This window comes from Camellia sinensis, chromosome 2 (genome assembly GCF_055761805.1).
Source record: "Camellia sinensis isolate YWXY chromosome 2, ASM5576180v1, whole genome shotgun sequence".
Taxonomy (NCBI): Eukaryota; Viridiplantae; Streptophyta; class Magnoliopsida; order Ericales; family Theaceae; genus Camellia; species Camellia sinensis.
In genome coordinates, this window is record NC_138962.1 from 72602777 (window position 1) to 72721156 (window position 118380).

General features: G+C 37.7%; 3 protein-coding genes, 3 long non-coding RNA genes and 1 pseudogene across 7 annotated transcripts; 3 read left to right on the forward strand and 4 right to left on the reverse strand.

Annotated features, from left to right (window-relative positions):
• Window positions 1-45114: 45114 nt before the first annotated feature.
• LOC114300099 (galactinol synthase 1-like) lies at window positions 45115-47252 on the reverse strand. The gene is made up of 3 exons (XM_082906223.1): window positions 46723-47252; window positions 45733-46581; window positions 45115-45596 (listed from the first exon to the last, which is right to left on the reverse strand). The coding sequence occupies exons 1-2, from the start codon at window positions 46987-46989 to the stop codon at window positions 46426-46428; spliced, it is 423 nt and encodes a 140-aa protein (XP_082762349.1). The 5' UTR covers window positions 46990-47252; the 3' UTR covers window positions 45115-45596; window positions 45733-46425.
• Window positions 45378-46347, reverse strand: LOC114300121 (galactinol synthase 2 pseudogene; annotated as a pseudogene).
• A 10329-nt stretch (window positions 47253-57581) lies between the features above and the next one.
• On the forward strand, window positions 57582-88045 carry LOC145807653 (uncharacterized). Its single transcript, XR_014350917.1, has 3 exons — window positions 57582-57672; window positions 86926-87240; window positions 87637-88045. It is a non-coding gene; the product is annotated as an uncharacterized LOC145807653 (long non-coding RNA).
• A 6007-nt stretch (window positions 88046-94052) lies between these two features.
• LOC114300116 (succinate dehydrogenase subunit 5, mitochondrial) lies at window positions 94053-96876 on the forward strand. 2 transcript variants are annotated; one of them, XM_028244978.2, is made up of 4 exons: window positions 94053-94263; window positions 95019-95298; window positions 95401-95586; window positions 96439-96876. In XM_028244978.2, the coding sequence occupies exons 2-4, from the start codon at window positions 95101-95103 to the stop codon at window positions 96553-96555; spliced, it is 501 nt and encodes a 166-aa protein (XP_028100779.2). In that variant the 5' UTR covers window positions 94053-94263; window positions 95019-95100; the 3' UTR covers window positions 96556-96876. The 2 variants fall into 2 exon arrangements, with proteins under 2 accessions (XP_028100779.2, XP_028100780.2); XM_028244979.2 differs by having other exon boundaries at window positions 94089-94263; window positions 95095-95298.
• Window positions 96877-97327: 451 nt separating this feature from the next.
• Window positions 97328-106847, forward strand: LOC114262881 (uncharacterized). Its single transcript, XM_082910940.1, is given in 6 exon segments — window positions 97328-97890; window positions 99962-100039; window positions 100699-100714; window positions 100862-101253; window positions 101439-101523; window positions 106536-106847. Coding segments are annotated over 6 exon segments (1269 nt in total). The 3' UTR covers window positions 106671-106847.
• A 3557-nt stretch (window positions 106848-110404) lies between these two features.
• LOC114300130 (uncharacterized) lies at window positions 110405-113224 on the reverse strand. Its single transcript, XR_014350920.1, has 2 exons — window positions 111289-113224; window positions 110405-111177 (listed from the first exon to the last, which is right to left on the reverse strand). It is a non-coding gene; the product is annotated as an uncharacterized LOC114300130 (long non-coding RNA).
• A 1833-nt stretch (window positions 113225-115057) lies between these two features.
• Window positions 115058-117524, reverse strand: LOC145807649 (uncharacterized). Its single transcript, XR_014350915.1, has 3 exons — window positions 116574-117524; window positions 115361-115443; window positions 115058-115138 (listed from the first exon to the last, which is right to left on the reverse strand). It is a non-coding gene; the product is annotated as an uncharacterized LOC145807649 (long non-coding RNA).
• Window positions 117525-118380: the final 856 nt, after the last annotated feature.

Genomic DNA, 118380 nt, shown 5'->3' on the forward strand with positions numbered 1-118380 from the left:
AACAACAATCTACTACTTGAAACTACTTCTGTGAACGAAGTGCAGTGCAAAAATTTAAAGTACAGAAATGTAAAGAACATGAAATGTAAGACTGGAAATGTAAAACTAAAAAGGAAAAAAAAGTAGAATAAGACTGGTTTTTTGGATCTGAATCTAGGAGCCTTTTTGTGGGCCTTCTCTGCTATTTATACTCCTCAAGGATGACCATCGAACTGTATTTCTAATCGTCGAACTGCTCCTCCATGATCGCTGATCATGTTGCCTTATAATTAGCTCCACTATGCTATCACTTGCAGTTAGGCTTCCCTCTTAAATTTGAATTTAAATGTGAGTAACCGTTGAAGCCACATCACCTTACATCTCTTTGTTGATCCACTACTACTCAGATCTCGTAATAACCAATACCAACTGCCACGTGTACGATCAGGATCGAAGACTTGAATAGTCTTCTTGTATTACTCTTATTCTGCCACGCGTCGAATTATAATTGGCTTGTACAAAATATGTAGCCAACATTACCCCTTGCACTAATATACCCAATACTTGGTGATATTAGTGGATCTAGGTTTTTTTATCCACGTCTTAGAACGTGCATGGGCTTTGCATTCTTCCAGAAATGCAACTGTCATTCATCATCTACATTAAACTCTCCTTTAATCTTTTGAATACCCCCACCACCTTAGTATTCGAACAGACTGATATATATTTTTTATGGCCGAATTGATTTTCGCCTCCATTGATCGAGCACATGAAGAGTCATCTAATGATGCTGTTTCTCCTCAAAAGAACCTCCATGCATTAATTAGCTACCTTTACCCACCTTTCTATATTCAGGTCATGGATGCCTTTGCAAATTATCAATCCTTGGACTACAAACAAATTGCCCTTAATCCTTTGATTCAGAAACTTAAAAATATGGACATGGGAAGTTCTTCTTCTGACTCACCCTTGGACTACAAACGAACTGCTCTCAATCCTTTGATTCAGAAAGTCGCAAATATGGACATGGGAAGTTCCTTTTCACAACCCTCTGCATGGGATGTGGCTTTTTCTTCCTCTGGGGCTTCTGACTGGGCAAGCTGGTCGAAACCTGAAGCCTATGATCTGAGGGAGCAAATTAACCATCATTTCGCTGAGTTCACTGATCCTTTAGAGCTTCCTTACTATGCGTGAAGCTCGGTGGTTTATCCTTACGTGCCCATCGACCGACAACGCAGTTTGGAGGAGAATCTGCTTGTAGCATGGTATACATCCTCCATGCCTACAAAGATAGTGCACGCTGCCCGACGTCCAGAAGAGGCACAAGGGTACGATCCATCGTTCTTAGCTCAGAAGGCCAAGCTTTGCTCTTCTGACTGGCTCGATTATATTAATGCCCTTGTTCCTTCTACCCTTGTTCCTTCTCCCGACATGGAAGCTCCCATACCTCATTCTCCACCAAATCCTTGCTGGACAGAGAGACTGAGGCTTGCCTTCTCTGCGGATAAGGTCTTTTCTCCTTACCAGCCTTCACCTTTCCCTACTCCAGCTGAGCGGAAGCAAGCCCAATTTCTGCTTGCGACCTTGTCTCATTTGCCTTTCAATGTTCTTGAGAACGATGTTCCTCTCAAGAAATTTCGATGGGCTTGTGATATTCTGACACAGGTCACGTCCTTAACCCCCTCGCCCAAGCAGAACATCATATGTTTTTGGACCAACTTCCGCTACTTCTTCACTGGCATCGAACTTCTGTGGCCACCACTCAATCTTTGGACCAACTCTCCGCCCTTCGAATTCATGCCCAGTACGAAGCAGAGAACTTCATTGAAGAATTCGATAACTTCAAGAATAAAGACTCTACGTACTGGGATGACTTGGATATAGATGAGTTAGAATAAGAATTGAGAGAAACAGCATTCAAAATAAAGGCTGAAGAGCTCTTTTATGAAGTGAGAGCACATCAACTTATGCAGCCAATCCTAGAAGAAATAGAGGATAGAATAAAGAAATAACAAAAATTCATTGATCATAGTTGGACCAAATTTCATGATCTTATTATTTATTCTATTCCTTACTTTTATGACCTTGAATTTGTACCCAAAAAAGGCCATTCGATGTAATTGCTTTCGCTTTAATACAACTAAGACTTTTCTATTTCTTTGGCATTGTTTAGTCTTGTCTCCGTTTGTCTTTAAAAGCAAATTTAGGGCTTCGAATTGCACAATCTTATCCCTTGAATCTAGATTTACTTGTTTTAAATGAAACACTAACAAAAACGAACGTGAACTTTTCCAATTTATGGAAAGCAGTTGATAGTTTTTGCTGATTTTTCATTCATAATTCGTGCTTCGAATCTAACAATCTTAACCCTTAAAATTTGTTTCAATTATAACCAAATATATGGTCATGATTTAGTATGATCAATCAGTTTTAAATTGACCATTTTGCTTTGAACAATAGTCCATACTTTCAAAAATATGGAAACTCCTTTTGAGGGCTACACTGTTTTAGTCTGAAAAGACAATCTTTTCTAAATATATATAAACCAACTATTGGTCTTGATGTTTCGAACACCAATTCCCATCCTTAAGAGATCTCAAGTTTTGCTTCGAAGGACATTACTTTCATTGAGAAACCTGAAACAGGTCTTTAATCCCTTTGAAATAAACAAACACTTGAGCATTCTTACATCCATAGGTATGAAATGTACTTCGAAGCCGGCTTCTCAGTTTTCGAAGCCGTTTATTATTTGAGTTTTGGCGCCAAAATCTGGTTTCAAAGCCAAATACTATACTTCGAAGCTGGCCTCAACATCGGGGTGTGTTTTTCCCTCCAAAAGTATAAATATTGAAGGAAGCTCTTCGTATTTGTACTTTTAATACTTAACGAATTACGTGATACATTTTTCAGACACAAAGGTTTTGTTAAAACCCTTTTATTTCGTGTTTTGAAATCACTCGCTCGTCTAACACACAAACCCTTTATCTCTACTGACTCTCTACTCCCTTTCCCAACTTCATCCTCTGAGAAAGCTTTCAATCAATGGCTTCTTCTTCATTGAAAGTACCAGTCGTAGAGCGCGCGAGCCCGTCTGTAACCCTAAAAAGGATCATTGAGGTAGAATGTGAAAAGTACAAGGCCAGTGAGAAAAGCGCCATCGATGGACGCATCTTCATCCCTCGACATCATGAGCAATAGGACTATGTGCTTGGGCCCATTTTCAAGGAGATTCTTACTGAGCTTCCAATGTTATATCCACGTCTAGAAGGCCACTGTCTTCTTTACGAAGGTGGTCTTGACTGGGGTACCTGGAGGATAAACTGTCCCCACTGATGCTGGCCCACGGTGAGACCGGAGTGGCAAGAATGGTAGGATCGGGTTGTCCCTGCTAGGACTTTGGACCTTCAAGAGCTCTGCCTTCTCGATGCCCTTCGACTATCCAGGTTTACCATCTCAGAGGACCTTTTCCTAATTCCTGCTGCCCTTTGCTTCTGGAATTCTGTTTTTAATTTTTTTCAATTCAGATGTGGGATGATGGCCCCTACTGTTCTTGATATTTTCCATCTACTAGGATTGTCTCCCATTGGTACCCCTATTGGACCAGATTATCCTGACTCACCAGTCCTCTTTTCCCTCCCCTCCCTTAACTCATCCTATAGTGACTTTGTCAAGGCCGAGAATAGAAGGGAGGGTCCTATAACTGATAGGGAATTCTTTTCTTTCATATTATATTGGCTTTGTAAATTTCTTTTTTGCACTTCTTCTCATGGAATTATGCTTGAATTTGCCCCTCTTGCCAAAGCTCTTGTCCTACAGAAAAAGGTGACCTTAGCCCCATATATTCTAGGTCATGTACATAGAGCTTGTTCTCTTTTCTGTGAGAAACCCTTAGATACCAATCAAGGAGGTCCATTTTGGATACTTCAGCTTTGACTTTTTGCTTATTTTGCTGAGCTACAGTCTAAATGCCTTAAATTTTTTAAGCCAAACCCTCGTACTCATGGCATGAGGCTAGCCAATGCTTCACTTTATCCTTCTGTAACGCCCTCAAAATAACAACATTAAACCCATCTGATAAGACATGCATTTACATATAAACTAACCACATTCCTTTATTCCTTAGAGTTCCATTACATAAGTATTACATGTTAACATCATAACAAAATGCCCTACGGGCTTACAGCTTTCCAAGTTAACACTTGGTTACAACAAAAGAGTACTAACTCGTTTACACATTAAGCCCTTGGCTTGAGGTTACATGTAATACATCAAAAGTTAAGCAACAAAAGTATGCCCGCCTCTAGCCTCCCAGCTATGTCCTTGGAGGTGGCATGCTACCAGTACCTGAAAATGATATTCCCGTATAGGGTGAGCCACAACCCAGTAGAAATATACTAAACCAACCATGAACAATGACTAAAAGATTAGCAATTGATAGATGGCAAACACTGATACAATCACATAAATCATATATTTATGTCAAACGACTTACAAGTCCAAGTTACCTTTCATTTTCCCTTTTTCAACAGATAAGCATGTTAGCTCTATCATTATTTCAACAGATATGTATAAAAACAATATCCACATTCTCAGATAAGCAAATAAGCTATATCCACATTCTACAACAGATATGTATAACAACAATATCCACAGATAAGCATAAAAACTATATCCACATATCACAAAGATAAGCATATAAGCTCTATCTTCACTTCTTTAGACAAGCATATGAGCTGTATCTACGGAGTTCATCCCCCTATCTTCTCCCAACACTATCCGGTTTAGAGGTACATCCCCTATCTTCCCCTAAACCGCGGAGTACATCCCCTATCTCCTCCTCTACACATAACGTATACAAACACAATGGTTCTATATACAATCACCCAATACATACAGTTAATGTATTCTATCAACTGTCAAGTTTCATGACACATTTCATTGATTAGTTTCAGTTTGCCTAATCATCATGCATTGTCTACAACAATCACGACTATCCTCCACCGATAGCCCAAAGCAGTTATTTCTAAACAGAAAATAAATGCACAAATGGATATTCAATCAACATTTCATTTCCTCATTTCTCCCAATTAATTATCCCAATTAATTAAACAATGTAATTAGGCCATTTTCCATAATTACCATTTCAACCCTTAGGTCCCATTTTCATCAATGATTCAACATTAATTCAATTTCTCTACGCCAAACATGCATCCAGGTTTATTATGAATAAAACCCCAACTTTTGTAAAATTACACAAAAGCCCCAAACTTTCACAAAATTACCAAACCAAGCCCAACATCTCAAAATACCAAAATTTAAAGACAAAATCCATAGAGAGGAGTAGGATATCCCTACCTTGAAGTTTTAGCCAAAAAGGAGATGAAGACTCGAAGATCAACTTGCTCCAAATCCAAACTTTTTCAGATTAAATCGAAGCTCTCAACACCCTCTATCTTTTTAACAAAGGCCCTAGGCTAGATTCACACCCTAGGGAGATCAAATCTTAGAGAGAATGTAAGTTTAGAGAGAGAGAGGCTCGGATTTAGGGTTTAATCAAAGAAAGGAAGTGAAAAAGTGATGTTTAAGACGCTGCTGTCCGCTGATATAAAACACGCTCGCTCGAGCGAAGGCTTGGTCGCTCGAGCGACCAGACACAGAAAACTCTCGCTCGAGCGAAGAAGTTCTCGATCGAGCGAATAAAAACCCAGACCGCTCGAGCGAAGGAAGCTCGCTCGAGCCAAGAAAGATAGCTCTCAGGTCCAGAACCAGGTGCAACCACTCGCTCGAGCGAGCCACTCTGGCTCGACCCACCAAACACGAACCCCACTCTCGCTCGAGCGACCAACTCCTCGCTCGAGCGAAGGTCCAAAATTCTGGGCAGCAACACTAGGCTCCCGAACACAACCAACCTGTAACAAACCTGCCTAACACATCCTATAACTCAAATATGAAGAAAAAGGAATGTAAACACGATAATAACCAACTACCAACATCCACGGACACATGTTCGGATCACTGTACAACAAGGGTAAACCCGGGATCGCTATAACCTCCCCCCCTTAAAGAATTTCGCCCCCGAAATTAAGCACAAGTTTTCAAAAACAGGTTTTCCCCCATTTTAGACAATGTTACATTTTAACATTCAACAATTCGACCCATCACCGGTCATCCCATCCCTTTAACAAGAGACATATCACAATATGTAAACAACATATGTATTTTCAACATGCATCAACATTATGCACTATCTTTCCAATTTCAACAATATATTCAACACACATAGTGTCACATTCAACTTCCATATGAGGCAAGTTCCAAAACATACTTCCAATAATCAAAACATTTTCAATGTTTCACAACTTAAGACATATATAAAAGCTCTTAAGTTCAACAAAATGCAAAATTTAAATACAAGATCACATATCAACAAACAAGTCCGGATATTTCTCACGGACTCCCAACTCACGTTCCCAAGTGGCTTCCTCCACTCCGTGATGTTTCCACAAGACTTTCACCAAAGGAATGGTCTTGCCACGCAGGACCTGATCCCGCCTATCCAAAACTCGAACCGGTCTCTCCTCATACGAGGCATCCTCATCTACCTCTAAATCAGTCCAATCCAGCACATGTGATGGATCTGGCTCATACTTCCGAAGCATACTCACATGAAACACGTCATGCACTCCGGACAACTGCGGCGGTAAGGCTAACCGATAAGCAACCTCGCCAATCCTCTCAAGGATCTCAAAAGGACCAATAAACCGAGGGGATAACTTCCCACTCTTCCCAAACCTCATTAGACCTCGCCTAGGTGATATCTTCAGAAAGACATGGTCACCTACCTCAAACGCCAAAGATCTCCTCCTACGGTCGGCATAACTCTTTTGTCGACTCTGGGCTGTAACAAGCCTCCTACGGATAAGTTCAACTTTCTCCGTCGTCTCCCTAACCAACTCCGGACCCAACAAAGGTGCATCACCCACCTCGGCCAAACAAACTGGAGACCTACACGGTCGGCCATACAAGGCCTCAAACGGTGCCATACCGATGCTAGACTGAAAACTGTTGTTGTAGGCAAACTCTACCAAGGGTAAGTGCCTCTCCCACGTCCCACTGAAGTCCAGGACGCAACCCCGAAGCATATCCTCGAGGATCTGAATAGTACGCTCGGACTGCCCGTCAGTCTGAGGATGATAAGCCGTACTAAAGGTCAACTTAGTGCCCAGGGCACTCTGCAAACTCTGCCACAACCTAGCAGTAAAACGAGGATCTCTATCTGAGACGATCGTCACTGGGACCCCGTGCAATCTCACTACGTCCCGAATATACAAATCGGCAAGATGATCCACCGAATCTCTCACGCGCATAGGAATAAAGTGCGCCGACTTAGTCAACCGGTCTACAACCACCCAAATAGCATCACTACCCCGCTAAGTCCTCGGAAGACCTACAACGAAGTCCATAGTGACATGCTCCCACTTCCACTCGGCAATAGGCAAGGGTTGCAACAAACCCACTGGCCTCTGATGCTCGACCTTCACTTGCTGGCAAGTAAGGCACTTCGATACGAAAACAGCCACATCTCTCTTCATACCCCGCCACCAAAACTGGCGACCCAAATCCTGATACATCTTAGTACCTCCCGGATGCACCGCAAGGCGCGAATGGTGAAACTCTCGGAGTACTTCCTCTCGGCAAGCCTCCGGTACAAACAAACGGTCTCGGTATCTCACACTCAGGTCGGGATACATCGTCAAACCCTTCTCAACTTTCCCACTGGAGATCTTCTCTCGGAGGGATTCTACCTCAAGGTCACCTCTCTGTGCCTCTAACACTCTAATCACAAGTGTAGGCTGCGCAACAACAGAAAACAAGGTCGCAGCCTCAACAGATTCGCCCAGTAGCAAATCAAACTCGCCAAGTGCTCCCAACATCTCCCATTCCCGGATGGCTATACAAGCTACATCACTAATGGATTTCCTACTAAGGGCATCGGCCACAACATTGGCCTTTCCCGGATGATAATGCAACTCAAAATCATAATCCTCGATGAACTCCATCCACCTCCTCTGCCTCAAATTCAAGTCTCTCTGTGTAAACAGATACTTCAAACTCTTGTGGTCCGAGAACACCTCGAACTTCTCACCATAAAGGTAGTGCCTCCAGATTTTCAAGGCAAAGATCACAGCCGCTAACTCTAGGTCGTGTGTGGGGTAATTCTTCTCGTGTATTTTCAACTGACGTGAGCCATAAGCTACCACTTTCTCTTCTTGCATCAACACACAACCCAAACCCTCTCGTGAGGCATCACAATAAACCGCATAACCCAACCCTCTCTCCGGAATAATCAACACTGGAGCGGTGGTCAATCTAACTTTCAACTCTTGGAACGACTTTTCACAAGTCTCACTCCACACAAACTTGACTCCCTTCCGAGTCAGTCTAGTCAACGGTGACGCTAACCTGGAGAAATCTTTCACAAACCGACGGTAATACCCAGCTAATCCCAGAAAACTGCGGATCTCAAACACACTCTTAGGCTGTGCCCAATCTTGCACTGCCTCAACCTTGGATGTATCAACAGACACCCCTTTCCCGGATACCACGTGGCCTAAGAATTTGACTTCCCTCAGCCAGAACTCACACTTCCCAAACTTGGCATACAGCCTATGGGCTCTAAGCAACTCAAGCACCACTCTCAAGTGTTCCTCGTGCTCCTCCTCTGAAGGTGAAAAGATAAGGACGTCGTCCACAAAGACGACCACAAATCGGTCTAAGAACTCCCGGAAAACCCGGTTCATCAAGTCCATAAAGACTGCCGGTGCATTGGTAAGCCCAAATGGCATCACCAGAAACTCGTAATGGCCATACCGCGTACGGAATGCCGTCTTCGGAATATCCTCTTCCCTGACCCTCAACTGGTGGTAACCCGATCTCAAGTCTATCTTAGAGAAACAACGGGAACCCTTCAACTGGTCAAACAAATCATCTATACGGGGCATCGGATACTTATTCTTAACCGTAGCCCTATTCAACTTCCGGTAATCAATACACAATCTCAAGGCACCATCTTTCTTTTTAACAAAGAGGGCCGGTGCTCCCCATGGTGAAACACTAGGGCGAACAAAGCCCTTATCTAGCAATTCCTGAAGCTGAACTTTTAACTCAACCAACTCTGCTGGAGCAAAACGGTAAGGTGCCATAGAAATCGGCGCCGTACCAGGCACTAAATCAATAGAGAACTCTATCTCTCGGTGAGGTGGCAAACTAACAAGATCTTCGGGAAAGACATCCGAATACTCACAAACCACCCTCGGCAACACAAGCTGGGTCTCACCACTCTCACCACGCTCAAAGCTGGCAAGTAGACTACTAAGCTCACTTCGCCCTCGCGAATCATACCCCGGTGGCAAAACACTACCAACCCGGTCTCCCAAGAAATGGAACCACTCCCCGCTCAAGGTACATAACGTGACTCTCTGGCGGTAGCAATCGATAACAGCCCGGTATGACGATAACCAGTCCATACCCAAAATAACATCAAAACCCTTCATGGGCATGACAACAAACGAAAAAGGAAGCCTATAATCGGCGACCTCTATATCACAACCTCTAACACCCTGTTTCAGGATCAACTCACCACCCAAAGGCGATACCACACAAATAGGAGATGCTAACTGTGCTAACTCCAATTCCAAAACAGATGCAAATGCAGCAGATACAAAAGAATGAGATGCACCCGTGTCTATCAACACACTAGCAACCGAGTTGCAAAACAGAAAAGTACCTCTCACTACTGATGGAGCCGGTACTAAATCCTGCGCGGTAACAGCATACACGCGCCCCGTAGGCCCCTGGTCTACCTGCTCACCTCTCGGAGCAAAAGACTGCTGCACAGACTGGGATGACGAAACTCCCGGATTGGCCCTCGAGGCCTGCACAGACTGAGCTGGCTGAAAACCCTGCGTCTGCCTAGAACCAGACGCTCCCGAAGTGGCACTCAACTGTGGGCAAAACCTCTTCAGGTGCCCAGGCTGTCCACATTGATAACAAGTCAAGGGCTGCCCCCTGCCCAAACTCTGACTCTGCGGTCTAGCTGAAGAAGAAGCAGCTTTCTGACCCCCACCCTTCTGCGGGCAAACAGAAACCTTGTGACCCAGCTGGCCACACTTGTAACAAGTGAATTCCCCCTGACCACCTCTCCCGGAGCCTACACTCGGCACTGGGAAGGTCGATCTAGCAACACCACCCTGCGACTGCTGAGGATTAGAACCCCTCTGCCTCCTACCATCACTCTGACTATCCTGGCTCCTCTTGGAGCCTCTCTGCCCCTCATCCTCCTCCTGCATCATGAGCTCCATATGAGCAGCAGCATCAACTAGGTGTCTATACTCTCGGATGTAAGACCCACCAACTCTCAACTTGAGGCCCCGCCTTAACTTCCGCTCAAACTCATAGCAACGGCGTTCCTCAGACGCCACCAGTTCAGGTGCAAACCTGGACAGACTGGTAAAAGTAGCCTCAAACTCGGCCACTGACAAGCCTTGCTGATTAAGCCGGCTAAACTGATCCCTCAGCTTCTCCCTAGCTGCTGCAGACAAAAACCTCTCCTGAAAAGCATTCACAAATGCCTCCCAAGTACCCCCAACACGAACCTTCTCGTACTTCCACCATTGACCCGCATCTCCCTTCAGCTGGAAGGATGCCAAGGTCACTTTCAGTGCTCCGTCCTCGATGCCAAGCATCTCGAACGTCTTACTCATTTGTTCTAGCCACTCATCAGCCTTCAGTGGCTCCTTCGGATCCCCAACAAACTCATCCGGATTAGACCGAAAAAACTCCCTCTTCAAGAAAGAAGGCCCTGTCTCAGCTACCTGATTCCCAGCTCTAAGAATACCCAAAGCTCCTGCGATCTCTCTGGCCAAGGCACCCATGGCCTGCTGACCCACTGGCTCGGCCACATTGGCCTGACCAACTCCCTCCTGCACTGCCGGAATCTCACCCGGTAACGGTGCTTCCTGCCTCGCAGGTCTACCACGCCTAGCACCTCTTCCTCGTCCTGACATCCTAATAAAGGCAACACAGAACGTTAGCACATTCACAAATGTGCCGAAACTAAACACTCACGCCCTAATACATGGACAACTGTAATTCACTCCACATAAGCACATAAACAAATAAGCACTTACGAATTTCATTCCCGGATAATGATAGTCCCAAGGCGTTACTAGAGTTTCGGTTAGAAACAGCATTGATCAAGTGCTTTTCCAACAAGACTCCCAGAAACTCAAGGATCCAATCAACATCCTAGAAATTAAATCCCATACCCACATAGTCACATAAGCATGTTAGCATTTAAGTACATAGCATATGATACTACATCTAAGTCTCTATCAAGCGAGACAAACCCATTGTGATCCTAATCACTTCCCACGTACCCAAAGTATTCGAACCCGGTACGCTCTGATACCAAGTTGTAACGCCCTCAAAATAACAACATTAAACCCATCTGATAAGACATGCATTTACATATAAACTAACCACATTCCTTTATTCCTTAGAGTTCCATTACATAAGTATTACATGTTAACATCATAACAAAATGCCCTACGGGCTTACAGCTTTCCAAGTTAACACTTGGTTACAACAAAAGAGTACTAACTCGTTTACACATTAAGCCCTTGGCTTGAGGTTACATGTAATACATCAAAAGTTAAGCAACAAAAGTATGCCTGCCTCTAGCCTCCCAGCTATGTCCTTGGAGGTGGCATGCTACCAGTACCTGAAAATGATATTCCCGTATAGGGTGAGCCACAACCCAGTAGAAATATACTAAACCAACCATGAACAATGACTAAAAGATTAGCAATTGATAGATGGCAAACACTGATACAATCACATAAATCATATATTTATGTCAAACGACTTACAAGTCCAAGTTACCTTTCATTTTCCCTTTTTCAACAGATAAGCATGTTAGCTCTATCATTATTTCAACAGATATGTATAAAAACAATATCCACATTCTCAGATAAGCAAATAAGCTATATCCACATTCTACAACAGATATGTATAACAACAATATCCACAGATAAGCATAAAAGCTATATCCACATATCACAAAGATAAGCATATAAGCTCTATCTTCACTTCTTTAGACAAGCATATGAGCTGTATCTACGGAGTTCATCCCCTATCTTCTTCCAACACTATCCGGTTTAGAGGTACATCCCCTATCTTCCCCTAAACTGCGGAGTACATCCCCTATCTCCTCCTCTACACATAACGTATACAAACACAATGGTTCTATATACAATCACCCAATACATACAGTTAATGTATTCTATCAACTGTCAAGTTTCATGACACATTTCATTGATTAGTTTCAGTTTGCCTAATCATCATGCATTGTCTACAACAATCACGACTATCCTCCACCGATAGCCCAAAGCAGTTATTTCTAAACAGAAAATAAATGCACAAATGGATATTCAATCAACATTTCATTTCCTCATTTCTCCCAATTAATTATCCCAATTAATTAAACAATGTAATTAGGCCATTTTCCATAATTACCATTTCAACGCTTAGGTCCCATTTTCATCAATGATTCAACATTAATTCAATTTCTCTATGCCAAACATGCATCCAGGTTTATTATGAATAAAACCCCAACTTTTGTAAAATTACACAAAAGCCCCAAACTTTCACAAAATTACCAAACCAAGCCCAACATCTCAAAATACCAAAATTTAAAGACAAAATCCATAGAGATGAGTAGGATATCCCTACCTTGAAGTTTTAGCCAAAAAGGAGATGAAGACTCGAAGATCAACTTGCTCCAAATCCAAACTTTTTCAGATTAAATCGAAGCTCTCAACACCCTCTATCTTTTTAACAAAGGCCCTAGGCTAGATTCACACCCTAGGGAGATCAAATCTTAGAGAGAATGTAAGTTTAGAGAGAGAGAGGCTCGGATTTAGGGTTTAATCAAAGAAAGGAAGTGAAAAAGTGATGTTTAAGACGCTGCTGTCCGCTGATATAAAACACGCTCGCTCGAGCGAAGGCTTGGTCGCTCGAGCGACCAGACACAGAAAACTCTCGCTCGAGCCAAGAAGTTCTCGATCGAGCGAATAAAAACCCAGACCGCTCGAGCGAAGGAAGCTCGCTCGAGCCAAGAAAGACAGCTCTCAGGTCCAAAACCAGGTGCAACCAGTCGCTCGAGCGAGCCACTCTGGCTCGACCCACCAAACACGAACCCCACTCTCGCTCGAGCGACCAACTCCTCGCTCGAGCGAAGGTCCAAAATTCTGGGCAGCAACACTAGGCTCCCGAACACAACCAACCTGTAACAAACCTGCCTAACACATCCTATAACTCAAATATGAAGAAAAAGTAATGTAAACACGATAATAACCAACTACCAACATCCACGGACACATGTCCGGATCACTGTACAACAAGGGTAAACCCGGGATCGCTATACCTTCTACCTTTGCTTTTTACTTCTCTTTCTTCCACCAACTTCCAGCTTCCCTTCCTTCTTACAGCTTTCGTCCCTTCGAACCCATTACTATTGGCCCATCTTGGTTGAAGAATTTTCTAAGTGATAGGCTCTGTGTTTCACCTCCTCATAAAGACATATGGGCTTCTATTCTGATCCCCAGAGAGCTATTTATTGGGACTATGAATCCCAGAGCTTACAAATGCATTGCCGAGCCTTATTGTCCTGCTCAATTTGCTAGACAATTTGGCTTCTCACAAGGGGTCCCAATACCTCTCTGCAGTAACACCAATCTGAGTCTTACTAGCAGGGATTTAAAGGTTCGAAGGTCCAAACCAGAAGAGACAACTTCTAAGTTTATACAGGACTTGATCGATTTTGAATACATCCCTTTCATCCCTTAAGGTAACCCATTGAAGAGGTACCAAAACTGGTGGGTGACCAACATGGAAGTATACTTGGCCATTGCTCCTCAAGACTTATTAATGGTGCTAGATGTGCCCCAATCCAAACCCAAAGGAGCTGGAGTTGCCATTTCTTCCACTGCTCTTACCACTTCAGTTCATATGTCTGCCACCACACAGTCTACTCCTGCTGCTTTCACTCCTCCTAGAGTCACTCGGGCTGCTTCTAAGAAAGGTAGATACCCTTGTTTTTTCTCCTTTTGTCTTTTTTTATAATGCTTCTTAGCCTTATCCTTTGTTTTTCTTTTGTGAATGTGGTGCGGGTGCTTCACAAGGAGATTCTCCTTAGAAAACCCAAGCTTTACATCTCCTCAGGAGCAAACAACAAAAGAAGAAAAGGAAACTCTTGCCTGATCCTGTCAAGGAAGCACCTGAAGTTCAATCGGCAGAAGAAGAAGAAGAAGAAGCTCAAGAGCAAGAGACACTCTTACAAAGAAGAAAGTGAGTGACTGTCTCTTCTTCTAATTTGGCTCAAGATTCTACTCATGAGACAACTGCCAAAGCAATAGTAGAGGAACTCACTTCTGAGGAATCTGAATCCCAGATTGAAGAAAGAGAAATTGAGAAGGAACAGGCAGCACCAATACAGAGAAAAAAGAGAATGAAGATGACTGTCTCCCCTTTTGATTTGGTCGAAGACCTTATTCATGAGGCAGCTGCCAAGGTAGTGGAGCAGGAACATTCTAAGGCTATAATTGTTTTTGAGAGAGCTGAAAAGAGATGGTAGCAGCAATTCTTAAGAGATGAAGCTGCTACTGCTGATGCAATCCAAAGGGAAACTGCAAGAAGACAATATATTGCTGAGCACTATTCCCTTCGTAGCTCTCCTATTGTTGTTATTACTTTTGAAAGAAGTAACTTCTTTCAAACCTCTACTGTTTTTCCTTTGTCAGATTTTAGGTACTGAGGCTTGACATTACTTTGTACTTATTCTTTTGCAGCAACAACTACTGAGCCTGTTCTTCCAATAAGGACTACCTCAATTTCAGATGAAGTGGAACAAACTCAAGATGTGGAGAACATTCAAATAATTCTGCCACTTCCAGGCTCTATATTTTCTATACCCTTCCTAAGGCCAAGTATTCCTGCATCACTTTCTTTTGGCTTAACTCCATATCTTCCTTACTTATCTTTTGACCTATCTCAATTTAATTCTCTTTTGAGCCTTGCTTTTCTTTCTCCTCCTAAGGAAGCTCCAGCTATTACTTTCTCTTCGATGGTAGCTGATTCTCCTAAAGAGGGTGCTGGCAGCTCTCCAACTCGTAGTTTATTACTTTTGCCTAGTTCCAGCCCTTCTTCCCTTGATTTATTGGTGGTCAGAACCATAGAGACTGCTGAAGATGCTCCACTCATTTCTCCTATCTCTATGCAGTCCTTTGTGCCTTCTACCAAAGCCCTTTCTGCCCCCTTCATGTCCCCAGATGAGGTAGACATTTTTGAAACAAGACTAGCTAGTCTCTTCGACCTGCCTTCTACCTCTCCAATGGCTAGTGATGAGACTGAGCCGTTAGTTTTGGCTGATTCTTTACTAGAAATTTTTGAGAGCTCTTCCTCCAGTAATAAGCTTTCTTTACCTCCGATAGACTTGGATAACTGCTTGGAGCTATTGACATCCTTTTCGAGGATCCCCTTCGAGGCCTTAGAGAGACCTATAATAAAAAATGGCTTTCTTCAGTGCTGCAAGATTGTTGAGCAATCTGCATGACTGTCTCAAGTCATTTATCTTAGGCAGCAGCCACTATTGACTTCTATATCAACATTTGTCATCCTGCCAAGGCTGTAGAAGAGAAATTGGTTGAAGATCAGAGCTTTGTTTCCACAGTGCATACTGAGGTATTAGAATTAAAGGAACAACATTTTTCTGTCTCCCACTTTCGAACACAACTACTACAGAGGTGTAGACACCCCATTTTTGACCAACCTTGAGACTCAGACGTCACCAGTTGAGCACTTGGTGATGTTGCATAATGTGCTCGTTCAGAAGTTTCAGAGTTGCGGCTGCGAGCCCCGCCTCCGGACTTCCGGACCTTCTTCGGTGCCTTGCCTCGGTTTGCGAACCAGACTCGGTTTTCTCTGTTTCTTTTCCTAAGGGGAGGGAGAGGTCCCGTAGACCATCTCTCAATGTCCGTAGGCTACATTTGGTGGCCGTAGGCCATTTTTCCCATTTCGGAGCCCGGTTTCCGGTTTTCGGAGCCGTCAGGCCGTGTGCCTCGGTTCGGGACCGCCTAACCATCTCCGTTTGCTCTGATTTTTGGCATACATCTTATTTTCTCCCTTTTGAGGGACACTGGTGTCTGAGAAACCCACTTCGTGGCCGAACGCCACTTTCGGTGTTTAACGGGCAGTTTCTGGGGCCCCGAACTGCGTGTTTTGGCCCCCGAACATTCGTTTTGCATCGGTTTTCGTTCATTTTTGGCAGGTACCTCTGTTTTATCACCAGGAAGGTCAATGGAGGGTGGGAGGCTAGTAATTGTTGCAGCAACCAGTTATCTCTCCTCCGGAGCCTCCCGGCGCCCGTTTTTCCAACTTCCGGGCTAATGTTGAACACCCTAGGGGTAGTGTTGCCAACTTTCAACCACATAACTGTGATCTACACACCTTGGAGGACCCAAAAAAGTCATGGCCGGCCATTAATTGTTATTTCCATTTTTGCTCCTCCTCTTCCGGGCCAATGTTGAACACCTTGGGCCCACTTTCTTGAACTTTGAACCACATATCTGTGATGTACACACTTGGGAGGACCCTAAAAGTTTATGGCCGGCCATTAATATTTCTTTCCATTTTTGCCCCTCCTCTTCAAATGCAATGTTGAACACCCTGGAGTCACTGTTGCCAACCCCAAACCACATATATGTGATCTACACACATGAGAGGACACCAAAAGTTGGTGGGAGGCTAGTAATTTTGCCGAAAAGCCAACTTCTTTTTGGTCAAAAGTGTTTCAGCATGAATCCGGGAAGGAGAAAAAGCTGCGCGGCTTCACCGAAACGGGCGTAACTCTTTGCACAAGAGGAATTAAGATATGAGGCCACCACCATTGGAAAGCTTACTTCCGGGGCTTCATTTTGCACTCAAGAATCTCCCAAGTCCAAGTCCGGGGGGGAGAGATGTGGTTGGTTGAAGTCCGCTTGGACTGAATCTGCGCGGCTTCGGAAAAGGGCATAACTTTTTCTACAGGAGGAATTTTAATGCAAGGTTTGCGCCATTGGAAAGCTAACTTCTGTGGCTTCATCCTAGGGGGTGACCGGCCATTTTTTCTGGCCGGCTGGCCGTTTTTTTCTTTGACCTAGCCGGCCGGCTATGTTAAGTGGCCGGCCGGCCACCTGCAACAAAAGTGATAGGCCGGCCTGCTTCTTCAGGTTGAGTGCATTCCAGCTGTGCCTTGGTTTTCTCCCAAAAATATCTACATCCGGGGGGACCCTTTTGGGGGAATTTTGCTCTCCTTTATGCCCCACCTTTACACCCTCCTTTTGGTCCATATAACCAGCTGCCAACATGCATTAGAGGGGTTAGAAAAACTCTCCTTCAAGCTTCCATAGCCAACTCCATCTTCTTCCTTCTCAATTCTTCAAAAAACCCTAAGCCCCTAACCATCATTCCTTCTACACCACCAAGCTCTACCACCACCATCTCATTTTCAGCAACAAGGAAGGATTCTTGAAGGCTAAAGAAGCTGCAAATCCATCCAAGAAGCAACAAAAGTTTGAATCTTCAAGGGTAAGTAACACTTTTACCATTTTGACCCTTTTTCTTGATCTATTTCTAAGCCCCATTTTCTTTTTGTTTCAAGCTCTGGCCCTAACTGAAAAGGGCCCTTTTTTGAGCTCATCTTCACTTTTCATGAAGGGCTCAACCTTGTTTGAGTCCTCCATAATACACTTGCTTCATTGATCCTCTTATGTGTCATGATTTTGCATGCTATTTTTGGCCCATGAGAAATCTGTTTTTGAGCATGTTATAAACTGATATGAGGCTTATTTTGAGCCCCTCTTCAACATTGGAGAAGGGCTCAACATTGTTTGGTGTCTCCATGTGTCACTTGTAGTTATATCCCTTATTTGGCCCCATTTTTGCATAAATTGGCAACCCTCTTTGCTTCTGTTTTTGGACCTTGGTCCGAACTGAAAGTGGTCTTATTTTGGCCTATACTTCATGTTTCATTCACACTTTTTTTCTGTTTGGTGAATATTTTGTATACTTCATGTTATAGCCATTGTTGAGCCTTATTTTGCATCACATTTCTATCATGTTTGTATACTGATTTTGAGGCTGCCATATACTGTGAATGTTCATATTTTTGGTCCATATTCAGTGTTTTAGAAGGAAATTTTTCAGTTTGGGTTTTGCTTATACCACTTGCTTCATTACCCCTCTTTTGGCCCCTATTCTTGCATGCTATTTTTGCCATACCTATACTTGCTGTTTGGCCATGTTCATAACTGTGAAAGTGCATCTTTTGGGACTGTCTAGCTTCTGTCTTTGCATTGCATGTCCATATTGTGCATGTTTGGCATAGCTATAGGCCATTTCGGGTGCCTTATGTTGCATTTCGGGGCATTTCCTTGCATTTCATGTCATTTCGCTTCATTTCGGGACTGTTTTCCCCCGTATTTTGTTGCTGAAATTCCATTAGCATGCTTGCATATCATTTTTGCCATATTTCATTGCATTTCATCATTGCCTCGGTTTGCGTGCCCGTGTGCACGCATTTCGAGGCACTTCTTTTTATCTGACGGCATCCTATGTAAGTGTGGCTGAGGCTCACTCATGTTGGTATAAGCCCATTTGTCATTTCCATGTCATTTCATCATATTTTTGCATCGCCTCGGTTTGCGTGCCCGTGTGCACGCATTTCGAAGCACCTCATTTTCTGCTATCGGCATCCGATGTGAGTGTGGCTGAGGCTCACTCATGTTGATATAAGCCCATTTGTCATTTCATCACATTTCATCATTGCCTCGGTTTACGTGCCCGTGTGCACGCATTTCGAGGCACTTCTTTTTTATCCGACGGCATCCTATGTGAGTGTGGCTGAGGCTCACTCATGTTGGTATAAGCCCATATCATGTTTCCATGTCATTTCATCGCATTTTGTCATCGCCTCGGTTTGCGTGCCCGAGTGTACGTATTTCGAGGCACTTCTTTTTTATCTGCCGGCATCCTATGTGAGTGTGGCTGAGGCTCACTCATGTTGGTATAAGCCCATATCATGTTTCTATGTCATTTCATCGCATTTTGCCATCGCCTCGGTTTGCGTGCCCGTGTGCACGCATTTCGAGGCACCTCATTTTTATCTGTCGGCATCCTATGTGAGTGTGGCTGAGGCTCACCCATGTTGGTATAAGCCCATATCATGTTTCTATGTCATTTCATCGTATTCTATCGCCTCGGTTTGCGTGCCCGTGTGCACGCATTTCGAGGCACCTCATTTTTATCTGCCGGCTTCTTATGTGAGAGTGGCTGAGGCTCTCTCATGTTAGTATAAGTCCATGTTGCATTTTCCATGTCATTTGCATTGCATATACCATTGCCTCGGTTTGCGTGCCCGTGTGCACACATTTCAAGGCACCTCATTTTCATAGCATTCTGTCATTTTCTCGGTTTGCGTGCCCGTGTGCACGCATTTCGAGGCATCTCATTTTCATTACATAACAACATATCATCGCCTCGGTTTGCGTGCCCGTGTGCACGCATTTCGAGACACGTATCATCGGCTCGGTTTGCGTGCCCGCGTGCACGTATTTCATAACATCATATCATCGTCTCGGTTTGCGTGCCGACGTGCACGCATTTCGAGACACATATCATCGCCTCAGTTTGCGTGCCCGTGTGCACGCATTTCGAGACACGTATCATCGGCTCGGTTTGCGTGCCCGCGTGCACGCATTTCGAGACACGTATTATTGCCTCGGTTTGCGTGCCCGCGTGCACGCATTTCGAGACACGTATTACCGCCTCGGTTTGCGTGCCCACGTACACGCATTTCGAGACACATATCATATCACCTCGGTTTGCGTGTCCGCGTGCACGTATTTCAAGACACATATCATCGCCTCGGTTTGCGTGCCTGTGCACGTATTTCGAGGCACCTCATTTTCATAGCACATTCTACATTTTCTCGATTTGCGTGCCCGTGTGCACGCATTTCGAGACATCTCATTTTCATTGCATTCGTGCATTTTCTCGGTTTGCGTGCCTGCGTGCACGCATTTGGAGGCATTTCATTTCCATAACATTGAGTGTGTTAGGATTATATCTTAGTTGCATTTCATGCATATCATGCATATTGCATCGTGTCCGGAATAGGAGTTAGTCCGGGCACGGGAAACGAGGTACATTTCGTACTCCGAGTGACGGAATGTGTCCCAATTCCCCAGTCACCGACACTCCGGATTATCCATGATGGAGTTAGGTTTTAGCTGTAGTTTCATGTGCATTCATCCTATATTGAGTTGTGCATTTCGACTCCTCTGCCATCATGTCTCGATATGCGTGATTGGTGGTACGAGGATCGAGACATGCATATATCTGTGCAAATACATTGCTATGCCCCTTTCCTGCTCTCTGTTGCAGCAAAACGAAGAATCAACAACCTTTTGGGGCTTGGCACGCATTTCAAGACAGGTGTAAACAGAGGCTAATCGGGGCATTCCGGTGGATTTCCGCGCAAGACGACCCGGACATGCATCATCCATCAGAAGCAAGGCAGTCCCTGGCTTGCATGCCAGTTTTACAGTTTTCTTAGTTAATTCGTTAATTAATTAGGATTTTGTAATATTTTGGACTGTAATATTCTTTCATTTGGACTGTAATATTGGGACTGTATATTTATTCGGACCCTCCGAGTGAGGGCACAACTGTAATAAGTGTGCGTGAGTGTGATGTATGTCTTCCAACCCCACGTCTTTCTCCCTTTTATTTATCCGCTTATGATGGTTAGATTAGGGCATATTTAAATTAGCATACAGTATGACAGCATGTTTGCATTCATTCATCTGTATTACATGCACCGGGCTCGGCACATCATACTAACTGCATTGTACTTTCAATTTCAAAGTTGAATACATGATAGTTGTAACATTTCATATGCCATCTTAGAATAGCCGAGCCTGCTATAATTGCATTTTGCATGTGTTGCATTAGGCATTTCTGTATAGTTAGGATCATACATAATTTCTAATAAGTTTCTATTTTGGCTTGGAGTCCTCGGTGAGTTTTATGCTTTAGCATCCTTGCATGCGTGTGAGTGTTGCCATGAATAGCATGCTTATCATGAGGCTATGTGCTTACATGCTTTAACTGCCTGAATGCCTATGGGTGGAGGCTGTGTTATCTGAATTGGAGTAAATCATCAAATGTTTCAAGCCTACCTGCGGGTAGCAAACCATTTTCAAAAAATAAACATGAAATGTTTTGTTCCAATTCAGGCGATCCGGTCTATATTTGTATGCTGTGCGCATCACATAGTAACCTAGGCTAATAACCGGAATAAGAACTCACAATGTTTTCAAAAATAGATATCATGGTTAGTAGAGGCCGGTCTATGACCGGGCGAGCGGGGGTGCTCACGAAGTGACCTTCCCCAATCGTACCCAAGTTCCCGAGCCGAGGCAACTTTGGTGATGACGGACACGTGGCCTTTTGGCACCGAGTCAGGGTTTCCTAAATTTCCCAAAATAAAATATTTAGGTGGCGACTCTGTATCTGGCAAAGCAGTCCATGTTTGGCACTTCTCTCAAAAATCTGTTTTCTCAAAACGATTTGCCGGATTTGGACTCTTTGGTTCAGACTTAGAACCGTGACTGAAAAAGTCGAGTCCGAGCTGTAGCGAGGTCCCCCGCGGGCTTGTTACAAGAGGAAAGCTCAACTTGAGGAGGAGCTATCTGCAGTGAACCAGGCCTTAATCCGAACTGACACCAAACTGCAGATCACCAACCAAGGACTGGCTGACCGAAAGCAGGAAATGACCACTGCCATCCAGTTGTTCTCATCTTTTAAGAATAGAACATCCATTGTAAAAGAACAACTGAGACATTGTAATGATTTTTGGGCCAATTTATGGCAGAATGTATTCAACTCTTTATGAAGAACAAATTCTTATTTATCATTTGAGCATTCTCGTGTTCTTGTACTTAATGTTTACTTTATTCCTTGTGTTTCCCAAATAGTTGGAAAATAAGGCTTTAAATATCTGCCATTAATCTTTTTGGGATGTATGTATCCATTTAAATTTCTCAAATCGTATGCTCCAAAGGCAGGACTCTATGAATTTGATATGGTCCTTCTCAATTAGGTGAGCATTTGCCAAACTTATGGCTTTTAATCCCTATTGGGAGTATTGTCTTCCATACCAAATCACCTTCATCAAAGCCAATGTATTTGACTTTTTTATTATAGTTTTTGGCTGCTTTCTTCTTTTGAAAAAGAATGCTATTTAATGCCAGAATTCTAGCTTCATCTATGCTTTCTAATTCCAAGCACATACTCTGATGGTATTGCTCAAGATCTAATTGGTCTTGGCATCTTACCCTCAAGGACTTAACATTAATTTCCACCGGTAACACTGCATCATGCCCATATACTAAGGCATAAGGAGTGACTCCTATGCTTGACCTTGGGGAAGTTCTATAAGCCCACAAAACATCCAACAATAAGTTATGCCAATCCCTAGGATTGTCTTCCACAACCTTTTGTATTCCTTTTTTAAAGGATTTATTGGATGATTCAGCTTGACCATTGGCTTGTGCATAATAGAGGGGTGGAATTAACAAGGCTAATTCCAAATTCTGCCACAAAAGACTTCACCATTTTCCCATCGAATACCGTCCTATTATCAACAGTTATAGTCTGTGGGATACCAAATCTATGGATTAAATCCTTAATGAATCCAATGACCTCCGTTTGGTCTACAGCTTTGTATGGCTTAGCTTCAACCCACTTCGTGAAGTAACCAGTGGCCACCAAAATAAAACAATGATGCTTCGAAGAAGGTGAGTGTATTTTCCACATCATGTCAATGGCCCATCCTCTAAATGGCCAAGGCTTCACTACTGCATGCAGGTCAGTTATGGGCATATGCCTTATTGTGCCATGCTTTTGACATGCCTGGCAACCTTTTGCATATTCTATGTAGTCTTTAAGGATAGTTGGCCAATAGTAGGAATGCCTGCGAAGCAACCATCTCATTTTCACCCCAGGCTGATGAGCACCACAGATGCCTTCATGAACCTCAACCATAGCTGTTAATGTTTCTTTTGGGCCTAAACATTCCAGTAATAAACCATCTCCTCCTCTTTTGTAGAGAGCATTACCATCTATCACGTATTGCATAGATTGCAATTTAATTTTTCTATTGGCCTTCGAAGATGGGCCAGCCAAGTACTGCATTATTGGATGCCTCCAATCTTGTTCTTGTAAGTCATTTTGGTTGACTTCCAGGACTACATTCCTTTTACCTAAGGGTGGTATTAATTTCTGATATGTTATTTGGCTTATGTCCCTTTGAGCATTATCCCTTCTCTTGAAATTCGAAGCTTTCTGAGCCACATCATTAGCTCTATTATTCAAGAATCTTGGAACATGAGTTACATTTGCTATTTGAAATTGAGAAAGCAGATGTAATGCAACAACATAGTATGGCAACATGCTTATACTTTGACATTTGAAAATTCCTTTTACTTGGTTAACCACCAATTGAGAATCTCCAAATATGTCGACTGCATGAACTTGTAATCCAATAAGAATTTCCAGTCCCACTATTAAGGCTTCATACTCAGCTTGATTATTAGAACAAGTAATTTCATCCACTCTGAAATCATGTGTGGTTTCTACTCCTTGTGGTGACTTGATCACTATACCAATTCCAGTTAGGCCATTGGCTTTTGATCCATCAAACCACATTTTGCATGGTTTAACACTAGCCATACCAAGTTCCATTATCTCTTGGTTTTCTGTTTGAGATGGATGATTTGCCAAAAAATTAGCTAAAACTTGTCCTTTTACTGCCTTTTGGGGAACATATTCTAAATGAAATTCTGATAAGGCTAGTATCTATTTACTAATTCTTCCCCTCAACATAGGTCTAGATAACATATACTTAACCAAATTTGTGGTTGCAATTACCAAGACAGTTATAGGTAAAAGATAGTATCTTAATTTCATTGCAGCAAAATACAATGCAAGGCACAACTTTTCTACAGCTGAGTATTTACATTCTCAAGAATTTAAAAACCTACTAAGGTAATAAACAGCTTGCTCCTTGCCTTCTTCATTGTCTTGGGCTAAGAAAGCTCCCAATGAATCCTCTGCTGCAGCTATGTATAACTTCAAGGGCTTCTCACCCTTTGGTGGCATTAGCATTGGAGGGTTGGCCAAGTAGGCTTTGATTCCTTCGAAAGCAATTTGATGCTCTGCTGTCCACACAAATTCCTCTTCATCTCTTAACCTTAACAAGGAAGAAAATACTTTAGTTTTCCCTGCAGTGTTAGAAATGAATCTTCGAAGAAAATTAACCTGTCCAAGGAACTTTTATAATTCCTTCTTATTTGATGGAGGTCTGGCTTCAATGATGGCTTTGGCTTTATTCTGGTCAATCTGTATTCCTTTCTTGTGTGCTACATAGCCCAAGAAATTTTCAGATGATACGCCAAAAGTACACTTAAGAGGATTGAGTTTCAACTTGAACTTTCTCATTCTTTCGAAAGCTGCTTCTAAGTGAAACAGATGCTCCTCCATGGATTGAGATTTAACTACAATATCATCAATATAACACTCTAAATATCCTCCAATGAGGTCGTGAAAGATAGTGTTCATAGCTCTCTGATATGTAGCCCTAGCATTCTTCAGACCAAATGGCATTTTAACCCATTCGAAGGTGCCAATATTCCCAGGACATCTGAATGCTGTCTTGTGAACATCTTCCTCTGTAATGCAGATTTGGTTATAACTAGAGTGCCCATCCATCATTGATAAAATTTGATGCCCAGTTGAACTGTCTACCAACAAATCTACTATAGGCATAAGATGCTCATCTTTTCGAGTTGCTAGATTTAAGTTTCTGAAATCAATGCATACTCTCATTTTACCATTCTTCTTAACTACAGGCACAATATTAGATAGCCATTCAACATACCTGGCTGTCCTAATAAAGTCTGCCTTGAGTAGTCTAAGAATTTCCTCCTTGACTTTCTGAATCACTTCTGGACTCATTCTTCTTGGTTTTTGCTTGTATGGCTTGAAATTAGGCTTCATAGGGAGCCTATGTTCCACTAATGACCTATCCAATCCTGGTAGTTCATTATAAGACCATGCAAAACAATCTTTATATCTCCTCAGAATAACCAACAACTGGTTCCTGTCAAGAGCATTCAACCAAACACTTATATAAATGGGCTGTTGTACAGAACCTTCCCCTAAATTTATTTCTTCTAAGGGGTCTTGTATCTGAGAACTTACTAAAGCTCCTTCTTTGATTCCTTCTGGCTTCGAAGCCATCTCCTTGCTGTGTTTTGCTCCCAGGTTCTTTGATTCAACATCTTTACCCTCCTCCTCATGGACAAAGTCTATCCACAAGGCTTCTTCTTTTGTATCTCCTAGACTTTTGTTTTAATGTCCAATGCATAATATTTATCAAGGGCCAAAACTCTGGCCTGTTGCTGCTTCTGCTTGCAGCCAATTATCATGGCTTCTTTCTCTTGCTCCTGTACTTTCTGGATTATTGATTTTACATCCAATATTGAAAACTTAATTAGAGCCAAAGACTTGGCTTCTGGTGCTTCATCTCTTTGCCTACAACCAGGCATCATTGTCATCCTTAACGACAACCTCTTCATCAACACTTTCCTGGACTAAGTGCTTCAGGTGTGTCACCTCCTCATCAGCCGTCACTTCGGCTGAGCCATCAGGTTTCCTCAGTAGACTGAGTGGTGTCACTCTCACAATATACAATTTAGCCTCTGCGAAGTCTGCACAGGCTATGAAGGGTTGAGGATCTGCATCAATTTCCTCTGCCTCTCCATTACCCAAGGCCATCATTATTTTCTGATGCAAAGAGGAAGGCACACATTTGTTGGTGTGGATCCAATCTCTGCCAAGTAAAGCATTGTACTTAGCATTGCTGTCAATCACGAAGAATGTCGTCATGCAGTCTTTGGTTCCCACACTCAAGTTGATGGACAGAATTCCCTGAGCCATCTGTCTATCTCCAGCGAAACCAGCAATGGTTGTGTTGGTTGGGATTAACCTGGGATTCCTTTTCCCTAGTTTCTTCAAAGAAGATTTCGGTAGTAAGTTCACCACTGCCACATTATCCACCAAGACTCGGTTCAATTGTATCCCATCGAAAAAGGCCTTGATATACAAAGGCTTGACATGCTGTGTCATTGAGTTCGAAGGATACTCAAAAGGATATAAGAGGTTGATACTCACATCTTCTTCACTCTCATATTCAGTTTCCATTGGGGTAGCCATTCTAGAATTATCTTACACCATACTCACTTGTGAGTCTTCACTAGAGACTGGAATTGGGTCAATTTCTTGCCCCTCTTGGTTCTCATCTCCAGCTTGGAATTTATGCGGTAGTATGTGTACCATATTCACTGACATTGAGCCAAATTGGATGGCTGGCTGTGATTGTTTCTCCTCTTGGCCACCTTATTCAGTTACTTCAGAAGCATCCTCCATGCTGCATTCTGGCACTTCATTACTAACAAACTCCTTTGAATGGTCTTTCACGACCGGCTTTTCAGCCAAGAATGTTTGTTCAGCCATGAAGGTTTCGAACATTTCTTCCTCAACCATTTCTTTCTTTTGGCCTAAGCCAACTTCTTTCTCTGTCTCGCTATCACTCTCCATCAATGCCTTCTCCAATCCTGCTAAACAAGACCTCTCTGTGGCTTTTAGTTCAGAGTGAACTTTGGCCAACTGTTCTCTACTGCAAACTGTTTTGCCTTGTAGAGTTGGTTTTGGAGTATGGTCTAACTTTGGATTCTTCTTTCCTTCTGTCTGGACCAATGAAGAACTCTCTTTACTTTTTTTCAAGTCCTTCTGGTATTGAGTGTACCTACGCTGAATCTTCCTCCTTTGTGATCTAGAAATCACGGGGACCATATTTGGTTCCTTTGTTTTTGGGTGTTTAAGCAATACCCAATTGTTTGGAGCCACCAAAGGAGGTTTGACCATCTTACCTTAGTTTCTAACAACATCTCTCTGGGGAGACACTTCCCTAGGTTTGTTCTGCATCACAAACCAGTCTGGAACTCCAGATATCCACGAACCTACTGACCCAGCTGTTGAACTGCTTCTTTCTTCCTTCAAATCCATCTTCGAAGGTGGCTATGAAAGCCACTGCTTGGTCCTGACTTCATGTTTTGGGCCTAACTCAGGCCTTTGATGAAGGTATCCACTTTCTATCCTCTGTGAGGTTGGTCTAGGGGGCCAATCTTTGGCTTTGATCCCATAAACTGAACCTCTCTCCAATCTCCTCTCAGAATGACTGCTTTCCATTCTGTGATAATTAGGTAGCTTGGACTCATATAAAGGCCGCTTGCCTTTGGAATGCATTCTGTCGGCTGCTAGTTCAACCATCAATGGTTGCTGCCTAACAGCAGATGGATATGACCTTTTATTGAAAGCATTGGTTGGTTTAGGATGCCTTTGCACATCCTTGTAATATTGCTTCCCATCAATTGGAAGCCCTTTCAACCATTTGTAGCTCAGTCTGCACCTAGGACACATCCTTTACATTACAGCTGCCTTTAAAGAATTGTCATCCAGTGCTTCTTCATCAGAGTCTTCCCTCTGGTGTGAGAAACCTTGTCCAATAGTTGGTAGATTTCCAGTGTCCTTCTTGATAGTTGTCTGGTTGGCAACATGCATCTGCACATTGACTTCTCTCAATTCTTTCAAGGACAAACTTTGAAAGTCTGGCATTATGACATTAGCTGCCACCTTTCCAATTTCTGAAAATGGATTACTGTCGATCCCTATGGCATTTTCTGCTTTGGCTGGGAATTTCAAACTTCTTTTCCGAATTTGTTCTTGGATCCTGTCTCGAAAAACAATACAGTTCTTAGTCGAGTGAGACCAAGAATTATGCCACTTACAATATACTTTTCCTTTAAGTTCATCTGGAGATGAAATTTTAACTCCTTTTAGTAACTTAAGGAAGTTGGCCACAAGCAAATGATCAAAAATGTCATCTGCCTTAGTTAAATCGAAATAGTATTTCCTGTGAAGGTCTTTCTTTTTAAACTACTGGTCAATTGTTGTATCCTTATGAATTAATGCTTCACAGATCGCAGGTTCTTTTCCAACAATCTCTGCTGCATCAATTTCATAATTAGGATCTCTATAATATGTCTTGTACGATGCATTATTTCGATCTTGTTCCTCTTCTAGTAATGCTTCGTACCTAGACACCTTATAAGTCAGTTCCACTAAGTCTCTGAACTCAGTTGAGTCAAACTTCTTTCGAAGCCTAAACTCTAAACCATTTTGAGCCAATCTCACGAATTCTGGTTCTGGTAGGATGACCCTACATTTGTTTCGAGCCCTTTTAAATCTGTCAATAAATTGGGTAGCCTTCTCATCAGGCTTTTGACTCAATCTTGCCAAGTCTGCCATGGAAACCTCTGGCTCCGATTGGAAGAATTGGGCATGAAATGCTTCTTCTATTTGATGCCACGTTTGGATAGAACCAGGTGTAAGGTTAATATACCATACAAATGCTCCCCCAGTCAAGGAATTTGGGAATAACCTTAACTTCATATAGTCATTATTAGTAAATTCATCGCATTGAAGAGCAAACCTAGCAATATGCTCCATTGTTGATTGGTTTCCATTCCCATAAAAAAGGGCAAAATCTGGTATCCTAAAATCTCTTGGGTATTTATGTACCCTATTTACCCATTCTGGGTATGGTTTCCTGTATATAGGAGTCTGGACCGCCCGAGCCATCGGTTCACACATCTCTCTAACAATGTCAGCAATTTGGTCCCTAGGGACCATATTTTGTGCCTGCTAAACCACTATTGGAGGGACAAACACAGGATTTGGTGGACAACCTTGTGCTTGTGGTCCTCTTGGTCCATAAGGTGGTATATTTGGGACTAGTTGTCCCTGTGGTACAGGTTGCTTTTTGGGGTGTGGGTAACCCCTTTGAGCCTGTCCTGCGAAAGGACCTGCGAAAGGTGCTGGAACAGGTGTTGTGTCTCTTCTATTTGTAAGAAAACCTTCCAACCCCCCCGGGTATAAATTCGAATAAGGGATTAGTGAACCCCCTCGTGCCAGGTATGGCTTCGAACATGGGATTTGGAATCATTCTTACACCATTTTCTTGTACTGGGCCAGATCCACCGATGTGCATGGCTTCACTGTTAAGTACTGAGGCATTTTGACTTGCCACAGGCCTCGAAATAGGTTTGTACCAAGACTGAGGTGATGGTCTTTCATAGTTTTGATTACTAGTTTGACCATTAGAATGTCCATTAACTTGCATAGGTTGTTTATCTCTAGCCAATGTTTGTTGAGGGACAGTTAAAACTTCCTCCATGTGTCTTGCGTTTGTTGGTTGGTGGTTATTCATTTGATCTAAAAAGGATGTTGCCCACCTTTCTATCGTGTTCATTAATTGCTGTCCCATGGCATCTACTAGGCCACCTCATGAATTTATTGGCTGAGTAGATAGAACAGTGGATGGTCCAATTCCTTGGTCTCATCCAATATTATGAACATGTGGTACTTGTTCTGAAGTGCTGGTCTATTCGACCATAGGTTCTGATAAAATGAGAGTTTCCACAGGATGTGTTATCACATTATCCTCTGGATTCGGTATCTCTACCTCTCCTTCCACGCTTTCTTCCAAGCGTTCAATATCTCCTTGTCTCCTACGTCTAGCCATTTCAATTAGTCCCACTGGGCGTGCCAAAAATATGTGTTGGCTTTTTGGCTTTCGAAGGTTATTTTTGTAATTGCGAGCGTGCCAGCAAGGATCAATCAGTCTTTATAGAAAATTAATTGCCAACCAATTATCAGACGATTGTGTTTTAGTTCTCTCAGCCTCAATGAAGAGGACTTTTACTGGTGGTTTGATTTAGGAGAATTAAACAAGATAACAATTAAATGAAGAACAATTTGAAGCATTTCATTAAAATAAAAACCTTACAATGATCCAAACTCAGCCTCGTAGAGGTTTACAACAACAATCTACTACTTGAAACTACTCTTATGAACGAAGTATAGTGCAAAAATTTAAAGTACAGGAATGTAAAGAACAGAAAATGTAAGACTGGAAATGTAAAACTGAAAAGGAAAATAAGTAGAATAAGACTGGTTTTTTAGATCTGAGTCTGGGGGCCTTTTTGTGGGCCTTCTCTGCTATTTATACTCCTCAAGGATGACCATCGAACTGCATTTCTAACCGTCAAACTGCTCCTCCATGATCGCTGATCATGTTGCCTTATAATTAGCTCCACTATGCTATCACTTGCAGTTAGGCTTCCCTCTTAAATTTGAATTTAAATATAAGTAACCGTTGAAGCCATATCACCTTGCATCTCTTTGTTGATCCACTACTACTCAGATCTCGTAATAACCAATACCAACTGCCACGTGTACGATCAGGATCGAAGACTTGAATAGTCTTCCTGTATTACCCTTATTCTACTACGCGTCGAATTGTAATTGGCTTGTACAAAATATGTAGCCAACAAATACATAAAAAAAAAATTCTACATATAATGTTATTTCTTATCTCATTTTCTTATTTAAGACACATGTAAGTAGATTTCATATGTATTAATGAATGTAGGTCCTAATGCTTTATGTTCAAACATGAGTGAGACAATGAGGTAAGAAATAAAATTATATAATATGTATGATTAATTATTCTAAGCTACACAGTATTCAGAAACAATTCAACATTAATTTGGCAAAGTACTTACCTATGTAGTAATTGGGTCTTAAGGGAGTGTTGTGTGTTATTAAAGAGTTTTAGAGCTAAGAGCATTCACAATTGACGTGTTAGTGAGTGTGTTAGTATCAGTGGCTAAAATTTAGGGGAGACATAGTAACTTTTGGGTTCACAGTGCAAGCGAGAGAGAGAGAGGAGGGACGTGAGAAAGAGAGAGAGTTGTGTGCCTGGGGAAGTCCTCCTGAACGTCCGGCTCGAAGTCTCCCCAGATGTCCGACCAATCAATTGATTTTTTTTTTTAACTTGTTGAGATTTTTTTTTTTTAGACTTGAAATTTAATTTTGGATTTGAAATTTTTGATTAAACTAAATTATTTATTTATTTTATTTATTATATATACACATATATTCTTAACACACACCTTAACACATCCATTGCACCACTCCTTACTCTCTAAAATTAATAGGCTCTTAACACATCTTAACACACATTTTTGGGCCTCACTTTTATTATTTTTTGTCATATAACACACATCTCAACACATTTTTTTAACCATCCCACTGTGGATACTCTAACAGGAGTATTAGGCTATGAGCACAATTAACATTCAATATCGGGTATTTAATTTAAGTACTTCGACCATCAACCTTTGGCTTTTAACACATAATTCAAAATTTAGTTTCAAAATGCTCAAGGTACTCAACAATCGAGTTAATTCAAATTTTGATCCTATGGGTCAATTAGATTTTAAAAGTTTATTAAAGTTTCGATTAAATGGGGCATTACTCCTATAGACAAAATCTAAAGGCTCCATGTGATTTTGATATTAAACCAAAGATCCCATCTGATTTCATATCCAAACCTAAAGATCCCACATGACTATGGTGTTAAACCGAGGAATCAAGTGACTTGACACCCCAGGCTCAAAGGTTCTAGGTGACGTTCACATTAAACCTAAGATTTCAAGTGACTTATTGACCCTTAAAACCCAGTATCCCAAGTGACTTGGCACCCAATTCTAAAGGTCTCATGTGGCTTTGACATGATGTCCAAAATCTCAAGTGACTACACATATCCGGCCGAAGACACCCATTGTCCTAAGTAACTTGACACACTCGGAATATGGTCCAAATATCCAATTATTCAAACTTACAAGAAAAGTGGGCTTAAAAGACGGAACTTTTTGCGACGACACAACTTGCCGTCGCAAAAAATATGACTTTTTGAGACGGCATAGCTTGCCGTCGCAAAAAATGTGACCTTTTGAGACGGCGCAACTTGCCGTCGCCAAAAAATGTGACTTTTTGAGACGGCATAGCTTGTTGTCGCAAAAAATATGACTTTTTGCGACGGCATAAAATGCTGTCGCAAAAAAATAGAGTATTTGCGACAGCAGAAATTGTTGTCGCAAAAAATAAAGTTTTTGCAACAGTACCAGTTGCAGTCGCAAAAAAAGAAGAAGAGTTTTTTGCAACTGTAATATGTACCATTGCACACAAAAAAAAAAAGTAAAAAAAAGAAAATATATATATATATATATATATTGTGACTTTGAGACGGCTTCATATATATATAGTCACAAAATGGTTTAAATAAATACAACGGTATGTTTCTGCCACAAAAAAAAAAATGATGTCGTCTTACTCTTTTAAACATTTCTCTTTTCACCCATTTTTTCATCTTCCTATCTCTCTGTCTCTGTCTTTCTCTCTCTCTCTCTCTCTTACTCATCACTCTTTTCTGTCTGTCTGTCTCTTTCTTTCTCTCTATGTATCTGTCTCTCTTCTTTTTCTCTCTCTCACTCATCACTCTTCTTTGTCTGTCTCTCTTTCTCTCTGTGTCTCTCGTCCATCTCTCTTCTGTCTCTCTCTCTCTCTCTCTCTCTCTCTCTTCTCTTTATCTCTCTCGCTCATTTCTCTCTGTCTCTCTCTTGTTTATCTCTTTTTGCTCTTTTTTTTTCTCTTTCTCTTTGTCTATATCTTTTCATCCATTTTTTCATCTTTCTCTCTCTCACTCATCACTCTTTTCTCTCTCTCTCTCTCTGTCTCTCACTCATCTATCTTTTATCTCATCTCTTTTCTCTACCTGTCTCTTTCGCTCATCTCTCATCTCTCATCTCTCATCTGTCTCTTTCGCTCATCTCTTTTCTCTCTATCTCTCTCTTTGTCTCTCTCGTTCATCTCTCTTCTCTCTATATCTCTTTCGCTCATCTCTTTTCTCTCTATCTCTGTCTCTCTCGTTTATCTCTCGTCTCTCTCTGTCTCTTTTTCTGTCTCTCACTCTCTATCTCTTTATCTTTTTGTCTCTCTCTCTCTCTCTCTCTCTTCCTCACTGTGTTCGCGTTGCTTACTCTCTCTCTTCTGTGTTTCTCTATTTACTGAGCTCCTTCTCGATTTATCTATCCACTACAAAAAAATGCACTTTTAGCGACCACTTTGTCTCTCTCTCTCGCTCATCACTCTGTCTCTCTCTGTCTCTCTGTCTCTTTGTCTCTCTCTCTCTCTCCTCTATCTGTCTCTCACTCATCTCTATCTCTCTCACCACCCATCTCCTTTACCACATTTACCACTACTGCAAATGTCATTCCACTACCACCATTACTACCACTGTCGTCATTTCACCTCTACAGCTACCATTACTACTACAATTGCCACCACTGCACTACCACCACTACCACTACTGCCACTATTACTACCATTACCTTTCCTTCACCCCTGCCACTCCATCTGCTCTACCACTACCACAACTTCACCACTAATCTCTTTCGCCATCACCACCACCACCACTATCATCTCTTATCCACCACCTTCACCACTACTGCCGCTCCCTCTCCTCTACCACAAAAAATTAGTTCATAGTTTTTAATAACAAAAATTAAAAAAAGGGCCGAAGAAAAATATTTTTCATTGACCACAGAAAATTAACTTTTATTTTTGTGGAAAATATTCTTCATTAAAATATTACCCCTACTTCTACCAAATAAAAAATAATAATATTTCTTTTCATTAAAATAAAAATAAAAATAAAAATTTCAATCTTAGTAACTAAAAAAAAAAGATTTTTTTTAAAAAAAATTCATTAACTACAAAAAATATATATTTTAACAAAAAATATAATTTTTTGACGACGGCAATCCTTGTCACAAAAAAAAAAAAAGAGTTAAATGGCGTTATTTTGTTATTTAAATTTTATTTCTGACCCAAAAATTTTTTTTTTTATTCCCGCCCCCTTTTTTTTTTTCCCATTCCCGTTCCTTTTTTTCTGACCCAAAAAATATATATTTTTTTCAAACCCAAAAATCCCTAATCTCTTCTCACCTCCCCTTCTCTCTCTCGATCGACGGCGAGCGGCGGAGGAGCAGCATCGTCGTCGTCGTTGTCGTCGGAGCAGCGACCCTCCCTCCCAAAACAAAAAATCCCCAATCTCAAACACAAAATTTGTAATCTCTTCTTACCCCCCTCTCTTTCTCTCGATCGACGGCGAGCGGCGTCGGAGCAGCGTCGTCGTCGTCGTCGTCGTTGGAGCAGCAGCAGCGTCGACCTCCTCTTTCGCCACCTCAATATCTCTTATGTCTTTCTTTCTTTACTCTTTTCTGGATCTTATTCACTGAAATTCCAAGTTTCTTTCAGCATTATAGTCTATTGAATCTATGATAAAATGTAGTGGAAGAGTTATATCAGCTGTTAAGTTTGATGCATTACTGGTTTTTATGTCATACATTGCAAAAAAAGTGAGCTTTTAAATTGCAGGCAATGTGGGTATTCATGAATCATTGACACCATTGCATTTTATTGAATATACATTGAAATACTGGATTAAAGTGTGTTATGCTGCTGATTGTGCGTTATTGGGTTTGTGTTGTTTTATGTTTAAGTTTATTTGATTGAGTATAACCCTCTAGATTTTGTCTCTAATCTTTTACAACTTTCAGAATACTTGGTATTCATGTATTTGTGTGGGCACATTGTTTAGATCGTACGTTAATGTGCATAAATTTGTTGGGCTGGAATTGTAAAGCCCTCGAGTGATACTTTTAATTAGCAGGGTTAAATTTGAAAATTAGCTGTTAATCTCAGTATATTAGTTAGTATTCATAGGTCACTGAACTAGATTTGTGGAGACATTAGATTAATGTCTATGATTGTATATGATTATGGCACCAACCTTGAGGATTCCTAGGCTTTGTTTCCAACCTAGGCTGGTGATGGTGGTGAGACAAGTGTTGTGAACCAAATGAGGTAGGTGCAGTGCAACGTAATTTAAAGCTTTTTATTGAATTTAACCTTGAGGATTCCTTCGGATTTATGCATTGCCCTATTGTGTGTGACCTTTTAATTAACTCTTCCTCTCCAATATTTTTAAGTTCTCTTGGTTGGGTGTCCATTGGCTATTCTTTCGACCATTGGCAAAATTAGTCATGCTTTGGTTTTAGTTTGTCATGGGAAGTTAAACAATTCCTCTTGACCTCAGGTTTTGTACTTTTTTGGTTGTTGTTTCCTTCCCTTATTTCCCCCCCCCCACCCCTCACAAGATGTTAAGAGGCATGATACAAAGATTTTTTTGCTCTCCCCAATCTGAACAGATTGAGAAAATGGAGAAATTACGTAAAGACTCAAGGGAACAATCTCTGGATCAGGAGTTCTGTAAAAGACTCGCAAGAAGTTTCAAGTGAGTTACATTTTCACAGATCTAAGTATAAGCATATGTTAATAAAATGAAACTTTACATTCTGAAGACATATGTGATGTTACTTTGGAAAATGGTAGTTTGGGCCTGTGAGTCTTTTGTTTGGCTGCTTGTCTCATTGTAGCTGCTCCAAAGGTCGAGTTGGAAAACCTTCTATGAAGTGGACTGTGGTGCTCACTCTCATCTTCTTCTCCTGGTCCTACTTTATAGGACTTGATTGTTTCATTTATACTTAAAATTGTTCATAAAAATTGTTGTTGTATCTTTATTTTAGGTACAAAGTTGGATCCAAGATAAGCAGCAAGCCTATCCTTTGAAAGATGCTTCTTCACCTAACCCTCCCGAGAAATTGTCGGTTGTTCTAGAAGTTTGCCCTCTGAATAAAGCAGATGAAAAACCCCAAGCATCTAAAGGTACTTAAATTGCCCCTTTAAAAATGAAAAGAAAAGAAGGTACTTCAATTGCTGGTATGCTGTTCAATACAGGGGGACATATTTTCAATACTAGGCCTCCAGATCTTCGATTGGATCCTTTTGAAATGAGTTTGTCTAGGTCTTAAAAATGATGTCTATACTTAATACTCTGAACTTTTTCCAACCGTAGGAGGGTTTGAGAAACTAAGACGACTTTTTGAACAAATGAGAGTTTCTGGAGTCACTGGACAAGCAAGATGCATAACTTGCGCTGTCTTCTCTTTTGCTTCAACTGCACGTGAACGTATGAACATGAAGGGGAATCTAAGAGCCTTTGTTTTGTTTTTGTTGAATATACAAGTTCTTGGAAAAGAAAATTTAAAGAACAAAGATTTTTCCGGCCTCTTGTTTTTTACCAATAGGTCCTACTTTTGGACTTATTACTCATTAAGACCTATTGATCAATTTATCAAGTGATAAACTTACCAATCTCTCTTGTTTTTATGAATAAATTTACAATAATAAATTTATTAGTCAGGACCTGTACGTAAATAAGTCTAGTTAATAAGACTGACTGATAACTGTCCCTAAATATTGTGGATCTCTACAATTGTTGCTCACATACAAATATCTACTGATCGTTAGTTTTTGAATATTTGTTGGCATGAGTATTTCTTCAATTGTTGATCACATACAAATAAGTTCATGTGTGTATGTTTCTGTATGTAGAATATCTTTTTAATGGACTTTTGTTGTGTGAACTATCTTGAGTTTCTATTTTGTTTGTTTTTTAATGATATATTTAATTAGTTACTATACATACAAGTCCTCTTGCATACATTTATGCCTACATATATGTGTTAATATCCACACTTATGGTTTGAAAAAAATGAAGAAGAGAAATCACATATGCATTTCTCTAAATTTGTTTCTAAAGGTTAAGTAACTTTGGAGTTTCTGAGGCATTTCCTTCCTTCTAATTGTGGCATGAGGTATCCACTTTACGCACATCATACCTTATATCTTGATTCTTATGATTTTGAATCATTAAGAATTTTTGTTGATCTCTGTCCCTATAGTAGTTAAATTTTTATTTTTGTATTTGATTGAAATGTTTAATTATCCATGTGGGATTTGATGACTAACAAAAAAAATGTTATATTTGATGCTATAGTAGTTAATTTTTTATGTTTTTTTGTAATTAACATTAACACATAATTATATTTTCATTAATTATTTTTATTTTTATTTTTCAGATATTTCCCATTTAGGAGTGTGCTTCTTGTGGAATGCATGCCTGTGGAGAATGTGGTTAACTTTTGTTTTTGTTATCTATGAAGAATGATGAGAAAAATATTTAATTTTGGTTTATGTTATTTTGAATTATGAACAAAATCATGTATTTAAACATGTATCATGGAACATTATGTAGTGAGATAATTTTGTTGATGTGTAATTATGAATGGAAGAATATTTTATTATGGAGAAATTGTTATTTTTATACAGGAATTTTCATATTATTATGCAATTATTATGGAAAAATTTTAATATTTTTAATAATTTTATCGCATTATGTTTTTTTCTTTTTTGTGACGGCATTACACCGTCGCAAAAAACAGAAAATTTTAATATTTTTATTGATTTTGTTACAGGTTTTACTTTTTGCGACGGCACTAAACTGTCGCAAAAAATAGAAATTTTATTATTATTTTTAATACTTTTTACGACGGCATACACTGTCGCAAAAATAGAAATTTTCATATTTTTAATACTTTTTGTGACGGCACCACACCGTCGCAAAAACAGTGTTCTTGCCATTGCAAAAAAAAAGAAGACTATTAGTGACGTCTTTTTTTGCCGTCTCAAATAACATTTTTAGCGACGGTAAAATAGTGCCGTCGCAAAAAGTCAAGAAATTTCAAACATTATTAGCGACTGCAAAGTGCCATCGCAAAAGGCAAAAGGCAAAAATGCCGTCGCAAAACATGCAAAAACTCTTTTGCAACGCCCCCAGTTGCGACCCCCATCTTGCCGTCACAAAAAGCCGTTTGCCGTCGCAACAAGTTTTTTGCAACAACATTAGAAATATTAGCAATGGCATTTTGCTGTCGCAAAAATCTGAAATTTTAGTAGTATTGACATGAACTCAACCAACAATATAAAGCTAAAGCTCTCATAACGCTATATTGTGTTGGGGGATTTGGAAAAAAAATTAAAAAAGAAAATGAAAAAGTAGGTAAAATGTGAATAAAATATACTTATATTTCATTTAATTTCACACACCTTTTTCCTTTTCGTTCTCAAATCTCCCAACCAAATATAACGTAAAATGGCTTTGCATTTACCCAAGGCGAAAGCCCTCCCTCATCCTAACCTATTTTAGATGTTAAAGGATAAAATTTGAATAAAATACACTGTTATGACGTTTGGAACTAGTTTTAGAAAAGTTAAAAATATATATATATATATATATGTATTTAGACTTGATGGTAATTTGGAGGGAAAAATGATCCTTATTGTTGTTTTTTAACTTATGTAGTACACTGGTTTGCTAGAATGCTCATTGATTCGGGACAAAACCCAGCCCATACATACAATAGGCAAAGGAAAGACCCACATTTCATAGATCCCGCCCGGGAAATACAAGTTTGATAGAGGATTGGGAAGGAGAGATGCAAGAAAAGGCTCCAAATGGTTTAATATGTGATGAGAGTCGAAAATATGGTAATGAGAAGGCTTGCGTCTATACGTGTAGGGTAGTGCGTAGGCTTATGCACCTGTTTCTTCTAAGATCTATGAGTCTATTGAAGTTACTGACTTCAATCACTTGGCTAAGATGGACGGCTAATCTTGGGTGTTAGGGTAGGGTGGATGGTAAAGCCCATGTTGTGGCTAATCTTTGTAATCGTGCGTGGGTTGGGCTTAGAGCACGTCAGATATGGTTAAATTTGTCATTGTTGTACGTGTTAAGCAAAATTTAAAAAGAATGAGAAGCAGAGCACCAGAGTTTCACTACAAGAAAACACATTTTTGGCGACCATTTTTGGCTACCAAAACAAATTTAGTCGCCAAAAGTGTGGGAATTGGCTACCAAAATTAATTTTAGTCGGCAAAAGTGAACTTTTTAGCTACTAATTTTTTTTAGTAGGGGAATGTTGATTATTGGCGACTAAAATAAATTTAGTAGCTAAAAATATTACAATTGGCCACTAAAAAAATTTTTAGTAGCTAAACATATCACAATTGGCGACTAAACTAAATTTTAGTAGCCGTAGAGGCACCTTTAGCTACTAAATTGTTTGGTAGCCGAATGAAAATAAAAAAAATTATTTTTGATCTTTGACGACCAAAATTTTGGTCGCCAAAAATATATTTTCAGCGACAAAATAACTTTTAGTCGATGTAGACCTACTTTTGGCTACTAAATTGTTTGGTAGCCGAATGAAAATAAAACAATTTATTTTTGATCTTTGGTGACCAAAATTTTGGTCGCCAAAAATATATTTTCAGCGACAAAATAAATTTTAGTCGCTGTAGACCTACTTTTGGCTACTAAATTGTTTGGTAGCCGAATGAAAATAAAAAAAAAATATTTTTGATCTTTGGCGACCAAAATTTTGGTCGCCAAAAATGATTAAACAAAATACTTATTTTATTTTATTAACAACAATACCATTAGTCTCCACTTGAAAATTTGACTAAACAAAATAGTTATTTTATTTTTATTTTTATGAAAAGGTTGTCAAATCTTGAATTTTTCGTATAGAGATTGTCAAATCTTAAATTTCTTTTTGTTTTTCCAGTATGAATAGATTAACAACAATGACATTTTATGTCTCCACTTGAAATTTGACTTTCTTTCTTTTTAAAATGAGAAAAATAAAATTGAAAGAAGCTTCTTTTTTAAAAATAAAAATAAAAATAAAAATAAAATAAAAATGAAAATGAAACATGCTTATTAATTAAATAAAAATGAATTCCCATTAGTAGTAGGCATATGAATAAAACAATCAGATTTATTGAATTAAGTGGTAAAAGCCAGTTGACTTTATTAGGCTATACTAGAATCCAAATGGTTTATCATCTTCTAAAATTAATTTAAGGTTTACTTTCTTACTAAGATAAAATCTTGGGTGTATTTTGTGATTAAAAATTTAATATAATAAACTAGTTACAATTGAATAATAATTTAATTAAATCCACTTGGCACATGATTTCTTCATCTGTCTTTATCTATGACAAAATATACATATTGCATGTTCTAAAATTCTAAATCAAATTGATTAGTGCCTAGTTAGTCATGCAGGAGTCCCAAAAATAAATTAACTATATTTTACAATATAAGAATATAAGAAAATATAAGAAAATTTTTAAAATATAAGAATATAAGCAAATATAAGAATATAATATTTTAAAATATATTCTTATAAAATTTTAAAATATATAAGAATATATTATTATCTATCATAAAATTTTAAAATATAAGAATATAAGAAAATATAAGAATATAAAATATAAGAATATAATATTTTAAAATATATTATTATATTTTTCAATAAAAAAACATATTAGGACAAATATTTAAGATAATTTAATATTTTTAATATTTTTAATTTATAATTTTATTACTTATATTTATTGTTGGCTTTTTGGCTTTCGAAGGTTACTTTTGTAATTATGAGCGTGCCAGTAAGGATCAATCAGTCCTTACAGAATTGTAATTGCCAAACAATTATTCAGACGATTGTGTTATGGTTCTTCTAGCCTCAATAAAGAGGACTTTTACTGGTGGCTTACTGGTAATTTGACTTCAGAGAACTTGAGCATAAGAACAGTTAAATAAACTGAAGCATTTCATTAGTATGAAAAACTTACAATGATCTTAGTTCCGTAGAGAATTACAGCGGCAATATACTCGAAAACTACTCCTACAAATGAAGTGCAGCGCAGGAACTTAAAGTACAGAAATATAAAGGACAGGAAATAACACTGGAATATGTAAAGTAATTCTTTAGATCTTTCTTCGTCCCCTTCTCTGAAGTCCTTCCTGCTATTTATACTTTCCGAAGATAACCATTGAATTGTACTTCAAACCGTCGAACTGCTCCTCCGTAATCGCTGATCATGCTACCTTATAAGTAGTTCCACTACGCCTTCACTTGCAGTTAGGCTTCCCCCCTATATTCGAATTTGAATGTGAGCAACCGTTTGAAGCCACGTCACCGTATGTCTCTTTGTTGATCCGCTACTACTCAGATCTTATAACAACCAATATTGACTGCCACGTGTATGATCAGGATCGAAGACCTACCTGGTCTCCCCATATTACCCTTACTTTGCCACGCGTCGAATTGTCACTGGCTAGCACAAAATGTGTAGCCAACATTTATATTTAAATATAATTTTAATATATTTGTTATGTCACGGTTCGATTCCGGTTCAACTTAACGGTGACTCGTCCACCCAATCCCTTTTCCGGTTCGCTCACCGGTCCGATTTTTAAAACATTGGTTTGAATCTGTATAGAAACTTTGTAACATTTACTTCTATTTTCTTTTAAGATAATAAATTAATATTTTAAATTTTATTTTTGTATCACATGAACCATTGGGCAACATCTAAAAAAACACCTATTTTAAGATAATTTATTTTTTCAATTCATTTTATCGAGCCGAATCTAAGAAATATATATGTTTTAAAATTTTTTAAAAATTCAAAATTCAAAATAAGCAACAAATATTTACTATTTTTTTGTTAATTTTTATCTTTATTGAATTTTTTTTGAAATTTTAGAAAAAAATTATAATTTTTCAATTCGTTTTGTCAAATGAAAACGAAAAATAAAAAAATTATTTTTTACCTTTGGCGACCAAAATTTTGGTAGCCAAAAGTTTGTTTTCAGCGACAAAATTGAATTTTAGTCGCCAAAGAAGTAAATGTTTTGGAGGGAGACATTTCAAATATTTAGAGGGAATTATAAAATACCTTTACCGACAAAAAATTTTAGTCGCCAATAACCATTTACATAAAATATCTCACGCTCTCACCAAACCAAACCCAACCCTAAACCATTAATAGCGCCTCTCTCTCTCTCTCTCTCTCTCTTCAACGTCCTTCTCCCTCTTCCTCTCCCTCACCGCCGCTCCTCTCCCCTTCACTCTCACCGCCAGTCCTCCTCACGTTGGCTGGCAACCGGAGCACCGATTCACCTCTTTGTTGGTCACCGTCGCCTGAGATCCTCTCTCTCCCTCTCGGCTCTGTTTTTCTGTCTCTCTTTCTTTCACCATTCACTCACAAAAACCCATACACCTTCACATACATCTGTGTGTATGCGTTTGAGTATGGCTATTTGATTGTTAATTGCTGAAAGGAACTTGCCCTAAGTGCTCATTTTTGTACAAATTTTCAGTGGAAAAAGAAGTGAAATAGAGAAATGAAGTTTTGGGATTGGTACCTGAAGGTAATGGTTTTGACTTGTCCTTTAGTAATTTTGGTTTTTAAAATCTGTAACTAATAACACAAAAACTATTATATGCATATATAGTTTCTTATATAATTTGTATAAGTTATAGGCATTTTCTAATGCAAAAATTGTGCCTCACATTTGAATAGAAATCAGAATTCTGTTTTATGGAAAATGGTTGCAATTGTATTGGTTGGGTTATTTTCACACAATTTTAAGGTTTTTAAAATTCCGGAAATGTGCCTGCAAAATTCTGTGAACATGTTTTTGGGGGAAATTAGTCTATTCATGAAATTGTATTAAGGGGAAAAAATTGAGTTCAAGTCTGAAAATTCCCTTATGGAAAAAAGAAAAAGAACATGTAATGTGAGATTATTTCATTTTGTCAATTGTAGGCATTAGATTTTTTGATCTGTTTTGACTATAGAATAATTATCTAGTTTAATACTATATAAGTTAGATGAAAATGTAAGTAAGCCCATTAATTTCACCTAATTAGAGCTACTGTGTTGGATGATTTATTAATAACAGAGGATAAAATGATTGATTAGCCTCAACTGTTTATTTGCTTGCTTGGTTGATTAGCCTCACATGTTTATTTCCTACACAAGTTTGTTATATTTCTTCATATTGAATAGAGCTTGCAGGCTCATGTGTTGAGGTCTTGCTAACATATTGAACTTTGAGCATTTACATTGGATTAAGAATTTTAAATTTATCTTTTGATGCATTTGACTGATAGTGTAATAGGTATTTTTTGATGGCACAGAACATTTTCATTAATTTCTCTCCCGAGCAAGCGGTGTAGTAGCAAGAATTTGATGCTCAGGTTTATTTTTCACAACATATACTCAACTGTTAGAGTGCTACAGATTGTTGTTGTTTATTAATTTCTCTCCATGAGCATGTTTCTTGTTGTTTATTGAATTAGTGCTACAGATTGCTACTTGTTGATACTTCATGGATTTTATTTTATGCTTGTTAACTTTTATTTCTGGCTCAGGGGCTTTCAAGTAGGAAGGTCAGAGCAACAAGCATACATTCAGAAAGTTCACAATCCCATATTGTGTTTACATGCGTCATCGAGTCCCGGTGCAAGGTATAATTGAAAATTGGAGTTTGCAATTGCTATCAATTACTATTTGAAATTATCTAACATTTAATATTTTTAGGTTGTGTTTGACTCTATGTATAATAATATATACTGCTAGGATATGTAACCTTTAATTTTTTTGTTAAACAAAATCTTCTTAGTTGCATCATTTTACCCATCATCCATATGCATTTGCAAGAAGCTGATTGTGTTTTTCTTTCTCTTCTTCTTCTTCTTCTTCTTTGAATTAAGCCTAATTTATGTATCACTATGGGTTATAAGTTCATATTTTTATTCACCCAAAAAAAAGTTAATATTTAGTTGGTTCTGAACATGTGTCTTTGTTTTCAGTTAACTATGCCAGGAAATTGAAACTAATTTCATCAGCAGGGAGATTTGTTATCATCAATTTAATTATCTTTCTATTTAAGTTGTTTAATTATCTATACTTATTTGCTAAATGCTTCCGTTGATTGGGAGGTTGATTATTATTTTGCAGTTGGTGTCTTTAGAAAGAAAGGTACCAAACTATATGAAGCAAGCTTGAAGGATGAGAAGCCTTTAGATCAATGGCTTCATTGTTAAATTAAGCAAGTGTTTTAGTAAATAAATTTAATTTTCCCATCATGTTTACACCTTCAAAATATTCTCTAAATGACATTTGATGTAGAATTTTGTGTACAAAGGATATCTGTTTGTATGGAATTATTATTTTGGGTTGGATTATATTTGATTTGTATAGAATTGGATGTTAAAACACCAAATTTTTGTATGGTTGAAACGAAATAGAAATATGTATTATTTTGTTTATATACAGGGTGCAGGTTACACGAAATAAATACAGGTTGTGGATAAATAAATTATAATAAAAAAAACACTAAATAAAGTTTTTGGCAAGTAAATGTTTAGTAGCCAAAAAAGAAAAAGTGAATTTGTTAGTGACTAACCAATTGGTAATCAAAAAGGAAATCAATGTTTTTAGCCACTAAATATTTGGTAGCCAGAAAGAACCCAAAGATTTTTGGTGACTAAAATTTAGTAGCCAAAACTATATAAGACTTTAGGCGACTAAATAGTTTAGTAGCCAAAAATAAATGAAGACTTTCTGCGACCAAATGGTTAGTAGCAAAAAATAAAATTTAATGAAAAATAATTTTTTGGCTACTAAATTCTTTAGTCCCTAAATGTAGTAATGTTGTGACTAAAACTTATCTACGACTAAAATTTTTAGTCGCTAAAAATGAAATTAATTTTATTTGACCACTTTTGGCGACTAAATATTTAGTCACCAAATATCCCATTTCCCGACTACTCAGAGTTTCGTAGCCAAATGTTCACTTTTGGCGACTAATATTTTAGTCGCCAAAAGATAACCTTTGCCGACTAACCAGACTTTAGTAGCCAAAACGTTCACTTTCAGTGACCAAAAATAGTTTAGTCGCCAATACTTTCGCCGACAGAGCATAGGCGACGACTTTGGCGACAAAAAAAATTAGTCGCTAATTTGTTTTGGCGACCAAAAATGGGGCTTTTGGCGACCAAAATTGGTCGCCAAAAGTGTCATTTCCTGTAGTGTTTTTACTAATATAAAAGTAATAGAAAGTGATTTCAATGCTTGTAAACTATAAAAATATGGTACAATTATACATTTCCAAATATTCACATACCCAACCAATACAAATTAATCAAAAACCAAAAGCAATCTCAATCTTTCCTAATTGCACCATCTTCCACTAGGAGGTAGGCCAACTTCAAAAATAGAAGGCCACCCTTCTTAACTTTAAGAAGCCTATACATAACCAAAAACTAGAAAAATAGGTTTAGGCATTAGTATTATTATTGTCTTTAGCTGGCCCCCAAAAAAAGCTAGGCGACAGGTGGGGCGGGAGTGTAATGACCAGCGTTGGCCTCTGACACCATTGTCACTATGACTTTGTCAGCTTCACCTTCAATGGGTGATATGTTAGTCCCCTTGTAATCCAATGATTCATCATTATAAATATCCCACCAGCTCTTCACTAGCATCTTGATGTCTTTTCTATCCATGTTCTCTTCTTTTCCAGTATACCTCCATGGCTTTGATCCCTAGAAGCAAAAAAAAAAAAAAAAAGTAAGAAAGAATCCAAATTACAAATTATTTACTTTAGAATATTGATTTCATTTATTTAAACTAATTTGTGGGAAAGAAGAAAAGACTGGATTATTGATCATGAACACTCACTGCGGCACAATAGTGAACAACTTTCACTTTGTTGAGTTCAATGTTCTCTGGGTGGTGCCAAAGCATGGCCAAAACAAGGTTGTAAATTGGTGGGATAGGCTTGTAGATATCCCCAAAGAACATATTCAAAAAGTCCTGCAAGCACAACCATTTAAGTTCATAACAAATTATTGCCAAAATAATATTTATATATATAGGACACAGATTTTGTATCCCAAAATTCATGCCCCTATCTCAATACAATTTTAACTGCATAGCATTGTTTTGAAAATTTTCTTGTTTCGATATTCTCGCCACATCATGTGAATGAAAATTCAATGAAAATAAAATAATTAGAATTTTAGGGACAAAATATCTTGTCCATTTCGAAAGATCAACTACAATGTATTGGGATTTAATACCAATATTAACTGATATATCAGTAGATATTATTTAATATCGACTGATATATAAGAGTATTGTCGATATTGATATGCATTCCAATACTGTTATTTAAAAGGTGTTCGAATGACAAATTTTGATTATTACCAGCTTAGCAAAAGGGGTAGGCGGGGTGATTTTGAGGGTCTCTAAAAGGTCATCATAAATTGAGAGACCGGGCTCGAACACGAACATGCCAGCATTGAAGTAGAGGGGAGGCTTCGGACCCAACTCTGCTGGCCACTGGACCTTATCAGGACACTGTTGGCAGTACTAAATCTGGTACTGTGGGGTGTGAGACCATGTCTTTTCACAAAAACAGTCCTTCACAGCATAAAAGTAGCCATTTGGATTGTCAAAGAGGTGATCTATGTTTTCAAACACCTGGATGTCTCCGTCCAAGTATATCATCTTATGGTATTCCACAAACTGCAATTGATAACAAGTCAATATGCATTATTTCAGCTAGAAAGATAATTAATTAGTATGAAATAACAAGGAAATTAAGAACTTATACCATGAAATTGTATACAAATTGTTAACTAAAATTTGTTATTATTAGACACATACCTCCCAGATGCGAAGCTTGGAGTAGTTGATGACATAGTAGGCCATAGCAAACTGGGTCTGGTTCTCCGGCGGGTACACCGGCACGATCTCACGGACTATGCATCCCTGAGCCACCAGCATACGGCGGTGTTCCTCCGGCAAATCTGGAAGCACGGCCACCACAAGCGGGTAGGCAGTGTGGACCTTCCTCAGGCCCTTGGCTAGGCCGACCACGCCCTGGACATAGTCACCATTGCCAGCCAAGAAAGTGACATAAGCTCTACTCATCAGGCTCGCGGCCTTGACTAGGCTGGTGGCCTTGGTGGTTGCACTCACAAGTTCAGGAGTTATTTGGGATTTCGCAACAAAGTTTAGAGAAAGAAAGAGAGGTCTAGAGAGAGAGAGAGAGAGGAAGTTGGGAAGTGTTTTTGAGAAAATGAAGAAGAAATCTGGGGATGTTTTGGTGAGTTTTGTGGGTTTTTCTTCAACGGGGGCATTGCTTATTTATAGGGGTTGCGTTGGTGGATGAATCTTCGAGGAAAGTCATGTTAAAGGTTAATAATGCTAGGTATTATGAAAGAAATATCATGAAAAGTCTTCATGAAAATTTTCTACCCTTAGATTAGTTTATAGTGTTTGTAGTGTTCTGTTGTATGTTATGCAATCACCCTTGAATTAGTTTCATGAAATTTTTCATGATATTTATTTCATGATGTGTAACATTACTCGTTAAAGGTTCATGATCTGGAGACGTTGTTTAATTAACTGTTTTTTTGGCATCGGTTTAATGGGTTTGAAATGTCCTCCCCAACGGCATAGGGACAGCGAGTCCTACGGACAAATCTAGGTTTATTATCTAATATCCCAATCAAATCGGACCGTACGCGTGTTAGAGTGGGTGTGGCAATGATCAGATTTGACGGCTATGAGTTTACTCCTCGAATAGAGAAAGTCTGGAAATGGATAATGGGTCTGTGTGAGTGAAAGGATAAACTAATAAAATAAATATTGAATAAATAAAAATGAAAATGAATTACGATGTTGAATGTAATAGCGAAAGCTCCTCGTTAGTGCTCGTTATTGAACGGTGGTATCATATACACGTATTAATTAGTGTATATAAAATTATTTAATTATAAAATTGTAATAACCCTCGTCACTGTTTACCGAATAACCACTGATTACCGTTAAACTGAAACTGATTATGACTGATAAGTGAACTAAATAAACTACTGAACTGACTGACTGAAATTGAAACTGAATTGACTGAGTATGCCTGTTTTACTGTAATTCTATCTGTTTGGTTATTTGATTATCTGTTCGTGTCCTTGTGTTTAAACTGCTAATTGAAGGCCTTATCGGCGACCGAACCGGAAACCGAATAGTGTTTTATGATCATCGTGATTTATGTGAATTTATAGCATATTTATCTGAAAACTGATTTGATATGATTAGATTAGATTAAATATTGATAAATTGCATTGTTACACTTATTCACAATTTTGCCATCCTTAGTGGCCACTACCTAGGACATCTTTGAGCCTTATTTCACTCAAACAAAAACATTTCCTCAGCCCCTTGTCCTTGCTAGCCGACCAAGAGAGAGTGATAGTGAGAATAGTGAATTCAACGTAGAGATTTGGCTTGAATCTTGAAGAATTGAAAGCTTAAGTGCATAATTGAGCCTCTAGACTTGTAATTGAGGAACCTAGGTATGAATTTCATCCTTCTTATTGTGTATTTAAGTTCCTTCTAGCATGGATCATTGTAGTTGAAAGAGTTAAGTCAAGAATTGGTTCATTATTGTTGAATTATAGCTTAATTCATGCATGCATGCCTATATTGTTGAATTTTGAGTTGATTCCATGGAGAATTGTCACATGCATGTTCATAGTTAAGTCCATGTTTTCATCTTGTCCTTGGAAGGAATTGGCTCATTAGAGCATGAAATTAAGCTTTGAAATGGTTGAAATTCATGCATGTTTGCATGTTCTTCATATTTATGAAAATTGGTTTCAAATTGAGTTATTTGTAGCACCCTTGGGCCTCGATTTGACAAATTAAGCTTTGAATCATGTTAAAGTATGAGTTTTGATGTGTTTTCTGGAAAATTGGCCCAAGAGGATCGAAATTTATGGTTTAAAACTTGGTTTTGAGCTTGAGGTTCAAATCTGGAATTTCCAGAATTTGGACTCACGCTCGAGCGGGGTGACTGGCGCTTGAGCGTGGAAATCGTGCTCCTAGCATTTTGTGCTGTTTTGGAGTCTGCTCGAGCGGAATAATTGATGCCCGAGAGGGTGTCGAGCGCCCAATCGAGCATGATTTTCGCCTATCCAGCACTTTTGACTATTTTGCTGAACGCTCGAGCGGGTAAGTATACGCTCGAGCGGAAACCTTTGTCTGCATGTCCGCTCGAGCGGAGTAACCTACGCTCGAGCGTGACCCCTGTTTTCTGAAAAGTCTGAAAATGTTTTTAAAGTGCATCTTTGCATCCTCATCTTATCGTAGGCATTATTAGGCCTAGTTTAAGGCATCTTAATGAGGATATAGATGTAGAACACACCGAGGCAATTTAGGGATTAAGTTATTATTTTCCCAAGTGTGTAGCTTAGTGTGTGTTCAATCTGTAACTGTGTAGGGTTGGCGACTGGGGACGCGCTCTAGCTTTACTGTAGCCCAGAACTCTATGAGTAACAACTGTGTAAAGATATGTTCAAAATGATTATCTTCTGAACAATTGAACTGTACTGCTTTCTGAACTGATACTGTTAATTGAATGAATGTATGTCCTATATTTTGAACTGTACTGTGGCATCCTTAGCAACTACTGTTTACTGTTACTGTTACAGAGATCTCTGTCGGTTCCCTCGTTGGAACCACTACTGTTATTGACTGATGGCCATCATTTACTATTCGGTCTTTTAAGACCTACTGTTTACTGTACTGTTAAGCTAATGGATGTACCACATATGACTAAATGACTGATATACTGAATTAATGAACTGTTTTCATTATTGTAAGGACATTCATTCTTAACCCCTTTACGCATTGTGTTATTCACTGGGCTTTAGCTCACTGCTCATATATATATGTAGGTGTACAGGCACCAGACCGCAGCTAGGAGCATCGGGGTAAACTCCAGTTTTGTCGAGCCAACCTATGTGCCTCAATGCGAGGTTCCGAGCCTGTCAAGCGACGGCTTAGGGGTGTTTTTTTTAATTTCCACCGTCTATCTCTGTATCTGTTTTGTGCGACTGTTTAGACTGTTACTGCACTGTTTAATAGGGATTAGGTCCCTGAACTGGATGATTGTATATATGTACATACTGTTTTGTCTGACTGTATATATATGAATGAAAAGTCTTTTTACATACAGATTATCACATCTCATTGGACATTGTTTAATTACTGTATTGGCTTCCGCCAGCCCCTGTACTCTGTATTACTGTATTACTGTTAAGCAGGCCTTCGGTAATCTCGGATTACTGGCCAGTTACGGTGCTAAACCCATAGGAGCGGGTTTGGGTCGTGACAAAAATATTTAAAATTTTTAAAATTATGTCACATTATCTATTAATGCAGTAACTGATATACAAATTGGTACATATAATATTATTTATTTAAATGTCTAAATACAGTGGTGTTACATGCACTAATTAATATACTAATTAGTATACCAACATATGCAATAACATTACTATTTCAAAATTATGACCTCACCTATTATAAAATTTACAAAGACTCAAAACCTCTAAAATTATGTCACATCATCCGTTAGTGCACTAATTGGTATACAAATTGATACATATAGCATTATTCATCTAAATATAGGATACTGTATGATCATTTAAAAATAATAATAATTTGTTCATTGTCTTATAAGTTAATTTTATATTAATTTAATAAGTGTTTTCATTCACATTTATATTAACAGTAATGATAGAAATACAGAAACCAAATACCTATGCACATAAACTTACTCTTGTATCAATGTAAACAGGACATTAGGCTTAGTGTACTTGTGTACTAATATTTTGTAGTGTGAGATTTCGTATTCAAATCCTATGATCTTTGTGATTCTTCTTTTTCCCAAGTAACAATTAACATCTAGCATCTAGCCTTTTACTAATATATGTTAACATATTAATAATAAACAAAATACAATAAGAAAAATAATATTATTATGTCACTTTTGAAAAGAATAAGATACAAATAGATATGACTAATTATTGTTAAGCTACAAAATATTCATAAATAATTCTGTATTAATAATTGAATTTTAAGAAGCGTAGTGTGTTATTAAAGAGCTCATAAGCCAACAGGGTATTAGGCTAGGAGCAAAATCAACCTTTGGTATCTAACAAAAGAAACCTACTATCCTAAGTAACTTGACACACTTGGTATATATGATCCAAATTGCCCATTTCAACTATTCAAACCTATCTAGGCTTGGTTCAATTAGCAATAGCTCAAATAACATGAGCTCAACCGACAATACGAAGCCCAAGACCTCTAAAAATGGCTTGGTTATCTACCGAAGGCAAAAAACCTTCCCGCATCCTAACCCATTTCAAATGTTGAAGGGTACATTTTGAATTAAATATACTATTATGAAGTTTTGAACTAATTTAAGAAAAGTAATTAAAAGAATTGGACTTGACGGTAATTTGGAGGAAAAAATGATCCTTATTGTAGTTTTTTTAGCTTATGTATACACGGGTTTGCTAGAATGCCTCATTGGTTCAGGACAAAGCCAAGTCCGTATATACAAAAGGCGAGGGAAAGACTCACATTTCATAGTACTTGGGAAATGCAAGTTTGATCAGGATTGGAGAGGAGTGGTGCAAGAAAAATCTGTAAGCCTTTGTTTGGCATGTCATGTTTTATGATTTTTTAGTTATTTTAATTACAAAAAGATAAAATAGACTTTTTAACGCAATAAGATAAAACATCATATTTAACTCATAATTATTTTATTTTTTTTCTCACAAAAGTCAAAAAAGGCAAAAACATATCCCAATTGAAACTTTTTAGACTCAGGCTAAAATAATCAAAAAGCTAAAAAACTAAAAAGTTAACGCACATTCCAAATGAACCCTAAATGGTTTTAGTTGTCATTGTGCAAGTCGTAGGTGGTGAGCAGTTATAGGAGCGTTTTAGAAAGTTGGTAAAAAGTTAGTTTTTTGACTTTTTGACTTTTTTGTAATTTTTTTGGAAAAAATTGACCTTTTTGATAACTTTTTTGTGCTTTTTTTTTTGAAAAAACTTGATAAAAACTCAAAAATTAATTTTTTATCAAGTTCCAAATTGCTTCATAGTAATGAGGAGGTTCTTGTCTATATGTGTAGTGTGGTGGGTGGCTTATGTACGTTATTTCTTCTATCATCTATGAGTCTATTGGAGCTATTCACTTCGATCAATTAACTAAGATTTCAACCGGATACGAAATCATATCTAATGATACTTTTATGGGGATTTTATCCTTATTCAAGATGGTTGTCATTCCTTTTGGTGGTTAGGGTAGGGTATCTTATTACTAATTGCATGTGGGTTAGGCTTCAAATATATGAGAGTAACAATTATGTTGTAGGGGTGTTGAGACCATAGCTTGTCACACGAAAAGTCATTTTTTGTAGAGTATTGTAAGTTGTGACACAACTTACTTCGAAGAGCCACTTACCCATTATAATAAATTAAGGTTTTAGAGATAAAAATTTAACGACAAAATTACTTTTAGGAATGAAATATTTTTATTGTTAAAAAGTGTTATTATTGCATTTTTAGCGATAATTGGACATTTAATTATGAATTACGATTATTTTGAGGCCATAATTTGTCTAAATAAATAAACATTTTTGGATCAAATTATTGTCCGTAAAAGTATACTTTTTAATGACATTTTGAAATTTTTATCATTAAAAGTTTTTTTTTTTGACCTTTCAGAAGATTTTTTTAGTAACTATTCTCACATTGAAAGAAATTGATCCCTAAATATTTTTTTCAATAAATTTTCACTTTTAGAGACAAAAAAGCTTAGTCCCTAAACTTTTATTTATTATAGTGGCCATAGTGTTATTACACAGGATAAGAATGTCACCACACTTGACAAATGAACTTTGTTATGTTTCTGGGTTTGTGAATTGGATTCAGTCGGTGTCATGACATAATCAAAATGAAGGAGTGATGCTTTGGTTATCCGCGAATGCTTCCAAATGTGACCCTCTAGAATTTCTGGTTCTTTCTACGGTCTGTGAAATATTTGTACCAATTGCTTTAATCATATCCAAATGTTAATTTTGTCAATTTTGTTCATAAAATTTGCTATTTGAAGCAATTTCGGACAGTCAGCTAAAACATTAATGGAATAGTAATAAAATATGCATTTGGTATCACTTTGGTATTTTAATTTTGAATTTTGAATTTTGTCTCTATGCCCTTCAATACTACATTTCATCTTCTTCATTAGGGCTTTTTTTTTCTTTTTTTTTTTAGGAGAACTATGAAAACGTAATTCACATGGAAACTAAAAGCCGAACCATCAAGCTATCCCCTGTGCTTTGATATGAATTGTTGTAATGAATTTGGCTGAATCTCAACACATGAATTGAAGATAGACTTTGGTGACACTAGCGCTCTGATTGATTGAGGGATTTAGGAAGGGACTCGGAAATGGAAAAGGAAAATGTGTGTGAAATTAAGAGAAATATAAGTATATTTTATTCACATTTTATCTTCATTTTTCATTTTCTTTCTAAATCCCTTCTCGAATTCCTCAACCAAACACAACGTAAGTGTTTGTTTGGAATAAACTTTTTTAGTCTGACGTTTCGATTTTTTAGCTATTTTAGCCTGACTAAAAAAGGTTCTGCTTGGGATGAACTTTTTACTCTTTTTTTTTTTGTAGTTGATTTGATAGTTGTAAGAGAAAAAATAAAATAATTATGATTTAGATAAGATATTTTGCCCTATTTTGGCCTTTTAGTCTATTTTGTGGACTAAATTAACTCTTATTATCTTGACTTGTTAGTAAAGAATGAATTTTTCCCAAACCCAAGTGAATTGCAAGTCCTGCAATTTGCTTGTTCTGTCAAATGACTAACCACGGTATGGAACCTCATGACCCTCATCTTCACTGGAAATTTTTTTATTTTTTATTTTTTATCCCGATCTCAAGACTTTTTTCACTACACGATCAGGTCAGACACTCCCATAGAAATTTGACTTAGAATTATGAGAATCTGGACAGATTGAGAGAATTTGATGCTTGATTGATTGTGTTCTAGGACTTGAAATTGTGATTGACTTGAAATTGTGATTGTGAACTTTGATCCATAAACAACCATCCAAATTAACAAAGAAACTCTGATTGGAAATATGGTTATAACTTGTTAATCATGGAGATATTAGACAAAATCTAAATGAGATACAGAGCACCAAGGATTCCACCTTTGTTAACAATGAAAATGTATTAGTGTAATTATACATTTCCAATATTCACATACCCAATAAAATACAAGTTAAAAAAAAAACAAAAGCAATATCTTTTTTTCCTAATTACATCATCTTCCACTTTAAGTAAGACAATCCTTCATAACTTTAAAAAGCCTATACACATTTAAAAAATTAAAGAACTAAAAAACAGGATTAGGCATGAATGCGGTTCTTCACTTTAGCCCCTCCAAAAATAAGGCTAAGCAGCGGATGGAGCGGGCATATAATGACCAACACTGGTCTCCGACCGTGCCACCCCTTCAATGAGTGATATGTCAGTCCTGTAATCCAATGACTCATCATTGTATATGTCCCACCAATTCTTTACTAGCAATTTTGATGTCTTCTCTATCCATGTTCTCTTCTTTCCCAGTATACCTCCATGGCTTCGATCCCTGAAAAATACCCAAACAACAAATTCAGCCCTTCAGAATATTGGTTTCATTTAATTAAAATAATTTGAGATAAAACTTAAAGAATTGGATTATAAATGATCATAATCACTCACCGCAGCACAGTAGTGAATTACTTTCACTTTATCAAGCTCAATGTTCTCTGGGTGGCGCCACAACATGGCCAAAACAAGGTTGTAAATTGGTGAGATAGGCTTGTAAACATCCTTAAAGAACATGTTCAAAAAGTCCTGAAAGCATAACCATTAAAGCCCAAATCAAATTAAAGGCGAAACATATATATATACACATGGAAAAAACAAAAAGGGTACTTACTACACTAATACTAAAACAAACATTACAAGAAAAGTGGGCTTAAAAGACGAAACTATTTGCGACGACACACCTGCCGTCTCAAAAAGTCACTTTTTGCGGCGGCACCATTTGCCGTCTCAAAAAAGCAAAGCATTTGCGATGGCACAATTTGCCATCTCAAAAAAGGAGAGTATTTGCGACAGTATTTTCTACCGTCGCAAATACTCTCATTTTTTGAGACGGTATTTTCTGCCGTTGCAAATACTCTGCTTTTTCGCGACGGCAAATGCCATCGCAAAAAGTGCCTTCCATGTTTTTTTTTTTTTTGTTTTTAGTGAATATTTTTAAACTTTTAAATTTTTTTTTTAGATGCATCTTACTTAGATGTATCTAAAAAATAAAAAAATTATGAAAAAATATTTTTTAAAATTAATAAATACATAAAAATACAAAAAAAAATGTATTGAATTATTGTATTTTTAGTATTTAGTGAATTTTTAAAAGATTTTTTTTACAATTTTTTACTTTTTAGGTGTATTTATGTTAGGTGTGTCTAAATATTAAAAAATTCAATAAAAACAATATAACACGGAAAACAAGAAAGTATAATTTTTTCAAAAGAGTTTTTGGAAAACTCTAACCTATCATAGTGATTGTGGTTTTGAAACAGCTTCATATATATACAGTCACAAAATGGTTTGAATAAATTCAACGATGTTTTTCTGTTGCAAAAAAAATTTTAAAAAACGATGTCGTCTTACTCTTTTGATATAACATATCTCTTTTCATTCATTTTTTCATCTTCCTGTCTCTTTGTCTCTATCTCTGTCTCTTCTCTTTATCTCTTTCACTCATCACTCTTCTTTTCCTATCTGTCTGTTTCTCTCTCTCATTTTCTCTATGTGTCTCTCGCCTATCTCTCTTCTCTCTCTCTCTCTCTCTCTCTCTCTCTCTTATCTGTCTATCTCTCTCTCTCTCTTGCCATCTCTCTACTCTCTCTTTCTCTCTCTCTCACTCATCTCTTTTCGCTCTATTTCTCTCTCCTTTTGTCTATCTCTCAGTCATCTCTTGTTTCTCTCTCTTTTTCTATCTCTCCCTCTATCTATCTCTCTCTCTCTTTCTCTCTTTTTGTCTATCTCTCTCTTCCTGTCTCTCTCTCACTCATCACTCCTCTCTCTCTCTCTTTGTCTGCTTGTCTATTTGTCTATTTCTCCCTCACTATGTTCGCCTTGCTCACTCTCTCCATCCCATTTTCTCTATTTATCGAGCTCCTTCTCAATTTATCGATCCACTATAAGAAAATACACTTTTAGCAACCACTTTGTCTCTCACTCGCTCATCACTCTGTCTCTGTCTCTCTCTCTATTTCTCTTCTTTATCTGTCTCTCACGAAATTAAAATATTTTTAAAATATTTAAATATTTAAAATATTTAACTATGACCACCACCACTACTGCCACTACTACTACCATTACCTCTTATCTACCATCGCCACTCTATCTCCTCTACCACTACCACAACTTCACCACTAATCTCTTTTGTTACCACCACCACTACCACGACCATCACCTCTTATCCACCACTTTTACTATCGCTTCCTTTCCTCTACCACAAAAAATTAGTTCATGATTTTTAGTATCAAAAAAAAAAAAATGAGCCGCGGAAAAATATTTTTTATTAAAATATTACCCCTACTTCTTCAAAATAAAAAAATAAGAATTTTTTTTCATTAAAATAAAAATGAAACAAATAAATTTTCAACCTTAGTAATTAAAAAAATAGAAAATAAAAAAAAAATTCATTAACTACAAAAAAATAAATTTATTTTAACAAAAAAAATTTCATTTTCCCACTCTTTAATTCCCCCATTTCTTTTCCCCCTTTTGTTTCTCACGATCTCAAATCATCAATCTCCAATCCCTTAAACAAAAAATTCCCAATTTCAAAAATCCCCCAAAACTTACCCCTACTTCTACCAAATAAAAAAATAATAATATGCCTATTTTCATTTTTTAGAAAACACTTTTCAGAAAATTCTACATTCTTATTTTTTGTGTTTTTTTTTTTACTGAATTTTTTTAATATTTTAAACAATTTTTTTACTTTTTAGACACACCTAACATAAATACACCTAAAAAGTAAAAAAATTGTAAAAAATATCTTTTAAAAATTCACTAAATACCAAAAATATAAAAAAAAATACAAGAATTCAGTACATTTTTTTGTATTTTCATGTATTTATTAATTTTTTAAAATATTTTTTCACAATTTTTTTTTTACTTTTTAGACACATCTAACTAAGGTGCATCTAAAAAAGTAAAAAAAATGTTTAAAATTTGAAAAATATTCACTAAAAACAAAAGAATACGAAAACAAAAAATTCAATTTTCAAAAAATTCAATCCAAAAAACTCAAACCAAGCACACTAAATTTTCCCTCATTTCTTTTCCCCCATTTTGTTTTTCTTTCCCCCCTTTTGCTTCTCACTCATGATCCCCAATCCCCAACCCCTTAAACAAAAATATCCCCAATTTCAAAAATTCCCAAAATACTCTCTCTCTCTCTCTCTCTTTCTCTCTCTCTCTCTCTCTCTCTCGACTACAAGCAGCGGCAAGGGGGGACGACGGCGGGCAATGAGGTGGCGGTCATCCGAATGGTTGGAGAAAGTACAAAACCTATTGGTGTTGGTGTTGGAGTTGGAGTGGGATCTAGTGGCAATAAGATGCCAACATTAGAGGAGTATGGCACTAATTTGACAAAAATGGCAGAAGAGGTAGTTTGAGATTAAATTTATATGTTATTCGTATGAATGAATTTGCTCTTATTCATGAGTAGCTTAGTTAGGAGTTTTGTTGGGTAAAAATGTGTGGGTGGGGGGATTCTTTTTATTTTCCTGCTATAGCTCTGTTTGAACTTCCATTAGAGAATTGTCATTCTTTATTTATTTTATTTTATTTTTTATGGGTAGAGATTTATCATTCTTACTAATGAAATACATGTTTAAGAAAATGGAACTTTCACCGTTCGCTTAATATGAAATGAGGGGGGAAGAAAGTTGTTTGCTTGATATAAACTCAATTATTCTGTTTTTAACTGGTAAATTGGCATTCTAATTCAATTTACATGTCTGATGCACAGTGGCACTCTCATCAGCATTTGTTGAAGTGCATGGTTATTTTGATTTCATTTTCAGTGTTGCTGGGCCAGCAAATTTTGTGGGTAATTTTTCCCTAGGGAAATGTGGCCTATTGAATTGTAATTGCTTTTTGCCTGAGTGATTGGTTTCTGAATATCGTGTCACCCACACCCTATAGTTTTAAAGTTCATGTGAACTTTTACAAAGCTTTTATATTATTTTTTGGCATTACCAATATATATGTGATATCCTTGTTCCGTAATATGTTAATTGGTCCTTAATATGAGTATGATTATGTCACGCCCCCAAACCGCCCCTAGTAGTTTGGTGCCGTGATGGCCAGTAACCCGAGGTTACCGAAGGCCGTCTTACAAAAATCACACACAATCAGAGCATGAAATATGGGGCTTACAAGAGCGGAAGCAAAATATACATATGAACCGAGTTGTCCATGAGAGCCGTGCATAAGTCCAATGGAATGCCATACATCGAACATCTTTACAAGTCTTACAATTTTAGATACAACAAAATGGAACACAAAATACATCCTGACCAAAAGGCTTCTCAAGCCGACATATGCCAAAACAAACAAAGAAAACATAAGCCGAGAAGCATAATCTTCAAGACGATGCAAAACGCAAATCCAAAACATGTCGGCAAAGCACCCAAAACACATCGGCAATCACGTCTAGGCCTCAATGCCTTCTTGTTCATCACCTACATATATATAGAGAGGGTGAGCTTGGATACTCAGTGAATGATACTAGAAATAAAGGTTTTGCATGATTGATATCCAAGATTTCTTTCAAAACTATACATAGCATACTTTTTCGATCAAGAGGGAAATCAAGTTCATTTGCCGGCTTTCAAGTTCCTTGGATGTTAATAACATCTACTTATTTCAAGGGGTGATGACATATCAAGACAAGAGTTTCAAGACAAGCTGTGCTGCGAAAGTTTATAGTCCTCTAGCACTAAGGACTGTCAAGACAAGCTGTGCTGCAAAAGTTTAGAGTCCTCTAGCACTAAGGACTGTCAAGACAAGCTGTGCTGCGAAAGTTTATAGTCCTCTAGCACTAAGGACTGTCAAGACAAGCTGTGCTGCGAAAGTTTATAGTCCTCTAGCACTAAGGACTGTCAGGACAAGATGTGCTGCGAAAGTTTATAGTCCTCTAGCACTAAGGACTGTCAAGACAAGTCATCAAAACAAGATAGCATTTGATATACAAAATAGGGATAGTCATTCATGCTAGATCAAGTACTTTTCAAAACAAGGCAAGACGAGATTTATGAAAGCAAGTGTAACATAGCTTTATTAAAAATACCACTCACATCGTTTCTTCACACGTCGGGGTCGAGACAAGCCCAAGTCCTACAACACATGGCAAAGCCTATTGAATGCGCTTTCAAACAAGTCTCTCACATACACAAATGTTTTCGGAAAACATGCTGGGCACCAACCAGGTCTAGGCCGAGGTTCCACACCTCCTTGCCGAGGTGTGTTCCCGAGGGCCACATGCAAGGAAAGAGGTCGGGAAACTCTGGGTTTCCCTCTGCTGATGAACATGAAGAACATGGGTGTGAAAACATGAAAAATACGAATGTTTGATCATAATCTGTCATCACAAATCTGGGGTTTTCGTGCTATGAGTTTGAAAACATGGACCTGGGTACCCATACTTGGAAATCATGCAAGAACAAACACAAAACGTGAATCTAGGCATAAAGCTTTCGGATCAAAACAAGACTTTCTTGAAGAACACATGAATGTCATTTTCTCTTTCTAAAATCGAACTTCAAAACGATGCATGGCTTACAAATCATTTTCAATCATGCAATGCAATAACATATACATAAAGAACATCACGAGTAGATCAAGAATCTAACCTTAGAACGCGGATCTAACGGTTGGATCTCTAGAAATCAAGCTTGGAAATCTATTCTCTCTCAAGAACTCTTCTCCCTCTTCTAGAGCTTCTCTCTCTACTCTTCAAAACAATATACAACAAATGATGGGTTTCTCTCTCTGCCGGCTGACTTAACTCTCAGCTCGGACACGTGGCAACGGTTGGTTGGTTCTCTTCAAAAAGGTGATGGATTGACAAGACAAGGTTCTGACAAGGCGTATCTAACAAGCTACTCGGGATGGCACTCCGGCAAGTGGTGACATCGGCTAACCACAAGACTTCGGCAACTAGGGTGACAATGACCTCGACTAGGAAGGACAACACTTGACTAAGCTGTGCCACATCTTGGCCTAGATGCGCCACACCTCGGCCTAGGTCACACCACTTCCAGGACGAGATCACCGGGGTGCAAGGTAACATCTCGGCTAATGTGGTCAAGGCAAGGACTGAGGTCGACAAGGGGTTCCAAGGTACTAATGCCAGATTAAGGATGACCTCGGCATCGAAATAACGTCGGCTAAACATAACTCAGACAAGCACATAACACTTAGACAAATCACAAGGCTTCAAATCAAGACATGGATCACATTAACTCAAGCGAAACAAATCACAACATACACATGCAAGCTAAACAAGTCATAATCACACAGATGCTCATGAACATGATGAGAACATAAAATGTGGGTTCCTACAGTCTACCCTCCTTAAGGAAGTTTGGTCCCCAAACTTAAGTCACCTTGTCCTACGAATAACTCCGGGTAACGGATTTTCATCTCTTCTTCTTTTTCCCATGTGGCCTCCTCGCCATAATGCTTCTCCCATTCGATCTTCACCATTGATATCGACTTGTTTCTCAACTGCCTCACTTGTCTGTCGATAATTCTCATCGGTTTCTCTTCGTAGCCCAAGTCTTCATTAACTACAACCCCGGAGTAATCTATTACATGTAGTGGGTCTCGGATATATTTTCTCAGCATCGAAACATGGAACACACTGTGGACTTGGCTCAAATCTGGCGGCAAAGCGAGTCTGTAAGCAACGGTGTTAACTTTCTCAAGAATTTCAAACGGCCCAATATATCGGGGTGCAAGTTTACCCTTCTTCCCAAATCTCGAAACTCCTGTCATCGGCGAGACCTTCAAAAATACATGATCCCCGGTTTCAAATTCTAACTCTCTCCTTCTTTGGTCGGCATAACACTTCTGTCGACTCTGTGCAGTTTTAATCCTCTGCTGAATGAGTTTGATCTTTTCAGTTGTCATCTGAACCAACTCGGGGCCAATTAGAGCTTTGTCTCCTACTTCAGTCCAACATATCGGCGATCTACACTCCCTTCCATACAAAGCTTCATACGGCGCCATGCCTATGCTGGCTTGATAACTGTTGTTGTACGCGAACTCCACTAAGGGCAAATGCGATTCCCAACCTCCCTGGAAGTCCAACACGCACAGTCTGAGCATGTCTTCGAGTGTCTGAATCGTTCTTTCCGTCTGTCCGTCGGTCTGGGGGTGAAAGGCTGTGCTAAATCTCAACTCTGTTCCCAAGGCTCCTTGTAGACTCTGCCAAAATCTAGAAACGAACTTCGGGTCTCGGTCTGACACAATGGACATCGGCACACCATGAAGCCTAACGATCTCATTCATGTACAATTCGGCAAGTCGGTTGGCATTGAATGTAGTCTTGACCGGCAAAAAGTGAGCTGACTTAGTAAACCTGTCGACTATAGCCCAAATGGAATCCATACCTCTTTGCGTCCTCGGCAAGCCCACTACGAAATCCATGGAGATGTGCTCCCATTTCCACTCAGGAATTGGCAAGGGTTGAAGAAGTCCTGCTGGTCTCTGGTGTTCTGCCTTCACTCGCTGACAACACAGACACTGAGATACAAACTCGGCTATCTCCCTTTTCATGTTTGGCCACCAAAAGGTCCGCTTTACGTCCCGATACATCTTGGTGCTCCCTGGATGAATGGCAAATTTGGAACTATGGGCCTCTTGCAAAATCTTCCTTTTTAACTCTGGTACGTCGGCCACGCACAATCTTCCTTCAAACTTAAGCACTTGATTCTCCATAGTGTATCCCGGCCTCGGCTTGGTGACGAATTCATCAATTACCTTCTCGAGGAATTTATCCTCCCTCTGTCTGATCTTCGCTTCCTCAATAATGGTTGGTTCCACCGAAACCGCTGTCAGGCACGCCAAACTTCCAACTAACTTCCTGCTCAATGCGTCGGCTACGAAATTTGCCTTACCTGGGTGGTACTGAATCTTCATGTCATAATCCTTCAGTAGCTCGAGCCATCTTCTCTGCCTCATATTTAACTCTTTCTGGGTGAACAAGTATTTCAGACTCTTGTGGTCGGTGAAAACTTGGCAAGATGTTCCGTATAGGTAATGACGCCAGATCTTCAGAGCAAAAACCACGGCAGCTAACTCCAGGTCATGGGTAGGATAATTCTTTTCATTGGGCTTCAATTGACGAGACGCGTACGCTATGACTTTACCTTTCTGCATTAAAACGCAACCCAAACCTTTGTGTGAAGCATCGCTGTAAATCTGAAATTCTTCATTAGCTGATGGTAGTACCAAAACTGGTGCTGTAACCAACCTCGCCTTCAGCTCCTGGAAAGCTGATTCTCTTTCGTCGGTCCATTCATAAGCTGCTCCCTTCTTCGTTAGTTGTGTCAATGGCACTGCAATCCTCGAGAAATCCTTTACAAACTTTCTGTAATAACCTGCCAAACCCAGAAAACTACGAATCTCGGACACGTTGGTCGGCGTCGGCCAATTCACAATGGCTTCAATCTTACTGGGGTCAACTGATATGCCGTCTTCATTAATCACATGCCCTAGAAACGAAATGCTGGAAAGCCAAAACTCGCATTTACTTAACTTGGCGTACAACTTCTTATCTCTCAAGGTCTGCAGGGCAAGTCTCAGATGATTCTCGTGCTCGCTCGCACTCCCAGAATAGATCAATATGTCGTCGATAAAAATAATGACAAATTCATCTAGGTACGGCTTAAAGACTCTGTTCATCAGGTCCATGAATGCTGCTGGGGCATTGGTTACTCCGAAGGGCATCACCAAAAATTCGTAGTGGCCATATCTTGTCCGAAAAGCAGTCTTCTCGATATCCTCGGCTTTAACCTTCAACTGGTGGTAGCCCGACCTAAGGTCAATCTTGGAAAAGACTCGTGCTCCTCGTAGCTGATCAAGCAAATCATCGATTCTTGGCAATGGGTATTTGTTCTTAATGGTCACCTTATTAAGTTCTCTGTAGTCAATGCAAAGACGAAGGGTGCCGTCCTTTTTCTTAACAAATAAAACGGGTGCTCCCCACGGTGAAGTGCTCGGCCTGACGAATCCCTTATCCAACAATTCTTGTAATTGCGATTTCAGTTCTCTAAGTTCAGCTGGAGCCATTCTGTAGGGTGTTTTGGAGATAGGTTGTGTTCCTGGCAAGACGTCCACAGTAAACTCTATTTCTCTATCGACAAGGTGGCCAGGCAACTCAGTCGGAAAGACGTCGGAGAATTCCTCCACAACGGGTATGTCGGCTAACTCAACATTTCCATTCAGATCACTTAGTATACTGCATAAGTAACCCTTACATCCTTTTTGGATCAACTTGTAGGCCTTCATGGATGAGATTAAGTAAGGTGGGGGTACAACTCCTTTACCCTGGAAAATGACCTCGGCTTGACTTGGGGTCTTCAATGTGACGTTCTTAGTAACACAATTAATGGATGCATGATTCGCCGCTAACCAGTCCATTCCCAATATAACATCGAAGTGAGTCATGTTTAATGGCATCAAATCAACTAACAATTCTACACTCTCAATCATAGCAATACACGCCCTATAAATGGATGTAACAATCATATTTCTCCCAGATGGGGTAGACACAGATAATACATAATCAAGGGGTTCTAATTCTCTATCCAACTTCTCGGCGAATATAGTGGACACAAATGAATGCGTAGAACCCGAATCAATCAGTACGTATGCATCTTGAGAACAAATTGAGAGGGTACCTGACACTACCGCCTCGGCATTCTGGGCGTCTCCTGGTACTAATGCAAAAACTCTGCCCTGCCTCGCCTGTATTCCCCCGATGTTATTCTTCTGTGTAGAGCCCGAGGTGCTTCCATTCCTTTTCCCATCATCGGTCCTTGCTTTCGGGCAGTCCTTCACGCGATGGCCTATCTCGTCACACTCATAGCAAGCCCCTGTTGCCCAACGGCAAACCCCGAAATGTAGCTTTCCGCAACTCGCGCACATCGGCTTGGCGTTACCTCCCTGATTTGAGTTGCTGGAACTGTCCGTGCTCATTCTCTTCTTGGCATTGAACGGAACTCGGCGACTATCATAATTCTGTCTCTTCCTCTGACCCTCACTTGAGCTCTGGTATCGGTTTAAATTAGCTTCAGCCAGGATGGCCTTGTCCAGTACTCCGGCGTACGTCGGCATATTGAGCATATTGACCCGATCTTGTATCGGCCCACGCAACCCACTTTCGAACTTCCTCGCCTTTCGATACTCGTCATCAACCATATGAGGCGCATATCTCGCTAGTTCAGTAAAGGCACGATCGTATTCTGCGACCGTCTTGTTCCCTTGGACCAGATTCTGAAACTCCGTGGTCTTTCGGTCTCGGACGCTGAGGGGGAAATGCTTGTTGTAGAACAACTCCAAAAATTTTGCCCAAGTCAAACCCGGATTGCTTTCTCGGACCATCATCCACCACCTACGAGCATCGTCGTCTAACGTGAATGCTGCCAGAGATACCTTCTGAGCGTCTGTACTGGGGAAAACTTCAAACAACTTCTCCATCTCTAAAACCCATGCCTCGGCTTTCATTGGTTCTATGCCTCCCTGAAATCTCGGCGGTTTCATCTTCTTGAACTCTCTGATTAGAGTTATCGTGTCGTTCCCATACAAAGCTTGCTGCGGAGGCACCTGTGGCACCGGAGGGGGTGGAGCTGCATATCGGCCATTCGTCTGTTCGGCATGCATAGAAGTGGTACCAGTATCCTGCGGCCTAGATTGCCTCTGCTCACGAACCAAGCCTTCGACTAACCTTTCCAATCTCTCCAACCTGTCTTCCGACCGATCTCGGCCAACCGGGGGTCTACCTCTCCTCATGATGCTAGGGGGGGGGGGAGATGCAAGATGAGACTTTAAAACAACTAAACAGATAACACATATGCAAGCAACGAGCGTCTAAGCCAAAACGATGCACACATAGTCAAGTAGCAAGCAATATGATGCAATCTTAACTTTCTTCTAAGGGAAATCCTAGGCTCTCTAGAACTCAAGGTGTGTGATTAACGTACTACAAGGATCTTGAGCTCTGATACCAATCTGTCACGCCCCCAAACCGCCCCTAGTAGTTTGGTGCCGTGATGGCCAGTAACCCGAGGTTACCGAAGGCCGTCTTACAAAAATCACACACAATCAGAGCATGAAATATGGGGCTTACAAGAGCGGAAGCAAAATATACATATGAACCGAGTTGTCCATGAGAGCCGTGCATAAGTCCAATGGAATGCCATACATCGAACATCTTTACAAGTCTTACAATTTTAGATACAACAAAATGGAACACAAAATACATCCTGACCAAAAGGCTTCTCAAGCCGACATATGCCAAAACAAACAAAGAAAACATAAGCCGAGAAGCATAATCTTCAAGACGATGCAAAACGCAAATCCAAAACATGTCGGCAAAGCACCCAAAACACATCGGCAATCACGTCTAGGCCTCAATGCCTTCTTGTTCATCACCTACATATATATAGAGAGGGTGAGCTTGGATACTCAGTGAATGATACTAGAAATAAAGGTTTTGCATGATTGATATCCAAGATTTCTTTCAAAACTATACATAGCATACTTTTTCGATCAAGAGGGAAATCAAGTTCATTTGCCGGCTTTCAAGTTCCTTGGATGTTAATAACATCTACTTATTTCAAGGGGTGATGACATATCAAGACAAGAGTTTCAAGACAAGCTGTGCTGCGAAAGTTTATAGTCCTCTAGCACTAAGGACTGTCAAGACAAGCTGTGCTGCAAAAGTTTAGAGTCCTCTAGCACTAAGGACTGTCAAGACAAGCTGTGCTGCGAAAGTTTATAGTCCTCTAGCACTAAGGACTGTCAAGACAAGCTGTGCTGCGAAAGTTTATAGTCCTCTAGCACTAAGGACTGTCAGGACAAGATGTGCTGCGAAAGTTTATAGTCCTCTAGCACTAAGGACTGTCAAGACAAGTCATCAAAACAAGATAGCATTTGATATACAAAATAGGGATAGTCATTCATGCTAGATCAAGTACTTTTCAAAACAAGGCAAGACGAGATTTATGAAAGCAAGTGTAACATAGCTTTATTAAAAATACCACTCACATCGTTTCTTCACACGTCGGGGTCGAGACAAGCCCAAGTCCTACAACACATGGCAAAGCCTATTGAATGCGCTTTCAAACAAGTCTCTCACATACACAAATGTTTTCGGAAAACATGCTGGGCACCAACCAGGTCTAGGCCGAGGTTCCACACCTCCTTGCCGAGGTGTGTTCCCGAGGGCCACATGCAAGGAAAGAGGTCGGGAAACTCTGGGTTTCCCTCTGCTGATGAACATGAAGAACATGGGTGTGAAAACATGAAAAATACGAATGTTTGATCATAATCTGTCATCACAAATCTGGGGTTTTCGTGCTATGAGTTTGAAAACATGGACCTGGGTACCCATACTTGGAAATCATGCAAGAACAAACACAAAACGTGAATCTAGGCATAAAGCTTTCGGATCAAAACAAGACTTTCTTGAAGAACACATGAATGTCATTTTCTCTTTCTAAAATCGAACTTCAAAACGATGCATGGCTTACAAATCATTTTCAATCATGCAATGCAATAACATATACATAAAGAACATCACGAGTAGATCAAGAATCTAACCTTAGAACGCGGATCTAACGGTTGGATCTCTAGAAATCAAGCTTGGAAATCTATTCTCTCTCAAGAACTCTTCTCCCTCTTCTAGAGCTTCTCTCTCTACTCTTCAAAACAATATACAACAAATGATGGGTTTCTCTCTCTGCCGGCTGACTTAACTCTCAGCTCGGACACGTGGCAACGGTTGGTTGGTTCTCTTCAAAAAGGTGATGGATTGACAAGACAAGGTTCTGACAAGGCGTATCTAACAAGCTACTCGGGATGGCACTCCGGCAAGTGGTGACATCGGCTAACCACAAGACTTCGGCAACTAGGGTGACAATGACCTCGACTAGGAAGGACAACACTTGACTAAGCTGTGCCACATCTTGGCCTAGATGCGCCACACCTCGGCCTAGGTCACACCACTTCCAGGACGAGATCACCGGGGTGCAAGGTAACATCTCGGCTAATGTGGTCAAGGCAAGGACTGAGGTCGACAAGGGGTTCCAAGGTACTAATGCCAGATTAAGGATGACCTCGGCATCGAAATAACGTCGGCTAAACATAACTCAGACAAGCACATAACACTTAGACAAATCACAAGGCTTCAAATCAAGACATGGATCACATTAACTCAAGCGAAACAAATCACAACATACACATGCAAGCTAAACAAGTCATAATCACACAGATGCTCATGAACATGATGAGAACATAAAATGTGGGTTCCTACAGATTATGTGTTTAATATGACTTTGTGTGCCATTATGTGAAAATATGTGGCTTTGAATTTCTATCTGTTCACCGTAGGAACATCTGTTTGACTATCTGCTTTGGAAATTAAATTGAAGGCCCTATCGGCCACAGAAATTGAAATCGATTGCGCCTTTATGATTAGTGTAATTTTTAGAACCTACGGTGAAATTTAATTGGAAATTGATTTGGATCAAAATAAATAGATTAAATTGGTGCTTTAGTGCTCAATTATTTAATTCAAATCAATTGTGCCTATGAGAGCACATGTAAAGGGCCTTATTATAATTGATTTCTCCTTTTATATCATTTGGCTGGTTTTAACTCTAAGAAGAAAAAGAGAGAACTGAACTAGAGAGAGAGAGTGTAGGAGAATCAAAGTTTGATCTTGAAGGCTTGGAAATTTGAAGCCTAACTCTAGATTTGACCATAGATTGGAAGAATTGAGCCTCTAGGTAAGTGAATTCATGAGTTTAATATTGAAAATTGTGAATTTAGGTTTGATTAATGGTCAAGAACATGAGTTAGTTTGATCATAAGGAAATTGGATTGATTTTGTTGTATTTGAAGTCATGGAATGCTTGCATGTGCATAATAACCATGAATTTACATAATTGAGCCAAAAATTATGAGTTTGAAATACATGATCCATGTAAGTTTCTAATTGAAGCTCATGCTTACAATCACCATTTGCACCATGTGAGTTGAAATGAGGGTAATATATCACATGCATGTACAATTTATAAGAGTAGGAGCTTTGAATGCATGAATTTGATGAGTTGGAGATGAGTTTGGGTTAATTTGGGGCATGCAAGTGTTTGATCCATGAAATTGAGCTTCATAATGATATAATTTGGTGTTTGTATCCTGTTAGCACAAATATATTTGAAGTTTGAGCTATTACATGCTTGAAATGTTGATTGGAAGGTCGAATTGAGCTCAAAGAACAATTCTGGATTTTCCAGAATTTTGATGTCCGCTCGAGCGGGGAAACTTCCGCTCGAGCATGAAATTCGTGCTCCAAGTATTTTTTTTCAGACTTGGATGTCCACTCGAGCGGGGAGCTATGTAGACAGACCTTCAGCTCGAGCGCCAGACTTAACGCTCGAGCGTAATTTTGATGCATGCAGTACTTTTGCAGACCTTATGGGTCCGCTCGAGCAGGGAAGTCCACGCTCGAACGGGGACCCTATTTTTCAAAATTTTGAAAAGACATTCTGTGTTTCATTTTCTATTCTCTTTCACTTTCAAGTAATCTTAGGCATACATTGAGCATTGGAATTGAGTTAAAGAGATAAGAATGAAGCTTAAAGAGAAAAATGTGAATTTAGAACGGATTGAATTGTTTGTGACCCTTTTGTGTTCATGGAATATGTAGGGTCGAGCTCCAGGGCAAACCAACCAACCGATCACTGTAAGTAATATCCTAATAAGATATTTGAATTATATTATTGCCCAATTATTTACTTCTATATAAGTTTTGTAAGTTCATTAATTCGAATGGTGGACAACGATTGACATAAATGATTGGGCCGAAGGCCGATTGACATGAATGATTGGGCTGAAGGCCGATTGACATAAATGGTTAGGCCGAAGGCCGATTGACATGAATGATTGGGCTGAAGGCCAATTGACATCAATGGTTGGGCCGAAGGCCGATTGACATGAATGATTGGACCGAAGGCCGATTGACATTAATGATTGGGCCGAAGGCCGATTGACATAAATGGTTAGGCCGAAGGCCGATTTACATGAATGATTAGGCCGAAGGCCGATTGACATCAATGGTTGGGCCAAAGGCTGATTGACATCAATGATTGGGCTAAAGGTCGATTGACATCAATGATTGGGCCAAAGGCCGATTGACATAAATGATTGGGCCGAAGGCCAATTGATATAAGTGATTAGGCCAAAGGCCGTCTGCTGTAACTATTTCAAAGATTGCTTATGTATCTTCCTTATTGATATTATTCACTGGGCTTTCGCTCACGCTCATTCATGTACATGTAAGTGAGCCAAGGGACGTCCAGAACCAGCCTCGGTGAAATTGTGAGAAGTAGTCAAAGTTTTGAGGAGTCAACCCAAACGTCTCACGCACGAAACTGTCTTCACCTTTGTCCTTTGTTCATAGTTTTGTTATGTTGGTGAAAGCATTGGACTACTTTTGTATATACGTCTTGGGTTCGACTGACTTAAACTTGTATGATCCTGTATGTACAGTGTTCTGTGTTAGTACACATTTTGATGTGAGTTATTAACGTATAAATGTTTGGAATGTTATGGTGTGCATATAAGCACAGCTCTATGGACAAAATTTTAAATTTGTTTCCGTTTGGCCCATTTACTCTAATGAGTTTTGTTTTATTTGGTTTGAGGCCGTAGGTAATCTCGTGATTACTGGCCGGTTATGGCCTTAACCCATAGGGGCGGGTTCGGGTCGTGACAGAGTGGTATCAGAGCCAAGTTAATAACTCACACACTTGTCCAAAAGGGCAATAAGCGTCTAGAAAAGATCTAGGATGCATTCATGTGATAAGTATGAATCTGAAAGCATCAAGAATACGCTTAACTGTTAAACGTGAACAACTATGTGTTATAAGTTTGTGAATTGCTTGCATTTCAAATTATTTGATTATGTATACTCTTTAGTATATGCATACCTGTGTATCTTTTGTATAAAGTATAATGTAAGTTTAATCAGATGGTGAGAACAAGAGGTGATGAGATAGAGGAATCTTTTACTGCCAGACTGGATAGAATGGAAAGACTGATTCAGGAAATGGCAGAGACATTGAGGCAACAACAGGAATGGCAACAACAGTGGCAGCAACTACATCCGCCACCTCCACCTCCGGCACCACCCGTGCCAGATAATCAGAATGATGATCGGATAATAGCTCTCACCAAAGAATTCAAGAAAATGAAACCACCGCAGTTCCATGGTGGCTTAGATCTGTTGAAAGCCGAAGCTTGGGTTCTCGGTATCGAGAAATTATTTGAAGTGTTCCCTTGCTCGGAGACCCAGAAGGTGCTTCTAGCCACTTTTATGCTAGAAGACGAGGCAAGAAGATGGTGGATGTTAATGCGAGAAAATCACAGAGATGTTGATTGGGCGAAATTTTTAAAATTTTCTATGGCAAGTACTTCCCGCAGTGTGTCCGGGATAGGAAGGTGGCAGAATTCATGGAACTAAGGCAAGACAATATGACTTTAGCCAAGTATGAGGCCAAATTCACTGAATTGGCCAGGTTTGCACCACACGTGATTGATACAGACTATAAGAAGGCGAGACATTTTGAAGGCAGGCTTCGAAGCGACATTCTAGAGAGGGTGAATGTCTTGAAGCTGGAAACCTACATTGGGGTACTAGACAGGGCCATAATATCAGAAGCTAATATAGCTAGACAAACTAAACCGACAACTGACTGGAAGGGTAGTAAAAGGCAGGGCTTCTTTTCAAAGAAGCAAAATACGGGCTCCTCGAATACTTCTAATTCTTTCCGAGATATAACCCCGTTGTGTACTACTTGTGGTAACAGGCATCGTGGGGTTTGTTACCGTATGTCAGGAGCTTGTTTTAATTGTGGTAAACAGGGGCATATGGCCAGAGATTGAAAACAGAACAATGGAAAATTTGCTGCTAGTTCGACATCATCAGTCCCAAAACCAGGAAATGTTACGAGATCTACTCCCACCGGAGATACTGTGAGACAAGGGAGAGTTTTTGCGCTTGTTCCAATGCCAACGCAGTTGTCTCATGTGCCATTTCTATATGTAATCAGGATGCTTTTGTGTTAATTGACTCTGGATCAACACACTCATTTGTAACATGTGCATTTACATCTAGACTAAGTAGACCTCTAGAATTATTGCCATATCTACTATGTGTTTCTGCTCCATCTGGGGAATCAGTATTGTGTGAATCTGTCTATCGTTTTTGTGACATGCGAATTGGGAATGCCATTCTATATGTGGACTTGTTACCCTTGAACTTTAGGCACTTTGACATAATTCTGGGCATGGACTGGTTAACTAAATATTGTGCCACCATTGACTGTGTAACAAAACGGGTTGTGTTTAGACGACCAGAACAAGAAGAAATTGTGTTTGTGGGTAACAGGGTAGTGCCTCCACCTTATTTGATATCTGCAATGAAAGCATGTAAATTGATCAGGAAAGGGTGTCAGGGTTATTTGTGCTATGTGTTGTCTGAACAATCTATAAATACTGAATTGAATGATATCCCTATTGTTAGAGAATTTTCAGATGTGTTTCCAAATGAACTACCAGGGGAATTGGTAGACAGGGAGATAGAGTTTACTATTGAAACTGTGCCAGGCACCCAGCCCATTTCTAAAACTCCCTACAAAATGGCTACTGCCGAAATGAAAGAATTGAAAGAACAATTCCAAGACCTGCTTGACAAGGGGTTTATTCGACCTAGCATTTCGCCTTGGGGTGCACCAGTATTATTTGTGAAAAAGAAAGATGGAACCCTACGCCTGTGTATCGATTATCGGGAATTGAACAAGGTAACAATAAAGAACAAATATCCCCTACCCCGTATTGATGACTTATTTCACCAGTTGCAGGGATCACAGGTGTTTTCTAAGATTGATTTGAGGTCCGGGTATCATCAGTTGAAAGTTAAGGCAAAAGATGTTGAGAAAATCGCATTCAGAACGAGGTATGGACATTTTGAGTTTCTTGTTATGCCATTTGGAGTGACTATTGCTCCGGCAGCATTTATGGATTTAATGAACCGAATTTTTAAAACCTACCTCGACGAATTTGTTGTGGTTTTTATTGATGACATTTTGATATATTTCAAAGATAGACTTGAACATGAACATCATTTGAGAACTGTCCTACAAATACTTCAGGAAAGGAAATTATTTGCTAAACTAAAGAAATGTGAGTTTTGATTGGATGGAGTTGTTTTCTTAGGGCATGTGATCAACCCGAAAGGAATTTCAGTGGACCCGGAGAAAATAGAGGCAATTGTGAATTGGCCTACACCGACAAATGTGACAGAAATCCGCAGCTTCATGGGCTTAGCCGGGTATTACAGGAGGTTTGTGAAAAACTTTTCAAAGATAGCTGTGCCTCTTACCCAATTGACACAAAAAGGGCAACTGTTTGAATGGAACGACGAAAAACAAACTGCCTTTGATGAACTGAAAACAAGATTGACCACTGCACCAATTTTGACACTACCTTCAGGTACGGAAAATTTCGTAATTTTCAGTGATGCGTCTTATAAAGGTTTGGGTTGTGTGTTAATGCAGAATGAAAAGGTTATTGCTTACGCCTCCTGACAGTTGAGGCCACACGAGAAGAATTATCCAACACATGACCTAGAATTGGCCGCAGTTGTTTTTGCTTTGAAAATCTGGCAGCATTATCTGTATGGAGCAAATTGTGAAGTCTACACGGATCACAAAAGTTTGAAATACTTCTTCACGCAGAAGGAGTTGAATATGCGACAGAGGAGATGGCTGGAATTAATAAAGGATTATGATTTAGAGATTCAGTATCACCCCGGGAAAGCTAACATAGTTGCTGATGCCTTGAGCAGAAAATCAACGGGGAGTACGGCTTGTTTGCTTATTGAACAGAAAGAAATCTTATAAGATTTTGAGAAGTCTGAAATTGAAGTGGTAATGTGTGAACAAGGCGGATTGATAGCCGCTATTACGGCTGAGCCGACAATCATTGATGAAATCAAGTAGAAACAGAAAAAGGATGAATTCCTCAAGAAAGTGATTGATGAATTTGAGACAAGTCCGAAGGCAGAGTTCAGTATTGAAAATGAAGTGTTGAAATTTCGAAACCGAATGTGTGTCCCAAACATTCCGGAGCTAAAGAAAAGGGTTTTAGATGAAGCCCACAGATCCGTATTTGCCATGCATCCGGGTAACAATAAAATGTATCAGGATCTGAAACAGACCTATTGGTGGCCTAAAATGAAGAAAGAGATTGTAGAATATGTATCCAAGTGTCTTCAATGTCAGCAAGTCAAAGCTGAACATTAGAAACCAGGCGGTCTACTTTAACCTCTCCCTATTCTTGAATGGAAGTGGGAGCATGTAACTATGGATTTCGTTGTTGGCCTACCTCGGACTTCTCGAGGTATGGATTCTATTTGGGTTGTAGTTGATAGACTGACTAAATCTGCACATTTTCTACTAGTTAGAACCACGTTTAATGCTTATAAACTGGCTACCATTTATGTTGATGAAATTGTCCGTTTACACAGAGTTCCAGTATCCATTGTGTCGGATAAAGATTCGAAATTCGTATCTAGATTGTGGAAGAGTTTGCAAGAAGTTATGGGGATAGAACTAAGATTCAGTACTGCATTCCACCTACAAACCAATGGACAATCAGAACGAACAATACAAACTTTGGAAGATATGCTTCAGATGTGTGCTTTGGATTTTCAAGGGAGTTGGGAAGATTATTTTCCACTTACAGAGTTTGCATACAATAACAGCTTCCACTCCAGCATCGGTATGGCACGATATGAGGCTTTGTATGGTTGAAGGTGTAGATCACCTATTTGTTGGACAAAAGTCAGGGATAGAGCTTTACTTGGGTCTGAAATTGTGCAAGACACTTCCGAGAAAATAAAGATCATTCGGCAAAGGCTCAAAACAGATCAGGACCGACAAAAGAATTACGCAGACATTCGGAGAAGACCTTTTGAGTATGAGATTGGTGACCATGTGTTCATCCGTGTATCTCCGATGAAAGGCCAAGTCAGGTTTGGAAAGAATGGCAAGTTGTCGCCCCGTTACATTGGGCCGTTTCAAATTTTGGAAAGGCTTGGTCCGGTTGCCTATAGAGTTACTTTGCCACCGAGATTTGAGCAAATCCACAATGTGTTTCATGTGTTGATGTTGAGGGGTTACCTCCGAGACCCGTTTCATGTGATTGATTATCATTGGGTAGCTATTGATGAAAATATGGAGTACGCCGAATGGCCGGAGCGAATCGTCGACCGGCAAGTGAAACAACTGAGAAGCAAGTCCATCCTAATGGTGAAAGTGGAATGGAAAGAACACTATGGGACGGATGCCACGTGGGAAAAGGAGGATGAAATGCGACTACGCTATCCACATTTGTTTCCCGACGAAGGTAAATTAAGTTTGGAGGGCCAAACTTCCTAAAGGGAGGAAGACTGTGATATCCCTGTTCCGTAATATGTTAATTGGTCCTTAATATGAGTATGATTATGTGTTTAATATGATTTTGTGTGCCATTATGTGAAAATATGTGGCTTTGAATTTCTATCTGTTCACCGTAGGAATATCTGTTTGACTATCTTCTTTGGAAATTAAATTGATGGCCCTATCGGCCACAGAAACTGAAATCGATTGCGCCTTTATGATTAGCGTAATTTTTAGAGCCTACGGTGAAATTTAATTAAAAATTGATTCGGATCAAAATAAATAGATTAAATTGGTGCTTTAGTGCTCAATTATTTAATTCAAATCAATTGTGCCTATGAGAGCACATGTAAAGGGTCTTATTATAATTGATTTCTCCTTTTATATCATTTGGCTGGTTTCAACTCTAAGAAGAAAAAGAGAGAACCGAACTAGAGAGAGAGTGTGTAGGAGAATCAAAGTTTGATCTTGAAGGCTTGAAAATTTGAAGTCTAACTCTAGATTTGACCATAGATTGGAAGAATTGAGCCTCTAAGTAAGTGAATTCATGAGTTTAATGTTGAAAATTGTGAATTCAAGTTTGATTAATGGTCAAGAACATGAGTCAGTTTGATCATAAGGAAATTGGGTTGATTTTGTTGTATTTGAAGTCATGGAATGCTTGCATGTGCATAATAACCATGAATTTACATAATTGAGCCAAAAATTATGAGTTTGAAATACATGATCCATGTAAGTTTCTAATTGAAGCTCATGCTTACAATCACCATTTGCACCATGTGAGTTGAAATGAGGGTAATATATCACATGCATGTACAATTTATAAGAGTAGGAGCTTTGAATGCATGAATTTGATGAGTTGGTGATGAGTTTGGGTTAATTTGGGGCATGCAAGTGTTTGATCCATGAAATTGAGCTTCACAATGATATAATTTGGTGTTTGTATCATGTTAGCACAAGTATATTTGAAGTTTGAGCTATTACGTGCTTGAAATGTTGATTGGAAGGTCGAATTGAGCTCAAAGAACAATTCTGGATTTTCCAAAATTTTGATGTCCGCTCGAGCGGAGAAAATTCCGCTCTAGCGTGAAATTTGTGCTCCCTATATTTTTTTGCAGACTTAGATGTCCGCTCGAGCGGGTAAGTTCACGCTCGAGCGGGGAGCTATGTAGACAGACCTTCAGCTCGAGCGCCAGACTTAACGCTCGAGCTTAATTTTGATGCATGCAGTACTTTTGCAGACCTTATGGGTCCGCTCGAGCGGGGACCCTGTTTTCTAAAATTTTGAAAAGATATTCTGTGTTTCATTTTCTGTTCTCTTTTACTTCCAAGTACTCTTAGGCATACATTGAGCATTGGAATTGAGTTAAAGAGATAAGAATGAAGCCTAAAGAGAAAAATGTGAATTTAGAACGGATTGAATTGTTTGTGACCCTTTTGTGTTCATGAAATGTGTAGGGTCGAGCTCCAGAGCAAACCAACCAACCGATCACTGTGAGTAATATCTTAACAAGATATTTGAATTATATTGTTGTCCAATTGTTTACTTCTATATAAGTTTTGTAAGTTCATTAATTCGAATGGTGGACAATGATTGACATAAATGATTAGGCCGAAGGCCGATTGACATGAATGATTGGGCCGAAAGCCGATTGACATAAATGGTTGAGCTGAAGGCCGATTGACATGAATGATTGGGCCGAAGGCCGATTGACATGAATGATTGGGTTGAAGGCCGATTGACATAAATGATTGGGCCGAAGGCCGATTGACGTAAATGGTTGGGCCGAAGGCCGATTGACATGAATGATTGGGCTAAAGGCCGATTGACATGAATGATTAGGCCGAAGGCCGATTGACATAAATGATTGGGCCGAAGGCCGATTGATATAAGTGATTGGGCCAAAGGCTGTCTGCTGTAACTGTTTCAAAGATTACTTATGTATCTTCCTTATTGATATTATTCACTGGGCTTTCGCTCACGCTCATTCATGTACATGTAGGTGAGCCAAGGGTCGTCTAGAACCAACTTTGGTGAAATTGTGAGAAACAGTCAAAGTTTTGAGGAGTCAACCCAAACGTCTCACGCAAAAGACTGTCTTCGTCTTTGTCCTTTGTTCATAGTTTTGTTATGTTGGCGAAAGTATTGGACTACTTTTGTATATAAGTCTTGGGTTCGATTGACTTAAACTTGTATGATCCTGTATGTACAGTATTATGTGTTAGTACACATTTTGATGTGAGTTATTAACGTATAAATGTTTGGAATATTATGGTGTGCATATAAGCATAGCTCTGAGGACAAAGTTTAAAATTTGCTTCCGTTTGGCCCCTTTACTCTGATGAGTTTTGTTTTATTTGGTTTGAGGCCGTAGGTAATCTCGTGATTACTGGCCGGTTATGGCCTTAACCCATAGGGGCGGGTTCGGGTCGTGACAATGTAATACTTACCATTCTAACTGTTTGTTTGCGGGGGTGTGAAATGAGCCAAACTAGCTAGATGCTCAAGCTTGGCTTGACTAAACATAAACTATGAGCTAGCTTAAGCATGCTAAAAATCTAACCGTCTTGGTTTGGATTGGAAGCAGTAATTACGGGTGGTATGAGTTTTGGTGCTGTTCAGGGGCTGTGAACAATAGCATGAGAATAGTAATTGTGTTTATTTTGGTTTATCTTGATTTGCATGATTGGTTGGTGCACAGGTTACGCTTGCCTAGAGGGGTTTAATGAGTGAAACAAAGGTTGGACAGATCTGAATTAAGCTTTGAAAGGCTTAAAATTGCAAGAGAAGAAGAAAAAACTCTAGGCCTCGAACCTAGATTTCCAAATGCATCATCACGCTTACTCTAGAATTGCACTACAAAATCCCATAAAAACATAAAGGTTTTATAAATTCTCTATATGATGTTGTCTATGTTGGAACAATCTTCTGTGTAAATAAATAAATTGAAATAAATTCAAACAAAATAAATAAATAACATACTGGATTTATTTATCGAACCGAATTAATTAAGACCAAGTCGAGTGTGTGACACTCTGTCCTTAAAACAGATTCGCCCCGCTACGGTACTTATGGTTGAGTGGCGTCTATCTCCCAGGATACAATGATCTTCACAAATTGTAGTAGTACTCCAAACAATTTGTTCGGCGAACCAAACCTGTGTTCTAACTCTCTGAATATTATACTAAAACTAATATGAAGAATAAAAACAAATGCAGTATTTTTGGACAGCAAAAAGACCACAAACAGACTGAATTTTCCCGGGCCTAAACCATTGCTGGAATGTAGTATTTATAGGCAAATATTACTGTCCGAAAAGGTTCCAATTTTGAAAGAACATAAGAGATTTCAAATGAACAGGTGCCAACTTATTCAAACAGTTTTAGCCGTTGCACATGGAATAGAACTTCCTTCCAGCAGTTTCTACCGTTGCACATGGAATAGAACTTCCTTCCAACCAATTTGAAAAACAAAAAGCCGTTAGAGGACAAAGTTCTACACTACACTGTTTGGAATAAATTTTATTAAACTATTTGCATAGTTTAATCAAACCAACAACCTTCACTGTTTGAAATAAATATATTAAACTATTAGATTTAGATTAAACAAATAAATCTAATAGTATAATAGATTTTAATAAAACATGTTTGGAATATAAATATTAATCTTATTTGACAAACTTTAGGAAACCATTTAAGGAATCCAAAAATTTGAATTTAGATTTAAATTAAATTCCCACAATAATTTTTATTGAAAAAATTCAAATGAATTTTATCTAAAAATTAATGTTTGAAAACGATGTCAATTTCCCATTCACTCATAAATGGTTTTGACGTTCCGTCTTCATCGTGTGACTTGCCATGCGGCAAAGAACACTTCACCTCTTCGGACACGCCCCAAAATATTTTAGGGGCCTACTTAATTTTGGGCTCAAAGTCGGCCTAAAATATGCCTTATATAAACCAATTTTCCAACAATCCCCCACATGAATGGAATTTGACGGAGAGAAAATGCAACAACATGATCTAATACAGAGAGTACAGAAATTGAAAATATTCTGCAAAGGATAGGTAGCTTTTGGCTTTGAACCTTCCCTTGTGAGACACTATCGGATTTACTAGCTAACCAGTGAACATGATGTCTTGAACTGTTCAGCCGTTTGTGTAAACCAAGACAATAGAACTTACACAGTATATCCCCAGACACAGTTTAGTTCTCACTATTGTGTTCATTTTGGCCCTGAACAACCTGGTCTTCATGAGTGCTCTAAAGACTTGTAGCCCTTCACAAATCTTATAGAACCGGCCCAGTTTACACTCACATAGGTGATGCTTATGAAGAGTATCCTGCCATACTCCACTAGGTTTACCTAGATATAAGAATCATTAAAATTTTACTTAACCTCAAACGCTGCAGACATCACTATTTCATCATAGAAATGGGTAGGAGTTAGACTCCCCAGTGATCCTTCTGAGTCATTCACAACTCGGTTGTCCCTTTGAACCTAGATCTTGGGATCTCCAGTCAACTAGGTTGGGTTGCCGTTGTGGTAACTCTTATTTAAAAGGCTTAAGTCCCATTCCCCTCGATGAATTCTCAACTAACTCTCTTGCTAACCATTTGGTTAGTGGATCCGCTATGTTGTCTTTAGACTTAACATATTCTATGGAAATAATTCCATTAGAGAGTAGTTGTCTTACGGTGTTATGTCGTCGACGAATGTGTCGTGACTTACCATTATACATATGACTCTGTGCTCTACCAATTACTGATTGACTATCACAATGTATGCATATAGCAGGCACCGGTGTTGGCCATATTGGAATATCTTCAAGGAAGTGGCGAAGCCATTCTGCCTCTTCCCCTGCTTTGTCTAAAGCTATGAATTCAGATTCCATAGTAGACCTAGCAATACAAGTCTGTTTGGAAGATTTCCAAGATACAGCCGCCCCACCAAGAGTAAAGACATACCCACTGGTGGACTTCGAGTCTCTAGTATCCGATATCCAATTCGCATCACAGTATCCTTCAAGTACTGCTGGATATCCAGTATAATTCAGCCCAATGTTACGAGTAAATCGGAGATATCTTAGAACCCTTATAATTGCTTTCTAGTGTTCTACTCCCGGGTTACTCGTATATCTACTTAATTTACTTACTGCATAAGCTATATCTGGGCGAGTGCAGTTCATCAAGTACATTAAGCTTCCAATAATTTGGGCATACTCTAATTGAGAACTACTTTCCTGTACATTCTTAGAAAGATACAAATTAACATCTACAGGAGTTTTAGCAAGATGATCATTATCTTTGCTGAATTTGTCAAGTATTTTCTCAATGTAATGAGATTGTGGCAAACTATACCCTTCTGATGTTTTGGTAATTTTCATACCAAGAATTACATCAGCAATGCCCATGTCCATCATGTCAAAATGTTTATTCAACATTTTCTTGGTAGTTTTAATCATATCATTATTACTACCTATGATGAGCATATCATCTACATAAAGACATACAATGACATAACCTTTATCTGTGTTTTTAATATAAACACATTTGTCACACTCATTAATTTTAAATCCATTTGACATCATTGTCTTGTCAAATTTCTCATGCCATTGCTTTGGCGCTTGTTTTAAACCATATAATGATTTAACCAATTTACACACTTTCTTTTCTTTCTCTGGAACAGAAAACCCTTCTGGTTGTTCCATGTAAATTTTTTCATTTAACTCACCATTTAAGAAAGCGGTTTTAACATCCATTTGATGAATTTCTAGATTGTATAGAGATGCAATGGCAATTAGCATTCTAATGGATGTGATTCTAGTAACCGGTGAGTATGTGTCAAAATAATCTAGACCTTCTTTCTGTCTAAAACATTTGACTACAAGTCTTGCCTTGTATTTATCTATTGATCCATCCGCTTTCAATTTTCTTTTGAAAATCCACTTGTACCCAAGAGGTTTACAACCTGGTGGCAAGTCCACTAATTCCTAAGTGTGATTTTGCAAGATGGATTCAACTTCACTGTTGACAGCTTCAGGACTGGACATAGCCTCTTTAAATGTTAAAGGCTCATTTTCTAACAAATATGTTAGAAAATCTGGACCAAAAGATTTTGAGGTTCTAGCACGTTTACTACGCCTAAGTTCCTCTTCCTCATTTTGATCTAACTCTTGTTCTTGATCATGTTCTTGATCCTGACTAGTAATAGCATCAAAAGATCTTTTATTAGTACTAGTCTCTTGTCCAGTCTTCTTTGGAAATACATGTTCAAAGAAAGATGCATTCCGAGATTCAATAATAGTATTTACATGCATTTCGGAATGTTCTGATTTATGAATCAAAAACCGATATGCACTACTATTCTTGGCATAACCAATGAAAATGCAATCAATGGTCTTAGGACCTATCTTAGTCTTTTTAGGACTAGGAATAGCCACTTTAGCCAAACACCCCCACACTTTTAAGTATTTGTAGGATGGTACTCTTCCATGCCACAATTCATAAGGTGTTTGATTTATTTTCTTTCGGGGTACTTTATTTAAAATATAATTAGCAGAAAGTATTGCTTCCCCCCACAAGTTCTGAGGTAATCCAGAACTGATTAACATGGCATTCATCATTTCTTTTAAAATCCTATTTTTTCTTTCAGCAATTCCATTTTGCTGAGGTGAGTAAGGAGCGGTGGTTTGATGAATTATTCCATGTTCTTTACAAAATTCACCAAGAGGTGATTCATATTCACCACCTCTATCACTTCTAAGTTTCTTGATTTTCTTACCAAGTTGATTTTCAACTTCATTCTTATATTGAATGAAAGTTTCCAATGCTTCATCCTTGGTTCGAATTAAATAAACATAACTATATCTAGTATAGTCATCTATAAAAGTGATAAAATACTTTTTCCCACCTCTAGTTTGAATTGATTTAAAATCACAAATGCCACTATGAATTAATTCAAGTGGTTCCGTACTTCTTTCAATTGAATGAAAAGGAGTTTTAGATAATTTTGCCTCAACGCAAATTTCACATTTATGATTTGAATCAATGTTAAATTTAGGTAAACATTCCATATTAATAATTAACATGTCCTAGTCTACCATGCCATAAATTTGAAGACTCAAGCAAGTAAGAAGAAGATGTAGTATTATCAATAACTGAAGGTACAACGGTCATTACATTTAACTTGAAAAGGCCATCAGACATGTAACATTTTCCTACATATATCTCATTCTTAGTAAGTACAAATTTATCACTCTCAAATACTAGCCTAAACCCATTCTTACTCAACAAAGATCCGGAAACAAGATTCTTGCGAATGTCCGGTACATGCAGCACATTGTTGAGAGTGAGTTCCTTTCCAGATGTCATCTTAAGTACAATCTTTCCTTGTCCTTCAACTTTGGAAGTTGAGGAGTTGCCCATAAAGAGTTGTTCACCATTATCCACTGTAGAATAAAATGTGAACATCTTTTTGTCGGCACAGCTATGGCGAGTAGCACCAGTGTCCACCCACCATTCTTTAGGATTTCCGACAAGATTTGCCTCGGAAACAACTGCAGAAAGATTGATGTCATCGACACCATTGGAAATATTGTCCACTTCGGTCATATGGGCTTGAGCAGGCTTCTTGCTTGTTCTTCTTTTGCTTTTGCCTTTGCTACGGCAATCTTTGGCCCGATGTCCCTCTTTGTCATAGATGTAACATTTGCCATTAAACTTGTACTTTTTATTTTTCCCCCCTTTAGAGCCTTGTGATGAACTTTCTCCAAAAGACTTTCGTTTCTTGGTTTTTGAAGCATGTTCCACCACATTTGCCTTAGACTCCATAGGAAGCTTACCAGCCCGCTGTTCAGAATTGCAGTTGTCCTCCTCAATCCTCAAACGCACAATTAACTCGTCCATAGAAATTTCTTTTGGCTTGTGTTTGAGGTAGTTCTTGAATTCCTTCCAGCCTTTTGGTAATTTTTCAATTAAGGCTGCAACTTGAAAGGATTCACTGAGAGACATACCTTCTGCGTGAATGTCATGCAGGATGAGTTGGAAATCTTGAGCTTGGCTGATCACAGTTTTTGAATCAACCATTACAAAATCCAAGAATCTGCCAACCACAAATTTCTTTGAGCCGGCATCTTCCGTTTTGTACTTTTTCTCCAACGATTCCCAAAGTTCCTTTGCAGTCTTGATTGGACTGTAGACGTTGTATAATGTGTTGTCAAGTCTGTTCAAGACGTAATTCCGGCAAAGGAAATTGGCATGTTTCCAGGCATCAACCGCAGCAACCACTTGCCGGTCGGTTTCATCCTCTTTCAGGATAGGAGCATCTTCACGGAGGAAACGAGCCAGGTTCAGAGTTGTAAGATAGAACAACATTTTCTGTTGCCATCTTTTAAAGTCAGTTCCTAAGAACTTCTCTGGCTTTTCACTGTGATTTACCGGTACTGTTACAACAAGAGAGGGGGTTGGCGTCATTGCAGCCACCACAGTAGTACTTGTTTGGGCATTTGTTTCAGTAGCCATCAATTCTAATATATAAAACAAAATTATAATTAGAATTTACACTACACGGAAAATTAAACCAAATTCACAGAATTAAATTCTGTAAAAATAAAAGAAACAAGAATGTAAGTTTTATTTTCCAATTAATTTGAAAATAAAATAAAATTTTATTTAAACAAATTAATTCCACACAGAAAATTAAATTCTGTAAAATAAAAGAAATAAAAACTATAACTTTTATTTTTCAATTAATATGGAAATAAAATAAAATTTTATTTAACCAAATTAATTCCACACAAGAAATTAAATTCTGTAAAAAAAAAAGAAATAAAAACTATAACTTTTATTTTTTCAATTAATTTGGAAATAAAATAAAATTTTATTTAACCAAATTAATTCCACACAGAAAATTAATTTCAGTAACAGTTCAATAATTAAAATACTGAAAACAGAATTTTAATTAATGAAAACTCAGAAAAATAATTTCTAAAACCCAAAATTAATTTCTGAAAAAATTCCACAAAAATATATTCTGAATTGTTAATGACACCAGTATCGTACTACTAGTTGTTGTCAAAGAAAAGAGACAGTATATTACTACTATCTGTCAAATAGCATATAATCACTATTTGTTTTTCCAACCAGAATATTATTTTGTAAATCCACAGAAATTAATTTTCTTCCGAAATTATTTATGAAGATTGAAAAAGGAAAACAAACGAAAAATTCTGTAAACAGAATAATTCGAATCTGTCTTAAGATTGTTGGAACAATCTTCTGTGTAAATAAATAAATTGAAATAAATTCAAACAAAATAAATAAATAACATACCGGATTTATTTATCGAACCGAATTAATTAAGACCAAGTCGAGTGTGTGACACTCTGTCCTTAAGACAGATTCGCCCCGCTACGGTATTTACGGTTGAGTGGCGTCTATCTCCCAGGATACAATGATCTTCACAAATTGTAGTAGTACTCCAAACAATTTGTTCGGCGAACCAAACCTGTGTTCTAACTCTCTGAATATTATACTAAAACTAATATGAAGAATAAAAACAAATGCAGTATTTTTGGACAGCAAAAAGACCACAAACAGACTGAATTTTCCCGGGCCTAAACCATTGCTGGAATGTAGTATTTATAGGCAAATATTACTGTCCGAAAAAGTTCCAATTTTGAAAGAACATAAGAGATTTCAAATGAACAGGTGCCAACTTATTCAAACAGTTTTAGCCGTTGCACATGGAATAGAATTTCCTTCCAACAGTTTCCATTGCACATAGAATAGAACTTCCTTCCAACCAATTTGAAAAACAAAAAGCCGGTAGAGGACAAAGTTCTACACTACACTGTTTGGAATAAATTTTATTAAACTATTTGCATAGTTTAATCAAACCAACAACTTTCACTGTTTGAAATAAATATATTAAACTATTAGATTTAGATTAAACAAATAAATCTAATAGTATAATAGATTTTAATAAAACCTGTTTGGAATATAAATATTAATCTTATTTGACAAACTTTAGGAAACCATTTAAGGAATCCAAAAATTTGAATTTAGATTTAAATTAAATTCTCACAATAATTTTTATTGAAAAAATTCAAATGAATTTTGTCTAAAAATTAATGTTAAACCTGAAAACGATGTCAATTTCCCATTCACTCATAAATGGTTTTGATGTTCCGTCTTCATCGTGTGACTTGCCACGCGGCAAGGAACACTTCACCTCTTCGGACACGCCCCAAAATATTTTAGGGGCCTACTTAATTTTGGGCTCAAAGTCGGCCTAAAATATGCCTTATATAAATCAATTTTCCAACATTCTATTGAATTAAAGCATCACATATCTTTATATATAATCTTTACGAAAACTCCTAATTCCAGAAGAACTATTACTCCAGTGTGCAGAAACTAAGGACTTTGACTCCTAAAAACCATATAAACCTCCTAAAACCATATTTGAAGATCCAATACCATAAGACCCGTGGGTGGCTCTTACAATCTATGACCAGACAATTTTGACCAGTCAAATGGTATCTTCCGAGATAGGACAAGTAACATGCCAGCATTGTTACTTATCTGAAAATGGCTGTAACATGTTAAGATTGATTCATATATTCTCCTCTGCTTCCGCTTCTTGACATTCTTGTTATTTTATTTTTGTCATCTCAGAAAACTCTGTTGAAGACCTCTATTTTAACCTATATCTTAAATGACTAGAAACAATCTTTGTCATCTTTTTGAAGGCATCATTATGTAATGTTTGTGTTGGAACAATCTTCTGTTTAAATAAAATAACAAGAAACAAATTCAAATAAAATAAATAAATAACATACCGGATTTATTTTATTGAACCAAATAAAATTACAAGACCAAGTCGAGTGTGTGACACTCTGTCCTTAAGACAGATTCGCCCCGCTATGGTACTTACGGTTGAGTGGCGTCTATCTCCCAGGATACAATGATCTTCACAAATTTATAGAAGTACTTCAAATAAATTTGTTCGGCGAACCAAACCTGTGATCTATACTCTCTGAATATTTTTTCCTAAAACTAAATATGAGGAATAATGCACTAAAAGAAATGGACAGCGAAGAGACAAGTTTTAGACTAAAAATTTCGGATGGAAATTGGATTACCAAAACTAAATTTCCAGATTATTTTGACTGATTTTTTCACTACTCAAACCGCTGGAAAAAGACAGTATATATAGGCAAAATCTTAAGCCCCAAACAGGTTTCTCAAAAAACAGTGAACAGACGCACCAATTATATTCAAATGTTTTTGAAAGTTTCCGTTAGGCAAAACCGGAGCATTTTCAAACATTATGAAAAAGTGACCTGTTAGAAGTACATAACACCTGTTGGAACTTAATAGTAAATAAACTATTTGAATATATATATATATATATATATTAAACTAGTTTAATATATATATATATTAAACAGATTCAAAATAGTTTAAAAAATAAAGTAAGAGGTACAAATTTTAGGAAACCTCTTAAGGAATCTAAAATTTTAAATTTAGAATTAAATTAAATTCTCTCAATTACAAACTTCAGGAAACCACTCAAGTACCCAAAATTTGAATTTAGAATTAAATTAAATTTCCACAATAATTTTTTATTGAAAAAATTCAAATGAATTTTATCTAAAAAAAAATTAATGTAAAATCCGAAAACGACGTCAACTTCCCATTCACTCATAAATGGTTTTGACGTACCGTCTTCACCGTGTGACTTGCCATGCGGCAAGGAACACGTCACCTCTTCGGACCCACCCCAAAAGACGTTTGGGGCCCACCCCAAATGGGCTCAAAATTATGCCTATATAAAACCATTTTCCAACAGTTTGTTGAAAAATTGTCTTTCTACAGTACCATTCCACCCAGATCTGCATCAGGATACAAGTGGATTTTCAAAAGTAATATCTACTTTGAAGAACCCAAAAATCATCTCTTGCAATGAAAGTGTTTAATGTAGTTCTTAAGTGATTGTTATTCATTTTTAACTGTAGTGCAAAATATTATGGGGATATGTTTAATGACAGTTTCAATATCACTTTATTTTATTGAAATTTTTCCCGCCCCTCTTTTCTCTATTCTTGAAGCTTGCAGAGTTGTTCTCAAAGGATGGAATGTCCTTTTTGGCTAGTTGTCAAAATCTTGTCCCTCGACCATGGGTGATTACTGATTTGGATGCTTTTATATTAAAATGGGGCAGAAAACCTTGGAAAAAGGCAAGCTCCATATGCAAGTTGTTTTTAACTATGACTGTCATTTAAAAAGAAATATGTTTTTTTTGCCTACACTAAGCAGCTCATTTTTTTTGGTGGTAGGTTGTCATTTTTGTTGACAATTCTGGTGCAGATACAATTTTGGGTATATTGCCATTTGCAAGAGAGTTACTATGACGTGGAACGCAGGTTTGCTTCCAGAACCTTTTATTTTCCTGCTATGCAGCTAAAGTATCTGTTTGAACTTCCTTAGAGAATTGTCAGCTTTTTTATCCAGGTGCATTTTGAAACCAAAGAAGGTGTTCTTTGAGAGGCATTTATGTACTTGCATATTTTGAGTGATAGATGCTTAGCTTATGTGTCATATGACCTATATTAATTCTTTGTTATTCTAATTGGAGCAATATGCAATTGGAAAAAGTAAAGAATGGCTTCTGTTCTTGATTGCTGAATTTATTTTCTTGTACTTAACAAGGACTATTGGTGTAGAAAAAAACAACAGACCTATAATTCAAGCTTAGCACTCTCATTTTCAGCTTTGAACTCCCTCATTTTTAACTAATGCTTTCTGCTCCCATTTCTTAGTTTTTGCCCAAGACTAAAGGAGGAATTGCAAATGAAACAAGTGGAAATAATTGCAAAAATATAGATGTGCAATTAGATCTGTGCTCTGGTGTAAGTGAAAATTGTGACCTTATGTAGGACTTAGACTATGCATTTTGTGTTATTATGTTGCTCAATATTTAATTGTGTCAATTTCATTCTCCAAGTATTAAATGAGTTAAATTGGTCTCTATGAATAATGTTATAGTATTTATCATTAGAATAAAAACAAAAAATTACCGTTTCTGAAAAAAGTAACCTTTTACAGATTGACTTAATTAAAATATTATGGATCAAAATGACCCAAGATACATTTTGAACCAAAAGTGTAATTAACGTTCTTTTGTTGCAATGTAATTTCTTTATTTGATGTTAACAAAAAAAATGTTGATGTGGGATTTGATGACTAACAAAAAAAATGTTGTATTTGATGCTATAGTAATTTTTATGTTTTTTTATAATTAACATTAACACATAATTATATTGTCATTAATTATTTTTATTTTTATTTTTATTTTTCAGATCCCATGTAGGAGCGTGCTTCTTGTGGACTGCATGCCTGTGGAGAATGTGGCTAACTTTTGTTTTTGTTATCTACAAAGAATGATGAGAAAAATATTTAATTTTGGTTTATGTTATTTTGAATTATGAACAAAATCATGTATTTAAACATTATATATGTATTATGAAACATTATGTAGTGGGATAATTTTGTTGATGTGTAATTATGAATGGAAGAATATTTTATTATGGGGAAATTATTATTTTTATACAAGAATTTTTATATTATTATGCAATTATTATGGAGAAATTTTAATATTTTTAATAATTTTATCGCACGATGTTTTTTTTCTTTTTTGTGACGGCACTACACCATCGTAAAAAACAGAAACTTTTAATATTTTTAATGATTTTGTTACAGGTTTTACTTTTGCGACGACACTAAACTGTCGCAAAAAATAGAAATTTTATTATTTTTTAATACTTTTTGCGATGGCAGTACACTGTCGCAAAAAATAGAAATTTTCATATTTTTAATACTTTTTGCGACGACACCACACCGTCGCAAAAATAGTGTTCTTGCCGTTGCAAAAAAAAAGACTATTAGCGACGACATTTTTTGCCATCTCAAATAACATTTTTAGCGACGGTAAAATAGTGCCGTCGCAAAAAGTCAAGAAATTTTAAACATTATTAGCGACTGCAAAGTGCCATCGCAAAAAGCAAAAATGTCATCGCAAAACATTACAATGCCGTCGTAAAAACTTTTTTGCAACGTCCCTTGTTGCGACCCCCCTCTTGCCGTCGCAAAAAGTTATTTGCCGTCGCAAAAACTTTTTTGCGATGGCATTAGGAGTATTAGCGACGGCATTTTACCGTCGCAAAAAACTAAAATTTTAGTAGTGAAATAATTTATAAATAAATTTAATAAGAAAATGAATAAAATAAACCATAAGTTGATTCAGTATAGTTTTAATAAACAGTTATGATCCATATTGAGGGTGAACGGTGGTGCTCATATTTATGTTTTTAGTCATATGCAATTGATAAAATCAATAGTCCAGTTGTCCAAACACCTAAAAATCCAACACAACTTCTCTTAAATATGTTCTAATTTAATATGATTTTCCCTAGTGTGTGTACTCAGTCCATGACCTAATGACCAAATTGCACAAATTAGGTGCCTTGTTTTATGATTTAGAGCAGTCCTATATTGCATCCAAACAATAACCAATCAAAGCACTAACCAAAAAAGAGTTGACACTCAATAAAATCCAAGCAAACTATTGGCGACAAAGGCTAAGAGGCAACGCAAACTATTTACGCATGGAAATACTGAAATCTTGAAAATCTAAGATCTTAAACAAACATTAGTAGTACACTATCCTCTTGTTTCTCCACTGAATCTCATTACATGAAATAAGATAAGAAATTATGAATGCATTTAAACTAATAAAAAAATGAACATAACAATGAAAATCCATGAGCATCAAATCATCCATCTTATTATGCCCTTGGGTCAATATCCACATGCAGGAAAAAAAAAATCTCCCACATACAGGAACAAATATGTAATTTAGTAGATTTCTTAAATCATTCATTCTTTCTTGCCCCCCCCCCCTAACCCCCCTCCATCTCCCCTTCCAATTTGATTTTAATAAACCCAAATAATGATAATTGTAAGAAAAAAAAAAAAAAACCATACTTATAAATTTACTACACAACCAACAAAGAAATAATCATAGAATAACAATGATCAATCATAGCTTAAGTAAGAATATAAATCAAATACTTACCACAATGTTTCGATATGAAATGTCTTAAGAAAGTCCTCAAGCTGCCTAATATGAGCCTATTAAGCATTGTGTTTGCTTAAAAAAATTCTTATTTTTTTAGGACATGACAAATCTCGTAGTCCATGTCGTAACTCATATTACACCTAATCCTACATTCCTAAACATGTATCAATAGAAAGGATAACAAACTGAGTGAATATTTATATACAAATTAAACAACATAGAAATTAAAGCTCTATTTCTTTTTGTAAAAAAAAGGCATCGTCAAATGGTTCAACAATTAGAAACTAACCTCTCTGCATCTCATAATGGTTCATCAATTTTCATCTCTCTAATCCATTTTCGTCAATTTGATAAATTATGACCCACTTCAATTTAAAATATCAAATTTAGTAAATAATAATTTGGATCTGTATCCAGTTAAACTAACCTAGAACAATGAAACTCTGAACAACCAATCAAAGAATTCTAAGAAAATAGAAAAACTTTTGCTAATAGGATTAATTAAAGCTTGAACGGTATGATACCACAATTCAAACCAATTAAGTCATGAATTTGAAAATCAATTAATTTAAAAATGAACTCACGAATTTTGTTTAGAGCCTATTCGTTGAAATAGAAAAATGAAACGTGGTTCAGATTTAATTGAGACAAAATGTAAAATAAAAAAAATAAAAAACATATAATATAATAAAATTGATTTATTAGATCATTCATTCTTTCTTACTCCCCTTACCCCACCCACCCCAATTTGATTTAAATAAACCCAAATAATGATAATTGTAAGAAAAAAATTAAAAAAACCATACTTATAAATTTCATACACAACCAATCAAAGAAATAACCCAGAATAACAATAATCAATCAATGCTTAAGTAAGAATACCAATCAAATACTTACCACAATGTTTCGATATGAAATGTCTTAAGGAAGTCCTTAAGCTGCCTAATGTGAGCCTATTAAGCATTGTGTTCGCTTAAAAAAATTCTTATTTTTTTAGGACATGACAAATCTCGTAGTCCATGGCGTAACTCATATTACACCTAATCTTACATTCCTAAACATGTATGAATAGAAAGGATAACAAACTGAGTGAATATTAAATGAAGCTGAGTGAATATTGTTTTTTGTCGTATACATGGCAGGATAACAAACTAAGTGAATATTTATATACAAATTTAACAACATAGAAATTAAAACTCTATTTATTTCTCTAAAAAAATGGCCTTGTTAAATGGTTTATCAATTTTCATCTCTCTACCCCACCCACCCCAATTTGATTTTAATAAACCCAAATAATGATAAGTGATTGAAAAAATAAAAAAACCATACTTATAAATTTCTTACACAACCAACCAAAGAAATAATCACAGTATAACAATGATCAAATACTTACCACAATGTTTCGATATAAAAGGTCTTAAGGAAGTCCTCAAGTTTCCTAATGTCAGCCTATTAAGCAAACACAAGGCTTCAAATTATTGGTTTGAATTTGTGGAAATTAACAAACCTGCTGGAAATTAAGCAAACACAATGCTTCAAATTAAGCAAACACGACGCCTAATGGAAATTAGCAAACTTGCTGGAAATTAAAGATTAACAAACCTCAAAAGATGCTCTCTCTATCTCTCTGTCTCTCTCTCTCATCTCCATTATTTATAGGTAAAAATCTGCTGCACCAAAGAAATTTCTAGCAATAAACAGCGAAAAAGGCTGAAAGTGTTTCAATATGGACTATGGGAGTTTCTTTAAGACCAAAATCAACAAAACAAAAAAAAAAATAAAGAAATAAGAAAATAAATTCAAGATTGTGCCTTCAATAAAAAATATATATATATATCCACAAATTTTGATTTGTTGTAGTAGTAGGAAAAGTGAACCCGAATACCCAATTAATCAAACACAATGCCTAAAGGACTTAGAGTAAAGAATTAAACAAACCTACTGGAAAAATAATTATACTTGCTTGACCCAAAAAAATTAATACATAAATTCAAGATTGTGCCTTCAATAAAATTGATTGTATAATTATAAATATATTTGAATATATCTACAAATATTGATTCGTTGCAGTAGTAGTACCCAATTAATCAAACACAATGCCTAATGGAATTAGAGTAAAGAATTAGACAAACCTGCTGGAAAAAGAATTAAACTTGCAAATATTGATTTGTTGCAGTAGCAGTACCCAATTAATCAAACACAATGCCTAATGGAATTAGAGTAAAGAATTAGACAAACCTGCTGGAAAAAGAATTATACTTGCTTAACCCAAAAAAATTAATACTCAAGAAAAATAATTAGACACCTCAAAAAAATACTACCAGATTTAGAAGAAACTCAGAAAAATATACTTGGTTTAAAAATATGCTTGCTGGACCCAAAAAAATTAGACACCTCCATCCATGATGGGTTAAAGACAGAAAAAGATTGGTTTCTTGCCTTTTGGTTTGCTCACCTGAACAGTATTTATACCAGATTCTTCCTTTAGATTATTTATTCAGTCAGTTTGGGACTGCCACTATTGATGAAGATTGGTATGGCGGAGAGAGATGGAGGAAGAGAGAAGATGAAGAGAGTAATAGGGGGTTCAGGATTGGGTCTCCGGCAAGGGTTGGGCTCTGACAGGGAATTGAAGAAGAGCACGATAATGGGCTTTGATGGAGAGAGAGAGAGAGAGAGAGAGAGAGAGCTAAAGTCTGTGTTCAAATTTTGAAATTTGAAAGAGAGAGAGAGAGAGAGAGAGAGAGAGAGAGAGAGATTTTGAGATGAGAGGAGTACTTGTGAGAGAGATATTTTGGAACTTATATTTGGACCATTAGATGTTGATGGTAATTGATCTTAATTATTGAAATGTCCCAATAGGACAAATGAGAGTAAGACATTTTCATCCATTGGATTGAATCAATCTAATGGTCCATATGTTGACACATATATTTTGAGCCCTTGAATTCAAACCAAGCCTTCCATTATAGAAATATATATGGTGAAGACTTGTACCAACAAATTTTATAAATTACTTTCAATTTTTTGATGTGATTTTTTCATTCATTAGATTATTTTTAAAGTCTACACAGGAGTAATTATTTTATTTTTGACGTTAATTGTGTGTCAAACTAATACCACAAAATTAAATAATTTATGACCCTCACAAGCAAAAAAATGTTGGAGAAATAAGTTTTTAGCTTTTTTTCCTTGGGAAAATTTAATGTCAGTGCAAATGTTGAATTTTTTTTCTTCAAAATAATATAAAGTAGTATTAATTATTAAAATTATATACTTTTCATGTATAAGTAACTGTTTTTAAAAATTACAGTTGATTTGCAATTTTTCCTTTTTTCTTTCTTTTTCTTTTTCATTTTTCTAATTTTAGTTGGGGTTGGGTCATTAAGGGAATAATTACAGTTTGGATAAGGTGCTTATTAAAAGGATAATGGTAGGCTAACTGTAACTGTAATATTCAACTAATGACTTTGCCTTTAAAAGAATTAATAATATATTTTTATACAAAATAATATATGTAATGACCCAAATTTTTTTTTTAAAATAGCCAGCGCATAATTTAATTGAGCAAATTTTTGAATTTGATTGTCGTGTAAATTCTGTAAAAACAGTTAGGTTTTGTATTTTTTAAAAATAGTTCCCGATCTCAAAAAATTATGAAATTTTTATATGTTGTTCCCATATGAGTCTAACACGTTGGATAAAAATTTCATAATTTAATGATGAGTATTTCACTACAAGAAAAGAACCCAAATAACACGGAACTTTTTGTGACGGTAGAGGTACCGTTGCAAAAAATGGTCTTTTGAGACGGCATTTTCAAGCCGTCTCAAAAAATGGTCTTTTGCGATGGCGTTTTCAAATTGTCTCAAAAAATGGTCTTTTGCGACGGTGGTGACCTCGTCGCTGATGAATATATCACAAAAAAACATAAAACATTTGCGACGCCTGGCGTACCATCGTAATATTTTTTTTTGAGACGGGAACATTTATTGCCGCAAAAGTATTGTTAAAACGACGTCGTTTTTACTGTAAGGATTTATCATTTGCAACGGTTTAAGTACGTCGTCGCAAAAAGTAATGAAATTTTTTCATCCCACTCATTTTAGCCTATTCGTGGTCATGTGTTTCCCCAAAATCCCCAAACCTTTCTGAACCAACCCAAAACCCCTAAAATCTTTAAAACCAAAATCCCCAAAACCATTTTGAAGCAAAATCCCCAAAGCCCTTGAGCCAAAATTCAACGACGGTGACGGACGACAACGGTGATCGACGACGGCTAGCAGCGAGGGAGCAGCGAGTGACGACTGTATGCCTCTCTCTCTCTCTCTCTCTCTCTCTCTCTAATTACATCCAAAGCCCTCTCATTTTTTTGAATATATTTTTTTCTCCATTGTTGTTTGGGGGTGTCATTGGTTTGAAACTGTGCCTAGAGGTGACCATTCTCAAATTGGCCTTTGATCTTATATCTCCTCCCTTCAGTTTGTTGCATAATTTGGCGGAGCCTTCTGGTTTCTCCACCTTGATGACATTGTCTTCAGAAATTGTGCACAGTGATGGCCTTAAAAAAAAAAAAAATGACTTGGTGGATCATATTTATCACTGGATAATTTTTTTTTTTTTTTTTTTTTTTTTTTTTTTTTTTTTTTTTTTTTTTTTTTTTGCAGATCGGCACAACAAACACAATGTACACACCATATTTACAAAAATATATGCTAATGATCACCCAGTGATTAGTATTAGTCTTGACATACGTGCTAAATGTGTATAAAAATATGTAAAAAGTGCTTAGTATTCTAACTATTTTGGTATTACCTCCCCCTTAAAGACTGACTATAGGTTATCATTAGCGTGATCCTTTGAAAAATAATAATGGACCTTATTATTTTCTAGATATGATAGGTCCTATATTTATACATATGGTTCGTTTGAATCCGCGTAGGAGGTAAAAAGAAAGGGGGTAAATATTGATGTATCATTTTCTTAGTCATCAAACCAAGACATAGTCTCCTCTCTGAGGATGAACTGTCTAGCACAAAATCTGACTCCATTTTCATTTGGCAGACTTAGCTCTAACAGCATTACACTCTGGTAAGGGCCTCCTGACATAAAAGACCCTGAAATTCTATTTGTTTTTAAGGACTTAATGGCTGCAAGTTGGGATGAGCTTCCAGATACACTCATTAGTGATGCAAATAAGGCTTTGTCTAAAAATACAGACGACAAGGTTGCCCAGGAAGCTGTGGCAAATGTTTTTCGTGCAGCTGAGGCAGTTGAGGAGTTTAGTGGGATGCTCGTGTCTTTGAGGATGGCAATTGATGATAGCACTGGATTGGGTGGCGAGGTGACATAAATTATATGGGAAGAATGACACTTTTTTTTTTTTTTTTTTTTGTCTCTCAAGTTATTGTGGTCTAATGATTTAAAATTTTGCTCCTTATTGTAGGATGTAAAACCCTTGCCGGAGGAATTTGTGAACACATTGCGTACAGTCTATCAAAGATATACTGCATATTTGGATGCTTTTGGGCCAGACGAGACCTATTTGCGTAAGAAAGTTGAGACTGAGCTTGGAACGAAAATGATACACTTAAAAATGAGGTGCAGTGGTATTGGTTCTGAGTGGGGAAAGGTATTGTAGTTTTTGCACATTGCTTTCTTGTCACTATGTTTATTTAGAGCACTCCAGTCCAGCCATACCACAATATGTAAGTTTTATGAGAGCCTATTTTGCTTGGTGTGTGAGATTTAAGGTGCTACAGATTGTGAGCACCTAACCAATTACTATATTTCTTTTGAAACAGACATGAAAGCAAGCTAAAGTAATCATCAAATCGTGTTTACAATCAGCTTGTCTTTTAACTTACATGATCTGTACATAATTGCACATATGCAATAGTGTATAGTGCTAGTTTGGGCTTATGTTGGAGTTTGGGAAAGTTTAGATGAAGATTAATTTTTTAGGAAACTCAGATCATTTGTTCTGTGGGAAAACCACTTCCTTAAATAGTTGTGTTGTCTTAAAAAACTTTACATACTGAAATAAGTCAATAGCCTTGAGCTGCTCTCTTTTTTTGGCTGTACATGAAATTGGTCTAGATGAAAGGGTAGCTTTGCCCAACAACAGTAATGCTTGTCGTTAGCGTCCTTGATGCTATGGATTCTAGTCACAGAATAGTCTGTCCGAAAATGGGGTAAGGTTGCGTATATCTGCCCTTGTGAGACCCCGCTTTAGCGAGAACCTCGTGTACTGGGCTGCCCTTTTTATGAAATCAGTCTAGATCCTTAAATGCAGGTATAGTGTGACAAAGTCTTGACCACTAATTACACCAAATGAATATCAGCTATCATGAATTTTACAACTCATGCCTGTAACCATTCTTTTGTGCAATATTGTGAAGAATAAAAAGTAGGCTTGTTTAATTATTGAATCAGTTCCCGTTTTGATTGCATGTTACAGTTCTGGGAACTTCTGGATTTTCAGGTTCCTATGTTGAGCACAGAGCTTAGTTTCTTGGAGATGGTTAAAAGCATAATGTCTTCATGTTGTCTTTTCTCTTGGGGAACTTTATTCATGTTTGTGGTCATAATGAATGACTAGTGGCGGGTGCACATGCTATGTCTGCACGGTACACGTGTGCAACTTTATATCTAGTTTCTTGGATGGTTGGCTGAAGCTAAGGTTGTTGCTGAAAAATTGCACTCATGTTGGCTGAAGCTAGGCTATGTTAGGTTCATTTGGTAAAGGCTAGGCTATGTTAGGTTCAGTTAATAATGTATAAAATAAAGAGTAATGCTGAATATTGGGTAACATGGATCAGGTATTTTTTATTGGATAAAATCACATAGTAATAAACTATTCAAACTTAAATGCATGGTTATCATCAATGGTTCAATTTACTATATAATCCAACTTGGTAAATGCTATGTTTAAAATGAGGAAAGAGGACAGAAAGTTATTGGGACAAAGGCCAAAATAACTTATTCCCACATCATGAAATGCCAATACTAGCTTGGTAGTAGTAGCAGCAAGTTTTTGTCAGGCTATTTGTTAGAATTTACCATCACCTACCACCAATTTACCACCACCTACCACCTACACCTACCATCACCTACCACCAATTTACCACCACCTACTCCTCACCTACCACCTACACCTACTACCACATTTTCTTCTATATATATGATCATTGTAAACAATCAGATATCAATCAATAACAATCAATATTACATAAATTTCAACATGGTATCAGAGCAGGTTTAGCACCTAATATTTTTTTGCTTCACCGGCGGGCGGCAACCTCACCTTAGCCGTCCGCCGGACCTCAACCTATTCCGCTCATTTTTATACACATACCTTCCCATCACTTGCCATGTCTGCAGTGCTTGCTACTTGTTTCTTTGTTCGAAGGCATCGCATAAGACGAGAAAGGCCTCGAGCTTCACATGTTCGTGAATTCCACAGGATGAGTAGTCGTCTAGTGAAGGCAATGCCAAGCCTAATTTTTACAGCTGTAGTAGAGGATAATTGTACTTCAGCAACGTGCGCTATATGTCTTGAAGACTACAACGTTGGAGAGAGGCTTAGAGTACTGCCATGTCGACATAAATTTCATGCGTTTTGTGTTGATGCTTGGCTAACCACATGGAGAACCTTTTGCCCTGTCTGCAAACGTGATGCCAGAACTAGCACAGGCGATCCACCGGCATCAGAACGCACACCGTTGCTTTCGTCAAGCTCGGCTTCTGTTGCTTCATCTTCGGTATTGTCATCCGTAAGATCATCTTTAGCATCATCTTCAGCAATTCCAATGGCTGATGCTTCTGCAACGCCCCTACATGTGAAACAAGACAATGAAGAAGAAGAACAAGATCAAGAAAACTCCAAAACCCAGAAACGAATTTGCGATTTCTGTGGAGAATCTCAAGCTCTCTTGTACTGCAGAGCCGACTCTGCAAAGCTCTGTTTCTCTTGTGACCAACAAGTCCACTCCACCAATCAGCTCTTCACAAAACACACTCACTCTCTTTTTTTTAATATTTCTTTTCCCTTCTCTATTCTACTGCAGGTCTCTTCTTCTTACTTTTATCTTGGGTGTCCCGTGCCAGTCCGGTCTCCGTGTTTCCTTGTCCACCGAGCACGTTCACTCCCCCAAACTCCTCCACTGCAGCATATGGAGGACCTCCAAATCGGAACATCACGGTGGCCTTCCGCTTCAGCTCCTTATTTTCCGCCTTCAGCACACTTATCTCTGCTCGCGCATCCTTATACATGCGTTGGAGCAGAGCCAGTTGGGAGTTCAAATGCTGCACCTCATTTGTCCTACTCTGCAGCCGGTTCGACAGGTTTGTGACCGCCGTCATGCTTTCCACACATGCCTTCAAAGTATACTGATTGGCCTCCACATCCGACTGCACTGCCATTCTTTGCTCCACCGACCGCATCGGAAAGTTCAACGGAGCAAACTCCGGGGCGCTTGGTTGAGTTTCCAGTGCCACCGCACCAGTTCTCTCTCTCGTTGACTCGTTGAGGTCGGGAAAGAGAGTGAGCAGCCCGCGGGAAGACGATGAAGCCATTTTCTAGGCAACAGAGTGTTATACAGAATCTCTCTCAGAAATCTCTCTCAGAATATCTCTCGCAGGTTTTTTTGCCTCAGCCTCAGCCTCTGTCTTATAGCCGAGGCAGCCACGCGCATCGCGCGCCTCTTGACGCCCGACAAACTGGCACGCCTTTTCATGGCACATCTTTTGATAAAGTGGGCACGTTTTTTGATGGCACGCCTCTTGACAAAATTGGGCACACCTTTTGAGGGTGCGACTTTTTAAGGGTCCGACAAGACTCTGTAAACTGTCCCGACATTGATTCCGGTTAGCTCCATCAAGGGTCCGACAAGACTCTGTAAACTGTCCCGACATTGATTCCGGTTAGCTCCTTTATGGGTCCGACAAGACTCTGTAAACTGTCCCGACATTGATTCTGGTTAGCTCCTTTATGGGTCCGACAAGACTCTGTAAACTGTCTTCTACAACGGTCCGACATGACCCCATAAACTGTCTTCTACAACGGTCCGACATGACCCCATAAACTGTCTTCTACAACGGTCCGACATGACCCCATAAACTGTCTTCTACATCGGTCTGACACCACCTTACAGTGTCCTCTACATGGTTATGACACCCCCATACAGTGTCCTCTACAACGTTATGACACCACCATCCAGTGTCTTCACCAATGGTCTGACACGACCATACAGTGTCTCTTATCCTCTTTTATTTTTATGTATTTTCTTGTTTTGTTCCTCTCTTCAAACTCAAGTTGGTTAGTTTCTATCCTCCTTGAGTTTGCGGGGGGCTGTTAGAATTTACCATCACCTACCACCAATTTACCACCACCTACCACCTACACCTACCATCACCTACCACCAATTTACCACCACCTACTCCTCACCTACCACCTACACCTACTACCACATTTTCTTCTATATATATGATCATTGTAAACAATCAGATATCAATCAATAACAATCAATATTACATAAATTTCAACACTATTCCTGCTCAAGCTGCCCTATGGGTTGATGGAAAAGCTTTGAGTTAACCCCTTCTTGACATTTGAGTTTAGCAGTTGATTTTAAGCCTAAGTGACATTGCCAAAATTTGTGATAAATGTCATGGTTCATGTTTCAAAGAATATTATCTGCCATATTATAAGTTAATCTAGTTTTATAATGGTGAAAGTATACATTTTTGCATGTGGTATTTTCCTGCAAATAACAAGATAATGTGGTTATAAGTAATTAATAAGGTAATGTGGTTGTAAGCAATTATCAAGTATATCTTTTCTGGTTGGATCTTAGAAGAATATGTTTAATGCCTGTGTTTTTACCTACTCTTGTAGTGCAAAATGTTATTTGCCCTGTGCTTCCCTTATATAGTTCATCAGTTCCTTTCACATTGACTAATAATTGTTATCTACGTCTAACTTCGAATTGATTTCTCATACGCAGAGTCATTGAGGTTGATTTATTTCCTCACTTGTTGCAATTGAAATTGAGAGATCTGATCTTCTCTGATTGGCTTCTCAGGTAGTTATTTGAGCAATCATGAATTCATTAGCTGAAAAAGAAGCTAAGGTTGTTGCTGAAAAATTGCAAGCTTCTCTAAAGGAAGAACTTGAGAAGGCTGAGCAGAGAAAATCAGTGCCAACCAGAGGGTAATGTAAATCTACAAAAGATCCATGTGTTCTTTTTCCCTTTTGGGTTTCAAAGATATTTTCTAATTTATGCTAAAAAATTATTCCCTCTTTTTTCTTTCTTGTCAAAATTTATAGATTTTCATTAATTTTGAGAACCTTTCATGCCCTCTTTGGGTTTTCTTGAGTACATTTGCATTCTTCTGCTAAATTGCTTACTTAATTTCTAATGAGATCCACTTTCTGTTTTCCATAAAGAGGCAGACCCCATTCTGGATTTCTTGTCAGAAACTGTATTCTCTGTCTCTAATTTCAATAAAATGTCTACTTAATTACTTGTTGGCTAGTTTTGAAGTATCACCTTTGCATTTGGCTGCAAATATGCATATTCATTTTTTAATTTCTTGTCTGAAATTGCATGTTTTAGTTCAATTTGATTATCTATCTCACTATCTGCTGCTGCTTTGTTAGAAAACTGGTAAAGTATATAATTTAGCCTATTTACTTATTTCATTTTGATATGCTCTATATCAAAGAAAACTTGTTTTGCAGCAACACATTGTTGCATGTGAGTTCAAGTTTCTCTGTAAATAAACAAATGGGCATTAAGTTTCGCCTTTGAAACTTAAGCATAAGAAATGGGACAATTGCTAAGAGAGATTTCTGGTAGTGACAAGAGTAACTCATGATAAATGGTTTTTGTGATATGGATTAGGTTCAAGACTATTATAAGCTTTCTGCTGAGTATGAAGGGAAGCGTGACCCCCAGAAATTGGAGGAGTTGGGGAATGTGCTGACAAGTATTAATGATGGGGATTCTATTGTCGTTGGTAAATCTTTCTTTCACATGCTTAACTTGGCCAACTTGGCTGAGGAGGTTCAGATAGCTTACAGACGAAGGATTAAGTTGAAGAAAGGCGATTTTGCTGATGAGGCATCTGCAACAACTGAATCGGACATTGAGGAGACCCTTAAAAGACTTGTGACACAATTGAGAAAATAACCTGAAGAAGTTTTTGATGCTTTGAAGAACCAGACTGTGGATCTGGTTTTCACGGCACATCCCACTCAATCTGTCCGTAGATCTTTACTTCAAAAACATGCAAGGTCTGTTCTACAACCCTATGGTTTTGCTATCTGCTTTTGTTTTTCGATCTTTTAGTTTAGTTTTTTGATTTTTTAGTTAGTTAGCCACTAGTCACTTCACTTGTAATCTTTTTTTCAATCCAATCTATATTGTTATCTGGTCAGTAGTTGTTTTGACTGAAATTGTGTTATTTTATCCTTTTAAGGATTCAGAATTGTTTAACCCAGTTGTATGCCAAAGACAAAACGCCTGACGATAAGCAGGAGCTTGATGAGGCTCTGCAGAGAGACGTATTTTGCTTCAGATTTGGTTTATTTTCCTGCTATAGGAATGAAAGAATCACAATAAAATTTTATTCTGATTTTCCAATCTAAGGACTAATATACAAATATACCAAACTACTTTGGACAACTCTTAAGGCTGCATTGACATCTCTGTGTGTGTGTGTGTGTGTGTGTGTGCGCAAAATTTACGCTTGCTACCTATAAGAACTAGTGTGTACCCCTGGTGCACATACAAATAATACGTTAATGATTTATTTGAATTTTTGGAGCTGCTAAACTTCTCTTGGCAGGCATTATGGGAATGTGTTAATTTTGAATTAGATAGGAATAAAAATAACTGACCTGTCTTCATCAGATGTAATGCTTAAAACTGTATAAAGAACCAGGAAAGCTACTTTGTTTTAGACAATAATGGTAACAAATAATTTGTTTGTAATGCATTGGGGGTTTGTTCTTGGAGGATGAGCTATATAACCTTTTCCATTGCTTCTGGTTCTGAAGAGTGTAATAGGAACCTATTTCAGCAACTTCTGCTGTCTGCGGCAATAACATCAATAGTGAAAGTCATGTTGTTTTGGGCTTACGCCTAGGTCACTGGCACAAAAGTTTTTTCATATGTTATTTTCATAATTTGCTTAATGTCAACCACCAAACTTATCTACTTTAACGTGAATATGGAAACATATTTCACTTTTGAATTTCAATCTTTATAGCGTACATTTATTGGAGTCTTATTCCTGTTTCATGCATTGTATGATTATACCTATAAGAAACTTGAATTCGAGGTGTTGACACCCCAAAATCACCAAACGGGGTCGGATTAGCACGAAATTTGACATACACGACCGCCTAAGCACGAGAGACTTGTGGGAGAAGACGGGGCTCGAATCAGGTTCCCGGTTTGGGAGTTAGAGCCGGATTTCACTCTTGGCAAACTTGTTCCTTAAAAAACTTGAATTCGAGGTGTTGGCGTCCCAAAATCACCAAACGGCGTCGGTTTAGCACGGGACTTGGCACACATGACCACCTAGACACGAGAGACTTGTGGAAGAAGACGAGATTCCAATCGGGTTCCCGATTTGGAAGTTAGAGGCGGATTTCACTCTAAGTAAACTAGTTCCTTAAGAAACTTGAATTGGAGGTGTTGACTCTCCAAAATCACCAAACAGCGTCGGTTTAGTATGAAACTTAGCACACACGACTGCCTAAACACGAGAGACTTGTGGGAGAAGACAGGACTCCAATCGGGTTCCCGATTTGGGAGTTAGAGCCGGATTTCACTCTAGGCAAACTAGTTCCTTAAGAAACTTGAATTGGAGTTGTTGACGCCCCAAAATCACCAAATAGCATCGGTTTAGCACAAAACTTGGCACACACGACCACCTAGGTACGAGAGACTTGTGGGAGAAGACGGGACTCCAATCAGGTTCCCGGTTTGGGAGTTAAGAGCCGGATTTCACTCTAGACAAACTAGTTCCTTAAGAAACTTAAATTCGAGGTGTTGACGCCCCAAAATCACCGAACGACATTGGTTTAGCACGAAACTTGGCACGCACAACCGTCTAGGCATGAGAGACTTGTAGGAGAAGACGGGACTCCAATCAGGTTCCCGGTTTGGGAGTTAGAATCGGATTTCACTCTGAGCGAACTAGTTCCTTAAGAAACTTAAATTCGAGGTGTTGACGCCCCAAAATCACCAAACGGCGTCGGTTTAGCACGAACCTTGGAACACACGACCGTCTAGGCACGAGGGACTTGTGGGAGAAGACGGGGCTCCAATCGGGTTCCCGATTTGGGAGTTAGAGCCAAATTTCACTCTAGGCAAACTAGTTCATTAAGAAATTTGAATTGGAGGTGTTGACACCCCAAAATATCCAAACGGCGTCGGGTTAGCACGAAACTTGGCACACACGACCGCCTAGGCACGAGAGACTTGTGGGAGAAGACGGGGACTCCAATCGGGTTCCCGGTTTGAGAGTTAGAGCCGGATTTCGGTCTAGGCAAACTAGTTTATTAAGAAATTTGAATTCGAGGTGTTGACGCCCCAAATCTCCAAACGGCGTCGATTTAGCACGAAACTTGGCACACACGACCGCCTAGGCACGAGAGACTTGTGGAAGAAGACGAGAGTCAAATCGGGTTCTCGGTTTGGGAGTTAGAGCCGAATTTCCATCTAGCCAAAATTATTTACTTAATTATCTTTGTAATTGTATAGTTTTTAATTTTTTATTTTTTTTGTAATTAAAATATTAACACATAATTATATTACCATTAATTATTTTTATTTTTTGTTTTCAGATATTTCCCGAGTAGCAGTTTGCTTCTTGTGGAATACAAGCGTGTGAAGATTGCGATTTACTTTTATTTTTGTTACCCACGGAAGAATCATGAAGGAAACTTTTGTTTTTGATTTACGTTATTTTGAATTGTGAACAATATTATGTATTTAAACATTGTATATGTATTATGTAATATTATGTAGTGGGATAATTTTGCTAATGTGTTATAATGAATGAATGCAATAATATTTTTATTATGAATGAATTGTTATTTTTATACTGAAATTTTTATATTATTATATAATTATTGGTTTCTTTTTCAATTATTTTTCATTTAATACAGGTAATTTTTATATTTTTAATAATTTTTTTTTTGAGACGGCACCACATTGCCGTCGCAAATGATATTGGCAGAGTTGAGACAAAAGCCTTTTGCGACGGTACTCTTTGCCGTCGCAAATAATCTTTTAGCGATGGCATATCGTGTTGTCTCAAATATTTTTTTAGCAACGACAGGTATCCTGTCGCAATAAAAATTCTTTAGCGACGATATTTTTGCTGTCGCAAATAACACCTTTAGCGACGACAATATAGTGCCGTTTCAAAAAATCACAAATTTTTTGATATTAATGGCGACGGCAAAATTCCATCGCAAAAAGGCAACTTTGCCGTCACAAAAAAAAAGGCAACGGCAACGTGCCGTCGCTAAAACCTTTTTGCAACCCCCTTTGTTGCGACCCCCCACTTGCCATCGCTAAAAGTCATCTGCCGTTGCAAAAAAACCTTTTGAGACGGCAATTTGAGTATTTGTAACGTTATTTTGCCATCGCAAAAAGTTAATTTTTTTGTAGTGTTTATTTTATGAAAATTCACGAACTAATTGATGTTCAATTTAATTTATAGCAGAATTTAAAATTGAGTTTTAGGTGTTCGGACCTTGATTTGAGATAAATTTGTTGGGTCTATTTTGGTTTATAATTGGACCATATTTGACTTATGGGTGAGACCCATGACTTAGATTTAATTTAAATTGAGTTTATTTAATGACTCACGTTTAACTGTTTGGTCTTTTTAAAATGTGATTGATAATAACCAACTTAGGAGTTGTTATTATTTATTATATAGGATTATAATAAATATTTGATAGTTGATTTCATGGTGTGTACCATTAAACGAAATTTATTTTGTGGTGAAAAAATATTATATCTTTTTATCATTAAGAATGTTAGAATATACTTTTAATTGATATATGTATATATATACATATGTAGATTCATAGATATTTTAATATAATAAAATAAAGTATAATAATAATGATAGAAGAGCAGCCCACGTGGGGCTACTCCATTTCCCATCCCTCTCCTCATTTCACTTCATTCATTTGTCTTCTTTTTTTGGTTCTTGAGCAGCATTCTCTCTCTCTCTCTCTCTCTCTCTCTCAAATTTCTTTTAGGTTTATCACAAGACCTCTTTGATCCACCAAAATCTATTAGGTTTTAGATCATAGTTCTTAAGATCAAAGTGAAGAGTTTGGTGAGAGCAACGTTTTGACCGATGGAGATCGAAATCCAACAAAGTTGAAAATTGGAGTTTTTGCTTGTTTCCTCTTCTAGCTTGAGGTAGGGATTTTTCCTACACTTCCTTATGCATTTTTACTTGATTATAGGGAGTTTAGAGTTGTTAGTAATTTAATTAGAATTTTTGAAAAATTTGTGATTTATTTGCTTAAAAGAGAAATTTTGAGAAAAATAAAAAGGTGATGCCCAAATTGCGAAAGTGTAAACTTTGAATATGTTTGTAAGGTTATGAAAGAGTTATGTTTTAAATTTGAACAAAAACAGACTTCGATTCAATTGGTTTTGAAATTTTTACCGGTTTGTGAGCAAAAGAGCATTTTTAAATAAAACAAAGGAATTACGCTTAACTTTTGGAGCTTTAGATCAAAATAAGATGTCATAATTGAATAATACTTGGAGAATGAGTTTGGAAAGAAAATGATATTTTCTTGGGTATTAACAGTATTATTTTGCTTAATGTATCTGTTGGAATAAAACCGACACGGTTAGAAATGGACCTTGAGAGCTTACCAGACGTAATTGTGATATGAAAACTAGTGTAGTTGTTCATATTTGATGAGACGTGGAATAGATTGTATTAATCAAAAAATTTTGGAATTTAATTGTTTAAATATCTATTTAGATATATCTGTTTTGGGCTATCGGTGGATGATAGCCATGATTGCTGTAGAAATGCATGAGACTTAGGTAAATTGAACCACATTCCTCATTTGTTGCATTGGACATTGCATTACATTAATTTCATTGAAAATGTATTTGCTTTTGAGAAATGTTTGGAAATGTATCAGTTTGTAAAAAGATGAATACTTGGTGAATCTGGGTAGGGGGTGTAGAACCGCGCGGTTAGGTGTCGAGCCTTTCAGTTTATTGGTAAAAATGACAGTGGTAGTGCATTAGGGCCTACTTGCAGACACTCACCTAGAGATTCACAAAGCCTGTATTCATGTAACATATATGGTTTAAAATGGAAATGATTTTATATATGTTATTGCATCCTAGCATTACATGCTTTATAAAAAAAAAAAAGAAAAAAAAGAAGAGATAAATTGTTTTATCATGAGCATGGCATGAGCATACTCCTCTTTAGTCTTGTCATGATTCATATGTTGTGCAGTATATCTCTACTAGGTTGTGGCTCACCCTATAAGGGAAACCATTTCAGGTACAGGTGCTATGCCTCCGACAAGACATTGACTTGGGAGGATTCGGAGCTGAGGCTTCATTTTTGTTTTATTGTTATTTGTTGAATGTAAGCCTGGATTGTATTTGTGTTGAGTTGAAACTCCATTTTGTGTAACCAAGAATGTTCTTGGATAAATTTGTAAGCCTGTAGGGCGCTCATTATCTGTTTGGCTTCCATTTCATACTTGTTGTAAAATGTGTGCTTGGGATTGGAACTGGGGCATTGAGATGCGAATAGCATGTTTTTAGCATTTGGGATTTAATGGAAATGAATGTATGGAATGGTTAGCTATATCTATGTGGTTGTCTATCAGGTGGGTTTTGTAGCATAAATAGATTTGCCCTGCCCAATTTTCGGGGCGTTACAATATAAATAGTTAAATTTTTGCATACAAATTATGAAAATAAAGAAGATTGAAATTTATAATTTAAGTCCCACAATTTTATCACAATTTATTTATTATTTTTTAATTTGTCACAAATTTAATTATGTAATTTTAACCCCCTTGTTAGAATTGCAAACTTAAGTGAGCTCAATCCAAGCAACTTGAGTTTATCTTAAAATTTTTTAAAGATTGAACAACATAGTTTTTAATTAAGTAAGGACCTATACAGAAATTTAAAAATTCAAATTAAATTTGAGTGGACTTGGGTAGAAATACCAAATAACTTGACCAATCAAAACAAAATTATATACATAAATATATAAATTATTTGTGAATTTATTTTTTAAAATAATAAAATAATTAATTAAAAATTTAATATTAATGAATAAAAGAAAAGGCAATATACTTAAGATTTTCAATAGAATTTTTGTTGAAAATATTTAAAAAATACACCTTTTAGAAAGAGATCATTGAATAAAGGGTTGTTTGAGAAGTGCCATATTAATTCGCTTTTTTATCTTTTTATCTTTTTTTTGTCACATTATATCTTTACTTTTTTTACACATCTTTTCGTAAAAAGTAAAAAGTATACTTAATTATTTTTTTTGGGTCACATCACATCTTTACTTTTATATACATATTTTCGCAAAAAGTAAAAACAAAAATACTTATTTAGCACTTTCCAAACTACCACTAGGTTGATATTAAAAAATTTACATTTTATAATGGTTTAAATAATTTAAATTTGATTTTTTAGGAATTCATTTTAATTTAAAAATTACAATAAAATATTAAATAGATTAAAAAAAATTTCTTACAAAATAAAAGTATTTGAATAAAAAAAGGTAAAAAGAAAAATTAATATGGTATTTTTATTTAATATGAAAATAATTCTAGATGAAGAATAAATTATCACCTATAACTCTTTTTTTTTTTAAATAAAAAAGTTTAATGAACTATTACTTTTAATAAAACAAACATTAACGTTTCTTTCTAATTTATTTTAGCAAAAAGTAACTTTTTAACAATTTGAGCCAAAGATATCTTTATTCTTTATTTTAATTTCTTTAATTGACAATTGAAATTAAAAAAAAAAATCTAACAAAATCCACCAGGTTTGGTAAGTACTAAAAAAGTTATGTTTTGTTCTTTTGTTAAAAAAAAAAAAGAATTTATATTAAAAATATTATTGTTCAAGTCCTTATTGTTTAGAAGGATATAATTTTTTTATTATAAAATTTAAGACAAAAAAAGAAAAAAAAATAATAGCCATTAATAATTTGAACACATGTATTTAAAACAAATTATATTTAGACCAATAATATTATGACACATCATTATGACACATGTGAATATTGATTCCATTCTAATTGTAGTAATGTAATTTGAAGAAGAATTTAAATTTGAAATTTTATTTTATAATTTAATAAAGGATGCAAAATTTAAGAAATGAATATTGACCTCATTTCAATTATAGTAACATAATTTAAGTAAGAATCCAAATTTAAAATTTTATTTTAAGAATATAAAATTAATTTATAGACCAATCATATTACAACACCTAGTAAAAAAAAATTTAAACAAGATAAAATAAATGAGAAAAAAGAATTACAACTTTCAATCTTAATGAAATGACAATATTTTGCAATTATATAATAGCATATAGGTATATAGATAAATCATGAAATAGATCATTATTTAAAACTTATATATTATAGAATAAATCATTATAATTTTAAATTTAAATTAATGGAATGCTTTCCATATTTAGTGCCCCTCAAATTTGAATTTTGAAATGAATTAATATACTTTATATTTTTTACTTTACATATTTGATATACTTTTCATTTGAAAATCATAAATAAAGAGATATTAATTAATTTTATTTATTTTTTATTTTTTTTTTGTTGCTTGATTGAGAGTTATTGAGTTTTTTTTAATTATTTATAATAAAAAAATTAGAAATGTTAATTTGAGATATTGGAGCTCCCATAAGACTTGTGGTTAGAAATCTCTTTTTACTTATCTATCTATCTATATATTATATAAGGAAAATGGTGTTTTTAGTCAGAAACCTTGTGAGAGTTTCAATATCTCATACTAATTTTCTTAATTTTCTTATTTTTAAATAATTAAGAAAATCTTCATTGGCTAACTTTTATTTGATAATCCTATATCAAGAAAAGAATGAAAAAAATGAGTTGTTTTACTTTTATAAATGGAATCTTATACCCCTATCCCATTTTAGTGAGGAATCTTGTGAGAGTTTTAATATCTCATACTAATTTTCTTGATTTTTTAATTTTAAATAATTAAGAAATCTCCATTGACTATCTTTTATTTTTTATTCATATAAAGTGAATCTTATACTTCCATCCCGTTTAATATTATAGTGTTGTACATGTTTCAAATTCAATATAATTTAAATTTTAAAAGTTTTAATTAATTAATTATAACCTAGCTGATTAGGCTAAATCATTTTTGATTTGTTAGTTTAACTGTGATTTTAGCGGTTTTATCAAAATATATTGATTAGATTTGTTTGATTCGAAATAAACTAAAGATTGATCTAATTAAAGATTTAAATACTGAGATTGTTTGATTAGAAATAAACTTTCTGTCCAAATAATTGTTAACTTTTATTTTTATAATCTCACATCGGAAAAAGACAAAAAAAAAAAAAAAAAAAAAAAAAGTGAGCCTTTTCACTTATATAAGGTAAATCCTAATATTGTAGTATTGTGTATACTTTAATTCAAGACGGTTTAAATTTTAAAATTAAAATAATATTTAAAAGTTTTAATTAATTAATTTTTGTATAAGTTGATTGGTCATTTGACCTAACCGATTAAGTTGAACCATTTTGGATTTGACCGATTCATCTGTTTAATCACGATTTCTCATACTAATTTTATTAAAGTTAAACAATTAAAAAAAATAATTGGCTAATTTCTATTTAACCATATAAAAATAAAATTCTAATTAGTTTATGATTTATTTTATAATCTCACATCAGGAGAAGAAGAAAAAGAAAAGTTTGTTTCACTATCTATCTATCTATGCATTATATAAAGAAAATGTGATTTTTAGGGAAAAGTCTTCTGGGAGTTCCAAACCCTTATTGTAAAATTATTGAATTTTATTAATTTTAAACAATTAAAAAAATTCTCGTTAGCTAACTTCTATTTACCTTTTATTTTACAATCCCACATCGAAAAAGAAACAAAAAGTGAATTGTTTCACTTATATAAAGTGAATCTTATACTCCTATTTATATAAGCAAAATGAAAATTTTATGCTCCCATATGTAAGTATAACATTTTATAAATACATAATATATATGTTGTTCATCAATTATAATACTAACTATCATATTGACAATGTAGGAATACATATAGAAGACCCACAACAATTTAGATTTTTATTCTTTGTTTTATTTATTTAGTGAATTCTGAATAAATGTAATAAATTGTTATTTTTATTACTTTAATTATGCAATTGCTAATAATTTCAAAATATATTCAACATAACATAAATAGTTTTTTAAAATTCAATTCCGTGCTGATATGCTGGAGAGCATCTCTTCACTCTCTTCACAACCCCTTCTCTTTATTCACAAGTAGGCAAGCAGATGGTGAAGCAATAATTTGAAGCTGTGATAGAGAGTTTCGAAGAGAAAATCTGCAACAAGATTGGGTGGCGGTTTAACACTAAAATCCAGCCGAGTAGACCCGTGAACAGCCCACTGTGTGTGTGTGTGAAGCCAATTCCAATTTTCATATCCCATGTTGTCCTCCAGTAGAAAACGCAGGTCACAAAACTCAACCAGAGTGGTGACCATTACATCTGCACAGAAGCAACTTCAGTTCCAAAAATTCAAAAGAATCAAACAATCTGAACAATCTGAATTTCGGCCAGACGCAACAACAAAGTAACAATGCAAAAAAGACAGGAGTCAAGAAGAGTTGCCAACAAATTTCTAATGCTGTGTTTGGCATGATATGGTGGTTCTTCTGTATCCTAGTTTGTCCTCAAATTCATATCAATTGGTTCATCGGATCAATCCTTGCAATGACAAGAAATTCAATTCCCTTCTAGTGGTGATGGTGACTGCTTTGGGATGGGTTTTGGAGTTGTTGGGTCAAATTTATATGTTCTTGGTGGCCAAAGGAGAGACAAGGAATCTTCATATTCACTCACCAAAGGCAAATATGCAGCTCCCTTACCCAGGTATGTCTATCAAAAAAAGAAAATGATTTAGAAAGAAAATTGTTATGCAAAATTTATTACAAAAAAAGAAAATAGTTAGCCAAAAAAAGAAAAGAAAATGGGGAAGAGTCTCCTAACATTTTCCTTTCTTCTATGAGTCCGGATCCTCCGTCATCCATTCCTGCGGCGCCCCAAAACGACATCGTTTTGGGGCAAGATTTCAATTAAAAAAAAAAGACAGAACAGGAGCAATGGAGGGAGAAGAAGAAAGAAGGGAGAAGAAGGAAGCGACAGTCAAACGAGGCAACCCACAGTCCAAACAAGGCATCAATGAGTTCCAAACAGAGATTTAGATGCTATCGAAGCTCAGGCATCGCCATTTGGTGTCGTTCATTGGTTATTGTTGTTAGTATATTATATTAGTGCTTATTATATGTTAGTGTATATCAACTGTTAGTAGGGTATATTTCCTTTCCTTTCCTTTACTTTATTAGTGCCACTTTCGACTCCTCTCCTATATAGAGGAGTTCAACTGAACCTTTGTAATAACAATCAATAACATATATCAATATATACATAATTCATTCTCTCCCTTTCTCTATACAGTTATTCTTACATGGTATCAGAGCTAGGTTAACAACTTAGTAATTCCGCTTCACCGGCGGGCGGCAACCTCGCCTTGGCCGCCCGCCGGACAAACCCAAATTTCCCTAATTTCTTCTTCAATGGCAGATTCTTCAACAACACTTCACCACCGCAACACCAGATCCGATCACAACCGTTGGATCCCGCTTTTCCTCTCATCAATCAAAACCAGTGGCCTCCTGTGCCATTGCCCGAGTTAGCCAAGTCAGAGCCAACACGCAACCACGCGCCACCCCATGGCGCAAGCTCCTCAGCAGCCGGAAAGATGATGATGCAAAAGTTCACTCTCAAATTGCCCTTGGATCTCATCCACCTTCCTTCTTCCCCGATGTCGCTCTTCAGGAGTTCAAGAATGGTTATCCAAGTGGTGGACTAGCAGATAATCTTCTATGGTCTCAAAATATCACTTCCAAGCAGTCCAGCATCACAGCACCTCTTGATTCCCAGTCATTAATATGTATGGCACGCCAGGAGACACCACTGCTGCAACTCCACGACTGAGCTACCATACAGCTTCCAGCCGTGATTGAGCATTGCCGAGCCACCAGCAGCAGCACCACCAACTACTCCACTGCTGGACCATCACCGCTGCGGCTGCACAGCCATGCCACCGTGGCCCATAGCTCTAACACATTGATACACTCAACATACTCACAAAACAGACATGGGCTGACTCGGGCTCTCCCTCTCGGCTCTATCTCTAACAGAGCTCTCTCACTCTCTCGGCACCTCTCTCTCTCAGCAGCTTTAACCAAAAAAAAAAAAAAAAATACACTGATATACACACGGTTACACCATGCACACAGCACATGTATACACAAGCACACACACGGCACACACCAAACCCATCTCTCTCTTCTCTCTCTGCAACATACACAAACAGCTCACTCTCTCTGCAACTCTCTAGCTGGGTCTCCACTCCGTTGGTGAGCTTTTCCACACTCCTGTTCCCCACTCCACTTTCTTTTCTTTTCTTTTTTATTTATTTTAATCCATCTTTTGCAAAGCAACCGACACACCAACTGTTTTGCACAAACCCATTTTACTTTTCTTCTTTTATTTCTTTATTTTTTCTTTTCATCCATTTTACACCACCACACCCTACCAGCGCATGCTTTCCAGTACTATATTCTTATTCTTCTTATTATTAAAAAAAAAAACAAAAACAAAAACAAAACAAAAAAAAAAAAAAAAAAAAAACGATTTTATTATTCCACCACTCTTCTTTTCTTTAAACATACCACCCTCTCTCCACTCATTCCTTTTATTATTTTTTATTATACACACACTCAGACTCCATGTGCTCTTTGACCCTTTTTATCCACCCTTACACACACCCACACATATATTTTGATTACCCTTCCACACCAAACACTCTCCATTTTTTTTTTATTTGTTCTGATATTCCAAGTTGAAACACACAAAAAAAAAAAAAAAAAAAAAAAACAAACAAAAAAAAAAAAAAAACAAACAAAACAGACGAAGACGGACTGCACACCACACTCCTTTTTTATTCATATCGGGGCTCACCCCGATCACCATTTTACATCAAAAAAAAAAAAACAAAAAAAAAAAAAACCAACAAACAAACAAAAACAACACAACCGCACCCACAGTGGGATTTTTCTTCTCTACTCTACTGCGGGTCTCTTCTTCTTGCTTTTCTCTTGGTTGTCCCGTGACTGCCCAGCCTCCATGCTTCCTAGACCACCAAGCAAGTTGCCTCCTCCCTGCTCCTCCACTACAGCATATGGCGGACCTCCAAATCGGAACATAACGGTGGCCTTCCGCTTCAGCTCCTTATTTTCCGCCTTTAGCACACTTATCTCTGCTCGCGCATCCTTATACATGCGTTGGAGCAGAGCCTGTTGGGAGTTTAACTGCTGCACCTCATTTGTCCTACTCTGCAGCCGGTGTGACAAGTTTGTGACCGCCGTCATGGTCTCCACACATGACTTCAAAGTATACTGATTAGCCTCAATATCGGTTTGCACCGCCATTTTTTGCTCCACAGACCGCATCGGAAAGTTCAACGGAGCAAACCCAGAGGCGCTTGGTTGAGGTTCACGGGCCACCGCATCGGTTATCTCTCTTGTGGACTCGTTGAGGTCTGGAAAGAGGGTGAGCAGACCACGGGAAGAAGAAGAAGCCATTTTCTGGTTTTTGGGCAACAGCGTGTTACCAGGGTATCTCTCTAAGCCAACGAAGAGTTTTTCAGAGGTTTCAAACTGGTTTGATTTCCACAGCCTCCGCATTGATTTATATAGAACATGACGACGCGGACGACACGACGTGCATCGCCGCGTGTCCGGCGCCCCTTTTTATGGCACGCCTTTTGATGACGTGGGCGCGCCTTTTGATGGCACGCCTTTTGACAGATTGGGCACGCCTTTTGAGGGTGCGATTTTTACAACGGTCCGCCATGACCCCATAAACTGTCTTCTACAACGGTCTGACACGACCACACAGTGTCTGCTACATCGGTCCGACATGACCTCGTAAACTGTCTTGATCCCCTTTATCACTCACTTTATTTCAACCTCAAATAGGTTTCTATCTTCACACCTATATGAGTTTGAGGGGGGGTTATACATATATCATGGTGAGAGCATGGTTACACACCATGGGACCCACTTAAGCCACCCCATGGCGCACTCCCTAAGTCGCCTCCTTGGTGCACCACCACAAGCTTCTACAACGGTCCGGCATGACCCCGTAAACTGTCCCGACATTGATTCCGGTCAGCTTCTACAACGGTCCGGCATGACCCCGTAAACTGTCCCGACATTGATTCCGGTTAGCTTCTACATCGGTCCGGCATGACCTCGTAAACTGTCCAGCCCTTATCTACTACAACAGTCCGACACAACCATACAGTGTCTTCTCCAACGGTGTGACACGACCATACCGTGTCTTCAACAACGATCTGACACGACCATACCGTGTCTCCTATCTTATTTTATTTTATTTGTCAGTTTATTTTCCTGTTTTGTTACTCTCTCCAAACTCAAGTTGGCTAGTACCTATCCTCCTTGAGTTTGAGGAGGGCTGTTAGTATATTATATTAGTGCTTATTATATGTTAGTGTATATCAGCTGTTAGTAGGGTATATTTCCTTTCCTTTCCTTTACTTTATTAGTGCCACTTTCGGCTCCTCTCCTATATAGAGGAGTTCAACTGAACCTTTGTAATAACAATCAATAACATATATCAATATATACATAATTCATTCTCTCCCTTTCTCTATACAGTTATTCTTACAATTGTGATGAGAACTCAGAAATGATATTGGTTTACGAATGGACCTCTTAGGGACCATCTATATGGAAAGAACTTGCCTCCCCTGCCATGGAAACAAAGGCTGGATTACCAAAATCCCAAATTATCAACACTATAAACATATATAAGAAAAACCCATAAAATTAAACACAAAAAAAATTCAATCCACAGCAATATATTAAATCTAAATCAAGTTCCATCAATCAAACACAAAAAAAAAATTGAATCCACAACAATAAATTAAATCTAAATCAAGTTCCATCAATCAGAACAAGAAGGTTATAACCATAGCCGATTTTTCTTGACCCGGATTGAAATTGCAAGGAAAAGAACAAGATCGAACCGAACCCCCTCTTTATAAGATGCAATCTGAGAATGAGAATATAAATTAAACCATACATATATATATATATATATATAAGGAGATAAGAAATGAGAGAGAAGAGGGAATTGAAGATGGAGTTTTGAATTACCAAGTGTTGAATCAGTGTGTCATTGTGATGGAAACCCAGAACAGATAAGAGAGGACTTGGATGTAAATGAGGTTTGTAGATGTGAAATGTAAGGCCAACAAACACAATATACATAAAAGATTGATGAGAGCCACAAGAGAGGAGTCTGAATCTGCCGCTGCCTTCCTTCTCCCTTCTTCCTTCTTTCTTCTCCCTGTGGTTTGCTTCTGTTCTGTTTTTTTTTTTTTTTTTTTTTTTAATTAAAATTTTCCCCCAAAACGATTTCATTTTGGGGGGCTGCAGGAATGGCCGCAGGAATGGGCAGCCGAAAATCCAGACTCTTCTGCTCTAAGTAATGCTATACAAACCAAAAAGAATCCGGATCCTCGGCCGCCCTACCCGGCGGCCCTACCCGGCAGCCCCCCAAAACAACGTCGTTTTGGGGGTTTTTTTTTTTTTTTTTTTCTTTTCTTCTTCTTCTTTCTCGTTTTCTCTCTCTTCGAACGGAAACCAGAGGGAGGGGAGGGGAGAGGGAGAAGAGGGAGGAAGGAGGAGGGAGGAGGCTGCGCAGCCGTCCGATCGTCGTCTCGCCTCGCCGGCCGTCGCAGTCGTCCGATCGTCGTCTCGCCTCGCCATCGAAGCTCGTCGCAGCTCGTCGCCGGCAGTCGCATCTCGTCGTCTCCTCCTCCTCCTCCTCCTCCCCCACTGGTTTGGCCCCCTCCAGTCCTGCCTCCTCCTCCCTCCCCCTTCCTCCTCCTCCCTCCCTCTTCCTCCGTCTTCTCCCTCCTTCCTCCCTCTCTTCCTCTGCATTTTTTTTTTTTTTGAAAATTTGCCCCCAAAACGAAGTCGTTTTGGGGGCTGCTGGGTTTGGCTGCTGGGTAGGGCGGCCGTGAATCCGCGCTCAACCAAAAAAACACTCAAGAGGAAAAAATCATCCAGAATGATTGACTTCTATTTTTAAAAATGCGACCGTCAAATTATTTGTTTGTAAAAAATTTTGCATCACAATTTTCTTTCTAAATCATTTTCTTTTTTTGATAGACATACCTGGGTAAGGGAGCTGAATGTTTGCCTTCGGCGCCAGAATATGAAGATTCCTTCTCTCTCCTTTGGCCACCAAGAACATATAAATTTGATCCAACAACTCCAAAACCCATCCCGAAGCAGTCACCATCATCACTGGAAGGGAATTAAATTTCTTGTAATTGCAAAGATTGATCTGATGAACCAATTGATATGAATTTGAGGACAAACTATGATACAAAAGAACCACCATATCTTGTCGAACACAGCATTAGAAATTTGTTTGGCAACTCTTCTTGACTCCTGTCTTTTTTGCATTGTTCCTTTGTTGTTGCCTCTGGCCGAAATTCAGATTGTTCAGATTGTTTGATTCTTTTGAATTTTTGGAACTGAAATTGTTTGATTCTTTTGAATTTTTGGAACTGAAGTTGCTTCTGTGCAGATGTAATGGTCACCACTCTGGTTGAGTTTTGTGACCTGCGTTTTCTACTGGGGGACCAACATGGGATATGAAAATTGGAATTGGCTTCACACACACTCACAGTGGGGTGTTCACCGGTCGACTCGGCTCAGTTCTAGTGTTAAATCGCCACCCACTCGGGTGGGTACACCGATTCTATCTCATGGACTATGTAGCCCTAAGCCACCAGCATACGGCGGTGCTCCTCCGGCACATCCGACAGCACCACCACCACAAGCGGATACGCAGTCTTGACCTTCATCAAGCCCTTTGATAGCCCAACCACGCCCTTCACGTAGCCACCGTTCCGAGCCAAGAACGTGACATAAGCTCGGCTCATCAGGCTCGCCGCCTTGACCAGTCCGGTGGATCCACTCACAACAACTTGAGGAGGAGCCATTGGGGTTTTCAGAAAATTCTATAGAGACAGAGTGGGAAGTGTTTTTGAGAAGATGAAGATGGAAATTTGAGAACGGTTTGGTGAGTTTTTTGGGTTCAATGAGGCATTATTATAGGCGTTGGTGGGTCATGAATTTTCTGGGGAGCAAGGATCCTCTAGAGTGATTTTTTCCTAAAGTTTCCTAGAGTGTTACATTGTGTGGTTGAGATTTATTGGCAAGTCACATCAATTTTTCTGATGTGACTTGCCAGTAAATCTCAACCACACAATGTAGTACTCTAGGAAACTTTAGAAAAATTTCACTCTAGAGGATCCTTGGTGTTTTCTGGGAGGTTGAGATCTGATGATCAGGATAGGGAGGTTTTGGTGTTAAACGACGTAGTTTATTTGAATTAACGGTGTCGTTTTGGTGTCTCGGAATGGTCCTTGGGGAACTTTGCCCATGAGTCGTACTTGGATTAGATGTGAAGGTGTTATCTGATCGGGAACAAATCGGACTGTACGTGTGTCAGTATGTGTGGGAAGTAATCAGATCTGACGGCTGTTTTTCCTTGTGTAATAAAATTCTCTGAAAATTGGATAATATGTAATGTTGGTCGTCGGTGCGTGTAAAAGGATAGCCTAATAGTAAAACAAAATTAAAACGGTAGTGCTTCATATTAATTGATATATTAATTAGTATATTAACATATTAATATAATTACTCGTGCTATGTATATGTATAAATAAATAATTAAAAATTAAATTTTAAATTAAATAATAATTTAAATAAATTATCTAAAATATTTAGTAAAAATGATTTAGAATGAATTAAATTTTATTTATTTTTATTACAGTTACATATAAAATAAGTATATTTTTATTCTTATGTCATTAATTGTCTTCTCTAAATTTTTAATAACAAATATATGTCATAATTTAATTAGTAAAAATTAAAAAATAAATCACAAAAATTATATTTATTTGGCCAA

Excerpts from the sequence above, each read along its gene's own strand:
- LOC114300099 (XM_082906223.1), bottom strand. The coding sequence starts at position 46,989 with ATGAGTAGAGCTTATGTCACTTTCTTGGCTGGCAATGGTGACTATGTC. Across the intron at positions 46,582-46,722 it reads CCAAGCTTCGCATCTGGGAG|TTTGTGGAATACCATAAGAT; the intron begins GTATGTGTCTAA and ends TATCAATTGCAG.
- LOC114300116 (XM_028244978.2), top strand. The coding sequence starts at position 95,101 with ATGGCTGCAAGTTGGGATGAGCTTCCAGATACACTCATTAGTGATGCA. Across the intron at positions 95,299-95,400 it reads GCACTGGATTGGGTGGCGAG|GATGTAAAACCCTTGCCGGA; the intron begins GTGACATAAATT and ends TCCTTATTGTAG. Across the intron at positions 95,587-96,438 it reads TTGGTTCTGAGTGGGGAAAG|GTTCCTATGTTGAGCACAGA; the intron begins GTATTGTAGTTT and ends CTGGATTTTCAG.